Source organism: Marmota monax, unplaced genomic scaffold (assembly GCF_021218885.2).
Source record: "Marmota monax isolate L192 unplaced genomic scaffold, Marmota_monax_Labrador192_F-V1.1 WCK01_AAM20220418_F8-fsc00086, whole genome shotgun sequence".
Lineage (NCBI taxonomy): Eukaryota > Metazoa > Chordata > Mammalia > Rodentia > Sciuridae > Marmota > Marmota monax.
In genome coordinates this window covers 6,310,065-6,437,130 of record NW_026693086.1, presented here as the reverse complement: position 1 = coordinate 6,437,130, position 127,066 = coordinate 6,310,065, and the positions used below count along the sequence as shown (strand labels likewise).

The 127,066-nt window shown below is 45.4% G+C and overlaps 7 protein-coding genes and 1 non-coding gene across 16 annotated transcripts; 2 read left to right on the top strand and 6 right to left on the bottom strand.

Annotated features, from left to right (window-relative positions):
- Nucleotides 1–9,666: 9,666 nt before the first annotated feature.
- Nucleotides 9,667–16,799, bottom strand: LOC124099350 (peflin-like). The gene is made up of 3 exons (XM_058582689.1): nucleotides 16,535–16,799; nucleotides 11,235–11,411; nucleotides 9,667–10,916 (listed from the first exon to the last, which is right to left on the bottom strand). The coding sequence occupies exons 1-3, from the start codon at nucleotides 16,797–16,799 to the stop codon at nucleotides 10,384–10,386; spliced, it is 975 nt and encodes a 324-aa protein (XP_058438672.1). The 3' UTR covers nucleotides 9,667–10,383.
- Nucleotides 16,800–30,899: 14,100 nt separating this feature from the next.
- Nucleotides 30,900–39,605, top strand: Znf629 (zinc finger protein 629). Its single transcript, XM_046454595.1, has 3 exons — nucleotides 30,900–31,086; nucleotides 33,580–33,686; nucleotides 33,839–39,605. Exons 2-3 carry the CDS (start codon nucleotides 33,614–33,616, stop codon nucleotides 36,379–36,381), a joined length of 2,616 nt encoding a protein of 871 aa, XP_046310551.1. The 5' UTR covers nucleotides 30,900–31,086; nucleotides 33,580–33,613; the 3' UTR covers nucleotides 36,382–39,605.
- Nucleotides 39,606–42,945: 3,340 nt separating this feature from the next.
- Nucleotides 42,946–55,317, bottom strand: Rnf40 (ring finger protein 40). Of its 4 annotated transcripts, none has more exons than XM_046454446.2 (20): nucleotides 55,184–55,317; nucleotides 54,879–55,077; nucleotides 54,276–54,443; nucleotides 54,005–54,146; nucleotides 52,872–53,078; nucleotides 52,224–52,345; nucleotides 51,955–52,101; nucleotides 51,785–51,859; nucleotides 51,004–51,123; nucleotides 50,729–50,908; nucleotides 50,426–50,561; nucleotides 49,535–49,656; nucleotides 49,020–49,447; nucleotides 48,821–48,938; nucleotides 48,563–48,712; nucleotides 48,142–48,354; nucleotides 47,929–48,054; nucleotides 46,428–46,568; nucleotides 46,217–46,318; nucleotides 42,946–44,180 (listed from the first exon to the last, which is right to left on the bottom strand). In XM_046454446.2, the coding sequence occupies exons 2-20, from the start codon at nucleotides 55,008–55,010 to the stop codon at nucleotides 44,004–44,006; spliced, it is 3,006 nt and encodes a 1,001-aa protein (XP_046310402.1). In that variant the 5' UTR covers nucleotides 55,011–55,077; nucleotides 55,184–55,317; the 3' UTR covers nucleotides 42,946–44,003. The 4 variants fall into 4 exon arrangements, with proteins under 4 accessions (XP_046310402.1, XP_046310401.1, XP_046310403.1 ...); XM_046454445.2 differs by having other exon boundaries at nucleotides 55,148–55,260; XM_046454447.2 differs by having other exon boundaries at nucleotides 55,188–55,210.
- On the top strand, nucleotides 55,307–59,626 carry Cfap119 (cilia and flagella associated protein 119). Of its 2 annotated transcripts, XM_046454454.2 has the most exons (9): nucleotides 55,307–55,970; nucleotides 56,303–56,334; nucleotides 56,989–57,054; nucleotides 57,186–57,355; nucleotides 57,880–57,950; nucleotides 58,136–58,252; nucleotides 58,347–58,407; nucleotides 58,500–58,586; nucleotides 59,398–59,626. In XM_046454454.2, exons 1-9 carry the CDS (start codon nucleotides 55,764–55,766, stop codon nucleotides 59,574–59,576), a joined length of 990 nt encoding a protein of 329 aa, XP_046310410.1. In that variant the 5' UTR covers nucleotides 55,307–55,763; the 3' UTR covers nucleotides 59,577–59,626. The 2 variants fall into 2 exon arrangements, with proteins under 2 accessions (XP_046310410.1, XP_046310411.1); XM_046454455.2 differs by lacking the exon at nucleotides 55,307–55,970 and having other exon boundaries at nucleotides 56,317–56,334; nucleotides 56,485–57,054.
- A 59-nt stretch (nucleotides 59,627–59,685) lies between these two features.
- On the bottom strand, nucleotides 59,686–70,243 carry Phkg2 (phosphorylase kinase catalytic subunit gamma 2). 3 transcript variants are annotated; one of them, XM_046454450.1, is made up of 10 exons: nucleotides 70,177–70,243; nucleotides 69,734–69,846; nucleotides 64,762–64,937; nucleotides 64,443–64,497; nucleotides 63,016–63,081; nucleotides 62,767–62,930; nucleotides 60,783–60,873; nucleotides 60,543–60,696; nucleotides 60,345–60,470; nucleotides 59,686–60,247 (listed from the first exon to the last, which is right to left on the bottom strand). In XM_046454450.1, exons 2-10 carry the CDS (start codon nucleotides 69,826–69,828, stop codon nucleotides 59,954–59,956), a joined length of 1,221 nt encoding a protein of 406 aa, XP_046310406.1. In that variant the 5' UTR covers nucleotides 69,829–69,846; nucleotides 70,177–70,243; the 3' UTR covers nucleotides 59,686–59,953. The 3 variants fall into 3 exon arrangements, with proteins under 3 accessions (XP_046310406.1, XP_046310407.1, XP_046310408.1); XM_046454451.1 differs by lacking the exons at nucleotides 62,767–62,930; nucleotides 64,443–64,497; XM_046454452.1 differs by lacking the exons at nucleotides 64,443–64,497; nucleotides 64,762–64,937.
- A 4,482-nt stretch (nucleotides 70,244–74,725) lies between these two features.
- Nucleotides 74,726–78,610, bottom strand: Tmem265 (transmembrane protein 265). The gene is made up of 3 exons (XM_046454457.2): nucleotides 78,083–78,610; nucleotides 76,673–76,843; nucleotides 74,726–75,200 (listed from the first exon to the last, which is right to left on the bottom strand). Exons 2-3 carry the CDS (start codon nucleotides 76,838–76,840, stop codon nucleotides 75,039–75,041), a joined length of 330 nt encoding a protein of 109 aa, XP_046310413.1. The 5' UTR covers nucleotides 76,841–76,843; nucleotides 78,083–78,610; the 3' UTR covers nucleotides 74,726–75,038.
- A 139-nt stretch (nucleotides 78,611–78,749) lies between these two features.
- Nucleotides 78,750–113,287, bottom strand: Srcap (Snf2 related CREBBP activator protein). Of its 3 annotated transcripts, none has more exons than XM_046454442.2 (34): nucleotides 112,987–113,287; nucleotides 111,481–111,554; nucleotides 110,595–110,857; nucleotides 108,925–109,176; nucleotides 106,130–106,315; nucleotides 105,772–105,912; nucleotides 103,634–103,856; nucleotides 103,241–103,518; nucleotides 102,553–102,646; nucleotides 102,328–102,417; nucleotides 101,424–101,615; nucleotides 101,018–101,346; nucleotides 100,732–100,909; nucleotides 100,345–100,481; nucleotides 99,966–100,135; nucleotides 99,635–99,827; nucleotides 97,710–97,846; nucleotides 97,435–97,621; nucleotides 95,371–95,540; nucleotides 94,721–94,986; nucleotides 94,219–94,506; nucleotides 93,490–93,654; nucleotides 93,037–93,222; nucleotides 92,554–92,820; nucleotides 90,772–92,255; nucleotides 88,058–88,323; nucleotides 87,735–87,937; nucleotides 85,584–85,753; nucleotides 85,238–85,434; nucleotides 85,031–85,145; nucleotides 84,705–84,824; nucleotides 82,163–82,357; nucleotides 81,927–82,010; nucleotides 78,750–81,829 (listed from the first exon to the last, which is right to left on the bottom strand). In XM_046454442.2, exons 3-34 carry the CDS (start codon nucleotides 110,646–110,648, stop codon nucleotides 79,079–79,081), a joined length of 9,768 nt encoding a protein of 3,255 aa, XP_046310398.1. In that variant the 5' UTR covers nucleotides 110,649–110,857; nucleotides 111,481–111,554; nucleotides 112,987–113,287; the 3' UTR covers nucleotides 78,750–79,078. The 3 variants fall into 3 exon arrangements, with proteins under 3 accessions (XP_046310398.1, XP_046310399.1, XP_046310400.1); XM_046454443.2 differs by lacking the exon at nucleotides 112,987–113,287 and adding an exon at nucleotides 112,699–112,876; XM_046454444.2 differs by lacking the exon at nucleotides 93,037–93,222 and having other exon boundaries at nucleotides 78,751–81,829.
- LOC124099582 (small nucleolar RNA SNORA30/SNORA37 family) lies at nucleotides 102,726–102,854 on the bottom strand. The gene has a single exon (XR_006853997.1). It is a non-coding gene; the product is annotated as a small nucleolar RNA SNORA30/SNORA37 family (small nucleolar RNA).
- Nucleotides 113,288–127,066: the final 13,779 nt, after the last annotated feature.

Here is a 127,066-nt window from a genome sequence, read left to right as displayed (position 1 = left end):
CACATACATCATAGCCTCTTTTAGCAAATCATCACACACCGCGGGAAAATAAAATAACAACTCTAAAACATGATTAGCACATTCACTGGCGGGAACAAGTTGGGTAGGGGTGATTGGTCAGTACAAAAGGGGGATTCATTTGAACTGATTGGTTTAAGCCAAGAGGGGTGTACATACTGAACTACATGGTTTCCCAACATGTTATCAACCACCATAAACTGGGAGGGTCATCTGGCATCCCAGGTATTTCCCTGTCTCATGCTGATTGGTGGCTGCTAGGGGGTTGCTATTGATCTCCACCTAGCCTGACTGAGTCAGGGACACCTGGGCAGCAGATTTCTCCTGTTATTTGTAGATAAACAACTTAGCAGGGTGGGAATGTGCTTAGGAGTGCTCTGTGGGTTTTTCCAAGGACAAAGGCCATGTCCCTTCCTTGGACAGGTTTTGCTCTGAGATAGAGGCTGGTTTTTCATAACAACAACAAAACCATTGGGAATATTTGTGTATCTCTTCTGGGTTCTCTAATCCATTCCACAGTCTTGGTTAACTTTAAATAAAACATCTGGAAAGTGATTCCTTCCCTCCAAATTTTTTTTTTTAATAGTTGTAGATGGACAGCCTGCCTTTATTTGTTCCATTTTTTTTAACTAGATGAGTAAAATACCTTTATTTTGTTTATTTATTTATTTATTTTTTAAAAACATTTTTTTTTTTTTAGTTGTAGACAATACTTTTGTTTATTTTTATGTGGTGCTGAGAATTGAAGCCAATGCCTCACAGGTGGTAGGCAAGCACTCTGCTACTGAGCTATAAAAGAATACCTGAAACTAGGTAATTCATAAAGAACAGCAATTTATTTTTCACAGTTCTGGAGGTTAGGAAGCCCCACATTAAGTGCCAACATCTGATGGCAGTCTGCCAGCCCTATTCCTTCCTCTTTTATTTTATTTTTTAGTTGTTGATGGACCTTTATTTTATTTATTACATGCATTGCTGAGAACTGAACCCAGTGCCTCACAAGTGCTAGGCAAGCACTCTACCACTGAGCTACAATCCCAGCCCCTCTTTATTCTTCAATTTTTGTTCAAGCTTTTCTATTTCCCTTGCCTTTTCTTTTTCTTTTTTTAAAATATTTTTAAATTTGTAGTTGGATACAATTCCTTTATTTCTTCATTTTTATGTGGTGCTGAGGATCAAACCCAGTGCCTCCCACATGCTAGGGCAAGCACTCTATCACTGAGCCACAACCCAGCACCCCCTGCCCTTGCTTTTTCATATAAATTTTAGAATAATCTTATCTCTATCTATTAAAAAAATCTTGCTGGGATATTTTGATAGGAACTCCATTATATCTGTGTACCAAATAGGGGAGAATTGATTTGAGTCTTCTCTCTTTTTTTGAGCTTCTGCTCCTTTAACACAGCATATCTCTCCATTTACAGATATCTCCTTAATTTCTTTTCATCGGTGTTGTGTAGTTTTAGGCATAGAAGCCCTATACACATTTTATTGGTTATAAATTATTAGGTTACTTATTTCTTTTTTTCATACTTTGAGAGATTGTAGATGATTTTTTTTCCCATGCTGAGTATTAAACCCAAGGGCACTCTGCCACTGAGCTGCATCCCCAGCACTTCTAAAATATTTTTTTTCAGACAAAGGTCTTGCTGAATTGTTGAGGCTGGCCTTGAACTTGCAATCCTCCTCCATCAGACTCCAAGTCACAAAGTTTACAGTTGTGCAACATCACACCTGGCAATGATATTGTATTTTTCATTTCAATGTCCACATGTTAATTGCTAATATTTAGAAATATAATTGCTTTTGAAAAATGTGTGTCTTATTTCCTTAGACCTTGGTGAACTTAAATCCCTAGACCTTAGTTCTAGGAGTTTTGTTTTGTTTTGTTTCTTTTGTAGTACTGGGGGTTGATCCCAGGGCTTCATAAATTCTAGGCGAGCTTTACCCGAAATCACATCTCCCACCCTTAGAATTTTCTTGGTAAATTCCTTGATATTTTTTCTATAGACAATTATGTAATCTACAAATTGTGACAGTTTTATTTCTTCTATTCCAGTCTGTATGCCTCTTAATTCCTATTCTTGCCCTATTATGCTGGCTAGAATTTCTAGGACTTTGTTAAATGAAGAGTTGTAATGTGGACATCCTTTAAATTTTGCTTTTCAGTTTTTGCTAATAATATACAAAATTTACAGCTGAAAATTTACACCTGATTTTTTTTTTTTTTTTTTTTTGTGATGCTGGGGATTGAACCCAGGGCCTTGTGCATTCAAGGAAAGCACTCTCCCAACTGAGCTATATCCCCAGCCCACAACTGATTTTTGCAATATAGACTTTGTATCCAAGGCAGAGCCAAATTAATTTATCTGTTGTAGTAATGTTATAGATTCCTTAGGATTTTTCTATGTAAATAATCATGTCAGGCACAAATGGAAATAATTTTGGTTCTTGATTTCTAATTCTCATGTGTTTCCTTTTTCTTGCCTTATTGCACTGGCTAAAAATTTCAGTATAATGTTGAATAGAAGTAGTGAGAGTGGACATCCTTGACTTGTTTGCAATCTTGGAAAGAAAGTATTCCATGTTTCACAATTGTGAACTTGTTTATAGGTATATCTTTTATCAGATAAAAAATTTCCATTCTATTGAGTTTTAAATTTCAATTATTGTGTTTAATTTCTGAAAATTTCCATTTGGGTCAGGCATGGGGAGCTGAGACAGGAGGGTTGCAAGTTGAGGCCAGCCTTCATAACTTAGACTCTGTCTCAAATTTATATTAAAAGATTTATGGAGGCTGGTGGTAGAGCTCAGTGGTAAAGTGCTTGTCTAGCAAGTGTGAAGCATTGGGTTCAATTCTCAGCACCACAGATAAAGTTCCATCGACGACTAAAAGCTTATATATATTAACAAAAGAAAAGAGTTATGGATACAGTTCAGTGGTACAGAACCTCTGAGTTAAATTCCCAGTTCTGAGAAAGAAAAAAAGAAAAAGTCCTATTTGTTTCTTTTCAGCTCTGATAGGTCATTTGATGTTGTTTATTTTTTCTCTTTCCTTTCTTTCCCTCCTCCTCCTCCTCTTTTTTTTTTTTTTTTGGTGGGGGGTACCAGGGATTTGAACTCAGAGACCCTCAACCACTGAGCCACATCCCCAAAATAAAATATTTTGTATTTTATTTAGAGACAGGGTGTCACTGAGTTGCTTTAGTGCCTTGTTTTTGCTGAGTTTGGCTTTGAACTCAGGATTCTCCTGCCTTAGCCTCCTGAGCTACTGGGATTATAGGCATGCATTACCATGCCGGGTTGATGCTGTTTCTTGCTCCTTACAAATATTTTTCAAGCTCATGTTTTATTTCTTTCAACATATATTCACAGATATTTTATAATTTGAATATAATTCCAATATATTAGTGTTTGTATGTCAGATTCTGCTTTTTCTTATTTCTCTATGTGGATATTTTGACTTTATATTCTCCATGAAAACATTTTAGAAGATTTGTATTTGCCTCTTCCAGTTAACTAACATTGTTTGAGATAATGTTTCACTAAGTTGCCTTGATCTTGTGATCCCCTTGCCTCAGCTTCCAAAATAACTAGGACTACAGGTGCACACCACAATGTCCTGTTTCTGCAGGCACTTGAAATTTATAGCTAAGAGTATTTTTAAGCTGCTGGGTTTGGGACTCAGTGGCAGAGCGCTTGCCTAGAATGTTTGAGACACTGGGTTCAATTCTCAGCACCATATATAAATAAATGAATAAAATAAAGGTCCGGAGCTGGGGTTGTGGCTCAGTGGTAAAACGCTTGCCTTGCACATTTGAGGCCTGGCTTCGATCCTCAGCACCACATAAAAATAAATAGAAATAAAATAGACATTGTGTCCATCTATAACTACTACTACTACTACTAATAATAATAATAATAAAATAAAATAAAGGTCCATCAACATCTTAAAAAAAAAGAGTATTTTTAACTGCAAAATTTATGTAATTTAGAGCTGCATATCCACCCCAGGTCTGGTGTGTCATCACAACTTCTCAGAAATAATTTCTTTCCCTCTTTCTTCTCTACTCTCACCAAGAATTTTTTTTTTCCCAATTCCCTGAGGTGTCAAGGAAGCTGGGTCAAATTACTCTTGGTCTACTGCTTTGGGATCCCAGCCTTGGTCGGGGGCATCTCCTCTTAATTACTCAGCAGACCCTGGACTAGTTCTCTGTTCTGCAATGCCTGCTCACATTTATGTGCTCATTCACCTGCTCACAATAACCTATCTACTTTCACCAGTTCATGTTCACCTAGTTTGGCAAATACCTTTGGGGTAAACACAGTATAAGTGCTTAGATTCTCTCTGGATTCACACTTTCACTTAGATTTTAGCCTGGTAATTAAAAAAAAAAAATATATATATATATATATATATATATATATATATATATATATATATATATATATATATTAGGTGGACACAATATCTTTATTTTTATGTGGTGTTGAGAATCAAACCCAGTGCCTCACACATGCTAGGCGAGCATGCTACCACTTGAGCCACTCCCCAGCCCCTAGCCTGGTAATTCTTCACTGTGTGTGTGTGTGTGTGTGTGTGTGTGTTTGTGTATGCAGTATGGAGATTGAACCCAGGGCCTTGAGTATGCTAGGCAAGTGCTCTACCACCAAACTATATTCCATGCCTCTGTATATATCTTTTTTCAGTCTCTTACATAATATTTTCTTCCTTGTCTTAGCTGGAGGGTCTATAAACACAGGCTTATCCATCCTACTTACAGGAAAGGCAAATGTTGCTGCTTAAAATGAATCCTCGGTCATCCAACACAAGTCAACCCTTGCCTGGGTTTATCCTTACTCTGTTGTGCAGCCACTTCATTACATCTCATTCCAGACCTTAACTTTTCCATGTTTTTCACCTGAATATGTCTGACCTTTCTTGCATTGCTACCATCTTCAGAATCCCGAGCCTTCTTGACAGCACTGTCACATCCAGAAGCTACTTCCTTCCCTCCCTCTCTTCCAGAACCACTTTTTCTTTTCTCTGGGCAGCATCTTTGAAACTTGCAGTTGAACTCCAAACTGCTTCTGATGCTATACCAAACCCCTCTATCCTGCAATCTTATTGTTTTCAGTGAGCGATTGGGTCTGAGTGGCCATCCATATTCACCAGAAGGCATTCAAAATTTTCCATTATCTCTTGGCTGCTCTCAATTTCTCTTTGTGTAATAAGCCTGTTTAAAAACTTCCTTTGGTCTCACCTGGTACTTGTAATCCCAGCCACTGGGGAGGCTGAGACAGGAAAATTGCAAGTTCAAGGTCAGCTTGAGCAATTTAGCAACACTCTGTCTCAAAAAATAAAAAGGGCTGGAAATGTAGCTCAGTAGTAAAGCATCCTGGGTTCAATCTCCAGTACCCAACCCCCCATCATCCATATGGGGTGGAAGAACATCTTCTTGATCCTCATCTAAGTTAGCAAACTCGGTTACATGCTCTGGTTACAACCATGCTTCTCTGACCAAAAGATTCTAATTTGTAAAATATTATAAATACTTATTTTCCTGGGTCTCCAATTCTGTTCCTCCGGTCCTAGCCTTTTCTACCTCAGTCGATGTCAAGCCCCCCTTTAATTGCTCAGGCTAAATCCTTAAAGGGACTTTCTTTTTTTCTTTTTTTAAGAGAGAGAGAGAATTTTTAACATTTATTTTTTAGTTTTCGGTAGACACAACATCTTTGTTTGTATGTGGTGCTGAGGATCGAACCCGGGCCGCACGCATGCCAGGCGAGCATGCTACCACTTGAGCCATATCCCCAGCCCCTTAAAGGGACTTTCTTGAGATGGGATTTTCTTTTTGTTTTATTTTTTCAGTTGTAGATGAATAAAATACCTTCATTTTATTTATTTATCTTTATGTGGTACTGAGGATCAAACTCAGTGCCTCATACATACTAGGCAAGCACTCTACCACTGAACTACAAACAACTGCAGCCCCTTGAGATGGGATCTTGATATGTGGCCCAATATCAGGGCTCAATCAGTTCTCCTGCCTCAGCCTCCCAAATAGCTGAGACTACAGTAATAGGCCACCAGATCTGGCTTAGAGAGTCTTAATTCCTCTCTTGATATCATCTCTACCTTCAAAATGCATTCAGTCTAACCACTTTTGGCCAGGCACTTGGTGAATGCATGTAATTCTGGTACTCAGGAAACTGAGGCAGGAGGATCACAAGTTTTTCCTTTGTTTGCTTTGTTTCTTTTTGGGATACCAGGGATTGAACTCAGGGAGACTCCATCACTGAGCCACATCCCAGCCCAATTTTGTATTTTGAGACAGAGTCTCACTGAGTTGCTTAGTGCCTTCCCATTGCTGAGGCTGTTTGAACTCTCCATCCTCCTGGCTCAGCCTCCTGAGCTGCTGGGATTATGGGCATGGGCCACTGAGCTAGGTCAGATCACAAGTTTGTGACTGGCAACTTAGCAAGACCCTGTCTCAAAATAAAATTAAAATAGCCAGGGGCGGGTAGCACAGTGGTAGAGTTCTCATGCATAAGAGATCTTCAATTCAATTTACAGTACCCCCCCCAAAAAAAAAAAAATCTGAGCACTTTTCCATACTAACCTGTTCCAAGCAATATTCATCTCCTGCACCCTGTACTATGCACTATTGTAATAACCTTCTAGCAGGTTTCCTTGCTTCTGTCAATATTCTCTTTCATTTGGTTCTAAACACAGCAGCCAGAGCAATTATTTTAAAACATAAGTCAGATGGTGTCATTCTTCTGCTCAAAATCCTGCAATGCTCCCCATTCCGGAGTAACTGCCACGCACACAGGACCTTGCGAAATCTGCACTCTATTTCACTTTCCTCTCTCCAGCCCCTCTTTTCTTTTTGATAATGTCAACTATTCTCTCTGCCTGGACTGCTCTTCTCCTAGCCTCCTTCAGTTCTTTCAGATCTCACTTTCCCACTGGTGTTTAACCTGACCTCCTATTTAATGATGTGAACTGCCCTACTTTTTCCTCTCCCAAACCTCGTAACCACCTTCTAACACACCACATAATGCATCGCCTCCCTTTGTTAGAATATAACCTTCAAGACTGCAGAAATCTGTTTCCTTCACTGAGCCTGGGACCTCACAACAGGCAGGCGCTCAATAAACGTTAAATGTAAAATCAAACGTCTATCCCTTGCAATAAGACCACTACTAACTACTAAAAAGACCACTACTAACATTAGCAGGTAGTGGGACCGGGGCCAGAGAGCAAGAACTTGTTGCAGTACCTTGGACAGTAGGTACTTTAGAGACACCGAGTTTTCATTCCGCGTAAGCCTTTCCCTCTGCTCAGTTCCAAACTCACGCTACTCAACTAACCAGTTAAATTCCTTATTCTTTTTGTCCCTTAAAGGACCTCGGCTTCACGAACGGTGGTGCCAACACCGGCTGATTGCAGTAGGCGGGCGGTTAGTTTTGGCGGTTGCCTGGGTCACCGCACAGCTTCCCCAGCGAAGAGCTGAAGGGGAGGGGCGGGGCCACCTAGTATGATGCGGCCTGGGATTGGCTTGCTGTAAGACCACGCCCCCAACCCGGGCACGCTCCGCTCTCCCAGCTGTTGGCTGCGGAGGCGGGGTTCCCCTGCATTAGGTCCAGAGGAGGAGCTTGGGGACCGGAGTAATTGTCACCGCCCGGCTCCAAGAAAGATCCCTCTGCCTTTGGGACCCCTCCCGGTCGTTCATTCAGGCTCATTGCAAGCTCGGAGGATCTAGGTCCAGGAAATTCCAAGAAATTTTGGACCCTCGTCTAAGCCATTTGAAAGTGGAGGAATGGGACTCTAGGTGATCGCCAAGGATCCCACCCTTTTGACAGGACTCCCCCCATCACCTTCCTTCTTCTTTTGGTATTGGGGATTGAAACCAGGGGCGTTTTACCACTGAGCCACATCCGCAGACCTTTTTATTTTTTATTTTGAGACGTCGTCTCACTAAATTGCTGAGGCTGGTCTTGAACTTGTGATCCTCCTGCCCGGCTTCCTGGAGTCACTGGGATTAGTGTGCCACCGCGCCCGGCAGGGCTGACAGGCCCCGTTCTTATAGAATTCCTTAAGTTTGTTGGGGCTTGGGCTTCCTCATATGTAAATGCATAGGCACGGGAAGCCTAGAACTGACCCCAGCTCTGGCACTGACTTGGGGGAGGCCTTGATCAAATCACATCCTATTTCTGGGATTGTTTCCTCTTCTTATTTCGAAGGGATTGGATTAGATGTCCTCTGAGGCCCTTTCTAGCTAACAGTTTTGATAACGTGTGTAAAGTTGTTGTTTTTTTTTTTTTTTTTTTTGTAAATGTTTAAAATGTTATACGAAGTTAAGATCTTCTCAGCCCCCTGCACTTTCTGTATACTGAACTTTTAGAAAAGAAAGGTAAAGTCTAGGTTGGCAGCTTGAAGTAAAATATCAACAGATCCCTGAAAGACTGTGCCTGCAACTCAGGAGATGCTGCTGGAGAGGATAATGGTAACCCCCTCATTTTGCAGAATAGTAAACTTGAATGGTGGCTGAGTCACAATATAAAGAACCCAGGTTTTCCAATTTTGTGATTATTGACTTTACACAGTGTTAACAAACAGAAGGCAATATGTAAAAACAGGGAAAGAAAATCGCGAACAGATGGGCTGGGGATATATATAGCTCAGTTGGTAGAGTGCTTGCCTTGCTTGCACTAAGGCCCTGGGTTCAATCCCCAGCACCCCAATAAAAATAAAATTAAAAATTGTCCACAGAAATATAAACTAATTTGCAGTACTTCCCACTTTCATCTATTTAGGATTTCTTTTTTTCTTCCTTTGTGGTACTGGTGACTGAACCCAGGGGTGCTTAACCACTGAGCCACATCTCCAGCCCCCTTTTTATATTTTATTTAGGGACAGGTGTCACTGGGTTGCTTAGGGCCTCACTAAGTTGCTGAGGCTGGCTTTGAACTCTTGATCCTCCTGCCTCAACCTCCAGAGCCACTGGGATAACAGGTGTACACCATCACACCTGGCTTACTTAGCATTTCTATCCTATTTACATTTATGGTTACTTTCAAAGCAAAAATAGAGTGATAAAAGGTAAACAGATCTCCCTCTTGTTTTTCCTGTTACTTTTGTCCCCTTCAGAAGTGGTTCCAAATACACCTTCACAAATTTGTCAGTGATCACTCAACCACCTTCCAAAAAGAGCAAAGGGGGGAAAAAGCCAATTAAAGCCAAACACAATATGTGTCATTTATACAAAATGTCAAGATCTTTTTAAATATTTTGTTTTTAGTTATAGTTTGACACAATAACTTTATTTTTTATGTGGCGCTGAGGAATGAACTGAGCACCCCGCACATGCTAGGCAAGCACTCTATCGCTGAGCCACAACCCTAGCCCCAAAATGTCAAGATTAAGGAAATTTACAGAGGCAGTACATTAGTGGTTGCCTAGGGTTTGGGGAGGGGGACTGAGGAGAAAAAAGAAGTGACAGCTAAGAGACACAAGATTTATTTTGGAGAGATGAAAATGTTCTAAAATTGATTATGGTGATGGCTGCACACCTGTAAATATTCTTTTTTTTTTTTTTTTTACAGAATTTCATTCTTTTATTGAAGCTTACAGTTTCACTGGACTTTTGGCCCCATATGATAACTCACACATTAAAAAACAAAAACAAACAAACAAACAAACAAAAACAACAGCATCGGCAGTGGGAGGTGACATCTGTCCTCCAGGAACTAAAGCAGAGCGGAGCATGGCAGGCAATTGAAGGTTCCAAGCTTTGGAGGGCAGTAGCCTGGCTGAGATACCCAGAGGGCAGACTGTCCCAGCTCCCTGAGCAGGGACAGCCCCCAGTTAGAAGTTAACACACAAGGACTTGAGGATGTGAATGAGCAGGAATCCAAGCCATTGGTCCCACAGGCAAATCTCTCTCAAGCTTGGTCAATTCCATTTTGGAGAAGCTGGGCTCATCTGACAGGACAGCCGCTGAGGGAAGGCAGATGCTAATGGTAAGAGGCTGAAGAACACTTAACACTGGTGTCAGTGCACAGAGGGGGAAGCTAAGGGCCAGAGGCACAGCCGATTGCTCAGGCCTGTCAGGACACTCAATTTCCAGTCCTCTCCTAGGTCAGGCTCCTTCCTACCTGTATGGCCACAGTCCAGGGATCCATTATTTGGTGGCTCTGATGCAGAATCCTCAACCCTCTTTGGGAACAGTGCTGCATCAAGCTAGGGAGAATTTTTTTAGGAGGGGAAAGAAAAGAAGAGAGGCCCACATGCTTCTCCCACTCTAAGGAGCCAGGAAAGGTCCCTTGATGTGCTCCACTGTCTACAGATAGGCTGGGTCATAGCATCTGAGAAGCTGTTATGGTGACGAAGTCCTCGAAGCTGAGCGGAATGTTGCCCTGCACCGTGGTGTCCTTCTCTCGGAAGGCCTCGGTCAGCACCTGCATCTGGGTGCACACCTGAATGAAGCGGTCGAGCTGCATGGTGGGACTGGCAGAGCGTGGGCAGTAGCGGGAGACCAGGAGCTGGGTGAACTGGGGGCTCAGGTTGTAGCCCATTTGGGACAGAGCTTGCTGCAGCTCTGTGTAGCTGATGGAACCTGAGTGGTCCCGGTCATACTGCTGGAAGAGGTTCTTCCACTGCTGGATGAATTTCCACAGCGCTGAGAAACCATAGACATCAATGCGGCCTGACTTGGTCTTGTCAAACATGTTTATCATCATGAGGCATGTCTTGACATTGAATGAAGACCAGTTGGAGTTGACCAGGGCCTGCTTTAGCTCCTTCTTGGAGATGTAGCCACTGTGACCTGAGTCCACTGACTGGAACTGCCGCAGTCTGGCTGGGCACAAAATCACGAGCCACCACACACCTTGTAGATTCAAACAGCAACTCTTTATTCTCGAATTGTCACCGGCACTTTACACACACGTTCTGGGCAAATCCACGTTCTGGGCAAAATCCACATTCTGGGCAAAACCCACCCACTCCACCGGGCTCTGAATCCCAAATACTCTCTGAATCCTGGGAGAACTCAACGGGAACTCAAGGAGTGGCAAGCCTGAGGCAGCAGGATACGCCCTATTCCCAGCAGGATACACCCTAAACCTGGATCCGCCCTGGTCCTTGAGCAAGGTCACCTTACATGCAATGTCACTTCAAATGACCTGGGTCATGCCATGCATCATACCTACTTGGCAATGGCTCTCAGCATGGAACCAGGAGTAGGCCTCAGGATCCACATTGGGTGGGATACCACCTGCCCATATGGATAGCTGGCCATGGCGACTCTCCACACCTGTAAATATTCTAAAAATCAGTAGGTTGTACACTTTAGGTAGATGAAGTGTATGGAATATGATTATATCTCAATAAAGCTGTTAAATCAAAAGCAACATCCCAGGAAGCAAAAATAAAAAGAACCACATATTTTTGTTTCTTCCCTTTCATTCTTGAGAGCTCTGGGGTGCTCTGCTGGACCTTCTGGCCCTGCAGATGATTTCCTGGATCTCCGAAGTCTGCCCATCTCAAGCTCAGGCACCATTTCATGCTCTGGCTCATGTAATTGAAGGAGGCACCTCAGGCTGTCCCACCTCAATAGCCACCTCATTTCTTAGTTAGCCATGATGGAATTGGGATTGTGGAGGGAAGAACAGAAAGGGCAGAACAGAAATGAGTTTGGTGCACATTCCGCGAGAAGTGAGAAACTTCCTTGGGCAAAATTAGAAAGAACAAAAGGGAATGGTGAAAAGGAAAAGGACTTTCATCTTTTGTGATTTTTCTTGCTTCTTGTACTGTTTCAAGGATGACATATCATATTTGAGTAGCTTTGCAGTTTCCTTCCTGGAGGGAGCATCATTTTAAAAATTTATTCCTGCCAGGCACATGCCTGTAATTCTAGCAGCTCAGGAGGCTGAGGCAGGAGGATCAAAAGTTCAAAGCCAGCCTCAGCACCTTAGCAGGGGCTCTAAGCAACTTAGTGAGACCTTGTCTCAAAATAAAAATTAAAAGGTGTTGGGATGTGGCTCAGTGATTAAATGGCCCTGGGTTCAATCCCTGATACAAAAAAAAAAAATTGTTTTGTTTATTCCGGCAGCCAGTTATTAAACATCTACTTCCTTTATGTCTTTACTAAAAGTCTACCTTCTCAGAGAAGTCCCCCTGGCCAACCCATACAAAATTTTGACATTTTCCCTGATCCCCACACTTCCTATCTTCCTTTCCTCACTTTATTTTCTCTTTATGTTTGTTTGTCTGGTTTGGTTTGGTTTTTATGTGTCCTCCTTAGTAGAATTTAAGCCCTGAAGAGCAGAATTTCAGCCGGGGGAAATAGCTCAATTGGTAGAGAACTTAACCTTGCATGTACAAGGCCCTGGGTTCAGTTCCCAACAGCTCAAAAAAAACAAGCAAAAAATCATGAAGGGCAGGATTTTTTTAAAATTACTTTTTATATGGTTTGTTCAATAATCATATCTACAGGGCCTAGGAGAGCCCAGCGTAAGTACTTAATGTGTTTATTGAATGAATAAATGAATGAACTAATGTACTGGGCACTTTTGTGATAAAGAAGAAAAGTTTTACAAGGATATTTTATAAAACTTACCTATTTTTGGTTAGGAGGCATTAGTTTTTCCTTCCACAGACCTATCTACAAGAACACTGAAGTACAAGAAGAGAAAGTGTAGAATGACATTTAGGCAGTGAGGGACTAGGGTGGTGAGTGTTAGACGCTTTGTGACCACCAAGCCTGGTATCTGATCCACACTTTCCCCCTCAGCATCAGCTTAATGCTCGCAAAATTATATGACATTTGAAGCTTCACATTCCTCTTCTGTAAAATAGGTTAATACCTTCCCTGGTATATAATAGGTATTCAATAAGTACATGATTTCTCTCTCTCTCCCCTTCTACCCTTAAACAAAAAAAGAAAAAAATATATATATATGTTGTAGTTGGACACAATACCTTTATTTTATTTATTTTTATGTGGTGCTGAGGATCGAAAACAGTGCCTCACACATGCTTGGTGAGCACTCTACTGCTGATCCACAACCCCAACCCTCTCTGCCCTTTCTTTGGAAAGTGGCTTCCCTCTGTTAGTATAAGCTTATCACTCAAGACTTTGGAGCTACGTTATCTGTCAGTTTCATAAAATAAAGAAATACAAATCTGAAGTTTTCTCTTCAGACTTCTCTTGCTCCTGATGATATATATTTTGATCTCTTAGGCAGGGAGTTAAAGAAGTATGGTAGAGAAAATTGAGGAAAAAGAGTTGGGGTCCCAACCCCAGCCTAGCCCTCAATGTTTTAAAGGAGCATGGGGGCTCTGGAATCGGTCCGGTGCATTTGAAATCCTGGCTCTGCTTAGGCAGGCTTCCTGGGCACAGAAACCCGGGGCTTGTCATCTGTAGACTAGAGATAGTATTATGTCATGGAGGCTAAATGGAGGTCATGGTATGAAGCTCTTGGCAAGTGTTTGGGTGAAAGAGTGCCTCAGTACTGACAACCATTGTTGTCACTCTAAAGTTTGGAATTCAGAATCAGAATCCAGCTGGATGTTTTGCTCACAAGGTCACGTGGATACAGCTGAGCTCTAGAGGTAGCTTCAGCTGAATCCTGAGCAGAACCTCTAGGTCAAGTGGTCTGTGACATGTTTCCTGCTTTCAGGACTGAGTAAGGCCTCTCCTCTGTTTTCTGGGGTTTCTTCTTCATTCCTCTGTATATTAAGGTTTGGGTGGGCTGTTTCCAACTTTGGCACCAGAAACTTGTCTGGGGCGCCTGGCTATAGCACATTTCCTCCCACATCACCTAATGTTCACTATGTGTCAGGCACTGTGCTAGTCACTAGGACAGTGCAAAGACAGATACAAAGGCCTGAGAAACTAGAAGACATGTGCATGACCATGCCATTTAACCAGGTGATATTTATTGTCTACCTACTAAGTGCAAGTCACTGTATAACATTATGATGTTATATTTAACAGTAAGACTGTGATTTAAGGACAGATACAGAAATCCAGAGGAGGGAGAGGTAATAGTGATATGGTCATACCCACCCAACCTAGTCCCTGGACTCCAAAAGTGTTGCTGGGGTGGGTGGCTGGATGATGGATGGATGGTTTGTTGTCTGGGAAGCCTTTGCAGAGTAAAAGTAGCTCTGGACCTTGCTAAATAGAGTTTACTCACTGGAGAAGGTACAGCAGAGCCATAAAAATCTGTGAAGCATCTAATCTAGCTGTGTTGATTCATAAAAGGCTGGAGTGGCAGACTCAAATGGCTATGGGGTCCAGGAAAGAAAAATAAATGAGTTAAAGAGACTGGGTACATTCTCAGTTGTCTTTTACACATCATTCCTCTTGGTCTAACTTCCACATGTATACTTTGGTAGAGACATGAGTCCCATAAATGTTCACTATTATATGAAAACCATCAGTGCAAGCACAACAGCTGACTCTCAGGCTCAGAGACGGGAGGTCTTGGGAGTGGTGAGGACTATGGCAAATTGGGAGTCATGGCCCTATCTAAAGGGGGCAGCCACTTCTCAATTTAAGCCAGTTACTGAATGCAAGAACATGGACCAAGTGTGCTAGCATTATTGTTTCAAAATAAGCAATATATTTGGACTTTTCCCCCCATGTTTTTTGTTGGTACATTATAGTTTGTGTGTGTGGTGCCAGGGATTGAACCCAGGGCCTTGTGCATGCAAGGCAAGCACTCTACTAACTGAGCTATATTCCCAGCCTGGTGCATTATAGTTGTTCATAATGATGGGATTTGTTGTTACATATTAATGTATGCATACAATGCAACAATACAATTTGGCCAGTATCACACCCAAGAACTACCCACAATCCCGCTTTTTTTTTTTTTGTACTGGGTATTGAACAATCCAGGGTCACTGAGCCACATCCCCAGTCCCTTTTTATTTTTTATTTTGACATAATTCTCATTAAGTTGCTAAGGGTCTTGGTAAATTGCTATGGGTGGCCTTGAACTTATTCTGCCTCAGCCTCCTGATTTGCTGGGGTCCGCCATCATGCCTGGTGGAAATTTGGATTTTTTTTTTAAATACTTTTTAGTTGTAGATGGACACAATACCTTTATTTTATTTATTTATTTTTATGTGGTGCTTTAGATCAAACCCAGTGCCTCACGCATGCTAGGTGAATGCTCTACCACTGAGCCACAATTACAGCCCTCAAATTTGGATTTTTTAAAGAACAATATCACCTAATTTAAAAACAAATATCGAGTTAAATTTAAAAAGAAATTCTGCTGGCCGGTGGAAACCCATTTTTCAGTTGAATCTGCCAGTTTATGACCTCTACTTAAGGAACCAAGAGAGGTCAGGTTAGAAAGGTAAGCTGGAGCCAGATTTCAAATTATCTTGAATGCCAAGTTCAGGAGTTTTGATTTGGACTTAGCAAATCATTAACAAGTTGTGTGTGTGTGTGTGTGTGTGTGGAAACACACAAGGGAACCATTCAATGCAAGGGTTGGAGGACTCTACAAAGTGGCCTGTGCAAAAAGAAAGAAGCAGTTAAGATGGCAGATTACATTAGTGACAGAAGTTTGTGACAGAGGGGTGCAAAGATGGTGGCAGTAGGACTGGAAAACCAGGTTAGTTGCAAAAGATGAAGACTGAAAGAAATGTGAAGCAGGACAGGGGCACACTCCAAGGATAGAGGCATAAGCAGATTTATTGTCAGGGACCTGACCGGCTGCTCCGCGCGGAGACAGTGGCAGGAGAGGGACGCAGCAGCAACTCCCCCTTGAGTATCACCTTTAATAGGCCGGGATCATGGCCGCGCGTTAGCGGCGGATTTGGCCCTTGTCACTGGCATAGCAAGTATCACCTGATTTTGCAGAAGGCAAGTTACTGTTTCTTGAGAACAAAGAAGAGCAACTTTTTATCTCTCAAGGAGAGAACGGAGAGCAGCAAGTCTCTATGGATTGAGAATAAGAACAGTATCCAGAAAGTGGGGGTGGGGAAAGGAGGATGGCTGTAGTTAAGCCACCAAAGAGTATGATAAGGTGGGGACCAGGGAAGTGGCTAAGAGTGGCAGGTAAGTAAAGGTAACCGAGGTTCCAATTGGACTGAGGATGAGCCCTCTGCCTGCGAAGGGGAAGGACAGCCAGTTTGGTTTCAGGGTGACTGAGTTTAGAGAATCTGGATCGGGTCGCGGCCACCTCGTGGAGGGTCCTGAAAACCAGATCTGCCTGGTGGCTGCCCTGCGGCTGAGCGACCTTGTCAAGTCTAGTTGTCAAACAGCCCCTAGGGACACCCCGCCACGACCCGCAGGGCGGTTATGAGGGTTACAAGGAGGTGGCCAGGCCCGCCCTGGGGAGGTGGAGGAACGATGGCTCCTTACCCGGGGACTCTAGAAGGCTCAGTGTCACCTGAAGGGCCCTGCGCAGCGGGCTGGGTCCTTCCAGAAGTCCCTGCCGCTGCGGGCGGCCGCCTGGGCCCGCCGCAGGCAGCCTCGGGTACCAGAGGACCCGCAGCCACCGGGCGGCCGAAGGTCCCCGGAGAGACCCGCCCCGCTGCCCGCACCCCCTCGGCTCCTGGCCCCTCGTCCTCCCTTTCCGCGGCTCAGGTGGGGGCTCCTCCTCCCTTCGCCCTCTAGGATGGGGGCCCCAGGCCGCAACCCGGCGCGCAACCTGGCCCGAGCGTCCAGCGCCGAGCCCAGAGCCAGCGGGTCGCAATCCCGGAGTCCCGGCCACTCGCAGGAAGCGCGCGCGGCTCCCGCCCACATGGGGCCTCTCTAGGAGCGCGGGGCTGGCGTCTCAGTGGGAATAACCCCTTCTGCTCCAGCAGGCTGAGTGGTTCTCTGGAGTTATTCGTTCATGTTCTTCCCGAGAAGGGCGGAGCAGTCTATTGTGTCGATTCGGGACCATTTGGATGATTCTAGGGCCTGCATCTGCAGGGCAGGGCCTGACTGCCTGATTGATACCCCGAGTGGGCCTCCTTGCGGGTCTCCTCCTTTAAGTTACTAAACCTCTCTGAGCCTCTGCTTTCTTTCTTTTTTTTTTTTTTTTTTAAATATTTATTTATTTATTTTTCGGTGGACACAACATCTTTGTTTGTATGTGGTGCTGAGGATCGAACCCGGGCTGCACGCATGCCAGGCGAGCGCGCTACCACTTGAGCCACATCCCCAGCCCCTGCTTTCTTATATGTAAAATAATCATACTTACTTCAAAGGGTTACTGTAATGAACACCTGTAAATTGTGTAAAGCACTTAGAATCTGAGTGTCATATAGTAAGTGCTCAGTAAATGCTAGATATTATTTTCCTCATTTTTACTGCTTCAAAAGGACCCTTGATGGAGGATCAGTTTTGTGACCCGAAAATAAGGATCGTGAACCAGACATAGTGATGCATGCCTGTAATCCCGTAGATCTGGGAGGCTGAGACAGGATTGCAAGTTTGAGGCCAGCCTAGGCAATTTAACCAGACCCTGTTTCACAGTAAAAATAAAAGGTCATGGCGGGGCTCGGTGGCACACACCTGTAATCCCAGCGGCTGGGGAGGCTGAGGCAGGAGAATCACAAGTTCAAAGCCAGTCACCAATTTGGCATGGCCCTAAGCAACTTAGAGAGACCTTGTCTCAAAATAAGAAATAAAAAGGGCAGGGATGTGACTCAGTGGTTAAGTGCCCCTGGGCTCAATGCCTGGTACCATATATATGGGATATAGATCTATATCAGGCATGATAATTAATAACAATAATTAATAAATAGCTCTGGGAAAGCAGCTCAGTGATAGAACACACCTGGGTTCAATCCCTAGTACCTACCTGTGGGTGAGCGCTTTCTATGGGCTAGATTCCTTAGGTGTTTTATCTCTATTATCTCTTACCGCAGGGTCTTCTGTGAAGGGAGCTTTATTAGTCCCATTTCATGGATTACGAAATTGTGGTTAATAATGGAGTGCAGGGCTGGGGATGTGGCTCAAGCGGTAGTGTGCTCGCCTGGCATGTGTGCAGCCCGGGTTCGATCCTCAGCACCACATACAAAGATGTTGTGTCTGCCGAAAACTAAAAAATAAATAAATAATTTAAAAAAATAATAATAATGGAGTGCATGTCAGAGTCTGATTTGAACTCATGGCCCCCTAATTCCAAGATGCATGATCTTTCTTCCCCACATTGCATCTGTGATTTGGGAAACTTTTTTTCAGGAAATTCCAGACTAAAGCATCCATCCCATGGATGTCTAGTTAGTCAGAGCTGAGGAGGCTGTACAAAGTCACCTGATTCCTACAACAGGATAAAAATCCATCAGGAATGGTGCTGCTGCCCAGAGAGGACCCCAATCTTGCTTGAAGATCTTATGATCTGGGCTGGGGATGCAGCACTTGCCTCACAAGTAGAGCACTTGCCTCACAGGTGTGGTGGTACATTCCTATGATCCCAGTGACTCAGGAGGCTGAGGCAAAGAGGATCCAAAGTTCCAGGTTAGCCTCAGCAACTTAGCAAAGTCCTAAGCTCAGGGTAAAGCACTATTGGGTTCAATTTCTAGCATGCAAAAGGCTTGGGACACAATGGGTGTTAATGAAAATGGAAGGAAGAGAGTCAAATTCAAGCTCTCTGAGGTTATAGGTCGTAGACCTCTGAGAAAAAAGGGAAGGAGGCCCAGCAGATGACCTGGAGCTAGAGTAGCTTGAGGTCAGAACAACTTGATTGCCCTATAAAAGGCAGGCTTGCTCCAAACTCAGTGGGCAGATCTAAAAACATATTAAAAAAATCACCACCACCAAAACCTCCAAATATTACCACCAAGTCCCCCAATGACCTTTTATTTTTAGTGTGTAACAAAACCCATGTTCAAAGCCAGTGGAAGCACACACCTATAATTCCAGCTGAGAGGACAAATTCAAAGCCAGCCTCAGCAACTTAGTGGGACCCCAGTCTCAAAACTGAAACATTTTAAAGAGGGCTGGGGGATGTAAGCTCAGTGGTTACACACCCCTGGTTTTAATCCCAGGTTCCAAATGAATAAAATCAGAAAAATAAATAAATAAATAAATAATGCAGGGAAGGGGCTGGAGTTGTGGCTCAGTGGTAGAGTGCTCGCCTAGCATGCATAAGCACTGGGTTTAATCCTCAGCACCCCAATAAATATAAAGATATTGTGTCCACCTAAAACTAAAAAACAAATAAATAAAAGTGCAGGGATGTAGCTCAGTGGTGAAGTGCCTCTAGTTTCAGTCTCTGATACCAATGCAGGGAGCATGGCACAAACAAAACATCTTTTTACTAATTGGATACTTCTAGGGCCACCATGTCTCATTTTTTTGTGAATGTCTGCTGGAGAAGGACAAGGAAGAGGTACTCTGTATCTAGCTAGTAACCCCAGAGAGCCAAAAGAAACATGTTGTAGCTAGTTTTTTCTTGGAGTTCAACCCTGCTTAAAATTTGACATTCTGAGGCTGGGGTTGTTTCTCAGTGGAACAGTGTTTGCTTAGCAGGTGTGAGGCCCTGGTTTGATCCTCAGCACCACATAAAAACAAACAAATAAAGTATTGTGTCCAACTACAACTAAAAAAATATTAAATGAATATATACATTTTTTTTAAATTAACATTCTATAAATCTGCTATTGGCATTAGGATTGGGATGAGAGGGCTGGGGCTGGGACTCAGTGACAGAGCACTCACCCAGCATGTGTGAGGCACTGGATCCGATTCTCAGCACCATATATTACTTAATTAATTAAAGGTCCATTGACAACCATATATATATATATATATATATATATATATATATATATATATATATATATATGTAGGTGATGGGGTTAGAAGATGTAGATGTGGCCCTCTGCACCCCAGAATACCTCCCCCCACCCCCCCAGTTCTGGAGACTGAGCCCAGGGCCTCATACATGCTACACAAGCACTCTATCACTGAGTTACCTCCCCAGTCCACAAAAGAGCATCTTGATGAGGACCTACAGGAGAACTTTACCTGAAGCTTCCCATGAATTATATAACTAATATTTACCTGGGCCTCTAGAAAGCTTGACAAATCCATAACCCACTTTTAGCAATTGCATAAACAGAACTTTATAAAGATGTTTTGTATGTCAACCCTAACTAGCTTCAGGCCATCATTTCCCCAAATTTCCTTTGCTATTTTTTAAATTTTTTTTTCAGTTGTAGTTGGACACAATACCTTGATTTTATTTATTTATTTTTATGTGGTGCTGAGGATCTAACTCAGCGCCTCCCACATGCTAGGTGAGCGCTCTACCACTGAGCCTCAACCCCAGCATTCGCTATTTATTTATTTATTTTTATCTTGTTAATGATACTACTTGACTACTGCTGCTACTATCAGCAACAATGGCCAACATGGAGCAGCTGTGAGTCTCATTAGATGCCAAGCACGGTGTTGTATAATATGTGGCTCTATAAATGCTTCATGTACTTTTTTAAACCAAGCAAGGCTAAATAAACAAGCACAACCAAAAATTCCTTCATCATCTTGATTGGGCCCACTCAAAAATGTGTTTTTCATATCTGAGGCCATATATACTAGAGATGAGCTGCGCAACTTTGACCTTGTAGCTCTCTTTATAAATCTGTATTTGAAAAAAAAAAAAACTAACTTCCAAAGCAAAATAAAATCCCTTCATGGTCAGAAGCCAGCTGTCTAGTGATGATAACTTGCCAAAACTCAACCTCTAATACTTCAATGATGAATCTATAAAGAATCAGAGTAGAAAACTAATCTCATGTCCTTTATAAGAGTGATCAGAATCATCACTGATGACAACTGAATATTCACTCCAAGCCAGGCACCATTCTAAGAGCTCTCATGCACCTACACATTTAACCCACATGAGCACTCTATGAAGCAGGAACTATTTTCTGTGGTTATAAGGTTAGGGAAATTTTATACATCTAGTATAAATACATTAAGACATATAATAAAATCTTTCCTCACATCCTTTGGACAAGATAGAAAGACACAGGCTGACTGTCATTAAGAATCACAGGGGGGGCTGGGGATGTGGCTCAAGCGGTAGCGCGCTCGCCTGGCATGCGTGCGGCCCGGGTTCGATCCTCAGCACCACATACAAACAGAGATGTTGTGTCTGCTGAAAACTAAAAAAAAAAAAGATCCAATTGGAAAAAAAAAAAAAAGAATCACAGGGGCTGAGGATGTGGCTCAAGTGGTAACATGCTTGCCTGGCATGCACGGGGCGCTGGGTTCGATCCTCAGCACCACATAAAAATCAAATAAAGATGTTGTGTCCACTGAAAACAAAAAAAAAAAAAAAGAAAAAGAATCACAACTACTCATAAAAATTAAGCACCACCAAAGCTAGAGAAATATTCACAGATTTAACCCACTACTTCTATTCTTAGGGATGTATTTTAAGAAAACTTCAAAACTTGTGAGATGTATATTCTCTAAGACTTCATCAGCTGGGTGTAGTGGTGCACACCTGTAATCTCAGTGATTTGTGAAGCTGAGACATGAGGATCACAAGTTCAACAGCAATTTAGCAAGGCCCTAAGAAACTTGTCTCAAAACTTAAAAATTTTAAAAAGAGCTGGGGGGTACTGGGGTTGTGGCTCAGCGCTAGCCTTGCATGTGTGAGGCAATGGGTTCAATCCTCAGCACCACATAAAAATAAAGAAAGATATTGTTCATCTACAACTAAAAAAAAAAAAAAAAAAAGAGCTGGGGATGTGACTCAGTGGTAAAGTAACCTGAGTTCAATCCCCAGTATTCCCCACCCCATACACACACACACAAAAAAAAAAAAAAAAATTGATCAAAGTTTTATTTACAAAAGGAAAAAAATAGGAGCATAGTCTGGGTATATATGGGTATATAGCACAGTGGTAGAACACTTGCCTAGCACTTGCCTAGTAATTGCTCGATTAAGTATTGGCTATGTGGAAGAAATTATGTACAGCCATTAAAATCATGGCTGCAAAGACAATGAAGCAACAAGAAATAACAACTAGGTTTTTAAAAAATGCTTAGGGAAAAAAAAGTACCATACATACCACAATTTGTCTATCTGTTCGTCTCTTGATGGACATTTGTGTTATTTCCACCTTTTAGCTACTGTGAACCTTCATAAACAAGTTTTTGTGTGCAAATATGTTTTCATTTGTCTTGAGTGTATACTAGGAATGGAATTGCTAAGTCATATGAAAATTCTCTGTTGAACTTTTTCAGGAATTATGAAAGTCTTTTCCATAGCTTCTTTTTTAAAAAAAATATTTATTTCTTTAGTTTTTAGGTGGAACAATATCTTTATTTCACATTTATGTGGTGCTGAGAACCGAACCCAGTGCCTCACGCATGCTAGGTGAGTGCACCACCACTTGAGCCACATCCCCAGCCCTTTTCCATAGCTTCTATACCATTTTACATTTCTACTATTAATATGTGAGGGTTCTAATTTCTTCACATCCTCAACACAACTGGTTATTTTCCATTTTTAAATTATTTAATCTTTTGCAGTACTGGGGATTGAACCCAAGATCTCACACATGCCAAGCAAGCAGTCTACCACTGAGCCACATCACCAGTCCTAATTATTAATTTTATTATAATGATCCCTGTGGGTGTCAGGTGGTATCTCATTGTGGTTTGGGGTTTTTTCATTGTTGTGGCTGCTATTGTTCTTTGTTTTTGTAGTACTGTGGATCCAACCCAAAGGTCTTGTGCATGCTAGGCAAGCCCTCCCCACTGAGCCACAACCACGCCCCTCACTGCGGGTTAGATTTGCATTTTCCCAATGATTAGCAATATTAAGCATCTTTTTCTGCACTTGTTGGTATTGCACATCTTCTCTGGAGAAATGTCTGCTCAAGTTCTTTGCCCATTTTATAAGGTTGTCTGTCTTTTCACTATTCAGTGGTATGTTTTTTGTACTTTGGGTACTAGAACATTGTCAGATATTTGGTTTGCTAATATTTCCTACCATTCTGTGAGTTGTTGTTTTTCATGAATGTGAGTTGTCTTGATAATTTCCTTTGATATACAGATTTTAAATTTTGATGAAATCCAGTAAATACATTTTTTTATTTTGTTGGTTGTGCTTGCTAAATCCAAGGTCATGATGCTTTAGCTCCATTTTTTCTTAAAGTTTTGTAACTTTAGGCTTTAAATTTAGGTCTTTGATCTATTTGGAGTTGATTTTGAATTTCATTTATTTTTATAATTATGACTTATAGCAAACAGTTTACTATTTATCATCCTAATGTTGAGTTTCCTTCTGAGATATATTTCTTTCAATAAAGAAAATGAGTCAAATTGAAGAAAAATAATAACACAAAAGGGTACCTGGGTATGGCAATGATTGTAAATAAAACTTGGGCATTCCTTGCAGTCAGACCAAGGGAATGACCAGAGTGATTATTTAGGAGATTCAGTAGTCAGGGAAGGCTGGGTGGAAGAGGTAGGATTCAGCTGGATTCCAAAAATGGGAAGTTCCAGCCCTGAATTAGAAAGTCCAAGACTCCCAGATCCCAAGATATCACACGTTTTGGGGGACCTGTTATCTCATCAGTCTAAAGTCCTACTTCTTCATGAATATAAAAAGGGTCATAATGGCCTCTCAGAGATAAAAGAAACAAATGGAATTGGGGTTGTGGCTTAGTGGCAGAGCACTTACCTAACATGCATGATGCCTTGAGTTCAATTTCCATCACCACCCCAAATGAACAAAACAAAAAGCAAAAGAGACAAATGATTTAATTTGTATGGAAGTACACACTGTAGAATGTTTAATGAATGTGAATTAAATGTGAGTTAATACCAGGGCCTAGACTTTAAGTTGGCTAGCATTTGAGTAGGACCCTAAGAGACAGACAAAATTTGCCAAAGTACAAGAAGTTCTTCAGGAAGTGAAGGGAGACCTGGCTCAGCTAATGGCCCAGGAGCAAGGATGGTCTTGAATGTGCCAGGGGAGGGATATTTGGTGCCACATGAGAATGGAAATTACCAGGAAAGCATTGTTCAGGCAGGCAGAAATGTCAATTTGGGGTGGGGTAGGAGGGTACTGGGGATTAAACTCAGGGGCACTCAACCACTGAGCCACATCCCCAGACTTATTTTGTATTTTATTTAGGTACAGGGTCTCACTAAATTGCTTAGCACCTCACTTTTGCTGAGGCTGACTTTGAACTTGCAATCCTCCTGTCTCAGCCTCCCAAACTGCTGGGATTATAGGCATGTGTCACCTCACCAGCCAGAAAGGTCAATTTCTTTTTTTTTTTTTTTAATATTTATTTTTTTTTTAGTTTTCGGCGGACACAACATCTTTGTTCGTATGTGGTGCTGAGGATCGAACCCGGGCCCACACATACCAGGAGAGCGCGCTACCGCTTGAGCCACATCCCCAGCCCAGAAAGGTCAATTTCTGATAAGGAGTTTTTTGATAGGCCCCCAGGGAGTTTGGCCTTCACTGTTTCATAGGCCCCATTTAAAGCTCCTTGGGGTATGCCAATACTGGAATTAGAAAGTGTTTTGAAAGGTTTACTGGTTTTTCAAGTATTCTTAACTGTGTGCAACAATATAATACTCTCCTCCAATTGCCTTCAATCCTCTTTCCAACCCTGAGGCTACACTAGGGCATTTGTTCCTGGAGGTGATTAGGGACCTCTCTGGAAGATTAGGTCATATGTCAATTGTGGGTAGGAAATCAGTCACATTTGTCTCAGTCTAACTTGGATCAGTTCAAAACTGAAAAGGAAATGAACATGTCATTTTAATCCCACATTCTCCATTCCCAACATTATACTCCAAATAACATTTAAAAAGTATTTTGGGGGGCTGGGGTTGTGGCTCAGCAGTAGAGTGCTCACCTAGCACATGCGAGGCCCTGGGTTTGATCCTCAGCACCACATATAAATAAATAAAATAAAGGTATTGTGTCCAACTACAACTAAAAAATAAATATTTTTAAAAAGTATTTTAAATTAAAATTATCAAATAGAACACAAGTTTGCAAATTAAATTTCCTTCTTACTCCAGAGAGTCAGTCCTTTCTCCCAGAAACAACTATTATTTCCAGGCACTTAATACCCACCCCAGATAGTCAAGATAGACATAAAAATTGATAGAGTCACAAGCTCTTAGAGTTGGAGAACATCTCATCTGACCCTGTCTTTCTGCCAATGAGGAAACTGAGGCCCAGAAATGTGACAGGGTTCAGATCACACCTGCATCACACCTTCAGATCACATACTGCAAATGTTTGGTTATAAAATTGCATACATACTTTAATTGTATTTATATTTATTTTAGTTAGTATAATACACGTTTTTTTTTTTTTTTTTTATAATATTTATTTATTTATTTTAGTTTTCGGCGGACACAACATCTTTGTTTGTATGTGGTGCTGAGGATCGAACCCAGGCCGCACTCATGCCAGGCGAGCGCGCTACCACTTGAGCCACATCCCAGCCCCATAATACACGTTTTAATTGCCCAATTATACATGTTTTTTTATAGTGTAAGATTATTTTGACTTTTTTTTTCTTTGTGGTACTAGGGAATGAGCCCGGGGTACTCTACCACTGAGCTGTGTCCTTAGTCCTTCTTATTTTTTTATTTTGAGACAGGGTTTGGCTAAGTTGCCCAGGCTGGCCTTGAACTTGTGATCATCCTGCATCAGCCTCTCAAATTGTTGGGATTACAGGATGCACTACTGTGTCCAACTTATTTATTTATTTATTTATTTTGGTACCAGGGATTGAACTCAGGGGTACTCGACCACTGAGTCATATCCCAAGCCCCATTTTGAATTTTTTTTTTTTTTTAGAGATAGGGTCTCACTTAGTTGCTTAGCTACTTGCAGTTGTTGAGGCTGGCTTTGAATTTGGGATTCTCCTGTCTCAGCCTCCCAAGCCATGAGGATTACAGGTGTGCACCACCTCACCCAGCTTATTTTGACTTTTTAAAAATATAAAAATTTCATAATTTCAAAAAAAAATGTTTTTAAAATCCTTTGTTGATAATGAAGACCATGGAGATATTCTGCAGGAGAATACAGCAATGCTTTTAGGAAGATCCATGGGGCCCCAGATGGGCAGGAAAGAGTCATGGGGGCTGGAAGCAGGCAACCAAAAAGAAAGTAACTGTGGTGATTCAAGAATGAGAACCCAAGGGCCGGTGGCTGCTGTGAGGCATATCTGCAATCCCAGGGATTTGGCAGGCTGAGGCAGGAGGATATCAAGTTCAAGGTTAGCCTCAGCAACTTCATGAGGCCCTAAGCAACTTAGCAAGATATGTCTCAAAACAAAACAAAAAACGGACTGGAGATATAGCTCAGTGGTAAAGTACCCCTGGGTTCAATCCCCACTACCACAAACATACAAGAATGAGACTCAAGCGTTGCTTAAGCAGAAGAGATGGGCACCCTGAACAGAGGAGGCGGGCAGATTGCAGGGGTGCCATTGCCTGAGGAAATTCTGGCTGAGCGGATATATATATACACACACACACACACACACACACACCTTGGGGAACAGGATGATTAAGTTTGGTGTAGTGAAATGGAGCTGGTGAGTCTGGGTAAGATTTAAGCAAACGGAAAGAAAGACCAAGCTGGGCTGGGGATGTGGCTCAAGCGGTAGCGTGCTCGCCTGGCATGAGTGCGGCTCGGGTTCGATCCTCAGCACCACATACAAACAAAGATGTTATGTCTGCCGAAAACTAAAAAATAAATATTAAAATTCTCTCTCTCTCTCAAAAAAAAAAAAAAAAAAGACCAAGCAAGGACTGTGCAGCTGGCATCTAAGGATTTTGGAATTGAGTATACTGAGAATTTTGAGGAAGACTACATAGGGGAAGGACTGAGGTCTAAGCCATAGGAAAGCAGCAGTGATGAGGCAGCCTGAGGGTAGGACTTGATGTAAGAAGCTTTAGGGAGCCACTGCAGGTTCTTGAGCAGAGGAGTGACTGGTCCTGGAATCTCAAACTCTCAGACGTAGAAGGGTCCTTCCAGGTTCTTTGGACCAGCTCTAGTCCCACATTTGAGGACCATATCCTAAAAAGCAGTCCCCAATACACCCTGGAGGGGCATGCATATCTCCAAATCCCATCCTTTCCCATTGACAGCCTTCCCTACCTGCATTTAGGCAGCTGTCCTGGTGAGAAAGCAGCTCGAGTGGTGGTCAGCATCAGCCTCTTCAGCTTCACATTTGATTGTTTTGGAGGTGAAAGGGATCAAACCCCAGATCTCCACATGCTAGGCAAGTGTTCTACCATTGAGCTATATCCCTAGCCAGTTTCATATTTGACCTTTGCATCTCTTCCATGGAGCAAAGCATTGGACTATGCATATGATTGTGGGTCCTTAAGTCCTCCCAATTAAACATCTCCTGAGTTGTCTTGGGACATGGTTTTGAGACCCCTGGCTCTCCTGCCTGATGTAGAAAAGTGAGGCAGACTTGGCTAGAGATGGTCACTTCTTTCTGGGAAAGGAAACAAATTCTTGCCAAGTGCTCAGCAAAGTATTATCTCACTTAACCCTCTCATCCCTTGGGTACCAAGACTTGTTCTTTTTCCAAAGAAGTGGAAGCTGGGGCTGAGGGGGTAGCTCAGTGGTAGAGTGTTTACTGAGCATGTGCAAGGTTCTGAGTTCAATCCCTAGCACTGGAGGGAAAAACAGTAGAAACCAAAGTAGAAGAAGCTCAATTTCCAAGAGGCAAAGTCAGTTGCCCAAGAACACACTACCTAGTGAGGATGGCATAGGGTGTGGACCAGGGTCTACTCAAGTAACTCACAGCAACCTGGGCCTTGGAGCATAAGGACTTGAATTGAGGGGCTCTGTAGGAGGATAGTGAGCCCTGACCAAGAACATGGTGGTGGGTTGTTCATGAAAGGCATGGGAGAGTGTCACCCTCATCCTTCTGAGAGTTCCCCTACTAGGAGTGTCACCTTCATGGCTGCCAGTACCAGCTGACTATAAGCAAGAGGACATCAGAGTGTTGTGTACAATCAGAGAACCCTTCACCTTCCTAGGAGCAGGATCCCCAAGCTGTTCCCAGAGAAGGATTTGACCCAAATGGGGCTGCCCCGCTTTTCTCAATTCCTCTCTCCAACTCCCAGAACAAGATGAGGGAGAGAATGGAGGGACTGAGAGTTTTACCCTTTGATCCCAAATATACTTGTACTTCTCCATGCAGCACAATGATGGATAGGAGTCATGGTGGCTCTGGAACAACCACTCCTGAGCTTCAATCTGGTTTTGTCACCAGCAAGCTGTGTGCAAGTGAGTTACCTTCTTTATCTTTGGGATAGTAGTAATGTTGGTGTCATGAGTTGTCATGAAGGCTCAAGGAACCTGAGCCTGCACATACTTGGAACAGTGCCTGGCACATAGTAAGTGCTTATCAAGACAACCCCTTCAGAAGACATCATTTTCAGGTTGTTTACTCTGAACTTGGGGGATGCAGACTAAGGGTTATCAATACCCACAGTCAAATGGCTGTTGGGACATTAATAACAAAGCCCATTCAATAATGAAACCACCTCTAAGTCTCAGTATTGAGGACAAAATAAGAGTAAAAAACCCTGGGATGTCAGTGCCCCTTACAGAAAGAAGATACTGTCCCACTAAGAACAGATTCCCCCACCATCCCACCCTCAGGACTGGATATTAAACCCAGAGACATTCTACTACTGAGCTATATCCCCAGTCTGTCTGTCTTATTAATATACTTATTTATTTATGGATTGAACGCAGGACTCTTAACAACTGAGACATATCCCAGCCCTTTTTATTTTTTTGAGACGGGTCTTGCTAAGTTGCTGAGACTGGCCTCAAATTCGCAATCCTCCTGCCTAGCCTCCTGGTTGTTAGGATTACAGGCACAGCTAAGGTCAGTTTTCGACATGTGAATATTTGGGTCATAATGCCACATCTTTAGATTTTCCAAAGAAGCCCCAAATTAAGATATTAATGTGAAACACACTGTTCATTTGTTTGTTTTTTGAGATGAAGTCTTGCCTAGACTGGCCTTTAAACTCCTGGGCTCAAGCAATTTCCTGACTCAGCCTCCCCAGGAGCTGGGACTACAGATGTGTGACACTGTGCTGGGCTTCTGTGTACTGATTTTTAAGTGTGGCAATAAAATTCAGTTAAAATATCAAACAAAAAATTGTAAGCCAGATTAAACTCTTTGGTGAGCCTCCAAGGTAAAGCTTTCCTGTAACATCACTGCCCCAGGGGCTACCTGCCAATCACTGTTTGTGTATTAGAGACACAATAGTGTATGCAAGAGATAAAGCCCCTTCCCAGGAGGAGTGACATCAGGTGATGAGGGTATGTGGAGGGACAAATAGAGGTAGACAGAGAACACAGAAATATTCTGTTGTGGGCTGAAAGAAAAAGAACAGATTAAGGAAGGGCAAAGGCCCTAAAGTGAGAGTCAGGAGTTGAAGATGATAGCAGCCAGGGACAAGGGGCAGATGTGCCTGGAGAGCGAAAGTAAAAGGAGATGGCCCTGAGAAGCAAGAAGAGGTAGGGCTGGTCTGGACCTCTTTTCCTGGTGGCTACACAGTCTGAATCCCAGATGAAACTTCATTCTTTTTTTTTTTTTTAGTTTTCGGCGGACACAACATCTTTGTTTGTATGTGGTGCTGAGGATCCAACCCAGGCCGCACGCATGCCAGGCGAGCATGCTACCGCTTGAGCCACATCCCCAGCCCCGAAACTTCATTCTTTAACAATATCTGACATTTAGTTTGTCCCATTCCTAGCTCCTACACATCCCTGGGTAGATAACCCTTTGCACATTCTGTGATATTCCTTTGTGTCTCTAATAGTCTTTTTTTTTTTTCCTGGTTGTGCTAGGGATTGAACTCAGGGCCTCCCACATGTTAGGTAAGTGTTCTACCACTGAGCTACATTCCTAGCCCTTTTTTTAAATTTTATTTTGAGACCGGGTCTCACTAAGTTGCCCAGGTTGGCCTTGAATTTGACATCCTCCTGATTCAGCCTGCAGAGTAGCTGGAATTGCAGGCATGTGTCACCCTGCCTGGCTATTATCAAACTTCTTGAGGGTAGAAAACCTGGGTCTCATTCCACTCTAAATTCTCCTGCCCCTGTGTTCAAAGAATGTGCCCTGAAGCATGTTGCTTCACTTTTCACACCTTGGTTTCCTCACTTGAGAAACAGAAATATGCAGTTCTGCCCCACTGTACTGAAGAAGGAATGAGATAAAGATTGTAAAAATTGGGAGCTCAGATAACCTCTGCTTTAGAAGGTCACCAATGTTCCTGAGGTTTTGAAGTTTTCTCCTGCTGGGAGCAGAGTGCCCCTTAAGCTGCTGGGAAGGGTAATTGCTCTCCTTTTCCTGGGGAACTCTTTCCAAATTCTGACACTGTGGACCTCAGTTTCCTCTTCTAAGGAGAGCTGATAGAGGAAAGCAGCAGCACAGGCTCGCTGTCCCCATTCTTTAGCCACGATTTATTTAATTTAAGCTCTTTTTGGTTTGTAGCGGGTTCTCCCTCCGTTCTATCCTTCCAGGCTCTGCTCCCATCCCAGAACCCAGGCATTCCAGCCCCATCCCAGGGTGAGTCCAAACAAAGACAGGCCCCAGGGGACTAGCAGCCGCCAAATCTTAACTGCTGCTGGTGAAACCCCTGCTCCGGCAGGATGGAGAATGGCCAGAAATCCAGAGACCCTCCCTGGCACCTGGGTTTCCCCCAGCCGCCGGACTCGCCTGCTTCCATTTGAGACAGGGAGAGGGGTGTCCTCTCAGCCACCTCCCTGCTCCTGCCATCCCCTTTTCTTTTTCCCAGGCTGTGGGAGGCAAAGGGTTAAATCCCATAGAGCTGATGCTCTGACTCCAGGCTAGAGGGGCCCGGGAAGCTGGGGTCACTTCCTGCTCCGTCCCAGTCACCCTGAACTGGTCCCTGGGTCCTCAGCCTGGAATCACCCCTTGAGAAGGACCCCAGAGTCCTCGGCGTCTAGCCCGACCCCCGAGGCAGGGCATTGAAGGGGTTAAGTCCCCTGGGGCTGGAGTCTGCCTTCCGGCTTTTCCCAGACCCCAGAGCCGTGAGTTGGGGACGCCTGGGTTCCTAGGGGGTGGCCTGGAGGGCCCGGGATGGCCACCGGGGAACAATGGGGCCCGGGAGGCGGGGGCCCCCGCGACCGGGCCCGAGCCCCCCGCCTGGCCCTCGTCAGCCTGGGGCAGGGGTGGGGGCCCGGGCAGGGGGCCGCGGAGGGCTGGAGGATTCTGGGAAGAGCGCGAGGGTCTGGCGGTGGGGGAGGGGGAGGGCGTGAGCATTCTGGGAACAGGGAATTCGGCCCGGCGGGGCCGGGGGCTGGCCGAGAGCCGCAGCTCTGGAAGGAACCCGGCGCCGGCGGGAGAGCCAGGAACCCTGGGTGCCGGCGGGGGAGGGGGAGGATGCCCAGACTCGGGATTGGAAGCCGGAAAGAGGGTCACTGTGCCGGGGAGCACGAGTCCAGGGTCTGGCCTAGCGCGGACGGGGTGGGGGAGGCCGGGGCCCGGGGCCCGGGTGGCCACGTTCCCGCTGCCTCCACGTCAGGGTCACCCTGGGCCGCTCCCACACCTCTCCCCGAGGCGGTCCCCTCCTCCCCGCGCCCTCCGCACTGGGGCCGTCCGAGGTCCGAGGCTAGCGCTCCTGGGCCTGGGCTGGCTCCAAGCACTACTTGCCTCCCTCAATCTTCCCACTTTCATATTCCATGTCAGCCGGCTCATTAACCCTTTCCCTATACTCTGGACCACTGAGTTTGCCTCTCTCAGGCCATCAAGGTACAGAAGCTCTTACCTGTCCTCAGCAAACACAGCAGGTCGCCTTTAGCCCTCCCTGGCCTCCTCAGAACAGCCAGGCAGAGGAGATCTCTGCTTCCACCTCCCTAAGACAGTTACAGGTGGGGGATGGGGGTTCTCAGAGCCTAATTGGATGCAGAGATGAAGAAATTAATTTACTTCCTAAAAACTAACTTCTTACTGCTCTTTGGCAGGGTTCAGCAGACTCTTGCTTCACCTTAATCACCTCTTGGCTCCCTTCTCTTGAGTCCTTGCCATGTCTGCTTTGCACCATTGCCCCTGTGTACACAGTCCCATCCACACAGCCACCAAAGCCCAGGCCCTTCCCAGGGATTCCCATCAGGGTGTAGATGTCACAGGAAGTCCTAGCGCTTTGCTCCTGTGGTCCTGTTTCCCATCCTGGAATCATCTCTGTGGGGAATGACAACTGCTGTGTTGTCAAGGGAAACCTGGGAGGGGGGATTACTGTGAACTTGAATTCCTTTACTGCCATCCCCTTGCAAACTGATCTTTAAAGGAATTGGAACAAACAGGTTTTCCAGGAGCAAGGGAGGTCTAGCTCATTCGTTCATCTTCATTCATTCAACAAAACATTTATTGAACATCTGTTATGTGCTAGGCACTGTCCTGGGCATGTGATAAAGCATCAGAATAGAACAAAAGGAATAAAGGGGGCCCAAGATATGACTAGTAATAGAAGGCTTTGACCTACAGGATTGTCTCCAGCTCATTGATGGAAGGCCTGGTCACTGGGTTCAACCGTCCTTTTATAGCCAAGGAAACTGTGGTCCCAGAAATTTCTCCAACCCATTCTCATGGGCAGCCAGCAGGCTCTGTCTGAGCTTTCCTTGTCACTGGTCTTCTGCCAGCAGCCCACGAGTATGACTCTCACATGACTCCCAAGGTCACCTCATGCTCTCAGAGACAGGGGCAGGGCAAACACAGAAACTTGCATTTATGATCTAAGCTCTGCCACTTCTCAGCCTGGGACCTTGGGACTGTCTCCCCCTGTGTTGATTTTACTAATCTGTAAAATGGACAACCCCTCATGGGGTTGTGAGAGGACTGGGTGGAAGAAATGAGGACACTCTGGCAGACACCAAGTCCTCTGCAGGTGTTCTCCACACAGTCGTTCATTCTCTCTTTGTGTCTCTCTCTTGAGGCTCCTGCAGAAGCCCCTGATTTTAAACCGCCCCTCCCCCAACCTCTGACCTGATCTTTCTGTGCTTAGAAAAAGGAAAAGTGTCCCAGTCATTTTGGAGGGCTTCTTTCCCCCTCTGGGAAATTGGGGTGGCTTTTCACTTTAACCCTTTAAGTGTGAACCTCAGTTCAGTCTGGGGCTCATAAGGGAAAAGTTTATTGGTCTCAATTAGCAGCCCCATTAGGGAGGAAAATTGGAGTCTTAATGAGCTTCCTCTGATTCGCAAAATAACAGGTTCCCCAGCCTCTGGGCATCAGAGGTGTGGGAGTCAGGTACTTTTCCAGACCCCAGTCTGGGTTCAAAGGGTTATGGCTGATGAGTTTTTAATTGCACTCTTAAATTCAGCTACTTGCTTAATTGTGATCTTAAGATCTGGAGCAAGAATCGGGCCTGCGGCAGAAAGGGGACCACAGAACTGGTGCCCGGAAAAATTAGGTGGTAGGATGCTGAAGTTTACATTAGTAGGAATAAGGAGGAGTGAGGCTAAGGGGGAGTAAAGAAAAGAGCAAAATCACCTTGCAATGTGTGCTATCTCTCCCTCCCCCCACCCCAGGGTCCCTGGAACCCTCCAAGTCCTGAGCTCTGGGATGGAGCCTGAGACAGTGCTGTGGGGCCCGGATCTGCAGGGTCCTGAAGAGAGCCTGAATGATGCTCACAGAGGTGAGGGGCACAAGAAGGGACTGTGGTCCAGACAAGACAATAGCCACAGTTCAAGGGAGGGACCCAGACTCTGAGGGAAATGGGAGGGAAAAGAAAACAGACCCTGTGTTCTGAAAGGAGATGGGGGCTGGAGACTCCCTTTCTGTCTGTAGGTGCGGAGAGTGGGAACGAAGAGGAGAGCCTTCAGCAGGAAAGTTCTGGGGAGGAAGTCATCTTGGGAGATCCAGCTCAGAGTCCAGAATCCAAGGACCCACCAGAGATACCCCTGGAGAGCCCTTCCCAGGATCCTTCAGACCCCCAGGACTCCCCCACCTCACTGGGTCCCTCTAACCCTTTGGACCACCAGACCTCCCTGGACACCCCAGCCCCGGAGGTAGTCCCTACCCCGTCTGACTGGACCAAGACCTGTGAGGCCAGTTGGCAGTGGGGGACCCTCACCACCTGGAACAGCCCCCAGGTGGTCCCCACCAACGAGCCTAGTCTGCGGGACCTGGTGCAGGGTCGTCCCTCTGGAGCTGAGAAGCCCTACATTTGCAACGAATGTGGCAAAAGCTTTAGCCAGTGGTCCAAGCTGCTGCGGCACCAGCGCATCCACACGGGCGAGCGGCCTAACACCTGCTCTGAGTGTGGCAAGAGCTTCACACAGAGCTCGCACCTGGTGCAGCACCAGCGCACGCACACAGGAGAGAAGCCCTACAAGTGCCCCGACTGCGGCAAGTGCTTCAGCTGGAGCTCCAACCTGGTGCAGCACCAGCGCACCCACACGGGCGAGAAGCCCTACAAGTGCACCGAGTGCGAGAAGGCCTTCACCCAGAGCACCAACCTCATCAAGCACCAGCGATCCCACACTGGTGAGAAGCCCTACAAGTGCGGCGAGTGCCGGCGGGCTTTCTACCGCAGCTCGGACCTCATCCAGCACCAGGCCACCCACACCGGCGAGAAGCCCTACAAGTGCCCCGAGTGCGGCAAGCGCTTTGGCCAGAACCACAACCTCCTCAAGCACCAGAAGATCCACGCCGGGGAGAAGCCCTACCGCTGTACCGAGTGCGGCAAGAGCTTCATCCAGAGCTCGGAGCTGACCCAGCACCAGCGCACGCACACCGGCGAGAAGCCCTACGAGTGCCTGGAGTGCGGCAAGAGCTTCGGCCACAGCTCCACCCTCATCAAGCACCAGCGGACTCACCTGCGCGAGGACCCCTTCAAGTGCCCGGTGTGCGGCAAGACCTTCACCCTGAGTGCCACGCTGCTGCGGCACCAGCGCACGCACACGGGCGAGCGGCCCTACAAATGCCCCGAGTGCGGCAAGAGCTTTAGCGTCAGCTCCAACCTCATCAACCACCAGCGCATCCACCGCGGGGAGCGGCCCTACATCTGCGCCGACTGTGGCAAGAGCTTCATCATGAGCTCCACCCTCATCCGCCACCAGCGCATCCACACCGGTGAGAAGCCCTACAAGTGCTCCGACTGCGGCAAGAGCTTCATCCGCAGCTCGCACCTCATCCAGCACCGACGCACCCACACGGGCGAGAAGCCTTATAAGTGCCCCGAGTGCGGCAAGAGCTTCAGCCAGAGCTCAAACCTCATCACGCACGTCCGCACCCACATGGATGAAAACCTTTTCGTGTGTTCCGACTGCGGGAAGGCCTTCCTGGAGGCTCATGAGCTGGAGCAGCACCGGGTGATCCACGAGAGGGGCAAGACCCCTGCCAGAAGAGCTCAGGGTGACACCCTGCTGGGGTTGGGGGATTCTGCCCTGCTGACCCCGCCCCCTGGAGCCAAACCCCACAAGTGTTTGGTCTGCGGAAAGGGCTTCAACGATGAGGGCATCTTTATGCAGCATCAGAGGATCCATATTGGAGAAAACCCCTACAAAAATGCAGACGGTCTCATTGCACACCCAGCACCCAAAACACCTCAATTCCGTCCCCCGAGGCTCCCTTTTGGGGGGAATTCCTACCCAGGTGCTGCTGAGGGCAGAGCTGACCCCCCAGGACAGCCCCTTAAAACGCCTGAAGGTCAGGAGAGCTTAAGCCAAAGGTTGGGGCTGCTCTCCTCTAAGTCCTACATTTGTTCCCACTGTGGAGAAAGCTTCCTGGATCGCGCTGTGCTCCTCCAACATCAGCTCACCCATGGCAATGAAAAGCCTTTTCTCTTTCCGGATTATAGGATTGGCTTAGGGGAAGGGGCAGGGCCCAGTCCCTTCTTGAGTGGCAAGCCCTTTAAATGCCCTGAATGCAAAAAAAGTTTTGGCCTCAGCTCTGAGTTGCTGCTACACCAGAAGGTCCACGCAGGCAGGAAATCCCAGAAGAGTCCTGAGCCAGGGAAGAGTTCTTCCGTCCTCCTGGAGCACCTCAGGAGCCCCCTGGGGGCCAGACCCTACAGCTGCTCTGATTGTGGGGCCTCCTTCCTGGATCGCCTGGCCCTCATCCGACACCAGGAAACCCACACCCAAGAAAAGTCCCCCAGACCTGAGGACCCCCTGCCAGAACCAGCCACCCTGTCCACGAGCCAAGGGAGCCAAGGTGGTGAGGGAGAGGCTCCCACCCCCACAGGGAGCAGCAGCCACAGGGAAGGAGAGAGCCCCAAAACCCTCTTGGAAGAAAAGCCCTATTTGTGCCCTGAGTGTGGAGATGGCTTCACAGAAGTTGCAGCCCTCCTTCTCCATAGAAGCTGCCATCCAGGTGTCTCCCTGTGAAATAGGTGTGGAGACCAGGGGCCTCTCTCTCCTGAGAGGAACTGGCTCCCCCAAAAAATCATGTGGGGAAAGGAGGACAACCCTATCAGATTGTAGCGAAGTGGAGGATAAAGAACCCTGGGAAAAATAGTGCTTTTACATCAGTGATAAGAAACCCTATAAAATTGTTGGTGGGAGCCACTTATAATGCAGTAGAGAAAAACTGTTGGGTTAGAAACCCTATAAATATGTAGGAAAAAAAAAGCCCTTTAAGTCTGTAGCAGAAAAACCCTATAAACCTTAGTGGATAAAAGCCCTATTAATTGTAGGAAGAGGTCCCAATATGTCTCTAGACAACCCCATAAAACTGTATCAAAATCCTATAGGGTCAGGGAAGAACAGGGAACTCGGCATGGCATTGCCTTGGGATGGTGACCCTCAAAAGGTACAGGAAACACCTCCCACAGTGCTGATTCTGCAGTGTCCTCTCCCACCGGCGAATGGGAGGAGCCCCTCTCCCAGCAGCCTTGGACCGTTAGACTGAGAAAATTCTCAGCTGGGGAGTAGTGTGGGAGAATGGTCTGGAACTGAAAAAGGAAGAAAAAAAACAGGAGAAAATAAGCTTTTGAACCCACAGAGAAGATAAGACACAGAAACCGGGGAGAGAAAGGTGTAGCTTGTTTCACTGGGGGTACAAGGCCAATCTTAGATGAATTGTAGGTTAGGGGAAGAGGCCCATGGAATCTGTAAACATGAACCCAAAAATGAGGGAGAAAAATTATGTCAAGCCTTTTTAAAAGCTGAAGTTTGGGGTACATAAAATACTTGGAGTGTAAGAATACAGGAAACCACCACAAAAATTAGGGGGAATTTCTGTTAGATTGCTTGGAGGGAGGCAAGGTAGAGAAACTGTTCAAATGGAACCCAGCAAACTCCAGGCCAGATTCTCCCCTTTCCAGGAACTTGTTAAACTGTAAATTCAAGCAGATCCCAGCCAAGGTTCTTCCTGAGCCAGGCAGGACCACTTTCCCCAGCCCAGCTGGGAAGTCTACTCCAAGAGGCCTCCAGGATTGGTGGGGGCCTCTGCCACATTCTCAGGTCTCACGGTCAGGAGATTTTTCCTGAAATCTAACTGCCCCCAGTCTTGCTGCAATGGCAGCTCATTTCCTCAAATTCTGTCCTCAGTGGAGAGGGAGAACCGCTGCTAGTCGACCTCCAAAGAATAAATCCCTTCAGAGACTCAAGACTTGTATGTGGTTGTCCTCCCTAGACTGAGTCAGCGAGAGCCACTTGAGGGTTCTCTGTGGCGACAAGGGATGGCAAGACAACAGAATAGAAAGCTTTGATTAGCCAGCAACCTGATTTTAAACCTCAGCCTTTCATGTGAGCCAGTGGCAAGGCTGTCCACAGGATGAGCCAGCCCATGTGCGGTGGTGGGTGCCCAGATTCCCCACAGACTGGACCAGAAGTCCCGAAAAAGTCTACAGAAGTCCGACCACCTTCCTCACCTGGTACCTGGAGCCCTCTGATGTGATCTTGGCCTTTGGAAGGGAAGATTCCAACCCCCTTGGCTCCTCTCTCCTTAGCTAGAAACCACTGGAGGGAAATGGAAGGATGAGAAACCTTCTACCAGGCTGCTCACTTCTCCTCACACACTGCACAGCTATACTTCATAAACCCAGCCAAACCTGCTTATGTGACTGGGGCTGTGTGATGGGGAGAGATGGGTGCCCTATAAAATGGTTAGAGAGAGAAGACTCTGAAAAGAAGCATCTGCAACAAGGATCCCCCCATAACCCTGGAAACCTTTAAAGATGGGGAGGACTCTGCTTAGTGCTCAGTTGGAAAGGAAGTGCCCCCTGGCCCCACACTGGCACCAGCAATGCACTGTCCTGGAGTAGGAGGACTGAGAGGTGAGGTGGCTCTTCAGGAGTCACATGCCCAGAGAGGCGCTACCTGGATTCCTACAAAGCTGTGAAAGAGACCTTTAATCTCATTATCTGTAAGTTCAAAAGGTGAAAACCCTTCACCCTCATCTATCCTGTCCACAAAGGGATAACCCTCAATTCTAAAAGGATCAAAATCTAGAACATTGTGGGAGAAAAAGACCAGGCCTGCTGCGGGAAAGGAAAAGCAGGTCTTATATAATTGTGAGAGGGCCTTGTTAACCTCCGCATTAAGCCCCACCCCACCCAAGTGCCAGGAAGGAGAGGTCCACTGAGGAGCCTGACTGCAAATCTCTATTGTCAGAAATGTCCATGAAGGGGTGTCCCTATAAGACTCAGAGGAGATTAGTCCTCCAAGTCTAAGCTGATTTGTTCCCTTCTAAGATGGTAGCAGAAACTTCAGTTGTAGAGACAAACTCCTTAAAGCTAGGAGCAGATTCTCTCAGACACAGGTCTGAGAATCTGTCCTCAGAAGAGTGCTGGGGAACAGCTTTTGGGGGAGGTGGTCTTAGTCAAGGTCAGCTGTAGCCTATTGAGGACTAGGGTGTAGCGTACATAGTAGGATGCTCGCATATTGTGGGGACAGGTGAAGGCTAAGGGTCTTGGCTCAGGTACTGAATGGATGATATGGACACTGCTGGTGGAGTCTAGGACTTCCCAGTAGGAAAGGGGCAGAGTCAGAGACCTCTGGGTGTGGCCTGTTCTCTCTTGCCCACCTTCCCAAACTTCTTTAGCCAGGTTCATCCCTCCTGGAGCCAGCTACATCTGAGAAACTTAGCAGGGAGGTGGCAGTGTCAGAGTCCTGACTAGCTCAGACAGGGCCAGGGATCCAGACACCTGCCCACCAGAACAGTCTGGAAGGCATAATATAGTCAAACCCTCTTATCCAACTCCATGCCAGCCCCAGAACCCTCAGAAGTGCCCTAGTGGAGGACTCCATCAGCCAGAGGCCAGGAGTCATTGGTGAAAGCAGAAGGGAGGGTCTAGAAACTGATCTGAGCTTAGGGTGAAACTTGAAACTGCTATGGCTTTGGAGGTCAGATGGGAACTCAAAAGAACTAGGCATGAATCCTGAAGAGGGGGGAACTTGAAACCATCACAACCAAGAGGTGGGGCTCCATGACCTCCACCCTGAGGTGAGCAGCTCCCAGACTCATTTGCCCCCATGAGGGAAGCCCCTCTCACCTGACTTGTCCCTGTGAAGAGAGGCCCCACTTTTGAGTGTTGTGTGTCAATAACAGTGTTGTGTCACTGGTGGTCATGTTGATTAGTTGAAGAGAATAAAGGGAATAAGATTTCCCAGTGTTTTTTTTTTTTTTTTTTTTTTGTCTTCTCATTCAGCCTAAAGCAAGTTCAAAGAGCTTGTCTTCTCTCTGAGCCAGGGCTCATAAGTGACAAAGCTCAGTCTAGCCCCAGGCCTAGCCTTTTCCTAGGAGGTCTAAAATGCCTGTCCAGTGGGGTTTAAGAAATGTAAAAATCCTGCTGAGCTGGGGTGTAGCTCAGTAGTAGTGTGCTTGTCTATCCTGTGCAAGGGACTGGGTTCCATCCCCAGCACTGAAAGAAAAAAGTAAATTAAATCCATACCCTTAATAGGAGAGGAGGGGATACCTCAGGGGTGGTGGTGGAATCTGATCAACTGGTGGCAAAACCAAAAAGCTTTTTTCAGCACCTGGCTTCAATAGCATGATGGCATGCTGACTGCTAGATGGCTGCATGGTGACTCTGGCACTGGCCAGCTCATGCCCAGCTATGCAGCCCAGGGAGGCCTCTCTAGCTGTAATACTCACACTCTCCCCAGGGTGCCACTGGGAAAAGCTGCTCTGGATCTAGTTCCAGCTACTATTCCTGGTTCCCTTGGGTCCTGGCCTGGCTCAATCCCTCCTCTGGACTGGGGCTTCCTAGACCCTGAGGAGAGGTGGGTGGAGCTCTGGTTTGTCATCTCACTCCCAGGATGTCAGCTCATAGATCCTCACCATATGGAAAGCTGAGGCTCAAGGAAAGGCAGCTAAGCTTGCTCAAGATCCACAGCAAAGTCAGCAAGTGAAACCAGAATGGCCAGGAATTTGAGTGGCTCTGCACCCAGCCAAGCCTTTCCTCCTATGGCTGGGCCTGCCTGGGCCTGGCCTGGGCTCCACACTGTCTGGGCCAGCTGGGGCTGCTCCAAGGAATTCTCAATGCCAGGTTTACTTCTGTGCTGTATCTCCTGAGCCTGGTTATGGCCACTGAGTGGCTGCCTGTAGTCGGGTGCTAGCCTGTCACCTGCCTCTGTCCACCAGGGGACTCTTGCCCTAGGCAGGGAAGTGTCTCCCTACAGGTGCCACTCTGAGCAGGCTCTTCCTCTCACCTGGAAAGTAGGCAGGGTAGGAAGGGATAGGTGGAACGACTTGCCTACATACAGGGGCGGTTAATGAAGACTCCATATTCTGTTGGTTCCCAGCACTGGGGACACTGAGGCATATCAGAACAAGTCTCAGCACTGGAGTCCTCAGTAAGGTGAGGGAACTCCAAGGAGAGAGCAGGAATTGGAGCACAGTGACTTAAAACACTCTGGTTCAGAGATGGCAAAAGTGACTGTGGACCCACAGATGGTGCCTGCCACAGTAGAGGGCCAGATAATACTAGAAGAAGTGACCTGAAAGATGGCAGTCTCAGGAACAGGAAATCAAATGTATAGATGCCAGGAGTGGGATGGGCAATAGAGGGCACACACGGTTGAATATGAACTTAAAACAGAGTGGGAATTAAGGAACACAAAATTAGAGAGCAGAGGCCACAGCGGAGTACTTGTTTGAGGTGACTAGGGAAGGTGTGCTAGTGGGATATTGAGAATGACATAATCCCTCCCACCCAATGAACAATGGTTATTTTCAGGCTCAGGAACAAAATTTGGTGGTCTTAATAGCTCTACTGTAGTCATGGCCATGGATAAATACACGCAGGGAGAGTAGCAAAACAGAAATGAGAGTCTAGTTTAGGGGTGGAGAAAGAGGACCAACAAAAGACTATGAGTAGGAGGAAACCCAGGCAAGTGCAGTGTCACAAGCCCCAAGGGAAGCTCTGGGAGTGGTCCATTTTAAATGCTCTACTAGCCAATTGCAGGTAGTAGCCCTAGTCCATCACTGATGCCATCTGTTCACTCAGGAAAGAACAGCCAAAGTCAGGGTTGGCCAAAGAGGAGTTCTGGCCTTCCCATCCCTAGGTACCACAGTCACTGAGACTAGGGGAGCTACTGCCAGTAGTAAGCTGGTCAAGTCTCGGGATAGAAAGGCCAGACTAGCCATTAAGACAGACCCTGCCGGCACCTGACACGCTCATGATAAATTATGGCTTATTGAGAGTTTCTGCCACCGCCATCAATGCGTTCTCCTCACAGTGAGATTCTAGGACCATTCCCTTTGGTTTGAACTTGAGAAAGTGCTTTGAGTCCTACTTTACTATTTAGGTATGAAGTTTTTGGCACTTCCTTCCAATATGGAGACTAGCTTTTAGGGAAAATATCTAGAGATAATATTTAGTTACTTGATTTTACTTAAGGCGCCCAAGCGGAGGTGACTCCTGAGAGGATCGTGCTCGCAAAAGACAGGCTGGTCTCCACCTGCGCCCAGGCAACAGGCTCCTCTCCGATGCTGGTCCTCTCCCCCAGTGCAGATGCTCGCATCTCTATGATGTAATACCCTGAGCCCTTCATCCCCGCCCCGCCCCACTGCACACCGGCCTGGGACACTTCCTCGGCGGCCCGATGTCATCGCCAGCCGCGGCCCGTGCCTCAGCGAGTATGCCCATCGCTACCAGCCCCACACCTGAAGTCTTCGTAGCCCGCATGTCCGTCTCCAGTCCAATTTGGTTCGGCCGCTGTGGCCCCCACGAAACTCTAAGCCCCAGGTGGACTCCGAAAGCCGACAAGGGCGCGAATCCCCGCGAAGGCGCGTTGGCTGGCAAGGCTGCCGGGTCCCGAGAAGGCGCAACCGCAACCATAGCCATGGCTGGGACTGCTACTCCGGAACCAACCCCAACTCCACTCAGCACCGGCCTTGGCTCCAGACCTGTAAGGGCCCCGCCCGAGAGACAGCGAGCTGAACCCAGAAACAATGCTGGGTAACCCCGAGGACCCGGTCAGCGGCCCAAGCAGGTCGCAATGAAGGAAGTCACCCTGCTGATGTGTCCCGATCTATGCGTCCATTGGGGAGGGACGGGTGAAGCCGTGGAGGGACTGCCAGCAGATTTGGGCTCATGTTCAACCTTTGGGCGGAACAACCTGGTTCTCTCCTTGCGTCTAGAATATTCTTGCTAGGTAAGAACATGGGACTTCATTTCCCAAGATGCAGCTCGAGACCTCCCAGCATCCCAATGGCCAATGACTGCCGGAGGCGGGACCAGTACGGACCTCAAAGGGCCGGCAGCCTCCCAATAAGAGCAGTATCTGATTGACTGCAGTAACCTAGAGCTGCGCCCCGCCAAGGCACAGTTGGGATCCCTGGCTGCTGTTATGCCTAAGCATAACAGCCTTCGGGGTGGGCAGAAATGGGCTCTCATATAAGCGCTGCCCTTCCCTCCCCAGGTCCAAAGCAAGTCAGGGAGATGCCCAACAAGCAGCAGCTAAAAATGGACTACATTTGGGGCAAGAGGTCTGGCTACTGACTGTAGGTCGAGGGCTGGACGTTTATTCATAACAAGTAACAGCCTATATAAGACATCTCTAGAGCAACGGCTGCAACCAAATAGGTCCCTGCACCTGTCAGCAGCTCCACCTCCCAGGCCCCTCTGGGTGCTGTCACAGCCCACAGAGTGTACCTGGGCAGACAGTATGGATGCATCCTGTATACAGGCTGTCACAGAGTGTTTTGGGCAAAGCTTTTCTACCTGGAATGATTGGAAGTTGGCCCAGTGGCTGGGGCTGGTCTATCCCTTCCCCTCTGGGAAGTTTCAACTCCATTGCATTTAAGGCCACCAGGATGAAAGCACAGTTAGAGCCAAGGACCCAGTGGAGCCATGGGATGGATACCTGGGGTGGGGGTAAGTGGGCTGGGAGACAAGTAGATTGGGAAGGGCTTGATTAGAATAGAAATTGATGATCTTGGTTCGGCACTCCCAAGATGAGGGCAGTGACTGCAGCAACTGTAGAGCTTCCCAGAGGAAGAGGGTAGTTGCCCAGGGGTAGCTTCAGCCTGTGGCACAAGAGCCAGACCAGTATCCAGAGAACTCCACAGGAAGGACAAAAGCCCTGCCCAGGCTAGGGGTTGATAGGTGAAGAAAGTCTCTCTGGGGCCTATGTCCTAGTCTCAAGCAAGGGGCTGAGGATTGGCCCATCTCTGGTCCTTATTGTGGGTGTGTACGTAGACGGTGAGCCTCCTCTTGGTGGGTGGTCAAAGCCTGGGGAACATCCCCCTTTGGGTTAGGATGAGTCCATGGAGAAGCAGGAACAGTGTTAGGGCCAGCTTCTGGGAAGCTCAGTTGAGTGTTCTGAGCCTCATGGGAGCACCCCCTAGGCTACAGGTCAGACCTTCAGGAGAAGATGGAACTGAGCCTAGTTGATCCCACTCCCATAGCATGCACCAGGACCCTAAACCAACTAGGTGGGCAGGGGCTGGGCCCATGGGGTCTGGAATGAAGGGTGGGGCCACTGCACCTGGGTGGGGAAGGGCTGGGGGCACAGCCCCCAGGGTCCACGGGTGTTCCAAAGTCCCCTGAGATTCAGGTTCAGCTGATGTAGACACGGTGGAAGTCATGGGCACCAAAAGCTGCGTTGCACTTGGGGCACTTCCTCTGGCGGGCCTCATAGCGGCCCCGCACACACTCGAAGCAGAAAACGTGGAAGCACTTGGTAAGGACTGCATCCTTCTTGCGGGTGTTACAGCAGGGACAGGTCAACCGCGCCTGGACCAGGCAAAGTCATCAGCTTTGGAATAACTGCTGATGCCCAGACCCTAAACTGACAGCAGGAAGTGGTTCATAGCAGGAATTGGTTCAGACTAAGCCCAAACAGCAGATGAATATAATCCTCACTAAAACCTTGGAAGTGGAATGAGTACTCTATGAATGCAGAAACTGAGGCTCAGAAGCCAACATCTCAAAACTAAAGTAGCAGAGTCTGGATTCTCCCAAGGACAAGGATCCAAAGCCCCAGCCTGGCCTCTTCCACCTGGGCTTCTCTTGTCCTACTGGCTTCCTCTGACAAAATCCCAATCCTGTCTACCTTCTCTTCAACTGTACCTACTGTCACATCCGGGCATGGCAGTGCCACTAGAAATGTGCTACCTCTGCCTCAAATGGGCCTAGCACTGGTGCAACCCAGAGATGCTGCTGTGGGTTTTCTCTCAGCCTGAGACCTCCTATCTGCCACTAGGAGGGTCTCACCTTCAACTCCAGACAAGAATTGCCCTGACTCAGCCTTGCCAGCACTCTTGGAATACCAGCAGGCAGCCTCAAATTTCTCAGCCATCAGCACTGAACAGGTTCCCAAGTCTACATCAGCTATCCCTACCCCTTCAAGGTCCAAATGTAAGAGTTGTCTGATTTTGATTCACCCCTACACTCTCCTAACTCTAGTGGCTCTACTCTCACCCTTGCCCAAAAAATCTTCCCTCCCAGATCACCAAGTCCCAGTGGCATTTCTCATGGCTTGGTTCATCCATCAACTCCCCATCAATTTCCTTCCTCCCAACATTCAGGCTTTCTCATCTGCCCATCACTTAAGCTTCCAGGTTCCTGAGAATGACTCTTTTCTCTACTTATGCCACAAATCCTTACTGAGTGACTACAATCATATGTGACCCACACATGACTAGTTTCTCAAATCAAGAGTCTTTCCAGTATTTCCCTTTCTCAGACACTATGCATTCTATCTATCCCTGCATCCAAACAATTCTATTCCCTAAATATCTCCTGAACCCATCTATAGTAAACAATACCTTAAGCTAGCTAAATAGAAGTTCTTGCCTCAGTGACTGCCATAACCTAACAATCTTGGTGCCTCTAGCCTTTACCTCTTCCAGTTCAAATCCAACAGCAAATCTGACCATGTCACTCTCCTGTTTAAAATCCTTTTATGGGGGCTGGGGTTGTGGCTCAGCAGTAGAGTGCTCGCCTAGCATGTGTGAATGCTGGGTTCTATCCTCAGCACCACATAAAAAATAAGAATAAAGGTATTGTGTCCAACTATAACAAACAAAATATTAAAAATAAAAAAAAAAACTTTTATGGGGCTGGGGGTGTAGTTCAGAGGCAGTGTATATTTTAAAGGCCCTGCAAAACGCTGTGGTTTCCATCCCTAGCACTCCCCACCCCCTGCCAAAAAAAAAAAAAAACCTTCAATGTCTCTACACTATCTTCATGTAGGCCAAGCTGCTCACCCCAACTCCCACACCCTTTGGGATCTGCCACTGCCCAACCTCTCCATTCTCTTTCCTCCAACCACATTGGCTAGCTCTGTCTGTCCAACACACCTCTCTCAACTGGAGGCTTCCACATTTGCCTTTGCTTTTGCCTGAGCCCTTTCATCCCTATCCCTCCATAATTAACTCACTCTTCAGGTCTTCCTTGAGTAACATCCCTTCCAGGAAGTCCACTGACCTCCAGGACCTTCAAGGGCTTCCCTAGAGTTCCCATGGCCCCTCTGGCTTCTGTCATCACATTACTCATCACTGGGCAAAAAGGAATAATTGTCCCCAAAGGACAATCTCAAGAGGTCTAAACCCTACCATCCCCCACCCCCTTAGGCACTGTACCTGGCACATGGCATGTGTCCAACAAATACTCATGCCAACTGTCTGACTTCATAATCAGTGGACAGTTTTGTTTTGTTGCCATCCTACCTCATTTCTAGGGTCCCCAGACTACTTATTACAAACATCTCCAACCCCTCATGTAAAATTCCTGAGTTGAAGGGGCACAAGTCAACCCCACAGCCGCACCTTGTACTCCTTGATCTCCTCCTGAAGGATTTCATCAGCATCTGCATACACCTCCACCTTCCTCTGTTTTTCTAGCTTGCGTCGCAGCCGTGAGATATCCTCCTGGAGCAGCAGAGAGGCTAGGCTAAGGGAAAGGGTCTTCACCCTTGAACTGTGTGCTTCATAGTCCAACTGGGGACCCTTGCCCACCCGCCTTCTCCAAGGCACACACCTGAGCCCTCTTGAGGTTGAAGCTCTCTTTCTCGCGAGCAGCCCTGCTCTCTGCAAGACATGGCTGGATCTCTCTCAGCCGAGTCTGCACATGCTCCAGCTGCACCTTTAGGTCCTCAGCCAGCTGGGCCGCTTCCACAGCCTTAGGTGGGTGGGAAAGGAAGGAGAGACCTTTTGCATGAGCCTAGGGAGTTGTGCTCCACCAATATTTGTGTCAAACATTTCAGTGATATCTGCACTGGAGTTGGTCCCATTCCTGACCCTCAGCCTCACCTCCTCCTCTCCCTCTCATTCCCAACATTGTTCCTCACCTACAAGATGCTCTCTCTGTTCTCTGAGCCCTCACCAGGCTCTTCAGTTTCCCTGAACTCCCCCCAACACACAAGCAACTCCTTCAGGACTCAGTTCTGAATGTCACCTTTTGTGGGGGTTCCCTGCTATTCTTTCACACCACCTGAGTTTCCTTCATAAAACTTAGTGTGCTCTGAACTGGCACTATTTTATTGTTTACTGGCTTGCTATCTACCCCTCATTAGTTCCAGCCTTGACTGAGACTGAATGGCAGGGCTCAGGCTCATTCCCAGTCTCTGCAGTGGTATAAAAAAAAAAAAAAAAGAGACATTAAAAAACAAAAAAACCTTTTTATGAAAGGAATTAACTAGAAAAGAAGGTAGAGCAATAGGGAAAACAGGATGAAAATCAATGTTACAGGGCTGGTATATAGCTCAGTTGGTAGAGTGTTTGCCTTGCATGCACAAGGCCCTGGGTTCAATCCCCAGGGTAAGGGAAAAGGTCACATGAAAGATTAATAAATAAATAAATAATTAAAAAAAAAAAATCAATGTTACACCTTTAGTATAAGCTAGATACTTCTTATGTTTAATAAAACTAGACCACCATCCCTGGGCTGGGTATGTAGCTCAGTGGTAGAATGCTTGCCTAGCAGGTGCAAGGCCCCAGGTGTTCAATTCCTAGCTGTGCAAACAACAACAACAAAAACCACCATCCCCAATTGACAAGTTATCCAGTGAGCGATTATGTAGATCACGAAGCCAAGACCTGGATCCCAACCCCAGCTCCCCTCTTTTTCCTTTTTAATTTTTTTTAGTTGTAGATGGTTTCAACACTTTTATTTATTTTTATGTGGTGCTGAGGATTGAACCCAGTGCCTCATTTGTTCTAAGCAGGCACTTTACCACTAAGCCATAACCCCAGCCCTTCCACTTTCTTAAGCAAGTCAATTTGACCTCCTGAACCTCAGATTCAGGGGGATGGGGATGATAATGAAAACCATTCTGGTAGGTTTTGTGACTGAAATGTGACCACACATCACGCACAGGATCTGGCACACAATAAATCTTTTGATACTTGTGAGCTATCCCTATGGGAAGAGACAGAGCCAAGGAATTTGCCCCAGGCCACCTGCATCAGATTCTCCAAGCAAAATCAGGGAGGATGGGGGGCCAGAGGCCTCGGTAGACTCCCTACAGGCCCAGCCTCACCTTTCTCTTGTTGAGCTCTAGGGCCTGGCTGCGCAGAGTAAGCTCCTTCTCCACACCCCCTAGGCTGCCCTGTAAGGCCCGCTCTTTTTCTTCCAGTTTCTGCACGGTCAGCAGCTGGGCATCAACCTGAGGTGGGGGGGAGAGGTGGATTAAGTGCTAGGAGCCCTGCCTCTCGGGCTCCACCCTGCAAGCTCCACCCTGGACCAGCCATACCTGGGACTTGAGGCCAAGAACCTGCTCGCCCAGCTCATCTTTCTCCTCCCGAAGCAGCTTGTGAATCTGGTTGGCCTTGATCCGCTCTGACATCAGCTTAAAGTTGGCATCATCCTTTTCCCGCAATTGCTGTAGCAGTCGCCCGTTCTGCTCCTGCATGTCCTCAAAAGCCTGACCTGTCACATCCATCTCTGACAGCAGAGCCTCTTCCTCCTGTAGCCAGTGGGTAGGGACAAGATGGAAAGTGCTAGGTGGACAGATGGCCTTGGCGGGTGAGGGGGAGGAGAATCACAAGAAAACATGCCAAGCCAAGAATCACAGTGGACCCATGCCATCAAGGTGTCACATCAGCTAGAGGCATCCAACAAAGGGCTAAGAGAACCCCGGTATCAGAAGCAAGGGGACCCAAAGGGGCTTATACCTGTTTGGTGGCACCCAATTTGCGCTGTAGGTGTTCGATCTGTTCCTCAGCCTGCCGAATGCGCCTCAGGGCGTCCTCATCTGCAATCTTCTTGCTCTCCCTTCTATCCCTTTCTTCCAGTTCCCGAATGCGGCTCCGTAGCTCATCAACCTACAGCCACAGAAGGGAGCTGTCACTGCTTTCTGCTGACCTACGTCTCTGGTCACCAGCCTCTGGGCTAGCCTCCCTGCATGCCCCACAAGCCCTACCTGCCCTCACCTCAGCCTTGGCCTTGCGTTCAGCTGCCATAAGCTGCACCTTATCCCGCTGCTCCTTGGGTGCCGACTTGTACATGTCTAGCAGCAACTTCATCTCCTTCTGGCTTTCCTGGGCCTTCCTGGGGAAGGATGTAGGAGGAAGGCTTGGTAAGTAGGGCTTTAGGTCACTGGGATAAAAGGAGAGAGCAATAGGGCCTCACTTGAGCTCTGCTCGGAGACCCTTCAGCAGCTCTGACTCCTTCCTCTTGGCTTCTTCCACCTTGGCCTTTTCTCGATCCACCCTTGAGAGACCTGAGGCTACAGGTGGTGGTCCTAGGCCAGACCCTTCCCGTTCCCGAAGTTCCCGCTTGGGCCTGGCTTCAGGTTCTCGGCCCCGGGAGGAGGGGCCCTGGGCCCCTGGGGTTATGGCCTGTGCATCCTCTTCGGAGGGGACCAGCTCCTCCTTCTTCACTGAGGAGGTAGTAGTGGTGGCACCAGAGACTGACGTCATCTCCTTTCTGCTATCAGGGGTACCAACAGGACCTGGCCCACCCTCTTCTTTCCCCGGGGTTGGGGCACTTAGGCCAGAGTCCTCTGGATGGCCCAGGTTAGGGATGGAGTGGGTTGAGCCACTAGCCTGGGCCCGGAGCTGCCAAGACAGAGAGGAAGAGGAATGAGGTGAGCCAATGCTTACTGGGGTCCAGCCAAAGCTTTTCCCAGGCAGTCCCTTCCTCACCTTGCCAATCTCAGCCTGTACTTCCCGAAGCTTCCGCTTATATCGCTGGGCATCCCCTTTTAGTTGGTGATTGTGATTTTGGAGACTGCTAATCAGGTGACGCATCTCACGATTAATGGGCCCTGGGGGAGGGTTGGGAAAGTAAGGGTGTTGGACTGGTCCCTATATTACCCTAACCCTTCAGTGGGAAAAGAAGCTGACCCAGAACCAATACTCCTGCTGTGCAGGAGGGGAAACTGAGGCCTAGAGTGTGATTTCCACCTAAGTAACTAATGTAGACTTTTTTTTTTTTTAAATACCTCCATATTTCCCTGTTTGGAACAGACATCTAACACTCACTAGATACTCACTAGATACTTATACAAATGTCCTCCTAGGTGACATCTGCTTGATATCCCCACTGCAAGCTGTATGCCCTTTCTCCTGATATTTCCCATCTCCCTTTCCTGCTTCACTTTTCTTGGTATCTTCATCACTATATGATATACACACTTTATCCCTTTCCTACCATCTGTCTCCCCATTACTGCAACACTATTCCATAATGGCAGCAATTCTTTGTGCCTCATTCGTTATCAACCCCAAAACCTAGAACACAGCCTGGTTTACAGGTGGTATTCTATAAATGTCTATAAAATAAATTTCTGATAGATACACCAGAAGATCAGAGAAACAGATGGAGCCAATAGTTCATGTTCTTGCTCTGTCAGCCACCTCAACTGAATGCAACCCTCACCATGCCTAAGAACCAGGTAGTATAGTCCTTTTTCCCAGAGGGAAATGAGTCTCTACAAAAAAGAAATAGCTCTGCTTCCTGCATCTGAATGGCAGCAGCCCCAGCAGGACCCAGCACCCCAGATAAGACCCCCCTCCACCCAATCCCACCACATACCCGCCTGCTCATTGGCTGCCAGGTTCTGTTCAAACTCGATGCGCAACATCTCGTACTCCTTTCGTACCTGGGCCAAGGTGTCTTCCAGCTGAATAACCTCTGTGCGCAGCTTCTTCTGCAGTCCCAGCTCATCACTCTGTAGATTGAGGTGTAAAGACCCATAGAACCCCTCAGTCCCACCTTATGCCTTGGTGCCTTAGAAAGAATTTTTTTTCCCAAGGGACCCTTGGCAGGTACAGAGGGCTTCAGAAACCCAGGAATATCTCAACATTATGGACTTGGCCCTCACTCTAAACGCCATACCTCCATATGCTCAATGTGTCTCAAGTGGGAGTTCTTGGTGGCCAGCAGCAGCCCCCGGGCCTCGTCCAGCTGGGTCTTCACTTGTAGAGACTCGTTATAAAGTAGTGAGAACTGGGCCTGCAGCATGCGGTACTCGCCTGTCTCCCGTACCACCTCCTCAGGAAGGCTCCGAAGGGCCACCTAGGAGAAGGGATGCCCCAAATGGCAAGCAATAGGCTTAGGGTTCAGTCCCTATCTTGCAGGCCCAGGCCCTCTCAGCCCCAACCACAGCCCACCTTGAGGCGTTCATTGGTCCTCACAGCACCCTGAAGTTCCATCTGCAGCTTCTCCAACTCTGCCATGCGGCTATTGGCCAATTCCTGGTTTTCCTCCAATTCTGCATTCAACATCTCAAACTAAGGAGTGGGAGGGGCTGTGGTAGGCAGGGCCAGGACAGGCAGCATGTTCCTCTCACCCACAACAACAAACTCTACCCAAGCCACCCTGTGCAACACGCTGATGGGACTCTGAAGCCCTAAACCAAGGGCTTTCCCAAGATCTCCCACTTGTGGGCTGGGGCTGGGGCTCAGTGGCAGAGCGCTTGCTTAGCAAGTGTGGGGTTTCAATACTGCATGGAGTACTGAACATTGGGAGCTAAAGTTCTTAACTGACAGGGAGTCAAGGAAGCATTCCCAGAAGACCTGAAAAGCCAGCTGAAGCAAAAGGCAAATAGCACAGTGACTCCAGAATGCTAAGGGACTCTACATAACCCCATTTATTTCTTTCTGTGCTTTTCCTTTGTGGTACTTGATAACCAACTGATGTACTATTTCATTAATTTGTATACTCCCCAGCTATAACCTAAGCTCCAAGAAAGTATTGATATTTTTTCTCTCCAATCTACCTAGTACTTAGCACTTAGTTCTCTGTAATTATTTACTAAATAAGTAGATAAATGAGTGAAAGAAAGAGCTCCAAGAGTGACAGGCAAGGGGCTATGAGGTAGACATTTGCCTTTGGTCCTGAGGGAAATTTTAAGGGAGGGACATAGGGACTGGGAAGAATGACGTTGCTCACCTTCTGCATGCTGAGTGTGATTTGGCCCCCTTGGAAGCCTGAGGAGCTCCCAGACACATAATAGCCAGAGTTGAGCTGCAGAGAGGAGACAGGTGATAGATATGAAGAGCAGAAGCCAGGGTCCCAAGTACCCGAGCCTGGTTCCATCTTCCCCAGCACTTCAGCCTCACCTGCTCCAATGCCTCTGCCAGGTGCTTATTGAGCTTTTGCTCCCGCTTACGTAGCTTCTCAATGTCCCACTGTAAGTCTTCCACTGTCGTCTCCATTTCTAGCACCTTAGTCTCTGCTGATGTCACTTTATCCTGGAGCTCAGAATACTGGGGCAATGGATGGGACAGATGCTTGGATAAAGGGACTTGGAAACCCGAGATCTTTGGGTACCCATCTAACCCAAACCCTGCCCTGGTTCTACTTCCCCCACCAAAAGCCTGATTCCCACCTCCAGTGAGATGCGGTGGTGCTTCTCCTGCAGCTGAGTGGCCAAGTCCTGTAGCCGCCGGTTCTCACGGCCCAGCTCCCGGGTGCGTGCTCGAGCGGCCTCACCAGGGGGCTCACTGTCCCCTGGGAAGGCAGGACCCAGGTAAGAATCAAGCCCCAAGGGCAACAGGTTAAAGTACTAACTCATTCTGGAGTCTGATATGTGCCCAGAGTGATCCACCAGTGTCTTGCCAGTTTCTCATGGCAAACCAGGACTTTTTATCCCCACTGTATAAAGGAGGAAACTAGCTCAGAGAGGGGAGCCATTTTCCCTGAAAGGCCTCACTATCGAAGCAGAACTAAGGCTGAGAGAAACCAGCCAACCTACAAAGCCTAAGCACTTATTGCTCTGCCTTGTGGATCAACAGCTATCACTGAAATTTATACAAAGTGCTCTAGATAGGTCTCTAGCTGGAAGACGGTGGCACTATTAGCATCGACAACTCTTCCATCCAGGAATCAAACAGAATCTCCATCTACAGACTATTTCCCCCCAAATCATGGCTGATTTATTCCTTGGGGAATTCTGGGCTTAATGTATTAATGGGTTAGGGGATGGGGAGACCATAAAGATGTAGGCAGAGACAGACACTTCTAGGGTAGGACTAACCTCGGCTGTATACTCGCTGACACAGTTCCTCCACACGGCGCTGCAGGCGATCTGAGGCCTCTACGACCCGGGACACGGCTGCCTTAGAAAACTCCATGCGGCCCTGAAGTTGTAGCTCCACTTCCTCACTGCTGCTGGCACCTAGTGCCACCACAAAAGCCAAAGCTGGCTCACTAAGAGGGGGTCGCAGCTGCATTGGCAGGGGCTCTGGGAAGGATGGACAGATCCTCATCAGAATAACAGTAGCAATGACTACCAATCTGTACCAAGTTATAGACTGAGCCCTTCCATATGTCATGACTCACTCAATTAACACAATTAGTAGTTATCTTATTATCCCCAACTTGACAGTAAGACAACTGAAGTTTAAAAAGTTAATGTAGTTTCCTCAAGGCTACAGAGCTACCAAATTACTTCCTCAGGGAAGTCATCTACCTTCCCAGTCTAAAGCAGGACTACACATACGTGTGTACATATACTTATTCTCTTTCAGGGACCTCAATAATTTTTTAAAAAATATTTAATTTTTAGGGGCTGGGACTGTGGCTCAGAGGTACAGCACTGGCCTAGCATGGGTGAAGCATGGGTTCCATCCTCAGCACAACATAAAAATAAAATAAAGATACTGTGTCCACCTAAAACTAAAAACCAAATATTTAAAAAAATAATAATGTTTAGTTGTAATTAGACACAATGTCTTTATTTTATTTATTTTTACATAGTGCTGAGGATCGGACCCCAGGGCCTCGCATGTGCAGGCGAGGCACTCTACCACTGAGCCACAACTCCAGCCCTCCCCAATAGTTTTTACTTATTACTTTTAGTAATTTTCTCCATGACAATAGGAATAGTATTTATTTCTGCTTGTCTCTGATTCCTTCTAATCCAAAACAACGTTAAGTACTTAGTTAACAGTGTTTTTTGGACTTGATGAATATCAACACTGGCACTATAAACCACATCAAATTACAGTCTTTGTTGTTACCCATGGCAATGTTCTGCCCAAACATAAAAACGATTTCTTGGGGGAGATGGATGGGGTGGGAAATTTAAGAACCCCAAATCAAAATCTCCCACTCTCCAGAACATTTCCCAAAAGTTAAGCTCCACAGATCCTAGGGCTCTGGTCCTACCTCTCAGCTCTGATGTCCCTGGATCTGTGAGAGGAATCACATCACGTGTTGGCCCCTCCTGAGTCCCAGGTACCTCCATCCCTGCAGATGGCTCCCCCTGGCTCTCATGGCATCGGAGAAGAGCTTCTACAATTTCATCCAGCTAAAGGGAGAAAGCACCAGAAATATAAATCCCTAGGTGCTTTTCAGCATGAAACTCCTTTCTCAGTAGGGTAATCTGAAAATTAGCAAATGAATCAAGGTTAGATCTTAGAAAGCAGAAAGCACCCACCTGGGCCCAGTAGCGATTGACAATGAGGAGTGTGGCATCATCTGTGGCCTGACGTTTCTCCAACTTTTCAATTCGTTCTCGAAGTTCATCTTCACAAGCTTGTCGCTGTTCCAAACGTTCTGCTAGTTTCTTGTTCTTGAACTGCAGAACCTTCAAGTCCATCTCCTCCTGCCAAGGGAAACAAAAGTGCCAAGGAGAGTGTCAAGCAAGGCTCAGAAACCATCACAGAAGCAGATAAGGAAAGCAACTGGAATGGATGGAAGGGTGGTATTCCCAAAATATCTGTGAACAAGACTTAAAGAGGTTCAACTATTCCCAGAGAAAGCATCCTGGTTACGAGAAGGCTCAAGTTATGCGTCTTCCTCTCTCCCTAACTCTGAAGTTTTTAAGAAATCACACGCTCTCGGGGACCTGTTTTTGTAACTGCAAGGGGAAGGCAGATGTCGTGCTCTTGGTTTCCTACAAGAAAACGTGTTTTATAACACTTTATAGTTAAGCTTTCTAAGCTTGGGGACCTGGCACTAAGATTCTTGACGGTTTGGGCGGACACCAGAGATAGGAGGGGTAGCTAAGTTCTGAAGACTAGGGCAAAAGACCACGAACCGTGGAGGAGATGCCCCCAAGCCGAATGGGTTCGATAAGAGTAGTTGTGGTCTTCTCCTCGCGGCTCAGCTTCTTCTCTGGAGGCCCTGAGCCCCCGTCGCCGGCGGCGCGTTTGTTGCCGGGCCCAGACATAGCTGCGGCGGCGAGGAGCGGCGTACGGTCCCCCGAGGGTCGCGGGAGAGGGCGGTACTTCGGTCACCTGAAGAAGACAGAGCAGAGATGTGGCAGCGGCCGATGCTCCACAGCCCCGAGCGGTCCCCTGCACACACCTGAAAGATCCCGCCCCCGCCAGCCCGGGCCTTCACCGACAGCAGGGTCAGCCTAGCGCCGCCATCTTGGATTTCACCGGACGTCACTGGCCCTCCCACATAGGGCGCAGGCGCTAGAGACAACACCGGATGTGGCGAAGCGTCTTCATTTCCTGTTTTTCTCCGTCGCGCTTGTCCCGCCTCTCGGATCATTTGATTTTTTCCTGAACACCTCCTCTTTCTCTGGGTGATTGGCCAATAGACAGTTCCCATGGCAACTGACACCGAACTCCCACTTTCCTGTCCAGAGGACAGTGCAAGCCCTTCTATTAGGAACTTCCAAGGGGATAAACAGGGGGAAATATCTTGCAACTTATCACGCATGCGCATTCTCCTCTCGCTGATTTGCGTGAGCCTGCACTTTCTACCTTTCTCTCACAAGCCTCTTAGCAACGGTCACCTTGGAGACCGGGAAGACGCCTTCCTGGCCCAGCGGATTGGCTACACCGGCCTAGCTGCCGCGTACAGTGGCTGGAAAATCGCTAGAGGGTCAGACCTTGGCAGTCGCTGCTAGAGAATAGGCTGTTTCAGAAACTCAGGTCGGAGAGAGCTGGTGGTGACTCGAGACTCCGAAGAGATGACCAGCCTTAAGTCCAGCCAGTACCTGGGAGTGAAGGTGCAGTCGGAGCTTGAACAGCCCTCTGAACTGCGGCGGGAACTGGAGAAGGATCTCAGTTCAGCGGATGGATCGGCCATGATGGGAACAGGTGTGCGGACCGATTCAGCTACACTGGGCTCGGCCTCTATGGAAGCAGAAGATGATCCTGGAGCCAACTTGTTCCCGGTGAGGGTGGGACAAAGTGGTCCGCTCACGAATATGTATAAATGGTTTTCCCACGGGGCGTCACCCGTCATTACGTTCCCTAACGTTCGGGACGTTTCCCTTGATTCTTTGAGGAAGAGAGGTAGAGGATGTGTAGCCCAGATTGTTAATTTCACAGATAGTACTTAGGACCTGCTTAAGTCCAGCCGTGACCACGTTGCTCTACATAGACCTAGAGATGAGAAGGCAAATTATAGCACGTTCTCAGCCCCGCTGGAGATTGACGGCGGACCAGGGACTAAGGGCCAGATACAACACACCTCTTCCTTCCCCAATGCACTTTCTCTCCGCAGCCGCCACTGCCCCAGCCCCGGATCTGCATGTGGTGAGTGAAAAGCCTTGGGGGAAAGTTACACTTCATACTTATATTTTTGTTCCTTTAGTGTTTCCCAACCAGGACATCCCCATTTTAAAAAAAATATTTTTTAGTTGCAGTTTGACACAATATCTTTATTTATTTTTATGTGGTGCTGAGGATCAAACCCAGTGCCTTACACGTGCCAGGCCGGTGCTCTACAGTCCCAGCCCCAGAACATCCCCATTTTACAGATAAGGAGACTGAGCCTCACACATGCATTACTCAAGGTGTGTATAAGCCACCTTTCCAGGTCCCCTAGTCCAAAGAGACAGTGTGAGATGGGAGCCAAGAGTGAGGATGTAAAAGGAGTATCATAGCTTCCATGGAACATTGTACAAATGGGGATACTGAAGATCACAGGGGCATTTAACCAAGATCATATGGCAAGGTAGTGGAAGAGCAGAGACAAGAACTCATTGAGAGGATCATAAAAGTTCATGTAGGCCATATTCCTCATTTACAGATGGAGGAAACAAGGCCCACAGAGGTAAGTTACTTGCCAAAGGTTACAAAAGTTAGTCAAAGTGCCAAGCCTCAAACTCAGATCTCCTGAGCAATAAGCCCCATCATTAATCTAATGTGTACCAATCATAAATACTGTTTCCCCTTTTCCTGTGATAGGAAATTCCTGGACATCCATTCCATGCACCGGCTGGAGAAGACTGCGAACATTGAGGAGATGAGGGAGTATGGGACTGAGCAAGGAGGGGAAGAGCTCTTGGGGAGGAAGACATGAGGAATGGCTGGCTCCAAACATGGCGAGTGTAGGGTGGTGAAACAAGGCTTCTATCATCACTCACTCCTTTCCTCTCCCTAAGAGTTCTGGCCGAGCTGTTGAAGATTGGCTGTCCTGAGCAGAACCTGCAGGATGCCATCACCCTGGACCTTTACTCCCACGCACTCATCTTCTGCCGCCAGCAGGGCTTCTCACTGGAGCAGACATCAGTGGCATGTGCCCTGCTCCAAGATCTTCACAAGGCCTGTGCTGGTGAGAGCAGTGGCTACCAGAAGGTTTGAGCCCCAGGGACAGGGGGAGACTGGCCTGGCACAATTGACTCTGGAAGCAGGAGTAAGGAGATTACCACCTGGAATCTGGTTTCTTCACTGATAGACAGAGCACTAATGTTATGTGAGACTGAGAAATAATATATGCAAATACATGCACAGTGTTCAATAAATGACTTCTGCCTTTCCCCCCACACTCTTTTATTCCCCATCCTTATTCTGATTTCTTCAGAATATTTAATAACTGAAATTATTTATTTCTTGGATTATTGTATGTTACTTCCACTAGAATATAAGCTTCCTGATGGCAGGACCTTGTCTGTCTTATTCAGTGCCTACAACATCACATACTGAGGATTCAGTATTTGCTGAGTGAATTAAGGAAACGAACAAAGACTTAAACCTAGATCTGTCCACCTCTGAAGCTTGTGTTCCTTAAGTAGGCAGTGAACTGGAGGGATGGATAGCAGGAAGGGCCTCACTGCCATACCCTGCTTTCCCTACCAGCAACACCCTTGGGCAACGTGGAGGAATGCTACCGCTACTTTACCAGTGTTCTTTTCTGCCATGGAGTCAGGGTCAGTATCTGAGGGCAGAACTATCATTGATCCCCAAGACAAGGTCTAGCCCAATTTTCTACCCTCTCTCCCACTATTACCCTCATCTTTCTCTAAAGACCTGTGGGCTCTCCCTGAACCTAGATAGCTTAAGGGCCTGGGCTTCTGGAGGCTGTCAGTGCTCTAACTCCCAGTCATCACCACAGCGGCCCCCATTCAGCATTGACCTCTTTAAGGAGGAACAGCTGCTGGCCCTGGCAGACTACGTGGTCAACACCTACTTCCGCCACTTCAAACTCTACAAATATGTGTTCACACCCCAGGTACTGTGATGTGGGTGGCAAGAAACTGCCCCTCATCTTCCCCTTTCTCTCAATGCAGGTGCCTTTTTCTTAGTCTTGTTCTTTCTCTTCCCAGGTACGGCTGGATCTATCTTTGACTTACATGGGGCTACAGCCACCCAAGCCTTGGCCAAAGGGTAAGATGGGTACCAAAGAGGGCCAGGGCCAGGGCAGGGATGGGCCAAGCCCACTGCAGAGTCTAAGGCCTCTTCTTGCTTCTGGCTTGCAGAGAAAGAAGGTGAGGAGGCAGAGGAGCAGGCACTCACCCCACAGGAGGAAGAACTGGAGATAGTGGCCCAGCCAGAGCAAGAGCCATGTGAGCACCTGGAGGGTTTAGGGTGCCTTGTGATTCTGAATGAAGATTGTAGACCACATCAGGACTTCAGACTTCTAGTTTTAGTCATGGTCCACTTTCTAGAAGATTCCTTATGCAGTCCAAGTTGAATTAGTAAGAGCAAAACTGCTAGGGAAGGTGGGGGTGGCAAAAGAGGTAGCTCTAGGAAGATGATTAGAAAAACAATGACAATAATAGAATGCAGAGCTTTGGCAATACTGTGTACCACCAAAGGATGTCTTGTTTTAATTAAAAGACTTTTTCTGTATATTAACTCACGTAGTTGTCTCTTGCTAGGTGTCATTACTATCTACTTTTTTAGTTTTTCAGTACTGGGGATTGAACCCAGAATTCAAGGCTTTGTGCATGCTAGGCAAGTGCTCTACCCTTTTAATTTTACTTTATGACAGAATCTTATGTTGCTGAGGTTGGCCTCTAACTTGCAATTCTCTTGCCTCAGCCTCCTGAGTAGCTGAGACTATAGCCATGTGCCACTGTGCCCAGCAATATCTACATTTTATACAAGGAAACTGAGGCATGGAAAGGTCAACCTGCCTAAAGCTATGTAGCTACTAATTTGTATTCAGAATTTTAATCCAGAAAAGCCCAACATAGCTACTCTGCCTAATCTGCCCAACAGTCTCTCCAAAAGGGCTGGTTGATATTTCCTAGACTGAAGTAAATAACATTGCCATCTGTATGGGGGACACCATGGGGTTATGTTCACTCAGCCAGGGACATTCTGTCATTCTCAGAATGCATCTCTCCTGACCTGCCCCTTCCTTCTGTGCAGCCCAAGTCTGTGTCCTCCGAACCTACATCAAGACCCAACTTAATAAGGAGCTGGGGCAGCTCCAGCAGCTGGTGGAAGAGCGCCTCAAGGCCAGTGAGGAGAGGCTGAGCACCAAGTTGAGTGCTCTAGAGCGGCCTCACCAGCTACCTCCAAGCAAAAACAAGAACAAGACTAAGTGATCCCCAACATTTTCCCCAATAAAAGCCTGGGCCAGAGTGCCCTGACCTGGGCCACCCTCCTGAGCACCTTCTGGGCTGAAGCCAGACAACAGACATGGGGCACATGATCTTCCCAGCATGGAGCAGATTTTATTTCAGATGCAGCACAAGCAGCACTGACAAGGCCAGGCATGGCATTCAGAATGGCTCCCCTTCCACCCCAGCTCTGATTTCAAGCCCTAAGCCAATGAGAGTAGGTGCACAGGGCTGGTCTCTACAACAGTGGCATGATCAGTGGTGCAACTTGCTAGGCCTGAGGTCAGAGCCCAGAGGGGCTGGAATGATAAAAGTCTCCTCCTTGAAAATCCTGCTTTCTGAGGCTGCCCAGGGCTAAGGTCCTAGCCCTGCACCAGTGCCGTCTCATCCTCAGTGATAGCAGTGGTGTTTCCCTCCTCTTCAGTGCCCATGAGGGGAAAAGGCCCAGGGGGCCGGTGCTGGAAGAGAGCTGCCCGGTTCTGCTGCTCACCCTTCTTTACCCAATGCCCGTAGAGCCGGAAGGCACAGTTGTCAATGAGGCGTCGCACTGGCCGAAGTGCATAGGGATCCCTCAACAATGCACTCTTGGTCAATGGCCGTACTCGGTGTGAGCTTAAGGCCACTCGTCCAGCAGCCAGCACTGTCCACACTGCCACCTGGGGAATGAGGGCAGTGTGAATTCTAGTGGAGCATCCCTCACAGGAAAGGTCACAGGTGAGGCACAGGTGCAGACCCTGATAGTCTCAGGCTTACCCGGAACCGCTGGCGGGGTGTAAGATTCCAGGATTGGCTGCCTTCACAGCGCTCAAAGAAGGGGTGCTGCAAGGCCTGCTCAGCTGTCAGGCGCTCCTCAGGATTCACCTTTAGCAGTCTTGAGATCTAGAGGAAACCCCAGAACATGAAGGGCAGATCTTAAGGCTTCCCCATTGTCCTCTCATAGCCCCAGCTCACCAGATCTTTGACGGTGTTTGAACGGTCATCCCACTCAGGTGAACTAAATCGATATTGGCCCTCCATGATCATGCGTAACATCAGGATCTGGCGCCGATGCCAGAATGGTGGTGAGCCAGCCAGGAGTGTGAACAAGATCACCCCACAGGCCCAGCTGAGAAAGAGACCAGAATCAGGTAGGTCTAGGTAAAAGGCAATGTGATGGACAGTACACAGGGGAAGGGAAGACCAGACACTCACAGGTCAACCTCCTTGCCATAGCCAGGATGGGTTTCATCCATGGAACATTTAAGGATCTCTGGTGCCAGATACCCTGGAGTCCCACACAACTCTGTGGAGAGACAGCAGATTGAAGGGATGCCACCAGCTCCCTCCAAGGCCCTTAATACCAGATCTCTGCTGGAGCTAGCAGTGTTCCCATTCTGTTCCTGCCTGCTTCCTACTGAACCTCAGAACTAGACACTGCCTAAACAACTTAAATAGCCCACCAAGACTCCTGGTAACCTTGCTAAGAAAACCTGATTTGGGAACTGACTTCAAGGTCCTACCCACCCATATCATTTTCCTCCTTCAACATTCTAGCCAAGTCAACCTACCTACTCCTCAAACAACATGTTACCACATTTTGACATAGTTTATATATATGGAAAACAAATTTTTTCTGTATCCTTTCTGCCCCCAATATAATTTTACTTCTGGCTAGTAGAACTACCATTCAACCCAAGAAGAGCAAGCAGAAGAAATATGGGATTTCTTTTTTTGCGTGTGGTTCTAAGGATTCAACCCAAGGGCACTCTACCACTGAGCTACATCTTCAGTCCCACCCTGCTTTTTGGCAATACCAAGGAAACATTTTTATTTTTTGAGACAGTATGTTGCCAAGTTACTGAGCTGCCCTCAAAATTATGATTCCCCTGCCTCAGCCTTCTGAATTGCTGATGCATGTAATCTCAGACATGTGTCACTACAGCCAGCAAAATATGGATTTTTTTATTTTATACTGGGGATCAGACCCAGGGGCACTTAACCTCTGAGCCACTTCCCCAACTGGGATTACAGGTGTGTGCCACCGTGCCTGGAAAAATATGGAATTTCTTACTAAGTTCATCTATTTCAGAATAATAGAGTAAGACAAGTATCATGAAAGGAGTATATATAAGAAAAATGGAGTACACTGGGTACATGATGTAGCTCAGTGGTAGAGCATTTTCCTGGCATGTGTGAGGCCATGGGTTCAACCCCAAGTACTACTTAAAAAGGAAAAAACAAACACAAAAAAACCAACAGGGGTACCTTATCTGACCTGACAGCTTACAGTGAAATTATGCCCTCTCCCTTGGCTTGAGTAATTATAATGTGAAGGGGCAAAAATGATTCCAGAAAGAGGAAAAGTGTATTTGGAAATCCAGAGGAAAATGAAGCACAGCATCTGCAAGAAGTGTAAATCCACAAATTAAGAGAATAAGGACTGCCCAAATTTAAATCCTGGCCAAATGACTTTGGGCAAATCATTTTGTCTCTTACTTCCAAGGGTTCTTGGAAGATTTAGAGAAATAAGTCATGTTGAAGGCTTGGTGTGTACCTGCCTCATGGCAAGTGTCCAGGATATGTTATCTATTAATAATAATCCAGTGCAAAGCCATTGAAGGAGACATAGTAGCATATTAAAGGGTCTGAGGATTCTTGCAGATGAACTTTGCTTGAAGTTTCCATTTCCACTAGGACTATTTCTTATTCTTACTTCTATATTAATATGTCACAACAAATATATCAAGATTGAGTAAGCCTAAGTCCCAGGGCCCTAGATGAGAAGTTGATGTGATATATCAGGCTTCTCACAGTACACTGTGGTGCTATTTTTTGTAGAACCTAAACATGCTGCTGAGCCCTACTAGTCCCTACTCCCTCATTCCTTTTGGGACAAGGATTCACCCCAGAAATCCCTACTCTGTGGATCCCTCGGGATAAATTAAGTGTTTCTTCCTCCTGACTTTCTTGGTGTGCCAGCTGTGTGCCCATCTACTCACTTGTCTGCCTCCATTCTCCCAGGTCAAGAAGCCCACTCTGAATTACACAGTATTTGCATCCTAGAGGATGCTTGGCAGATGCTTACTGACTTCCATTTCCTTGGTACCTGGGACTGACTACTCAGATTTAGCCAGTCAATCAACCTCAGGCCTGGGTCTCCTTCCCTCCCAAGCCACTTAGGGCAAGGTCCCCTCACCTCGAAGCTTCTCGCCAGGTTCCAAGTGGCAGGAGAACCCAAAATCTGAAAGTCGGATCTGCATATTGTCATCTAGGAGAATATTCTCGGGTTTCAGGTCTCGGTGCACAATGTTGTTGGCATGGAGAAAGCTCACTGCTTCCAGCAGAGACCTCATGATGGACCTGAGGGAGGTGCAGTCTCCTCCTCTGCTTCTCCCTGCCCTGCCCACTCCCTGTTCACCCCAGGGGCTGCAGGCTGTGCCATTACCTGGTTTCCTTTTCTGAGAGGGCCACCTTCTCTGTGAGATAGTCAAACAGCTCTCCCTTCCGCATCCTAAGGAACAGGAGGGGCATAGGAGACAGATGCACCCCACAGTAGGAGGCTGAGAAAATGAACCAGAGCTCCCATAAAATACTATGGAAGAGGGCGGGGTTATAGCTCAGTGGTAGAGTGCTTGCCTAGCATGTGAGGCACTGGGTTCAATTCTCAGCACCACATATAAATAAATAAAAAAAGGTCCATCAACAACTAAAAAAATAAATAAATACTATGAAGGAAGCCTACAGTAATAAGATTCCTCTGCTGACAAGTCAAAGTGCTAGGGAGAGATCATTCTGAGATTGACCGAGATCCCAGAGGCAGTTTGGCCCAGTGAGCTGGCTGAAATATCTGCACTATGCCAAAATGGGGCAAAGTGCATCATTTTAGCAAGAATAGGTAACTTCTTGTAAAGTATGAGAGAATAATTAAAACTGAAAAAGTCCTCTTAGCCAGGCTCAATGGTGCATGCCTGTAATCCCAGTGGCTCAGGAGGCTGAGACAGGAGGATCATGAGTTTAAAGCCAGCCTCAGCAACTTAGCAAGGCCCTAAGCAACTTAACCAAGACCCTGTCTCTTTAAATAAAATACAAAAAAGGTCTGGGAATGTGGTCAGTGGTTAGGCTGCCCTGGGTTCATGGAAGGAAGGAAGGAAGGGAGGGAGGGAGGGAGGAAGAAAGAAAGAAAAGGTCCTCTTAAAAATGAATCTATTTAGAACATGGACCAAAATTTCAGCTAAGAGTGGCATGAAGACTGACTAGGACTTTATTTTGCAATTTTGAATTTTTTTATCATGTCTTTAAAATTGAAGTTGTAACTCCAATTCTGTGTCAATCCTCAAAACAATGTCATTGTCCTATAAAGTTGTAGAGTGGTATAATGACTGCTCTACTTCCTTTCAGATTTCTGCAGAGTCCATTCTGTAAATATATTGAAGTGAATTCAGGCAGGCCAAAAAGAGAACAAATGAGCAGAGACTGAGCAAAGCACTGGGTTAAGCAACAAGTGAGTGGTTAAGTGAGGATCTGTTTTATAAATGGTTCATTCACTGTTGGAACACTTTCCTCTTAAATAGCTTTTCTCTGACCGATCAATTTATAACCTTATTTCCCTTTATAAAGGGGAACTGGGATAGGGACCCCTTGGGTCACAAGAATTCTGTTTTTGGTCACTATCATCCTTAAAGAACTTGCCTTAATCATGGCACACAGGGAGAGGACCAGAGCCATGGGCCAGCCGCAGCTTGTGGTAACAGAGCCCTAGCTGGAGTAGAGGAAGATGTAAGCAGGGTAGTCTCCAGCCCACTAAGCTGAAAGAATGGGGACACACATGGCGGTGGGAATGAGGCTTCTCAGATGGGGCAGGGAGATACTCACAGGTCAAACACCAGGAACATGAAGCTAGAAGACTCGTAGGAATCGATGAGAGTGACTGGGAAAAGAGGCAGAAAAGCAGAGAAACAGAGATGGAAAGAAGCAGATACACATTATAGGATCTTTTCCACCCTGAGGTGGCAGTGGGCTATTACTGGGAAGGAAGGAGAACCAAAGGAGGGAAAAGGGACCCAAAGGCTGGCCACTCTCTGAGGTAGAATAGAGCCAGGAAGAAAGGAGGAGAGGCCTGGAGGCAATGTTGGGGAAATGGGCTGTGTGGGCAGGGGTTATTAGCTAACAGGAACAGGGAATGCAGCCTCACTGATGTGGGGGTGGCCGGCGACCTGGCGAAGGATATGCGTCTCTCGCCGAGTGGCTTCCCGCACCTCCTCTAGCTGCTCAGGACTCAACCGCTCAGCTGTAACCTCCATGATCTTCACCGCAAACTCATCACCAGTGGCTCGATGAACACATCGGCGGACCACAGAGCTCACTCCTCTGCCAGACAACAGTGCAAGTTAAGGCCTTCTATCTTCTCATTTTCACCCAGAATGGACTGATGATGCTAATGGAGAATGCTAATAATCCTCCTATCATTTAGGCCAGATTCTGAAGATCCATCTGGACAATGGGGCAACCACCAAAGGAAATCACCCTGGCTCACAGTAGCTTTGCAGTGGCCTCAGCAATCTGGGTTTCCAGCAAGGTGCAACACAAAACTCACGGGAAGGTAGGCAGGGGACCCTGGTTGAATCCAGGCTCTTACCCCCCAAGGGTAAGCCTAGGCAAGTCCTTTCCACATCTGAGCCCCAGAACGTGTCCCTTATAGGAAATGGGAAGAAATAAGTGAAGTCTCCTTCCATATTTCATTCAAACATCTCTCATTTCCCCATCCAAATCCCAAAGATCCCCTACAACACCCTCAAGGGTAGGAGGTACCAAATAAATATGAAATCACAGCCTGGAAGACCAAAGCTGAAAATTAGATCTTAGTTCAGACCCCAAATTTGCCACCAACTAACCTCCAAGTCACTCACTGACATAAGGCTCTGGGCTTTAACTTTTATAACTCTGAAATGTGGCCAACAGTATCCTGAAGGGATATTGAAAGGAATTAATGAAGTAGAGAGGGCTTTCCTAAGAAAAAATCCTAGACAAGGATTTCCTGTTAATCCCTATTCCCACCTTCAGTCTCAGGTAATCATTAATCTATCTCTACAGAATTACCTTTTTAAAAAATTCATATAAATAAGACCATATGGCAGTGATCTTTTGTATCTGCAAGTGATTTCCTTCATTTAACACTTTTTTGAGGTTCATTCACATTGTAGTATATATTAGTGTTTTGTTCATTTGTTCATTGGTTTATATTTTTAAAAAATAAAAATTAATAAACCTCCCCCAGCCTTATCCCCTCATGTCTTAAGGGACAAGAACTCTCTGGCTGCCATAAAACCCATCATTTCCTCCTGTCTTACTCTTGGCCACTTTGAATTTAATTTCCTAAGCAACCACTAAGGGCATCTGAGTCTGAGGCCCATGATCTAATTATTAATTTGTTGTTGTTGTTGTGGTACTGGAGTTTAAACCCAAAGCCTTATCCATGCTAGGTAAGAACTTTACTACTGAGCTAATTACCCCTATCCCTCAGTCTAATTATTACTCACCTTTTTTTTTTTTGGTACTGGGGATTGAACTCAGGGGTACTCAACCACTAAGCCACATTCCCAGCCCTATTTTGTATTTTATTTAGAGACAGGATCTCAGTGAGTTGCTTAGTGCCTCGCAGTTGCTGAGCTAGCTTTGAATTCACGATTCTCCTGTCTCAGCCTCCCAAACTGCTGGGACTACAGGAGTGTGACACGGTGCCTGGCTTACCTTTTTTATTTATAGTAATAGAAATTAAACCCAGGGCCTCAAGCATGCTAAGAAAGTGCTCTACCACTGAGCTACACCTCTAGCCCCTATTTATTACTTACCATATAATTAACCTCTTTAGAAAATGTGAAAGCCAGAGACCTCTACCACCTACATAAATTTTTACAATTTCAAGGGGTTCGAGGACCCCAAAAGCCATGGAACTAAGGATCCCTGCTTTAAGGCCTAAATTAAATGCTACCTCATGGATTCTGTGTTTAATTTCCAACAAGAAGGGACTACTCCCCTCCTCTGGCATCCCACAGCCTTCTACCTATAAAAGCATTCACTCTTCAGTAATTAAGCCTTCTTACTGTGCATCATGACTATCTAATCGGAACACACATGTCTTCGAACTCCAAATCCAAATTCTTTCTGCTGATACTATCCAGAGCCTTATTCTGTCATTCCTTAAATGCCAGACTTGGGTGGCTTGTAGCTCAGAAGTACAGCACTTAATAGTCAGAAGACCCCAAGTTTGATAAATAAATAAGTAAGTAAGTAAGTAAGTAAATAAATATCAGGCTTGCCAACCATGGCCCTATTCTCAGCCTAGGTACATTCTCCCTTAGTAATTCTCTGTATCTCCACAACTTTAAACCTCCTTACCCAGATATCTCCATTAAGTGTCAGACCAATATCTCTTTTTAAACATCTCTCCTGTGGAAAATGGAGCTATTTCATAGACATCATGACCACTGAACACTTCATCTTCCCCTGAAACTAGCTCTTCTCTCTCTCTCCCTGATCTCAGTTAATGGTGTTACCATTCAATCAGACTCCCAAACTCGAACTGGTGCTATGCTTGGCTTCTCCTTCTCCATCTAAATCTACAATTAACTACTCTAGTCCATACTCCACAGCTCTCACATATGAATTTGAGATACTTCTAGTTCTAGTAATCCACCCTTATTTTTCTCACCTGGAAAACTACATCAGCCCCCTCACCCATCTCCCTGCTACCAGACTCAGCCCACACAATCCATCTTTCACATTGCTTCTAGAATTAGACTTCTAAAACATAGACCACACTGTTTAAAGCATACCCAGATTAATTTTTCTACCAGATTCTAAGTATTCCTTTATTCCTGAGCTGGACCCTAAAAATAACGGTTTCCCCTCCTTTTTGTGACACCTATATCTTTGAATCTTATGGTTAATTATATAATAAATAGGGGCTAGAGGTGTAGCTCAGTGGTAGAGCACTTTCTTAGCATGCTTGAGGCCCTGGGTTTAATTTCTATTACTTACCAAAAAAAAAAAAAAAAAAAAAAAAAAAAATCAAACCCAATTATTTCACTGGTCATTCAAGGGCTTCACTAAAAAATTCCTTTTTTTAGGGTGGGGGGTTGTCACTCAGTGGTAGCGCGCTTGCCTAGCATGTGTGAGGCACTGGGTTCGATCCCTAGCACCACATACAAATAACAAATAAAATAAAGGTATTGTGTCCATATACAACTAAAAAGATATTTTTTTAAAAAAGTTCCTTTTCAGCTTCACCGCTGGCTATAATCCTGCTATTTAATCTTTGTTTCTGTGACTTGTCATCAATTTCCAGAATGTGTCAAAGCTTCTATCCTTTATCCATGAAGAAACTAGAACTCAGGAAAATAATTTAGTGAGAATGTGCAATTAATTAATTATGCAGGACAAGAGGGAAATGGAGAAAAGAGAGAGGTGAAAAACAAGGGATGATACTACCATAATCTTGGGAGAAGACACAATGTCCCTTCCCTCTGATCTGACTACTACAAAAGTGGTCTTTCTGCTCCCCTTGGCAGGCAAGTTATTTTGGTTCTTACCTATGGGCTCTTCTTCATCTTGGTACATCCTACCTTACCTAGCCCACAAATGCTGTAGCACCTCAAGAGTTGGAGCTGAGCTCTATTCCCAATACTTTCTCATCCAGTTCTAGGGGCCTAACATCTACTCTGTGTGAATCACTCCCACTACCTTGTCTCAAACCTTGACTTTTCTCCAGAATTCCTGATTCTAACTTCCTTATTCATATACCATATGATAGCTTAATGATACCTAGCCAAATTAATGCCTGCTTTCCTGGCCTCAGGAGCACTTGACACAGTAGACTCTGCCAATCTTCTAGAAGGATATTCTTATGATTTTGATATCATTGTTTTTCTAGTTCAGATGGCATCTCCTCAGTCACCCTTCCTGGCTCTTCCTTCTCTAACTGAGCCCTAAATGGTGACATGCTTTAGGGCCTGAGCCTAGGTTCCTTTCCCTTCTCTATTTTCTGTCCCCTTCACCACTATCTAATTGCTGATGCCTCCAAAAATTACAGCTCCCATTCAACTCTCTTTTTTGATTCCTGAATACATATACCCACTTGACAGTGCCTTGGCACTTACTGTCCCCTCTGCTGGGTATATAGCCTGCCTCAGCTCATGACCCACTCATTTTCAGCCTTCAGATCTCAGTTCAAAACTCACTTCCTTGGGGCAGGGGATGTAGCTCAGTGGTAGAGCACTTGCTACCACACACATCACCCTGGATCTTGATCCTCAGCATCATAAACAAACCTCCTCACTTCCTCAGAGGTCTCCCAGGCTTCCCAATCTGCAGTGGCATCATTAATTATTCACATATCATTGTCCTATTTATTCTCTCCCTAGCACTTAACCTTTTTTTTTTTAATAAGATTTTTTTAGTTGTAGATGGACACAATATCTTATATTTATTTTTATGTGGTGCAGAGGATTGAAGCCAGTGCCTCACACGGTGAAAGGCAGGCGCTCTACCACTGAGCTACAGCCCCAGCTCCTAATCTTTATTTTTTTACATTTATTATCTATCTCTACTGTTAAGCTGTAAACTCCAAAAGGCAGAAATCTTATGGATTTCTGTCACCCCTCACTGAGTATCCCCAGTGTCTAATATACTTAGTACATTTAGGAAACCTTTGATGAATATCTACCACTGCCTATACAGGTAAGCTCTTCCTTCTATGCTGGACACCTATGCATACTTCAAGACTCAGCCCAAAGATCACTCCTTCCGGGAAGCTGTGGTTTTCTGGTTTTCCCTACAGCACTTCATGCAGACCTCTACCTATCTAATCAGATACCTTTTGAAGGTCCACGTTTTTTTTCACTTGTAGAACCTCCACGTCATAGACATCTTTTCTACCCTCCGTGTGTTTAGCTTTATGTCTGTCACACAGTACATGCTTCAACTGATTGTTTAATATATGAATGAATTAGTGAGAAAATGGGGGTTAACCTAGAATATGAATCTAATCACCAAATGTTCTCCAACGACCACTGACCTCTCCCATCTACCCAGTCCTCAGATGAAAACATACATACTGGCTAGGACCCGACCTCTCTGGACCTCCATTTTCCCGGTTGCGGCCTCACCTGCCAATGACGTCCTTAGGGTCGTACTTCTGGTAAAACTCCTTGGCCGCAGCCCAGTCGGGCAGTTCATCCTCCGGCCCCACGTCCAGAGTCATTCTGAGGGACGTGGGGGCCTGTGCAGAGGAAACGGAGGGCAGTGAGGGAAGGGAGGCCCACAGGCTCTGAGACGACGCACATCGCGGCTCGCGGAGGCGCAGCCCCTGCGGCTGGGGCGCCAGGGTCCTGGGGGATGGGGGCGGGGGTAGGATAAGGATCGGGACTGGGGAAAACGCACAGAAGGACCTAGGGGGCGGGAGGGGTGGCAGGGCAGGGAGGGGGACGGGGGAGGGGAAGGGAAAAGGTGGTCAGGAAAAAGGGAAAGCGGCACAAGGGCTGGCGGCTGTTGCCGCGCAGGCGCACTTGGCGGACGCTAGGAGGGGGCGCAGGGTCTCGCGCAGACTCACCCGCTGGGGAGGGCAGTCAGGTGTGGGTCCACGCGAGGCCGCTCTGCGAAAGGGTTCGCTTTTAGTCCCTGGCGTAGCCGGCGACGACCTAGGGCTCCGCCCCTATCCTGCAACCAATGATTAGCGCCTTCCGAAGACTGAGATTCAGAAACCCTTCTGATTGGAAACTGGTAGTCTAATAAGAAGCCGAGAGTCCCGGGACTGGAGCCGGCGTTGGAGCTCGAAGTTAACCAAGACCGCGACCATAGGGCCGCGGTTTTAGAGACAGCCAATCAGCGCACGGCGTTTGCTGCATAGGGTGGAGCTTGTTGTCAAGCCGTACTGAAGGCCTGGAATGGAACCCGGAAGCTTCTAGGCGGCCGAGCTGTAGGACTTGGCTGCGTAAGGTTCCTGGGCTTAGGTAGGGCTCCCTCATTCTTTCCCCAGCATCCCTGTCTGAATTCGGGTCATATTTTATCTTAGCAGCCTAGTTTAAAGCGCCTGCTCTGTGGGGCGGGCTTGAAATGCTTGAACGCAGGCAGTTTGGATACTTGCTCAGCCATTGATGTGGACTTAGGCGGCCATAAGAGATCTCCTTGTCCTGTGGCTGCTGACTCCTCTTGAGTATCTCCCAAGCCTTAATATTTACCACCTGGGATTGTACACTTTCCCAATCTTCCACCGCCTTCCAAAAGCTGTGGGGGCGGGGATTTATCAAGCTCTGCTCTAAGCCCATCAGGTTGTGGCGATTTCTGCCAGGAGTGATGAATTCAAAGTCAGTTTAACCTGGCATTCACTTATTCAACAAATATGTGTCAAATGTCTGAGGCCTAGGTTCCACACTAGCAGCAATGAAAAAAGTCAACCACCCTTGTTGAGGTTATGTCCTAGCAAAAGAATAACAGAATGAATGAATCTCATAAATAATGTAGATTGGGAGCCAAAGTTTGTTCTTTGTGAATATGGAATCGGTAATGGGAAAAGGAGAGGAAAAAATGAATGAAATTGGAGCAATGAAGCTAGGGTAGAGCACTTGCCTAGCATGTGCAAGGCACTGGGTTCAATCCTCTATCACATAAAAATAAATAAGGAATTGTGTCTAATTACGACTAAAAATGTTAAAAGAGGAATGATTAAAAATAGGTTTAAAATAAGTAAAATTTAATGTTTCTAGTTCTGGCCTCTGAAAAGACCATAGGCAATAACCCAGAAGAACGAGCACACCAGGTGTCTAGATACTGATTTCTAAATAATAGTCCCATGGGAGAAATGCTCACTACCCAGGTGGCAGCAGTAAAAGTATAATCATCTGAAACAATTTCTGCAAGTAGCTAAAGAATAATTTGGTCTTGCTGGGTGTGGTGGGGCTATAATCCTAGCAGCTCAGGAGGTTGAGGCAGAAGGATTGCAAGTTCAAAGCCAGCCTCAACAATTTATCGAGGACCTAAGCAATTCAGTGAGACCCTGTCTCAAAATAAAAAATAACAAGGACTGAGGATGTGGCTCAGTGGTTAAGCATCCTTGGGTTCAATCTCTAGTGCCAAAAAAAGAAAGATGTGGTCTTATCAAAAGGAACAAGGACCATGTTTAAGAGGTTTCCACTGGTCAAAACCAGGGAAAATACTCTGGAAGCTGAAACAGTAGGATTTCAAGTTAAGAGGCCAACCTCAGCAACTCTATGAGGCTGTTTCAGAATAAAAAGAGATGAGGCTTGGCATTCCCAGGCCTTGGGTTCAATCCCCAACACCACACACACACACACACACACACACACACACACTCCTCCTCCTCATCATCATAAAAAATAAAAAGGGCTGGGGATGTAGCTTAGGGGTAGACTGCGTGCTTAACATGTGAGAGAACTTGGGCTCAATCTCCAGGACTGTGCAAAAAAAAAAAAAAAAACCACAAAACAAACACAATCTGTTAATAAATAAATGTACATGCTAGACAAGCACTCTACCATTAAGCTATATTTGCAGCCCCAGATTTTGTTTATAGTCAAATACCAAGTAACTTAGAAAGAATGATATAAAGTTAGAACAGCAACATTTTGCAAGTTTCATGATAACATGATTTGGGCAAAATTAGTAGGCATTAAAATCATGGTGAAAATTCACTGTAGAAAGGATATTTACATAGGAACAAGGATTTTTTTTTTAACAAAGAAACAAAAGAATCTTTACATTGCAAAATCTAACACTAACCAAGTTGTTAATGCTAACACCAATAACAGGACAAACCAACTGGATAGGTCTTCTGATGTGATGGGGCCTTGCTTCAAAAACATCATGAAAAACAAAAATAAGGATGAAGAGCTATCCAAGACTGAAGGAAACTAAAAGGGACAACAGTGAATGTTCTCAACTGGATCCTAAAACAGGAAATGCATTGCTATTCAGGACGTTGCTGAGAAAAATTGGCAAGTTTTAGCATGGACTACAGATTTTCTATTGTAATTAGAACTGTATACAAGTTAGCGTCTCTGACTTTTATAATTGTACTGTAGTTATATAACAAATGCAATTGTTCTTAGGAGATCATAAAAGGTCTTCACATTACCCTCAGATGGCACACACCTATAATCCCAGCAATTTGGGAGGCTGAGGCAGGAGGATTGCAAGTTAGAAGCCAGACTTGGCAACTGGGGGACTGGAGGTATAGCTTTAGTAGAAACGTCCCTGTATTTAATTCCCATTACCAAAAACCAACAAAAACTACCCTCAAATTGTTCATCAATAAAGCAAATGTGAAATATTAAAAATTATTAGCCTAGGTAAAGGATATACATGAGTTTATTGTTTTTGTCTTTTATTGTTTTGAAATGTTTTCCAAAAATGTTTTTAAAAACAGCAAGACATCATTTAATTACATTGGGAGAATGGAATAGGCTCTTTTAATAAACTGAAGCTGCTGATTAATCAAACATTAGTTCAAAAAAGATTTCCATAAATATCTTCCTAAAATTTATTACTCTGGACTGTAAGGTGCAGCTCAATGGTAGAGCACTTGCCTACCATGCACAAGGCCCTGGATTCAGTCCCCAGCACCACAGAAAAAGAAACAAAAATATAATGTGTTATTCTTCTTTCTCAATTTAGAAATCAATGAAGTGAGTTCAATAAAATTCAAAGCAGCACCTCATACTAATTAAATCAGCTCAGGCAAGGCATTAAGTACTTTTTAAGACTTCATAGGTGGTTCCATTGTGAAGTCAAGGGTGAGAATCACTGCCACCCATTATTGTCTTTTTGTGTGTGTGTGGGTGGGTGTACCAGGAATTGAACCCAAGGACCCTAAACCACTGAGCTACATCCCCAACCTTTTTTATTTTTTGAGACCGGACCTCAATTGCTGAGGCTGGCTTTGAACTTATGATCCTCCTGCCTCATCCTCCCCAGCTGCTGGGATTACAGGTGTGCATTAGCACACCCAACCCACTGTTATAAACTAACTTCTGGGGCCACCAAGAATTCTCTTCATTTTTCCTTCTCAGAGCACTTCCTTCCTCTCTTCAGTGTGCACATTTCTAATTCCTTTAGGTGCTCTTCTGGTCTCTGAATTATGGTGAGGTAATCCCAAAATTCCATTCTCAAGGCACGAATACTCCAAGAAGCATGTACAAGAACATCCATAGCAGCATGATTTATAACATCCCCAAACTGGAAACATTCCAAAAATCCCATTGAAAATGAACTGATTATGATAGTCATTACAAGGAATACTATACAACAACAAAAAAACTCTATACTGAATATTGATGAATCTCATAATGTTGAGGTTAAGACAAAATATATATATATATATATATATGATTCCATCTATTAAAGTTCAAACATGGCCAAATTAACTACACTGATAGAATGCAGAATGGTAGTTACCTATGAAAAGAAAGGAAGAAGTAGTGATTGGGAGGGATAGAAAAGGCTTTGTGGAGTGCTGACAATGATTAGTTTCTTAACTAAATAGTGGTTATTCAGATATTTGCTTTGTGTTAATTTGAGCTGTGTATTTTGGTACTTTCCTGTGTGAAATATTTCACAACTTTGAAAAATGTTTATCATCATGAAGTCCAATATAAAGGATATGAAAGCTCATTATAATAATACACAGGGTTGTTGTGACTGTCATCCATCCCTTTCATTCCTCAGCTCTGGATTCAAACTGTCTGAGTTCAATCCCAGCTCTTGCCATTTACTGACTGAGTGACCTTGGGCGAATATATGCCTATATGCTCAACTATAAAATCAAAATGATGGTACCTGCTATTCAGTCATTCTGAGGACTGAAGAAGTGCTTAGAATACAGCCCAGCACTAAGTACTCAATAAATAAATAGTAGCTGCTGCTACTACCCTTCCTCTCTGGCCTCAGGGTATCTGCTTATGTATAGGGAGAAGCGCAGGTTTTTCCACTAAGGGAAACTTCTGAAGAAAAAAATAATTTCCTTCTCTTGGAGCTCCTATGTAGGCCAGAGGCAATATGCAGCCTTCTGCCATTAGTCAGATGTCCAGTTTGGCTCTCAACAATGGCCCCAGGGAAAGCAGGGAAAGAACAATTAGACAGGAACATTTTACCACCAAAAAAGATTTTTATTACAAAACAAATTCTAATAAAATCAGGCCTGGTCTTCAACCCCTCCTCTGGGTAGAGGCCCTGGGATGGAGCAGGGTAGGGAGATAGAAGGTGGAGGGCACTGAAAGAACAGAGCAGGCTGACCTCCCTTCATCAGTCTCAGCTGCTGCTCTCCTTTTATAAAGGGCTAAAAGAGCTCTTCCAAAGGCCCTTGGGAGAGACACCATCCTTCCTGCCAGGAAGGACCACTGCTGTCACCAAACTGTTGGATCCAGGTCTCAGCTGACTCTTAGCAGAGGCCACCCAGGGTCACTCAGCCTGAGCGATGGCGTAGGAGAGCAGCCATAGCAGCAGGGGGGCCAGAATAAGGACAGCAAGCCAGACAGCAAAGCTGGCCAGGATGAGCCTCCGGGCCCGGGCCCCCCAGTGTACTGCCTCCTCGGACCGGCCTGCCTTATGCCGCTCTTCTGCCTGTGGGGGCAGGTTCTTGGTTAGGTTCTCCCCCTGTTTCTGCCCAAAATGGCCCATTGCCCCATTCCACTCCCCCATCATAATAGCTCAAAGCCTCACACCCAAATATTTCACTTTCCTCTACAAAATAGGGTACCCATCTTTTCAAGGTGGCCATTGTTAGCTCTCTAAATCACACATGGAAAAAGTACTTTTTTTTGGTACTGGGGATTGAACCTAGGGGTGCTTTACCACTGAGATACATCACCAGTACTTTTATAAATTTCAAGACAGGGTCTTAAATTGCCAAGGCTAGCCTCAAACTTTCGATCCTCCTGCCTCAGCCTCCAGAGTAGCTGAGATTATAGGTGTGAGCCTCTGCACCTGCCAGGAAAAGCACTTTTTAATCCTTTCATTTCTTATTCTTTTCTATTCATCTCAGATTCACTCAGAATTTGGAATTCTTGACTTTTTACTCATGTCCAGTCAAATTCCCAGTAGGCATCATCATTTTCACCATTAAGAATCCTTTTCATAAATTTGCTCTAATGAAAGTCAGAAATTCTTATGGTAATAAAAATACTGACCGTTAAAATACATTTAGGGATGAGAATATTCCAGCATGATATTTAGCCTGAGTAGTAGCCTTTCAAAAGGTACATGTATGGTCTGTAAGTGTAGCTCAATGGTAGAGCATTGCCTAGGACACATAAGACCCCAGGTGGTTCAATCCCCAGCACTGCAAAAAAAAAAAAAAAAAAAAAGAAGAAGAAAGAAAAAACAAATGGTACATCTGCAGGTGAGGCCCTCTCAAAGACCCCATTGTTTCTTCCAGACTCCTATAGATTGCTCTCATTATTGCTCAGCTGACCCTAGTCTTGCCCATTTCAATTTACCCTCTACATAGGCCTTCAGAACTGATTTTTCTGAAACACAAATAATACCAAGCCACTCTCCTCTGCAAAAATCTTTAAATGGCTCCCCAGTACTTTCGAAATTCTTAAACACAGAATCTGAGGCCCTCAGGAATGTGGATCCTCTGGCTTCCTCTCTCACTATTCCTCACTGGATCTGCCATGCCGAACAAACAGTCCAGGCCTTTGTACACACTACTGCCTTTACCTGGAGTGACCTTTCATTCTTATCCACTCATCCTTTAGGGTTACTTTCCTGTCACCTCCCCTAGGTAGCCTTACCTACTCTGACACAGACACACAAAAACACAGACCCCTTCTGGCTCCCAGAATATCCTGTGCTTCCTCTATTACAGTACTGATGAACTAAAGTCTACTAATAATTATCCATTTTCACTGCCATCTTTTCATTAGACTATGGGTCCTTTGACAACAGGAGCCATATCTTATTCTGGCACTAACCCAAACCCAAGTACCAATAGATATTTAGTAACTGTTCAGCCAATACAGACAGGTCAAATTCACAAAACCATTGCCTTATACCCACTCCCCTGCTCCCATAGGAATTGCTTTCCTCACCTTGATGGCAAACACAAGAGCCATGACTCCCAGGCAAGAGCAGCCACAGATAATGCTAGTAGCTGCCAAGTAGCGGAGGCGGAGCCAGCAGCAGCGGATGGGGGATGGAGAATGAGCAGCTTCCGTGTTGCTCACCATGATCTCCACTGCCTTCTCCTCGTCCTCCATCACCTGTGGGCGATACAGTCAAGGTACTTGTAAGCCCAACACATGAGCTCCTGGCCTGGCTTGCTCTGACTCCACCCCTCAGAGAATGCTGTCCTCATGGCCTAGCCCAACTCTCAGGAATGCTGCCCTACTGGGGAAATTCCTCTAGTGACTCAGAATAGGAAAGTAAATGTGTGGCTAGAATCCTTTTCCTTCAGCTTAAGATTCTAAGTCTCTGAAGGCAATCAAGTGTGAACATATTATTGTTTTGACAAGTGGGGAGAAGCAAAATGACAAATGCATACCTAGAAGCAGAAGAAACAAAATCTTGAAAGCTTAAGGCTAAGTGATTTAAAACTGTACTTCAAAGGGTTCTAAAGTCACCTGAAGTTCCCCAGAGACTGCCTCTGAGTATTGAGGAACCAGAGAGCAGGACCCTAAGCTCTGTACTCCACTTCAAGCAAGCTGCAATTTCACATGAAAAAAAAAAAAAAATTCTGGCTGGTTCTGGTCATACACACTTGTAATCCTAGTTATTCCAGAGACTGGGACAAGAGGATCACAAATTTGAGGCAGTCTGGGAAAATCAGACTCTGTCTCAAAATAAAAAGACTGAAAAACGGGGGTGTGGGGGGTCTGGGGATGTAGCTCAGTGGTGACGTGCTTACTTAGCATGTGCTGCGCCCTAGTCCAATCCCCAGTACCAAAAAACAAAGCAAAACAAAACAAATACCACCTCACATCTGGGAATGGAAAAGGAAAAATTCACATTCCCCCCCCACAGCTGAAGAAACTTAAGACCTTATTCCCCCAAATTGGGGCCTCCTTTTCTATGCCTCCTTGCCACCTCCTCTCTCCATTTTAACCCAAACCACACAACACAATCAGATTAACAGAGTCCAAATGACCTCATTATCCATACAGAAACCTGCATAATGATGACCTACTTACTCATTTCTCACCTCCCTATTTCTCAGGCCCTCAAAGCTCCAGCATCAACCACTTTTCCACCCTAATGTTCAATCATTCCCCTTTAGATGGGACAAAATGAAACCACCTACAGTTCCACATAGTAACAAGACAAAAGGGTGAAAAAGGCAAGACAAGTAGAGAGCAATAAAATGATGTCACAAATCTGCAGGGGAATAGGTACTGAAGAAAAGTCAGATGAGGAAAACACAGATGCCAAGTCAGCAGCGGGAGAAGAACCCAAGGGGCCAAGGTGTCCAGATCAGAAATGTAAACATGAACAGGGGCTCTTACCTGGCTATAAGTCTTGAGGGACTGTGAGTTTCGGCTCCTGCCTCAGGTTTGATTTGGCTTGGGCGGTAGAGCTGACTCAGGGCTCCAAGCCAAGCCCAGGGGTGGGGTAGGGTGGCCAGCCACCATCTGAATAGCCCCAGGAGCTGAGAAGGGGGTGTGGCTGACTCAAACCAGTTTGGCTAGGAGGAGAGGAGGAGAGGGCCAGGGGTGAAGCAAGTGGAAGTAGGATACCTGCTTTTTTGTGAAAGGAAAGGAAGCACCTAAGCAAGAGGGTTAAAGGAAGGGAAAAGGTGAGGCATTGGAGAAAGCTGAGGGAAAGGCCAAGAGCCAAGGGGACAGAAGGGAGAGGAGAGAGGAAGTGTGTCTGAGTGACTTAAACTATTTTTTGGAAACACACCCTGCCAAATCAGATTTGCTTATCTTTCCTCCTCCTGAGGGTGTTTTCTGCCTTAAAGATATACAATCCTGGTTTAGAGATCAGTTAAATATGAGGGTCTTCCCAAGAGCAAGAGTAGAAAAAATGATTCCCAAGTTCCCACCCAACCCTCCACCAGACCAGAAAATCAGAAGCCTCCTTACGCGGATGCTCGTACAGAAACTAAGTTTATTATTTTTTTCTTCTTAAAAAAAAAAAAAAAAAGAAAAAAGAAAAAAAAAAAAAACTAATTGTAGAGAAGCCCCATCCCCCTTCCCCTAAGGGTGTGGGGCTGTGAAGATAGCTGGGGAATCAAGTACAAGGGGGTGGGGACAGACTATCTTACCACCCTTAACACTGCCCAGCCATGTGGGGTGGAAGGGAAGGGGGATTGTGATGAGCCCCATTTCCATGACAACCAGTTGCCTACCCCCTACTTTGGTGGAAAGAAGGGAGAAGGCCCTTACATCTCCCTGGAGGCTTTCCCCCTCAAAAGACTTCAAGTAGTGGTTAACAGAGTCAGGCCTGGTCATGGAGGGAGAGCAGCCATGGTGGAAAGCCTAGGTGGAGGGGCAGCCCGCTCACGTCTTGGCCTTTCGGCCTCTGTGACTAATGGTAGGGCCAGATAGGTGGGGAGGGGCACTGCTGCGCAGGATGCGCTGGTCCCCTTGGTTGGTGGTCCCAACAAGCCTGCGGGGGCCAGGCCGGCGCCGTGGGGTCCCATCCCCTTCTTCCTCCTCACCTGAGGCTTCAGCCTCAGACTCCTCTACTGAACCCTCAGGCCCCAGGGGACTTGGAGGCTGTAGACGGCTCCGCTTTGCCAGCCCAGGACCCCCACCAATTGGGGCCCCCGCCCGTTTGCGAGGCACCTTCTCAGTCTCTAGTGGGGGAACTAGAGACCCTGGACGCAGCCGGGTTGAGCGCAGTTTTGGGGCTAATGAAACCACAGGAGGTGTCAATTCTAATCCGCCTGGCCCACTATCTACTAAATCCAGGTCGTCCTGAATTACAGCCACCACCATGGACCCTTCACTTTTCCGTCCCCGCGTTCCCTCAGCTTCCAGCCGCAGGCGGGCCAGGCGGGTAAGGGGGCGGCTTCCATCCTCATCAGAAGAACTACCCTCACTCTCCCCGAGGCCCTGGGCTTGCCGACGCCTCCCTAATCCACAGCTCTCAAGGACAGAAGAGCTGTCACGGTCCAAAACAGGAAGTTGGCTGGGCCGAGGTGATGGTGGATTCTTGGGAGGTCGGCCCCGCTTTCGCTTGGGTGGGGATGTTGAAATGGTGACGGTGGTGACAGTGTTGGCGACAGTAGCAGTGGGACAGGATAAAAGTGGTAGGGGTGGTGGCAATGGTGGTGGTAGTGGGAGTGGCTGTGTCCGGCTCTCTAAATTGCCATCCCCTGGAGAGGACATAGTCCCAGGGATGGGCAAATCCCGTGCCTTAGGGGGCCGCCCACGCCTTCTTTTCTCCACAGGTGACAGGATGATGGGCTCTGGTCTGTGAATTGGTGGGGGTCCAAGAGGCTGGGGCCCAGGAATAAGCTGAGGCTCCAAGACAGGCTCCGCAACAATTAAGGTCTCAGCTCCAGGAACTGGGTCAGCCCCATTGGTTGTTCCCTTAGAGGTGGATGAGGGTGCCTCCTCCACCCCTCTCCCGGCATCTGCTGGAGACCTGTTCTTCTTGGGGGGCCTTCCCCTCCGTCGTTTCACAGCAGGTGGAGTGATAGCAAGCAGTGCCCCTTCTCCATTCTCTGGGCTGCCCCCACCAGTCATTCCCAGCTCAATGTGACGACGAGCTATGAAGGGTGGCTGGGTTGGTGTAGGCAGTGAGGATGAGGGAGCAGCTTCACAGGGCCCACTGGTGGGAGGTGAGGATTCTGGCCCTGACAAGCTGCGGGTAGATGGGCTTCCTGGGCTGGCACTAGTCTCAGAGACCCCAGGTATTAGGGTGCTGGCAGTTCCCCGCTGCTGTCGCCTTCGCCTCACAAGTTCCTTTTCTTCCACCACAGTTATTAGCCGTCCTGGAAGCTTGCGAAGCACTTTGGGGCCTGGAGGTTGCCCTGAACGACCAGCCCCCTGACCCCTAATTTCTACATCAGCACTGGTGCGACGACGAGGGGGCCGGGCAGGTGAAGGACCCTCAGGAGAGGAGGTGGCTGAAGATGAGGTTGATGGGGCTGTGACCTCAGGTGCAGCAAGTTCTTGTGGCTTCTCTGGGCTTGAGGTTGGGGTCTGAACTTCTTCTACCAGCTCTTCCAAGTTCCTGTCAGCCTCCAGTGGCTCCCGAAGTGGCTCATCAGATGTTGCTGAAGGTGGGAGCTCCAGCCCATTGCTCTCTCTCAGACCCGAGGACAACTCCTCACCATCAGGCAGCACTGTAAGGATGGTCCCCTCAGCAGAAGATGGTACCCCCTGTTCTTGACCATTGGGGATGCCGTCAGCCTCCAAGGTTGGGCTAGGTGCAGAAGGGATGAGAGGAAGGTTCTTCTCAGATACGGGCATGATCTCAACAGAAACTGGCAACAGATCCTTAGGGGGTACAAGAGGAAGCGGGGAGGTCTCAGAACTGGTCATGCCAGCCAGCTCCAGGGACTCCGTAGATGCTAATGCTTGTACACGGAGTTCTGCCTCAGGCCCCAAGCCCAAAGAGAGGTTGGTGACCGGGGAAGAGATGGGCACAGAAGGTGAACCAAGCAGGAGAGGAGAGGAAGGAATTAAGAGAGAGGTTTGGGTGGGTGGTGGGGTATGAGGTGGTGGAGAGGTGCAAGCAGGAGGAGGGGTACAGGCAGGGGAACAAGAGGGAGGAATCTGTGGAGGAGTTGGGGGAGAAGGCATGATATGGACAGGAAGAATGGCTATTGGATTAGGGGCTGAAATGGGTACTGGGGCAGGGACTGGGGCAGGGACTGGGGCAGGGACTGGGGCAGGAACTGGGGCAGGGACTGGGGCAGGGACTGGGGCAGGGACTGGGGCAGGAATTGCAGCAGGAGCTGAAGCTGGAGCAGGTCGAGGCCTAGGTGCTGGCCTGGGAACTCGCTCCCTGGCAGGGCTGCAGCGGGGGGGTGTGGAGGTAATTCGGGTATGATGGGTGGATGTGACAGGAGTGTGGTTTGCCCCTTGAGTTTCAGCCCGAGCTCCTCGAAGACGCTCACTGACACGAGTCCCTGGCCTCTCAGGGGCCTTGACCTTCTTACTGCGCCGGTGGTTGCCTCCACCAGTCCCACAGGAAATCTCATCCCCAGCCCCTGGCCCCTCCTCCTCTTCTTGGGGTAGGCGAAACACCTCTTCCTTGGCTTGGTCCAGGTCTTTGCGGGCAGCTTCCACTTGTTCCTACCAACAACAGAACCCAAGGGGGGTCAGCAGGAGGCAAGTAGAGCAAGGAATATATAGAAATCAGCAGGAAGTCTCAGCCCCCAGAGATACTTACTTCTGCCTGCTTAAGCTCCTCTCGGCTCACTTCCTCAAGTGAGGCCTCCAGAAATTTCATGGCATAACGCTCAATGGGGGTCAGCTGCAGGGAAGAGCAGAAGTGATGAACATAGGACCTGGGCTCTTGCACCCTTGTCTATTATCTTCAGGGAAGACAGATAAAAGGGTCCTGAGTCCAGGGGGTAAAGTTACGAAGGATGAAGGCAAGAACTAATGGGTCTGTTCAACACTGACCTGTTCTACAAGGGCAGCAATCTCCTGCTCAGCCCTGGACATCTCCTCATCCTCAGCCCCAGGCCGACCAGCCTCCTCTCCCTCACCAGCAAGAAAACCATCATTCTCATTAAATTCTGCAAGTTCAGCCACTTGTTCAGCCTTGGCCTGGGTGGCAGCACGGATATCCTCTTCATCCTCAGCCCGACACAATGCCTTTAAAGAGTGTACAGAGGAAAAATAAAAATAAAAAACATTAAGACTTAAAGAAGCTTACACCCTAGGAATTAACTGTGGCAAAAATCTGAGGCCAGGTTTACATAAAACAAGGTTCACAAAAGAATTCAACCATCTAGGACCACAAGAGTTACCAAAGCAACTCAATGGTTCATTTAAGATGGAATAGATTTTACTAGCTCTTCCACTAGGGAAAACTATTTTGGGGAGACTCTTAACTCTACTTTGTTTCCTTAGGTGTCAGCTTCAAAGTTGCCTAATCAAAGACAAACAAGTAGTCACAGAAAGATCTAAACAGCATTTTTCCCCCCCCTTTGATACTAGGGATTGAACCCAGGGTCACTTAACCATTGAGCCACACATCTCCAGCCTTTTTCTATATTTCATTCAGAGACAGAATCTTACTGGATTGCTTAGGGCCTCACTAAATTGCTGAAGCTGGCTTTGAACTCGTGATCTTCCTGCCTCAGCCTTGTGAGCCACTGGGATTACTGGTGTGCACCACTGTGCCTGGCTTGAACAGCACTTTATGTGTGTGTATGTGGAGGGGTACTGGGATTGAACAGCCAGCCTTTTTTTCTTTTTTTGGTACCAGGTATTGAACTCGGGCACTTGACCACTGAGCCACATCCCCAGCCCTATTTTTTTATTTAGAGACAGGGTCTCACTGAGTTGCTTAATGCCTCCCCATTACAAAGGATGGCTTTGAATTCATGATCCTCCTGCTTTAGACTCTGGAGCTGTTGGGATTACAGGCATGCACCACTGGGCCTGGCCCTTTTTTAAAATTTTAAGACAGAGTCTCACTAAATTGCCCAGGCTCAACCCTCTGCTTCAGTCCCCATAGCCATTAAGATTACAGGCATATGCCACCATGCCTGGCCAAACTCATAATTTTTTTTTTTTGCACTGGGATGCCTCAGGACAATATACTAAGCATATCTTTCCTTGCAATGAATATCTAAGGAAACCACTCCAAAAACCTCTGAGAGAATGAGCCCAGAGCTTAGCCAGCAATGAAGGGAAGACACTTGGTAGGGAAAAAAACACCTCCATAATGTTTTATATCTGTAATTCTTTAAATACTTATCTACATCTGGAGAGCTTTGAAAAACTAAAATGCTCAGATGCAACATCGTTAAGTTTTCAATTTAGTAAATTTTGAGTTAGGGCCCAGGAATAATTTTTTAATTTTGGCAGTGCTGGGGATTGAACCCACAGCTAGGCCAAGTACTCTACCAATGAGCTACATCCCTAGCCCTCAAAAGCCTTCCCAGCCACATGCAATGGTGCACACTTATTAATTCCAGACACTCAGGAAGCTAAGACAGGAGGATCAGAAGCTTGATACCAGCCTGGCAACTTAGTGTGAACCTGTTTCAAAATTTAAAAAAAGGGTTGGGGATGGGGCTCAGTGGTAGAGCATTTGCCTGGCATGTGTGAGCCACTGGGTTCGATTCTCAGTACCACATAAAAATAAATTTTAAAAAATTAAAGATCCATTGATAACTAAAAATATATTTTTTTTAAAAAAGGGGGTAGGGTGGGGGATGTAATCCAATGGTATAGTGCTCTATACTATTTTTTTTTCCTTTTTTGGGTACCAGGGATTGAACTCAGGGGCACTTAACCACCAGCCACATCCCCAGTCCTATTTTGCATTTTACTTAGAGACAGGGTTTCACTGAGTTGTTTAGTACCTCGCTTTTGCTGAGGCTGCCTTTGAACTCATGATCCTCAGACCTCAGCCTCCAGAGCCACAGGGATTATAGGTGTGCGTTGCCACACCCAGCCAGATAAGAATGTTATTTAAAAAACAAAAAAAACCTTTCTAAGAGACTCTGTTATGCTTCAATGCTTAGAAAACAGAGTTTTGCATCATATACAAGGTCATGCACTACATCACTCAATCCTAAAAGTTACTATTTCCTTCCCATTCACACTAGGTAGAAAGTAAGGCTCAAAAGAGTAATTTGTGATTTGGCTTAATAAATGCAATTAAGAAGCACTACCATTGAAGCAGGAAGATAGCTTGAGCCCAAAGTTTAAGAACAGCTTGGGAAACACAGCAAGACTCCTATTTCAAAAATAAAAAAAGTGACAGCATTGCTGGAACACAAACCTAGGACTCAGAACTACAAATCCTGTTTTTCTTTTTTTTCCCTTATCAGATAATGTGAACTTAATTAACTTAAAACTATCAAAGGCTGACTATAGTCTGGAAAGCAACAGAAACAATTCTTTCCCCCAAAGTCAACATACTTATAAAAGACAAGTTATACTTCAAGCCATAGCTCTATTTTAGGATTGCCCACTCTTTTTTCACCTGCTCCAGAATATGGGTTTGCTTGCTGGCCACAGTCTCCTCTTCCTCCTCGGGGGCAGAGGATACAGATGAGCCAGATGGCTCCTCTAGAGGCATATCAAACAGCTCTCGGATGGTCTGCTATTGGACAGAAGGAAAAGTGTCAGCCAAGAGAATGCTAGTCCTAGGTCTACAACTGAGAGGCTGATAGCTCCCCAAAATATCAGAGGTGCCACTAGGTGAAAAGTAGTCTGTGAAGACCAAAGCAGCAACTCTTTAATAAGCAGGAGGAGTTCCTACTGGCAGAGCAATTTCTTCTGCTTATGCCGAAAGATCTTACTCTGTACCTGTTTAAAATAGGCTGTTGTGAAGTTGCCTCCCTCAATGGCCATGTCTCCCAACATTCTCTTCTGATTTGCCTTTTTTAGGATGTTTTCTTCCACTGTCCGTTCACTGATAAGTCTAGGAGATGGAGGCCAGGTATAAACAGCCAAATATATCAAAGTAACCCTCTCTCAGAAAAAAAAGTAAAGTAAGAGAAGACTAGGTAATACCTATAGATGTGGACATCTCGAGTCTGGCCAATCCGATGACAACGATCCTGGGCCTGAGCATCCATGGTGGGATTCCAGTCGCTGTCATAAAAAACAACAGTGTCTGCTCCTGTCAGGTTCACGCCCACACCCCCACTTCGAGTCGAAAGGATGAAGCAGAATATGCGTTTGTCTGCATTGAACCGTTCCATCAAGGCCTAGAGGGAAAGGAGAAAAAGATGGTATTGGGAAACTTATCTCCCCCAAAATCTCTAAGGTTTAGGAGGGCCCCTTCTAGAAGCCCAAGGCTTAGGAAAAAGAGACAGATGCTGAAGAGCCTCTAAAAGACTACAGATGCCTGGGTTACCTGTCTCTGTTCAACTCTAGTAGACCCATCCAGACGCAAGTAGAGGTGACCATGGTAGGTGAGAAACTGCTCTAAAACATCCAGCATTCGGGTCATCTGGGTGAAGATGAGTACCCGGTGGCCCTCTGCCTTGAGCTGCCGCAACAGTGCTGCCAAGGTTTGCAACTTTCCTGAAGAAATATGAAGGGTTACAAGGAACTAGCTACAAGCTAGAATGGCAGAATACTCAAGGCTGTGGTTAAGAGGTAATCAAGGGTAGCCAGGTATGGTGGCATATGTCACCAGCTCAGGAGGAGGCACTAAGCCACCAACTACTCAGCCATATTCCCAGGCCTTTTTTTATATTTAGAGGCAGGGTCTTGCTGAGTTGCTCAAGGCCTTGCTAAGTTGCTAAAGCTGGCTTTGAACTCCCCATTCCTCCTGCCTCAGCCTCCCGAGCTGCTGGGATTACAAGCATGTGTCATTGCACCTGGCCAGTTTTACCACTTTTAACAAAGGGCTTCAATTCATCTCTCTGGTTTCAAATGTTTAAAATGTGTTTAGGAAAATATTTATTGAGCTGGGCACAGTGGCACATGCCTGTAATATCAGCAGCTCAAGGCTAAGGCAAGAGGATCACAAGGTCAAAGCCAGCCTCAATAACTTAGCAAGGCCCTAGGAAACTTAGTGAGACCCTGACTCAAAAAAAAGAAAAAAAAAAATTTAATACCTATTTTTTAATGTGGTGCTGAGGATTGAACCCAGGGCCTCACATGTGCTAGATGAGCACTCTACCACTGAGCTACAACCCAAGCCCAATAACATTTTTTTTCAAAAGTTAAAAAAAAAAAAAAAAAAAAGACTGGGGATGTGGCTCAGTGGTTAAGCACCCAAGTTCAATCCCTGGTACTCCACCCCCCCAAAAAAAAACATTTATTGCATATATACGAATAAAAATTCTCGTTTTCTTACATTCTAAGATAAAGGAAATCTCCAAATATGTTCTTATAAAAATATCTCCAGATTTATGGCAGAAACTAATCACTATGGTTCAACAGCCATTTTTTGGAATAGAACCCGATAAACACTGTGGACACCTGGCAGAGATTCTTTGATCCCAGGGGTTGCAAGCCCCAATCCAACCACAGAAAATAAATCATGATTGGTCTAAATAAACCATGGTTGTTCTTTGCTGTTCACCTTTGTCAGTGATTGCCCTGTTTACGTGGCTCAGTATGAACCACGTGTTATGAAGTAAAGTCACCTGACAGGGCCTTACCCCTACTCCAAAAAAAAAAAAAAAAAAAAAAAACGACTCACTAGAAGTAAGTGTTTTTACTTCAAACCCTTAATTTCTGTTTAGAGGACTGCTAAGCTACCTGGAGCAATAAAAGTCATCTCAATAACTTGAAGAAACAAGCAGAATAAAAAGATAAAAACCAAGGATGGTAGGCAAGGTAGAAAGATTAAAAGGTCCTAGGATCAGTGAAGATAGTAAGCTGCTGAACCAAAAACACACCAACATTTCTCATTAAACAGTAAATGCTCCTGTGGTTTAATTCACTCTTAGTTGATTTTTACTTGCAGTCAAATGCATTCTATCCAATACAAAGGTCCTTTCCTATTCTCAAATCAAAATGAACTGTTATTTTTTATTTTGGTACTAGGAATTAAACCCAGGAGCACTGAGCTATATCCCCAATTCTTATTTTTGAGACAGGGTCTCACTAAGTTGCTAAGGCTGGCCTCAAACTTGTGATTCTCCTGCTTCAGTTTTCCCAAGTTGCTGGATTATAGGTGTATGCCAACCATACCTGGCAAATTATTTACCACCAAATACCTTTTCCCCATAAATTTAAAAACTATGCTATGTAGACTCACTCAATATTGGGTCCCAAATAATATGATAAATGTTCACAAAACAATCACTGTGAGCATAAATGAAATAGCAGCACATACTTTCAAGGAAGTTAAATTCATGAATGCCATAAATCCATCAAAGAGCCTACAATTCTCCATTTTGCTTATAAGCATAATCTAAAAAAACTGCCTATAATGTGGCAGGTTTTTCTGTATAATGTACAGAAATTCTGAGGGACATGTGTGGTAGTCCTCTGATGTAACAGTACTGCTATAAGAGGTCAACGGTCCTGCACTAGCCAATGAACTCACCGCAATCATACTGGATGAGTCTCAAGTCAGGGAACTGGGTGCGCATGTTACATACAATACGGTGCAAAGGACGAGCCCGGGGCCAGAGCTCACAGGCCAATTGCTCCTGGAAGGCTGCCTGCCGAGGAGCCAGCCAAGGAGGTGGGTGGCAGGCATGCAGGGAAGGGGGAGGTGCCTCCACAGGAGGCATGACAAAGATGAACCTGTGAAAAGGAAGAAGGCAAGCAGTGTAAAAAATGGGACTCTGAAAAATCCCAGAAGTTAGCACCTTCACCAGCCCTAACCTGTATATCCACTCCCCATTAGCACTTAGCCCTGCCAACCTCTCAATGATTTCTGACAGCTGGTCTAGTCGCTGCTGGGGAAACAGTACAGCCCGGTGGGCAGCCTCGGTATAAGTCCAAAAGGTGGGGTGGCTGGGGCCAGGAGAACGAGGGCCGATGGGGCTGGCAACAGGTTGGGGCAGGGTACAGAAATCCAGGACTTCAGTCCCATACACAGGTGCCAGGGCCCCATGAGCCTCACTAAGTTGGAAAATCCGTTCCAGGCGTTCAGACCTCTGCCGCTTCCGCTTTTCCTCCAGAGACTCCTAGGGATGGGAACAAAACCGAGAAAGTAATCAGTATCCTCAAGAGTTCATTAAAAAAAAAAAATTACGGAAAACCTGATAGTTCTTCCCAAGTGGAAACAGAAACCATGAGATCCAAAAAGTTATACTATACTTTTTGAAGTTATCCAAGCTGTTAATGACAAGTATTCCTTTCTTAATGTTACATAAAATAAATCTCTCTCTACAAAAGATAACTCATCTTCCCTTGTATGCTACCAAAGCAGAATGCCTAAATATTCAAAATTAAGATCTGAATATCCAACAGATTGTAACACGGATGATTTGTGAGAACTTTCCTATGTAACACTGAACTCAATTCATCTTCTTATGGGTCCAAAACATTAGAAGGCTTCCTTGGGCTGGGGGTGTGGCTCAGTAGTGAAACACCTGCTTAGCATGTTCAATCCCAGCACTGAAAAAATAATAATAATAAAAAAAGCCTTGGGCTGGGGATATAGCCCAGGCCTCACATGCACATGGCCCTGGGTTCAATCCCCAGCACCATAAAAAAAAAAAAAAGAAGCCTTCTTCAAATCACTGACCCAGAAACAAACAGGTTAATCAAATCCACAGCAGATTTTTGCCAAGAACCAGAATGAAATGGGGTAGGATAGAAACTGCTAACCATATATTCAGGAGAGGAAAAAAGGCATCCCAACAGTCACAAGACCTGTATGACTTTGATTCAATTTTTTTTCATCTCTGTGGCTTCCAGTTTCACAGTCTATAAAACCACTTACCATGCTTGTAGTTTTACATTTGCATAATTAATGTCTTCATTGAAACTATCAAGATCCACATAAAATGAACAGTATCTGTTCTTGAAAAAGCAGTGCAGTGCCCCAAATATTTCTTTCTGACTGTTATCTTAAGCTTTATTCCTTAGCTTGAGGTACTAAGTGAGGAATGAAAAATGTCCTAATAGAGGGAAAAACAGTAGCAAAAGAAAATATTTGCAAACCAGACATTTGAAAGGGGACTTGCAACCAGAATATTAAAAGAATTTTTACAACTCAATATTAAGTCAAATTCTCTATTTAAAAATGCCGAAAGATCTGAATAGGTATTTCTTCAAAGATACACAAATGGCCAAAAACCACATGAAAAGATGCTCAGCATTAGCCAACAGGGAAATGTAAATCAAAAACACAATGAGATTCCACTTCAAACCCACTAGGATGGCTGTAATTTAAAAAAAAAAAAAAAAAAAAAAAAGTAAATGTTGGTGAAAATGTGGAGAAATTGAAACTCTCAGACAGCGGGTAAGAATATCAAACAGTGTAGCCACTTTAGCAATTCCTCAAAACAGTTAAACAGTTACCATATAACTAGCAATTCTTTTCCTTAATCTATATCTAAGAAAAACTAAAAACCTATGTTCATACAAAAACTTGTATATGAAATAGTCATAGAAGCATTATTTAAAACAGCAAAACAAATAATCTGAAGTCTCCATCAATTGATGAATGAATGCATAAAATGTAGTATATCCATACAAAGGGATATTATTCAACAATAAAAAGAAACAAAATACTAACATATGCAACAACACAGGTGACTCTCAAAAACATCATGCTAAGAGAAAGAAGTCATTTCAAAAGTGTATATATATGAGTCCAAAGGCAAACATAAAAAGAAATAATAAATCAATGGTCGTCTTGGGATTAGAGCAAGGGAGGGGTTGGGTGGCTAAGGGGTGCAAAATCTCTTTCTGAAGAACCATGGACCAGTGATAGAGTGCTTGTTTTGTTTTTGTGGTACTGGAGACTGAACCCAAGGCCTCATGCATGCTAGTCAAGTGTGCTACCACTGAGCTACATCCCCAGCCCTGGCAGAGGGTTTGCCTAACATGCATGAGGTAATCTTGGGTTTAACTCCCAGTACAGGAGGGAGTTTGGGGGGAAGTTACATTCAAAGAGCCAAGTGTGATAAATGTGCACCTGTAGTCCCAGTTACTAGGGAAACTGAGGAAGAGGGATCTCTTGAGACCAGGAGTTCAAGGCTAGCCTGTGCAATGCAGTGAGACCCTCCCACAAAAAAATAAAAATAAATAAAACACATTCAAAGGGTAGGGATATAGCTCAGTGGTACAGCACATGCTTAGCATGCATGAAGCCTTGGATTCAATCCCCAGCACCAAAAAGACAAAGAAAAAAAAATGAGCAAGCAAAAACCAAACCTCTACCCCTTGGTCCTTACTCACCACTGAGAATGGTAGGACATGAATTAACATTCCCACTTTACAGATAAGGGTACAAACCCAAGAAAGAGTAGGGACTTGCCCAAATGTCACTCAAGCACTTGCTACATTAACACTAGGCTTTCTAATTTACCAGGTTAAAAGTGACATTATTCTGTTCTATCCAATTTACCAACACATCAAAGAAAATCAATTTTCTATGTGTTTATCTGGGAAAATAAACTTACCAGATAGAAAGGGGAACGAGGTGGTGGGGGGGGCTGACGTCGAGGTCGGGGGCCACTGAACGAGGTAGCAGTGGAGGGAGGACTGGGGGGACCAGAGCGCAATGTCAGTGTGTCAGGCTCATCCTTGGGAACAGGCAGCCGGTTTACCATGGTGACAGGCAAGGAAGCGGCACCAGATGCCGAAACCACAAGGGAAGATGCCTGGGAAGCTGGAGCCTGTGTTGAGGCTGGGGCCAGCGCCAGGGTCTGAGCTGCAGCCGGACCCAGGGTGGGCACAGGAACTGGGGCAGGGCTCAAAGTCAGTGTCTGCACTGAAGCTGGGGCCAGGAGTGGAGCAGATGATGTTGCTGGAGCCAAAGTCAGCGTGTGGGCTGGGGCCAGGCCCATCGGAGAAGCTGGAGCCAGAGACAACGTCTGAGTTGAACCCAGTGGTGTTCCTGGTGCCAAAGGCAGTGTCTGGGCTGGAGTAGGTACCAGGGATGATGCTGGAGTCAATGATAATGTCTGGGCTGGAAAGGGCCCTTGAAGGTTCCCTGTTCCTAAAGAGTGTGTCTGAGATGGAGACGAGCCACCCAGAGTGGATGCTAAAGCTGGGGCTAGAGCCAGTGTCTGTGTAGAAGCCAGGCTTGAGAGAGGTGATGGAACGGGGGCTGGTACCATAGTTTGAGTTGATGATGAAGCCAACACAGAAGGTGGAGCTGGCACCAGTGAGGATGAGACTAATGGGGTTCCTGGCGTTGGTGTTGGAGCCATAACTGGAACTGGAGTCTGCGATGGAGCCAGGACCGGAGCAGTACCTGGTGATGGAGCCAGGACTGGAAGAGGAGCCAGAGAAGGAGCTGGAGGACCCAGGATTGCTGTCTGTGGAGCCACCATAGGAGCCAGAGTGGTGGCTAAAGCCTGAGATGCAGAAGGTGCTGGAGCCAGAAGGGAAGCCTGAGCAGGAGCTGGATTTGGCGCAGCCGAAAAGGGATTGGCCAGAGCTGAAGCTGGCACCAGGACAGGGGAACATGCTGGGGCCACGGATGAGTTTAACCCTGGAACATGTGAAGAGGTGGGAGCCAACAACAAAGGGTGACCAGGTGTCTGAGGTGGGGACAGGGCTGGAGTTGTAGCCAAACCTAGAGTCAAGGCTGATGCTGTTGGGGAAGCCCCAGCTGGTGCCAAAGAGGGAGGTCCAGGAGACACTGAAACAACGGGTGCCAGTGCTGGAGTCACATTGGTCAGGAGAGCTGGGCCTGAAGCCGAAACAGGCAAGGGGGCTGAAATGGGGATGGTTAGTGGAGTTGAGGCTGAGGTGGGAAGTGTGGTAGGAACAGAGATGGGGAGTGAAGATGACAGTGGAACTGAAACTGTAGAGGGCACAGGACTAGCTAGGGGAGAGGAATTGGGAATTGGCATTGGAGAAGAGGCTGGCCCAGGAAGTGAGGATGGCACATGGAGAGAAGAAGAGATGGTCATGGGAGCAGCTCCGGGTGCTGAAGCTGTGGAGACAGAGGACAAGTTAGCTCTAAAATTACTTTCCTGATTTCTTACCCCAAAACTTAACCTATTTCCCAGAAGGCCACCACTCCCACAACATAACACCAAAAGTTAAAAGAACAGGACAACTTTATTTCCTCTCCTTCAAAAGGCAATAAATTTATCTTGGAATTAAGTTAGGGCTTGGGCAGCCCACTCTGGAGCCCAGTGCAAATTAAGATAGCATGCTGATAACAAGGAGCTCTGTTGTGACCAAGAAACCTTCAATCTCTATTCCTAGCATCAGTAATCTGGACTCACCACTGACATCAGGCGAAGGACTGTGGACCAGCTTGAGAAGGGGCCTCACCAGAGTGGGCGCAGGTATGGGGGCCCGGGCAGTACCCAGGGTTGGTGTGGATAGCCGACCAGGGCTTAATGTAGGGCGTGGAGTCAATGCAGCTTGAAGCCCAGAACTCGAAGGCCTGGGTGCTGGTGCCAGTGGTGGAACAGGAGTCAGTCCATCCCTAGGGGCTTGTCTCACTACGATCTTCACCACGCCTGTGTTATTCACCATGGATGGTGGCACTGCAAGAGGAAGCTACATTGAGAGGAAGGTAGAAAAAAAACAAGAGACCCAAAGGATGGAAGAAGTCCCCAATAGGGGCAGGAGAGGGTGGCAGACAGATACTGAAGATGCTGGCAAGGGAAAACAACAAGGGAAGGCTGGACAGACAATAGCCCAGGACACGTCTGGAAGGACCAAGGCCAGCAAGGGCTAAGTAAGAAGGCCAGGAGCCTCACCCTGGTTAGCAGCAAGCGGAAGGCTGAGGCCAGTGGGGGCAGGGGTGGTGCTGGGGGTCGAAGAAGGCAGCACAGAGACAGGGGTGGGGCCAGGGGTCGGGGCCACGGCCTGGATGAGGGCCACATGGGCAGGCTGGCTGATGAGGTGGTGCTGCCCCCCTGCTGACACCAAGTGCACCACATTCCCTGGGTTAAGGGAAAAGAGAAAGAGAGAGAAGCAGCTATCAGGAGGGCCGAGGCAAGAGCAAGAAAGGGAAAAAACAGGGAATTATGTCTTTAGAAGGACCTTTTTCCTATTTTTAATCAAAAGACCCCTTTTCCAACCATTCCCCTTGGCCCCACCAACTAAAAGCTAGAAAAAGAAACATAAAGGCTGACATCTAAAAAGAGCCACAAAAACAAGGGACAGAGAAGAGAAGGAAAAGGGCAGGACAGGGGGTGGGTTTTACCTACTTTGCAGCGGGCGGGGCTGCCCCACAGCAAGCTGGCGCACCTGGGCACCAGTCAAAGTGAGCTTGTTGCCCTGGATTTGGAAGGTGAGAGGTTTGCTTCCCCCAGCACTTGCCACTGGACGTTGTGCCAGTGAAGCCAACTGCCCAATGCTGACAACTTCACCTGCTACAAATAGAGAAGGTCATATTGTTCACAGGGTTCACATTGTTCAACATCATTTCTCAGAACCCCCTGAAGCACATACACAAATAAGTCTCTAATTTCTCCACAATTTACCATGTCCAAACAACCGAAGCCCCCACTTACAGCCTTTTGGTTTTTGAGGTACTGATTCTTCCAATCCGACTTATTTGGTTAACAATTTTCTTTATATTCTCTAATGGCACACTATCAAGACTGAATTGATCATGTCCTTTTACCCTCAGTTTTTGTTGCTTTTGTATTTTGTTTTGCAGTACTGTGGATAAAAGGGCCTTGTGCCTTAGGCACACTAATCAAGACTATCAATGAACTATATTGCTAGCCCCACAAAACTTTATTGGTAGGCTTATCACTATTTACCTACCCATGGTCACCTCCCCGACCAGACTGTAAACTCCTTAAGGAGTCTTACTCATGATTTACCAGTGTCTGACAAAACACCTAACATATCTTTTATTCTCTCATTCCCTCAAATATAAATCTTCCTCCCATCTCAAGTCCCTCACCACCAGAGTCCTAGGAACTTACAGGGCAGACGGGCCTGCATATCAGGAGACAGGATCAGGCGCTGTGGTGCAGGATTTGGAGCTGGCACTGATGTGGTGGTAGCAGTCACCGTAGTGGTAGAGGTGGTTGTTGCAGCAGCAGGAGAGAAGGTATAGCCTGGCGGCACTGTAAGGGGCTTCAACAGGCTGGAGGAGCCTGGGGGTGGGACGGGGCTCAGACGAACTGGGGCAGGTGGGGCCGGCTTCAGGGACAGGGTTGGCGTGGGAGGCCGTGAGGTCCCACTCAGGACTCCCAAGGGGGATGGCAAAACTGTAGATACAAACCAAATACCTGTCAGAAACATCCTGGCTAAAGCCTTAGCCTGGTCCCAGAAGCCTCCATACTTCCCCTTTTAGCCTATGAAATACCACACCCACTTCTTCCCAACCAGGTCCTCAAACTCATTGCATTACTTCTTCCCTCGTCAGAACAATCTTCCTGAAGTACCATTCCACTCATAACCCTTGGCTCCCTTTCAACTCACCCTGGGGGAGAGGACCAGTGTTTGGCTGCAGGGGAGGCAAAAGAACAGGTCCAGGGGGTCGGGATGCAGGAACAAGCGGGGGTCCAGCAGGCGAGGCTGACATCATCAGTGGTGCTGGCAGTACTGGGGGGGTTGGGCCAGGGGGAGGCTGGGCTGAGAACTCAGGGCCTGGAGGGGGTCGGACTGGTACAGGGCCAAGGGGCGTCCGTGGGCTGTTCACCACCACCACCGTGCGGCCTTCTTGCTTGGGCACTGGCTGCAGCATCCTATGAGGAAAAATCAAGGGGGTGGGTAGAAGGGGGAAAAAGAAATAGCAAAAGAAAGGAAGAAAGATGAGGCAGAAAGATTATAAGAGCAAAGAGGGGAAAGAAAAAGAGACCCAAAGAAGAACAAGGGAAAGAGATCCAAAATGATCAGAAAGCAGCAAGCAAAGACAGAGGGCAAACAAAAATATCAGTGACAAACATAGGAACCACTCCCAGAACCCTCTTCTAGTTACTTTCTTCCCCAATCCCTCCATAATACTTTATTCTTTTCCCATATAAACATTCTAGCCTAGTCTCCAACACTTCTTTTCTATCCCAAACCCCTCCAGCCAGCTGTAGTCACTTTTTCTAAGAACCCATCCCCTTATTCCTTAGTCCTGGTACCTGTTGACCTTCATCTTGACTGGCTTGGGCCGGGGAGGAGGGTCAGGAGCAGTGGCCACCTCTAGCAGTATTCGGCGAGAGAGGCGGTGCCGGGGCAGAAATGTATCAGCTTCATATCGAGAAACACGACCCTCCAGGCCAATAAGGTCAAACCGACCCATATCTATCCGCTGCCACAAAAAGGAACACAAAACATGGTGTCAAAGGGACCAATTTGGCCATGATTTCTTGGAAAAGACATCAAAAGCACATGCAACAAAAGAATAAACTGATAGGCTATATCAAAATGTAAAACTTTTGTGCGTTGGTAGATGGCATCAACAGAATGAAATAGCAACCCATGGACTGGAATGATATCTGCAAATCATAGACCCCAATTGAGTCATTTTCCAAAGAACACAAAGAATAATAACTTAACAACAACAACAAAACAAATAACCTGGTTTGAAAACAATCAGTAACGGTCCTGAACAGACATTTCTCCAAAGACGACATATAAATGGCCAATAAACACAAGAAGATACTGAACACCAATAATCATTAAGGAAATGTTAATAAAAACCACAGTGAAATACTATTTCACGCACACTAACATAGTCATTATCAAAAAATATCCTTTGGGGCTGGGATTGTAGCTCAATTGAAGAGTGCTTGCCCAGCATGTGTGAGACACTGGATTCGATCCTCAGCACCACATTAAAAATAAGTGAAATGGGGCTGGTATTGTGGCTCAACGGTAGAGTGCTTGCCTCACATGTGTGAGGCACTGGGTTCAATCCTCAGCACCACATGAAAAAAGTAAAATCAACAAAATAAAGGTATTTGTTAAAAAAAAAAAAATAAGTGAAATGAGGTATTGTGTCCATAAATTAGAACTCTTTTTTTTTAATTGCAGGAATTGAACCCAGAGATACTTAACCACTGAGCCACATCTCCATCAGTTTGTTTTTTGTTGTTGTTGTTGCTGTTTGAAACAGGGTCTTGCTGAGTTGCTAAGAGCCTCACTAAATTGCTGAGGCCGGCTTTGAACTTGTGGTCCTCTTGCCTCAGCCTCCCAAGCCACTGGGATTACAGGCATGCGCCACAGAACTCTTGTACACCACTGGTGGGAATGTAAAATGTCCAGTTGCTATAAAAAAACAGTAAGGGAATTCCTCAATAAATAAATAAATAAAATTTTTTAAAAATCAGAAATAGAATCACCATATGATATAGTAATTCTACTTTTGGTCATATGTTCTCAAAAAACTGAAAGCAGGGACGTGTGCACCTATAATCATAACAGCATTATTCACAAGTCAAAAGGTTCAAACAATCCAAGTGTTCATTAAGAAATAAACAGATAAACATGTAGTATAGTCACACAACGGAATATTATGTATTCTTTAAAGAAAAATTTTACACGTTACAACATGGATGAACCTTGAAGATGTCATGCCAAGTAAACAAGCTGCCAAGAATGAGTACTTTATAATTCCCAAACACCCTGACTAGTCAAATTCATAGAAACAGAGAATAGAATGTTGGATGCCAGAGGCTGGGAAGAGGAAAGGGACTGTAATTGCTTAACAAGTATGGAGTATTTTAATTTGGGAAAATCAAAGAAATGAATGGTGGTGATAACTGCACAACAATGTAAATGTACTGAATGCCACTGAAACATATTACTTAAAATGGAAAACACAGTAAATTCTATTAAATGTATTTCATCACAGCAACAAAAAAAATTGGGAGGAGGGAATGTGTTAAAAAGTGGAAAGGAGTACGAAAAATAAAACATCTACAAAACATCTATAAGTATGCCAGTACTACAGGTCCTGGCACTTCCAAAAATATTAATTCAATTCTCAAACACACTGCAACATAGTAGGCCTTACAATCTCTGTTTTGAAAGGTAAAAAAAACCCCAGACACAGAGGTTAATAAATTTGCCAAAAGTCACATGGCTAGAAAACAATGAAGTGAGGGTAATGAAGGAATAAGTAAGGATACAAAGGTCAGACTCCAAAGAAAAGAGGTCTGAGACTGAGGTAAGGGCCAACCACCTTGGGGGCAACTACTTACCTGGAGCGGGTGGACATCAGTGGCCCTTAGCACCAGAGAGGCGGTGCTGAAGCAGATACCTGGGGTGATGAAGGGAGAGGTAACAGGTCGAGGGTCAAATAGATTTGGATGATTGCAGACTTTTCGCAGCTGCATCAAAATGTTGATGACGCTCATGAAATGGCCTGTGGCTAGTGTCTCCTTAGTTCTGGAGAGAAGAAAAATAAATGGGACATTCTGACAGCCATCTGCACTCCAATCCAGGGTCCCAGGGCTCACCCTCAGTCCTCCCTTACGTGGTCTGTGCCATGAAGTCATCATAAAGACATCGCTGACGCTTGGAGAGTCGGCAGCGGATAACATGCTCATACTTTTTGGGCATCTGCTTCTCGACATCCACCTTAACTCGGCGCAGCAAGAAAGGTCGTAAAACCTAAAGCAAATAAGCAGGAGGCTGACAGGAGACAGTGGGTACTAAGCTCCAGCCTAGCCCCTCTAGCTGGGTCTTGGCCCCATGCCAGGTGAGTGCTGACTTAACCAGCTAACTATCATGGAGTCATGCAATATGCCAGATACCAATCAGATAAGAATAAATTAGAAGTAAGCCCTCTTCTCAAGAAACTCATTATCCACTGAAGGAGACAAAGATAACCATACCAAAACAAAGATACATGAGGAAGCAGTGAGAACAAACCAACCCTACACAAGAGATGACTCAAACTACATTTCAAGGAGTGAAACTGAGAATAAATATTGTGGCTTTGGGGCTGGGAGTGTAGCTCATTGGCAGAGTCTGTACTTAGCATGCATGAGGCACCAAGTTCAAACCTCAGCACCAAAACTAAAGCAGAAGAGAAAAAACAAATCTTTAATCTCAGTATATAAAAAAGTTCATAGAGAACACAATCTTCCATATCTCTAGTGACATGGAGAAGTAAAGGAAGAAAGGGAAATGAAGTGTAGTAGTTAAGGAAGATTTTCTGATTTCTAGCTTGGTTTTATAAAACAATGTAACTGACCAAGAAATTATTTGAGGCTGGGGATGTGGCTCAAGTGGTAGCGTGCTCGCCTGGCATGCATGAGACACTGGATTCGATCCTCAGCCCCACAAAAAAATAAAATAAAGATATTGTGTCCACCTAAAACTAAAAAGTATTTATTTATTTATTTTTTTAGATATTTATGTTTTAGAAGTAGTTGGACACAATACCTTTATTTTGTTTATTTATTTTTATGTGATGCTGAGGACCGAACCCAGGGCCTCACACATGCTAGACGAGCACTCTACCGCTGAGCCACAATCCCAGCCCTAAAACATAAATATTTAAAAAAAAAAAGAAAAAGAAATTATTAGCAATATTTGGCTAAGAAATAACAGGATGTAAAGGCCACAGATATTTGGCTGAGAAAAGAGTGAATTCAAGAGAAACTTTCTGGTTGTAGATGTAGCTCAGTGACAGAGTATCTGCCTCTTTCACAAGACCCTCAGTTTATCTCCCAGCACCAAAACACTCTCCCCCACAAAGAGGAACTTTTAATTAAAGATAGAAATTAAAATTTAGGTCAAGAGATCTAGAAACTCAAGGTGTTGTAATTGAAGAATTATTATCACATAGCCTTGGGAATGGTAATACATATGAGATACACAGACTGAAAAGAAAATTAAGGACCAGAATGTTGAAAGACATTGTTCAAAAGGTGGGAAAAAGAGGAGGAACCACAGACAACAGACCAAGAAAGAAAACATGAATGAATAAATAATGAGAATGAAAGAACACACACCCAAAACACAAAGTTGAGGAAACCCAGTGAAGAGAAATCCAATCAGGGGCCTGATTAATAGTATCATTTCTTTCTTTTTTTTTTTTAATATATTTTTTTAGTTGTTGATGGACCTTTTTTTAATCTATTTGTATGTGGTGCTGAGAATGAACCCAGTGGCTCACCCATGCTAGGCAAGCGCATTACCACTGAGCCACAACCCCAGCCCCAACAGTATCATTTCATTCAAACAAAGTAAGGACAAAAACATCTCCACTCAAAACAAGTAGAATGATGACTCAAGTGAAGTCACTCTATTTAACAATGGGTGAGTCACTAGCATATTACTGCTTGACAAGTAAGTTCAGCCTAGTGCAGATTTCCCTCTCCCCACCACGGTTTTCTGGTTATTGTCCTTAGCTCTTCACCAATACCCTTGACAAACTACTACAGGCTCTACCTTGTGGAGGCGTTTGACTAATCCTTCATTATACTCTTGGCTGCCCTCAATCATGCCAGTTAGGGGGTTAGAGAACCATTCCTTGAATTCACGATGAGACTGGAAGACATGGGGCATCAAAAAGTGCATCAAGGACCACAGCTCCATGAGACTATTCTGCAAGGGAGTTCCTGTAAGGAGCAAGCGCCTCTGGCTGCAAAGAGACAAAGGGAATCAGAAGAATGGTCAGCAAGGTTCCAACCTTCTAAGTATCCTTAATATACTCCTCAACCCAGTAGTTCATCCTTCAGGTAAAGCCAATCCTCTCACAACTGCCCATCTCAATCGGTACCTATTAAAGTTCAGCAATGACTGCCAGCGTTGGGACTTGAAGTTCTTGATATTTTGAGCTTCATCCAGAATGAGATAGCGCCAGTTCTTGCGGCGGAAGGCCTGGTGGTCCTGCAGCACCAGCTTGTAAGATGTGATACACACATGGAAGGCATTGGGCTTGGTCCAGCCCTGAGGGACCAAAGAGAGAAAGTAATAGTGTGTGAAATCAAAATAAAACAAAGAGGACAAAGGGAAGACAAGTTAAGGTCCTCAAGGGATAGAAGTCAGGTTGGAAGAGGATGGAATAATAGGAAGAGGAGAGAGGGACTTTATCTGAGGAAAAGGCCAAAACTGAAGAAAGCATCAATATAAGAAAGTAACCACATGGATGATCGAACCTGCCGCTTAAGCTTCCTCTCTTTCTGGGCTCCATAGTAAGTAAGGATTTTAAAGCTGGGGCACCAACGTTTCAACTCCATCTCCCAGTTCAACATCACGCTGGTAGGAACAATGATTAAGTGGGGACCCCAGTTACCTGTTTAGAAAAAGAATTAATACATAGTAAGGATAAGTAAGCTTTGCAGTTCTGGTTCCTAAGATATAACCCTGACCACCCTTTCCTAATAGCCCTTCCTAAGAATTCTAGAACCCACACTGTTCTCCCTACAGGGTTATTAACCAGAGTCAAATTAAGTACTTCACTCTCCTGCAGGTCAAGTCACCACCAAATAAACTCACACTGAGTTGGCCAAGAGGGCCCAGAAAGGGACCTCCCTGCTACTTACCTTTTTCACAGGCCAAGTGGGCAAGCAAGGAGATGGTCTGGATTGTCTTCCCCAGTCCCATCTCATCTGCAAGAATGCCATTAAGCTTCTTCTCATACATAGTAACCAACCAGTCAAGCCCAATGTGTTGGTACTCCCGGAGTTGGCCCCGTAGGAGCAGGGGGATAGGTGTCTTTACCTTACAGGGAGAGGAAATAAAAAAGAATCACCATAGTTGAAGTGAGGAATCTGTCACTGGAAAACCATAGTCAAGATATGAGAAAGCAGAACATGGGCCTGGGGATACCTGGGTAGTGGCCAAGGTGTAACCCTTGGGCTGTAGACTTTCAGCTGCTGCAGCAATGTCAGTAATTTCTTTCTTAGGGCCCAGAGTGGTAGTGGGCCCCGGGGTAGGAGGCCCACTGCCTCCATCTGCCTCACTCTGCTCTTCATCACGGGCAAGCAAGTACTCAACCCCAAAATCATCATCTTCCTCCTCTTCTTGATCTGCTTGGCTTTGTGATCCAGCATCTTCAGACTCATCAGATTCAGATTCCTCCGATTCTGAACTCCCACCTGTCTCTTCTTCCTCTGAATGCTCATGTTCCTCATCCTCACTCCGCTCCTCAGCAGAGTCTAAATCAAAAGACCAAGGTTTAGTGTTCCTCCAACACCTGCCCTCCCCAGTTCCTGCCTTATGACCACACCTTTACCTGACTGACTGCTACTATCCTCTTGAGGAGCTTCTTCAGCTTCTGTGGGACCCTCTAGTTCACAATCAGAGCTGTTAGCCTCAACATCCTCATCTTCATCTTCTTCTTCACTACTCCCAGAGCCTGCAGCAGAGGCATCAGAGGCATAGGCTCCTGCATACTGCTGCAACAGTTCCTCCATAGATAGCTCACCTGGTGATAAAATAAAGGGTATGTTCCTGGTTGCTTTGAAGGGAGGGAGAAAGGGTTTAAGTGTTATCAGTTCATTTTATCTAGATCTCTATAAACATTACTAGGCCCAAGTCTAAAGGAAGACAAGAGTGTACTTTCAGTACCGGCTACCAAAGCCAAGTCCAACCTGGGATACAACCATGGTGGTGCTGCCTTCTTCTGAAAAGTATATTATCAATCTGGTAAACTTCCTTTCAAGATTCAGGTCAAATATTGCCAATATCCTTTATTATACGGTGCTGAGGATCAAACCCAGTGCCTCACACATGCCAGACAAGTGCACTACCACTGAGCTATAACCCACCCCCACCAATATCCTCTTAAAGCAGCTCTTCCCTGCACTAAACTCCAATATCAACCTTCAAATTTCCACTATGAGTATTCAGCACTTTCTACTTTGTTTTTCCTTTATAATTCTACCTTTACCATTAGACCCAGAGTTACACCAGAGAAATAAAAAATATTTTAGGGGGGCTAGAGTGGTGACTCAGTGGTAGAGCGCCTGTCTAGCATGTGCAAGGCACTGGGTTCAATTCTCAGCACCATATATAAGTAAATAATATAAAGGTTCAATGACAACTAAAAATTTTTTTAAAAAAGTATCTTATTCATTGCTCTGTTCTAGACACTGTGCATCAAGTGGATGCTCAGTAAAATATCAGGGGACTATCACCTTCTCGAGCCAACTCGCTCAGCTCCATGGCATGATCCACATCCCCTTCCAACTGCTCCTCAGCTGCTATAGTATCCTCTTCATCCTCCGCTAGGAGACAGAATGAAGCAGGATCAGGAAAGAGTCACAAGACAGTTCAAGAGAAGAAATGAAAAAGCCTGAAAGGTTAGGTCCAAACATTATTCAAGGGGTAAGGGGCAAGAGGATTAAGAGAATAGGGCTGACCTTCATCTTCATTGGCAGTAAACTCTTCATCATCTTCATCTGGATGCCAAGGTTGTTTGTTGCGCTGTGTGACAGAGGAAGGTGGGGGCTTCACCTAAATGGATGAAAAGGAGGGCCAGAGGTTAGAAGAGCAAGAGGAAGGTACAATGTTGAGTAAGACATCACAAAATGATCTCTGTTCCAATGAGTAACACCTGCCACTGCTACAGTACCAGGGGCAAGGACGCAATCAAGGGTTTTCTCTCAGCACCAGCTACCAAATCCTGTCCCCACTGCTGGGGCAGGATCTGTGAAAGTGCTAGGAAATAACAGTCCCCAACAAATGGACGTATGGATATACACAGCACACAGGTCCAAGAGAAGACTTCAAGGTGACCATCCCAACACTCAACTTACAAACTAATACAAGGAGTATTATGGTCATTTCACAGAAGTGACAAGGAATAGCCAAAATAAGACCACACTGCAATTTAGAGTACAGTAAGTAAACTCTTTTCACTATAACAGAAACTGCTAACTGCAGGCTAAAACCCAGATTCTTTCCTAGCCACTCCTAAATTAGAACTCAACTGTCCTTAACCAGGGAGAACTCTCAAAAATACATCCAACATCATAGCCCAGAACTCAAATCTGAAATTCTCCCAGTGCTTCTACTCTGAACCCTCCCCTCCAACTCCCGTTCCCATACCTCCAACACCTGAGAAGGTTCTTCTTCAACACTTTCTTCAGGCCCATCTCGTGTGTCACTATCATGAGAGGAAGGGGTTTGAAAGGGGCTAGAAGGCCCTCCCAACAGTTGAGGGGGGAGAGAACGGAGCAGCTCTTCCAGGGGCAGTTCTCCCTCACGTCGAAGCAGCTCAATCTCACGCCTCTGGGTCTCTGCATCATTGCCTTCCTGTTGTTCTTCAACCTCAATGGTTTCCTCATCATCTTCCTCCTCCTCCTCTTGGGGCTGGAAGTCCCCATCTATAGCAGGAGAACAAGGTCACAAAGTCCACGGGCCCTGCAAGCCACAGGGTGGGTTTTTCAGCTCTGGAAAGGGTATGAGGGGAAGAGTAACAGGGCCAAAGAGAATACACACCTTCATCATCCAGCCGGGAAGCAGCAGGTGGAGGACTGGAAGCAGCTGAGGAAGAGCCAAGGCAAGGGGAAGAGCCAGCTTTGCTGGAGGCTAGTGGTTGGTTGAGGCTCTGAGACAGAAGGTCTGAGTACTTTTCAGTTTGCCCCACAATGAAGTCCAGATGGAGGTCCAAGGCTTTTTTGCGCTTTTCCTCAAGCCGGGACTGCTGCTTGAATTGCACCACCTGCCACCATCATGAAAGGGACTGCTCACCAAAATAACCATGTATATACTCTTTTGTCTAACTTTAGGAAGGCCTCCTCTATCCTAGACCTTGGACTGACCACTCAAGAAGAGCTAAATAGTTTTTAGGAGGTTTGAGATGTATAACTCAATAGTAGAGTACTTGCCTACAATGCACAAAGCCCTGTGTTTGACCCTCAAAGCCACAAAAAAAAACAAAAAGAAGAAAAACCCTTAAATAATCTGAAGGATCTCATGATTTAATAGCATACTTCTGAGGAAAGCATAAAAGGAATAGAAGGAATAGAAGAATTTAGACTTCACCAGCTCAGGATGATTTACAGATGAATCTGGAGCTATATCTTAAAACATGTGGCACTGTGGTAGCTCAGTGCACAAAGCCCTGTGTTCAATCCCCAGAATAGAATAGGAAAAAAAAAAAAAAGGTGGGTGTTTCCTAAATACAAATGAGAAAAGTCTTCCCAGCAGCAAAAAGATCTTGTGTAAAATGGTCAGAAAGATGTATCAACCTAAGATGAAAAAAGATTAAAAAAAAAAGCACTGCAAGTATAATTCGGTGGCAGAGGCAGAGCAAGAACTTAGCATGCACAAGACCAAGACCTTAACTTCAATTCCCCAGCTTAAAAAAAAAAAAGGCAAAAAGCAAGTCAGGCATGGTGTTGCATGATTGTAATCCTATCTACTTGGAAGGATTACAACGTCCAGGCTAACTTCAGCAACTTAGAGAAACCTGTCTCAAAATAAAAAAATAAAGGACTGGGGATGTAGCTCAGTGGTAGAGTGCACTGCAGTCAGACATGATGGCACATGCCTATAATCCCAGCTCCTGGGTGGCTGAGATAAAAGAATCATATGAACCCATTAAGTTCAAGACCACCCTGTGCAACATACTGAGATGTCATCTCTACAAAACTGGGCATGTACTAAATTCTGAATTTGTATGTATTTCTTCATAGTTACTCTCTAAACAAAACATTGTCACCATGACTTATGTAGCATTTATGAATACATTATAAAGACTATTTTATTTATGAAGCATTTATTAATATTTTAATAAATATTTACCTAGCATTTGTGTCATACTAATAATCTAAAGATATATTTTTAAATATTTATTTTTTAATTGTAGTTGAACACAACACTATATTTATCTTTATATGGTGCTGAGGATCAAACCCAGGACCTTGCATGTGCTAGGCAAGCGCTCTACCCGTGAGCTACAACTTCAGCCCTAAAAATATTTTTTAAAGGACATGGGAAGATGTGGGTAGGTTATATGCAAATACTGTGGCCTTTTACATATTGGACTTGAGCATTCCCAGGTTTTGGTACCTGCAGAGATTCCTTGAACTAATCCCCTACAGATACTGAGGGAGGACAGAACTTGAGAAACCATTTACAACTTAACACACAGGCAATGGGAATTTTGATGGCATTCAAGAAAAATAAACACGTATATGACATAAATGTGTTTTAGAAAAAGCATGTTAGTCATGTGTGGTGGTGCATGCCTGTAATTCCAATGCACTCAGGAGATTGAGGCTGGAGGATCCAAAGTTCAAGGCTAAGGCCAGCCTCAGCAACTTAGCTAGAACTCACATTAAAAAAAAAAAGGAAGAGGAAAGTAAAAGCATACTACAAGCCTTTCAAAGAACAAATGAGCCAAGGAGTCCTGTTAATAATCCCCAAAGGCATGGCCCTTATCTTGCCACCATATTTCCTTCTTTCTCACAGCACTAAATGCTAAAAAGGCCCAATGCACAAGTGAAATGTCATTACAGTTCCTTGAAATTATAATATTCATTCTGTCAAGGAAAGTTTTCATCATTCCTACTATCTTACCATCCTCCAACATGATCTAGGACCATTTCCTTTTTCCAATTCCCATCACTTACCTTTTCCACATTACTCCAGAACTGTCTGACATCCTTGGCCATAGTGGAAGCAATTCGGCGCAACTTCGCCTGTTCTTCCCTCCGAGCCCGTTCCTCTTTCTGCCGCTGCTCCTCGTGGTGTCGGATCACCATGCGCACCACCTAAGAATAAAGACCCAGAGTGAAAACACTCAAAGCCAGACCTCCATATCCATCCAACCAAAAGCAAAGGCCAAGAAATACAGGATGTTAGGTTTGCCTCTTAATTCTATAAGCATCAAAAAAATGTCTACACCATTCTGTTTGGCTCTCTTCCAACTAAGCTACGCATTAAGGGAAAGCATACCTGAATGGAAGGTACACCCAACTGAGAACATACCTTACGGGCCACACCCCGTTTCCATCGGCGCTCCTGAGCAAAGTCGGCAGAGAGCCACTGCATCTCCTCACACAGGTAGTCCCAGTGGCCCTTGGGCCGAGGGGGCTCTGGCACCTTAGGCAACCTCTTCAGTGACCAGAAACCCTCTTTCCGCAGCTCAGCAATCCGAGTCTCAATTTCAGCTTCCTAATGAGGGAGAGTTAGGTCAACAACTCCTAGAGATATACAGGCCATCTCATTACAATAACTGAATTCCTGAGCACTGATTGGGCCGAGTATGCCATGCTTATATTGTGTCCTATGCCAATCTTCAGATGAGGAGAAACAAAGATCAGAGAGATTAAATGATTTGAATGAAATCATAAAACCAGATAGTAAAAGTTGGGAACCAAAAAAACAGTTCTAAGGATTACAGACAACATTTCATGCGATTTCCATTCTTTCGCACAATTTCCATATCCTGTGGATACAGGTGAAATTTGAAAAAACATATGTTTTTTCAAGCAGGGAGTATATGTCCTTCTCTCTTTCATTTTTTTTCTTTTTTTGTACTGTAAATTTAACCCAGGGACGACTGAGTTATACCCACACCCCAGCCTTTACTTTTCTGAGTTGAAATTGCCAAAGCCAGCCTCAAATTTGAAATCCTCCCACTTCTGCCTCTTGAGTAGCTGGGATTACAGGCTATAAAACCATGCCTGGCTGCTTACTTCTTAACTCTAGATAAAAGGGGCTCTTTATTACTGTAGAATTCTATTTCCTCAGGATATGTTCAAGCTGTATTAAGATTATAAATATGGTACATAACCCAATTTACACAATCATCTTTCTGTATTTAAAATCATTCTGGGGGCTGGAGATGTAGCTCAGTGGTAGCACTTGACTAGCACATACAAGGCCCCTGGGTTTAATCCATACCACCACCCAAAAAAAAAAAAAAAAAAAAGGTAAAAGCACAGTTTTATGTGAAAATACTTTTAAAAGCTATACATAAAAAGATTAACAGTGATTAGGTATAACAGAAATACAATGAGATAGTCATCATTACTAAAATTTCTACATTGATTAAATTTGTAGTAAGATAAACATTAAAACCCTCTGAAATGTTTTAATAGCGGTGGCTTAAAAAATCCAAGACAGGGCTGGGGGTTGTGGCTCAGTGGTAGAGCGCTTGCCTAGCATGTGCGAGGCCCTGGGTTCGATCTTCAGCACTGCCTATAAATAAAGGAATTCTGCGCAACTACAACTAAAAAATAAGTAAATATTAAAAAAAAAAAAAAGGAAAAAAACCTATTTCTCTAACAAGTTCCCAGGGACCACAGAAATAATAAGTACAAACCAGTGAGCATCACCATTTACAAAGCACTTTCATGTCTAATTCCTTCTTTTATATATTTTTTTTTTTTTTTTTAAAGAGAGAGAGGGAGAGAATTTTAATATTTATTTTTTAGTTTTTCGGCGGACACAACATCTTTGTTGGTATGTGGTGCTGAGGATCGAACCCGGGCCGCACGCATGCCAGGCGAGCGCGCTACCGCTTGAGCCACATCCCCAGCCCTCTAATTCCTTCTTTAATTTAAACCTCGTAACAGAGCCAGGATGTAGTTGTGTGGAGGAGTACCTGTCTAGTACTCGTGAAACCCTGGGCTCAATCCCAGCTCTGCTCAAAAACAAAACAAAACAAAACAAAACAAAAAAATAGAAAGAAAAAAAGAAAAGAAAGAAATCCCAGCAACTTGGGAGGCTGAGACAGGAGGATCGCAAGTTCAAAGCCAGCCTCAGCAAAAGTGAGGCACTAAGCAACTCAGTGAGACCCTGTCTCTTAATAAAATACAAAATAGGGCTGGGGATGTGGCTCAAGTGGTAGCGCGCTCGCCTGGCATGCGTGCGGCCCGGGTTCGATCCTCAGCACCACATACAAACAAAGATGTGGTATCCGCCAAAAACTAAAAAAAAAAAAAAAAAAAAAATATTAAAAATTCTCTTTCTCTCTCCCTCTCTTAAAAAAAAAATAATATTATTTAAAAATAAATAAATAAATAAAATACAAAATAGGGCTGGGGATGTGGCTCAGAGGCTCAATGCCCCTGAGTTCAATCCCTGGTACCAAAGAGAAAGAAAGAAAAAAAGGAAGTAAGGAAAGACAAAGAAGCTAGACACAGTGGTGCATTCCTGTAATCTCAGCAACTCAGGAGGCTGAGGCAGTGAGACCCTGTCTCTAAATAAAATATAAAAAAGGTCTGGGGATGTGGTTCAGTGTTTAAGCACCCCTAGGTTCAATCCTCAGTACAAAAAAATTTTTAAAAATTCTACAGTAAATCTCACACCATCCCTATCCCTATTTTAATAAAGAAGAATGATGATGTATGCCTGCAATCGCAGCTATTCAGAAGGCTGAGGCAGGAGGAACACAAGTTCAAGGCTAGCCTGAGCAACACAGTGAGGACCCACCTCCAAAAACAAAAAAAGAAAAACATGGCTTAGAATTCAAGTTCCAGAGCTGGGGTTATGGCTCAGTGGTAGTAGAGTGCTTGTCTAGTATGTGTGAGGCACTGGGTTCAATTCTCAGCACCACATAAAAATAAAATAAAGGTATTGTGTCTACCTACCACTAAAAAAAATTATTAAAAAAAAAAAAAAAAATTCAAGCTCAAGCAATTTGCTCAAAATGATATAAATTAATAAAGAGCCCATACTAAATCCATAAGAAACAGATATACAATATACATATAACCATGGACATGGAAATTAAGAGAAGACTCCTAAAAATTCTCATGAGTTTTCTCAGTACATACATGCTTGGCCTGCTCTGCGATTTCAGCATGGCTCTTCTCCCACTTTGGGCCCCTGTTAGCCAGGTCAGCAGCCTGTGGTAAACTGAGCCCCTCCAAGGGCACTGTGGCACCATCTGGGGGGCCTGGAGGTCCATCCAGAGAGGAATCTTGAGCTATGTGCTGGGGGGAGATGCCGCCTGCCCCACTAGAGGCTGGGGAACTAGATGAGGCAGGGGACACAGGATTGCTGCCTGTCATGCCGTCCGACACCATCTAGAAAATGGAAAAATGATGAAGAAAATGAATGTATCGTGTTAAATGTTTTAAGTATATTATTCTATCCCATTTTCATACAAAATTCTGGAATAAGATTATCAATCTCGTTTAAAAAAAAATTAAGATGAAATTTTAACAAGTTGCTCAAGATGGTAGTGGCAATTTTATAGTCCTATGCAATAAGTCTGAGTTACCACTAAAATCAAGAGACACCAGAAAAAAACTCTTCACACTGGGGATGTGGGGTTGGAGATGGATAGTGTTCTCAAACTTCTACATATTACTTTACAAAGTAATGCATAAGACATACAAAATAAAGTTCTACTAAAATATGAATCCTCAGGGAACTCATGAATTTCACTCCAACACACAAACCTTACAGTACAACAAATTCCTACCTCAGCTAAGTGACACATTTTACCAATTGCTAAAGATACCAAATATAGGGGCTGGAGTTCAGCTCAGTGGTAGAGTCTTGCCTAGTGCTTGCCTATGTGAGGCACTGGGTTCAATCCTCAGCACTACATAAAAAAATAAAAGTTATTTTAAAAAGAAAAGAAAAAAATGGAATACCAAATCCATACACTTCAAAAATCTACTGTTAAGGAAAAAAAAAAAAAAGAAGAAAAGGCCGAGTGTGGTAGCAAATGCCTGTAATCCCAGTGGCTCAGGGGGATTGTGATTTCAAAGCCAGCCTCACCAACTTAGCAAGGCCATAAGCAACTCAGCAAGACCATCCCTAAATAAAATATAAAAAAGGTCTGGGGATGTGGCTTGTGTTAAGTGCCCCTGGGTTCAATCTCCAGTACAAAAAAAAAAAAACCCTACTGTTCACAAACCTGGATCTATTGAGTCTGAAAAGTAATGCACTTGGGGGCTGGGGCTTGGTGGTGGTGAATCTGCCTACCATGTGTGAGGCGCTGGGTTCGATCCTCAGCACCACAAAGAAATAAATGGATAAAATGGAGGTGTTGTGTCCATCTACAACTACAAATTAAAAAAAAAAAAAAAAAAGTAATGCTTTTTTCCTACCCTACACACTTCTTTGGTATCAGAAAAGAGTAAATGCCACACATGAGACTTTACTCTTTTCTAGTTCCCAAAGAGGTCAAACCACTGGTAAAGCATACAGTCTTGGAAGCATGAAGCCCAACCTCCATTTCCCACCTGGCCTAACTCAACGATTTTCAGGTAGTATAGAGCTCTGCCCTCTTGGAGGTCAATACTGCATTAATGTCAAATAAAATGTGATTATCCAACAGGATTAACATACTACAGCCCAGTCCACCTGAATGAGCACCAAAGATTCTCCAGACTCAGCTACTTGGGCAGCTAGGATCTGCCACATTTCTTCTGCCTCAAAGCCAGCAGTCCACAAAGCAGAAGCAGAAAAGGAACCCTCTCCACTTTCAAACCTGTGTCTGTAGGACTGGGAGCTGAGGATGAGCAGAGGAGGGGCTGCTCTGCATGGTCCCACTCCCAGGCTCCTTGTTGGATGCCTGAAGAATGACTGGGTCGTTATCACCACTGCTGCACGCCGAGGGGATGGCGTCCGGCTGCAGGGCATGCTGGGAGCTGGCCTCATTCTGGGCCACCGGCCACCGGGACCCACCTTCCAGGGCCCGGGGCCCACCAGGGCGTCCCAGTCTCCGCTCAGGTCCACCAGCCTCTGGAGCACCTAAAGTTGAGTAAAAGAGAGGTAAGAAAGTTTTTAAAATCTTTTTTTAAAAGCCAGGAAAACACAGTCCTTATAGCTTATGTTTCTTAAGCATTTACTATTTCCGTGTCAGATATTTTATAAAGCATCTGCTTGATGTGTTCTAAAATCTTCATATCTCCCTTTTGAATCAGGTGCCTTTCATAACATAAATATTTATTTCCTTCTATACACTGAAAACTGAGAATAAAGCCATAGAGAAAAGATCCCTGACCTAAATGGAAGTTATGCTCCAATGTTATATCTATTTCAAAAATTAGGAAACGAGGATACAGATCAAATGACTTAAATAAAGTCATACATTAAGGAACCAGCAGAATTAAATCCAGGTAGTCTCATGCCAAACCCACAGAGAACTTGCTACTCTAACTGGTGAAGCCAAGGTGACCAGATCTTCCTCTATCCACAGCCCCAGCTCTGTTGTTGGACCACTATCATTAAAAACGCTTAAGAAAATTCACATGCAAATATCCCCATAGTTCTGCAGAGCAAAAATTTACAGGTATTAACCTGCAATTTCTTGCACCATCTCACACATTTCTTCCCGTTAGCATGTGTACACAAAATGGTATCTGAACCCTCACCTGTGTGAGCTGAGACCACACCCCCTGTTAAAGTCTGCACTTCCACGGTGCTGCCGTACTGAGGGTAATTACACCTAAAATAGAAGGGGAGAACAGCAGCAGTAAGGAAACAATTCACATTTGCCAACATCCTCCAAAAGCTTATTTTTACTCCAGCTTTTTAAGGCTTTTAAATATACCCAAATCAGTTCTTGAAGTAGTAGAAAATTCAGAAAAATAAAAGCAAATTATGTTTCATACAAAACAGAATTCCTTAGGGAATAAAATACGGGATGGGAAGTAGGAACAGGAAAGAAGCAAAGCAAAAAATAAAAAGTTAAAAGCTTAAAAGTAAAAGCTCCAATCATGGAATGAAAGCAAACAAAACTAGCTGTCACATCCAGAAGCTCAAAATGATGCTGCTTTTTCAGTGAACTGAACAAGCCAGGAAAATGAATGGAATTCTCAGTGAATAAGCAAACATACTGGTAACAAGATCTACTCAGGATTTAAGACCCATCCTGAATCTTATACACTTCCCCAGACCCTAGAACTATAGCAAGATACTTAGGAAGCAATAGGATGTGAGAAAGGCCCGCAATGAAGAACCATGCTCCGGAAACAAGCAGAGTTAACCCCCAAAAGTCCCGGAAGTGTCACTGCCCCCCCCCCCCGTGTTTAAGGAAATTCCTTAACCACGGTGCCTCTTTTGATTCAGTCCCTCCTCCACAACAGATTCCCAGGACCCAAGTTAACCAGACTCCAAGAAGCCTGAACTCTTGACCCCAGTGTTCATTACCATCTCCTAACCCCTCCCAGCAGACTGACCCAGCGTGACCCCTGACCTCTGCCCAAGTTGCCACTAGCCCTGATAGCCCCGCCCCCTCCTCGACTCCCACCCCACCCAACGTGCGCGCCAGACTGGGGGAGGGGCCCGCGCGTGCGCGCCTGGAGGCGGAGCGAGCCGGCAGCGCGCACGGCCCGGGGGCTCCCGCCAGAACCCAAACCCACGCACACAAGGGTCGCAGGACTGGAAAGTCCCTCGTCCACGCCCGTCAGGGAGCACCCCCCCATCAATAGACTGCGAAAAGCTGAGAGGTGGGAGGGTTCGTGCCACCAGGCCCTGGTCCAATGACTGGATATGGTGGGCGCGCGCCCCGACCACTCGTCCCACGCCCCCCTTCCTCTTCCCGCGCGCCCCTGAGGGGGCACTGGGTTGGTGGGCGGGCAGGAGCGCACCTGGGTCCGTCCTCTCAGGGCTTGCTCGCTCAGGCACGCGTGCGCAGAAGGGCGGGAGAGGAGAAGAGAGGCGCTGGGGCCCAGTGCTGGCCGGACTGGCCCCCTCAGTCTGTCTCTATGGGCGCGCGCCGACAGCCTCGCGCACCGGCCCCGGGGCCCCGGCTGAAGGTGCGCGCGCAGCACCCCGGGAAGGTGGGAGGGAGGCGGTGGCGGAAAGATGCGCGCGCAATCACCCGTCAGGGGAGGGGGAACTGCGGAGCGTCAGCCATCTTGTCTCCCTCTCCTTACCTGCGTCCTCGGGGGCGTGTGCACCACCCCCCCTCCCGCCAAGGAGGGGGGAGGGCCCCCTCTTGGCCGCTGCCTTCACAGCCTTTAAATTCCCTTGGGGACCGCGGCTATTGCCACCGCTTGTTTCCACTGCCTCTTCTCACAGCACAGAGATGCGGGCAGTGGGTTGGAAAAAAGGGAGACGCTACTCCCAGCGAACCGCCGCCGCCGCTCCCGAGGCCTCACCAAAATGGCCGCCACCGTCTCGGCCGCCACCACCACCACAACCACCACTGCTCGCTATCGCTACCGCCGGCGAGGCCCGTCGTCTCGCGAGAGACAGTAACTGGAGGTTGGGGAAACGAGAAGCCCCGCGTTCTATAGCGTAGGGCGCAGCCCGATGCGCAAAGCAAGCTGGGAGATGTAGTCTCCTCGAGGCTCCGCGTTGGCTAGCATTCATCGGAGCTTCTTAAGACTCGCTGCTGAAGCTTTTTGGGGCTACATTGCGGCTTCCAACTCCGACCACCGTCATCTCCACTCACTTTTTTAAAAAAACATATCCCCCAGTGAGATACAGCAAGTTAGCGAAACTAAGGCCTCCTAACTTTTATGGAAGCCTTCTTTTAACAGCTGTTCCTTAAATGTCAGAATAGTTTACCCATAGCTCCCCATAGCACCTATGTCATTTGTTCGCAAACTTTCTAGGTTAAGAACCCTTTGAGAATCTGGTAACCTCACCCCGGAATAGTACAATAATAGCTACCTTCAAGTGAGGCTATTTTGTCTCTTTTAAAAGCAACATTTCTTCAAACAGATCTCCATTTTACAAATGAATTGAGACTCAGAGGTTAACCACAGCGATAGAGCCCAAAGCCAACACTTGTAGCCAAACACGATCTCACAAAATTTTACTACCAGAAGCCCACCTTGGGAGACCAGGTTTGGGAGACCAGGTTAGGAAACCCTAAAAAAACTTAATTCTACTCTTCCTTTTCATACAGTTTAGCCTTTCCCTGCGAAAAAGATATTGTTGGTTCCTTTTACACATGTTTTAGTTGAGTAAAAAGTGAATGATACCCGTCTTTTTTTGGGGGGAGGGGGTGCTAGGGCTTGAACCCAGGGCCTCTGGCACACTCTACCTCTAAGCTACATTGCCAGCAAAGCCCATCTTTATAGACCTACTCCCATTACACTTACAAGAGAGGAAGTCAGGTAGAGTCTGAGTGAGTTGGACTTAGCTTTGTGCTACTAATTCCTTGTTAGTAACCTTGAGCATTTCACTTCACTTCTCTGAACCTCAGTTTCCTAATCTATAACATGGGGGTAGAGTCTCTGATGTAAAATTACTTGAAAGCCCCAAAGAACCTTCTGAATGCAGAATGTTTTTAGGACCTCTATTTCAAAGTCTTAAACTTACAGTATATGCTTTAAATAGTTTGTGTGTGTGTTCTGCAGTACTGGGGATTGAACCCAGGGCTTTGCACCTAATAGGCATGTACTCTACCACTGAGCTACATCTGAAGCCCTACACAGTGTTGTTTTTTGTTTCTCTGTTTGTTTTTTGGTACTGAGGATTGAACACAGGGGAACTTAACCACTGAACCACATCCCCAGCCCACTACACAGTGTTTAAATGTTCTCAGTATTAGCAGAAGTTCCAGGAGGAGAATAAGGTCTCCAACTTACTTGCACCTCACCATTCCCAATTCCTTTGCACTGGGCAACTTAACACATTTGTCATATCTGTCAAATTTGGCTCTTTTTTTTTATTGCTTTTATTTTTTTAAATACATGACAGCGGAATGCATCACAATTCTTATTTCATATATAGAACACAATTTTTCATATCTCTGTTTATAAAGTATATTCACACCAATTTATGTCTTCATACATGTACTTTGGATAATGATGTCCATCACATTCCACCATCATTGCTAACCCCCTGCCCCTCCCTTCCCCTCCCACCTCTCTCTGTGTGGCTCTTGAAAGCAGTGGAATTTGCATCATCTCTTGCATATGAATGTTGGTCAGCACACTCTCCTGAATAGTATTTCCTCTTTGCCATTTCATGTCAGACTCTCTGCTGGGTGCACTGACAAAGACAGGAAGGAAGATGGCACAGTCCTTGCTCTCAAGAATTTAATCTTGCAAGGTGTGTTGGTGCACACCTATAGTCCCAGCTACCCAGGAAGCTGAGACAGGAAGATTGCTTGAGCTGGGAGTTAGAGACCAGCAACATAGCAAGACTCCAGCTCAAAAAAAAAAAAAAAAAGATTACTTGTTCTCATTTGGGGATGAGCTGTGAGCTTGATAAAAATCATGGCAGAATGTTCTGCTACATCAGGAGAAGAGTTATTAAAGAACTCACCAAAGGTTGGGTTGGATACTCAGACATTAAGAGGGCTGGGGTTGTGGCTTGATGGTAAGGCACTTGCCTAGCATGTGTGAGGAACTGGGTTCAATTCTCAGCACTGCATATAAATAAATGAATAAAGGTTCATCAACATCTAAAAAAAAATTTTTTTAAGGGTTGGGGTTCTGACTCAGTGGAAAAGTGCTTGCCTAGCACATGTGAGTCACTGGTTCAATCCTCAGCGCCACATAAAAACAAATAAAGGTATCGTGTCCATCTACAACTAAAAGAATTGAAAAAAAAAAAAAAAAGATGTTAGGGAAGTCACTTGGACCCAAATTGGTAAAGACCCAGCATATAGGTTAGGTATGGGCCTTTTAGAATGAGAAGGAACTACCGAAAGTTGTTGAGCATGGGATTGGCCAGGTTAGAGATCCACTTTACAAAGACTAATCTAACAGGATGGCTGTAAGAATACCTGAATACCTGAAGGCTGGAGATGGGGAGGTTGTGAACATAACCCAGTGTAATGGAAGCCTTTTGCCAGGAGGTGGCAGTGGAGATGGGGAAAAGAGAAAGGAGGAAGAATTAGAACTTGGCAATGACCGGCCTGTGAAGAGCATACCCCTTGCCTTCTCTGAAGCTGGCCTTTCCCAAGCTTCTCCTACCTTCCTGGCTTGGACCCCCTCCGTCAATTGTTGGGGTGCCTAAGGATTCTTTCCTCAATTGCCTTCTCTCATCCAGTGTGTTCTCAAGGACAGAGGTAAATAGCCTGAAACTAATGAAGTTTCTGGGACTCTCACATGGACCCTTCATTCACGAGCTAGAAATGGCGGGAGGTTATTAAAAAACATCTAGGTGAGGTAGGGAAGCCACATTGTAACCAGAAAGCACTTGCATTGTAAGCATTTCTGCTAATTTGTCTAAAAACATCTCAAAAGAAAAGAACACTAATCTCTAAGGCTCCCATAATTTATCATATTCTTGTGCATTCTTATTACCATCTGATAAGCAAAAGACTCCCAAGAATTATCCCCAGCTTAGAACTTGGGTTCCCTGATATAATCATACTTCACTGGGCATACTGAAAATTGAGGTTTGTAATGGTAACCTGGAGTCAGTCAAAAACTCTGCAGTGTACTGAATCATCACATAAAGATTAAAATTGTTCAGTATTCAAAAAATCAAACTTGGATTCTCCTTTGTCTCCTGTATTCCTCCTATAGGTGGCCACCTAAGAGCCTCTGATTCACATATCCAAATGTGAACTTATGATCTGAAACACAAAACCTGTTCTGCTTCACCTCTTCATCATTTATCTGATTGCTCATACTAGAAAAGCTAGAAATGGCGAGGCATGGTGGCCCACACATGTAATCCCAGTGACTTGAGAGGCTAAGGGAGGAGGATTGCAAATTAGAGATCAGCTTCATCAATTTAGCAAGGCCCTAAGCAACTTAGTGAGACCCTGTCTCAAAAAGTAAAGGGCTAGGAGGAATACAGCTCGGTGTTTAAATGCTCCTGGGTTCAATTCCTGGTACCCCCCAAAAAAAACAAAACAAAAAACTAGAAGTGTAGATCTTCCCTTTTACTCTACCCCACATTATCCAGTCACCTAACTTTGTCAATGACATCTCCCTTTTTTGTTTTGTTTTCTCTATATATATATATATATTTTTTTTTCTGTACCTAGGATTGAACTGAGGGGTGTTTAACCACTGAGCCACATCCCCTACCCTTCTTTGTATTTTATTTAGAGACAGGGTCTCACTGAGTTGCTTAGAGCCTCACTGGCTTTGAAATTGCAATCCTCTTGCCTCAGCTTCCCTAGCTACTGGGATTACAGGCCTGTGCCACCACACCCACCCTGTTTTGTTTGGTTTTGTTTTTTGCTGTGCTGGGAATTGAACCCAGGTTTTCATTTTTGCTGAGCAAGCACTTTTGTTGGGTACTGGGGATTGAACCCAGGGACACTGTGTAACTGAACTATGTTGCCAGCATTTTATTTTTTATTTTGAGACAGTGTCTTACTAAGTTACTTAGGGCCCCACTAAGTTGCTGAGGCTGGCCTCAAACTTGAAATCCTCTTTCCTCAGTCTCCCAAGTCTCTGGGATTACAGGTTTGCACCACCATGCCCAGCATCTTAAATAAAATTTTTAATCTTAAAAGAAATCTTTAAATCTTAAGTAAATCTTAAGTTTCTCCAGACTATCCATTTATTGGAAGCCCCCCTAAATCCTAACACTTCAATGATTTATAATCAAGAACTAGCTGGTGAGAACCTTAGCCCTGGCCTCTGCCTCCCCACCTATACTTTGATATGGACAATTGATATTTCCTCTGTCTTATGTAAAGTATTATGCAAATAAAGCTTTTTGGTGAATTAAGCTTTCTAGCTTCTTGCTCTTCCATTCAACAGCTGCTTCTAACCTCCTGGCAAGTAAGTGTTCTTGGTCTTTGGCAGTCTCTGCCAGTCTCCTAATTGATCTCCCTGTAGCCAGTCTCTCCATCCACCAAATTCCCAGTTCCTGTGGGGTTTCCATGCCAAAAGGTGAAACAGAATAATCATGTGAGAGTGTAACATAATGTTGGAGCCAATGAGGATGCATAACATCATAAAGTAGTGGAGAGGGGGCTGGGGATGTGGCTCAAGCGGTAGCGCGCTCGCCTGGCATGCGTGCGGCCCGGGTTTGAGCCTCAGCACCACATACAAACAAAGATGAGTCCGCCGAGAATTAAAAAAATAAATATTTTAAAAAATAAAAATAAAGTGGTGGAGAGGGTTAGGGGAGATGCTATTGAAGACAAAACGGTCTCTTGGGAGGTGGAAGTCAACAGAGACCTGAAGTTTTCTCTGTACAACAACCAAGGAAAATGTGACAGAGCCACTCTACTTCAAGTCTTTTCCTACCTCCCATGAAATTTCTTTCTGAGACCCACAACACACAGCATGGTGAGCCCCTGCCAAATTCTCCAGCCATTGCCCCCAGCCCTCTTTACTTCATCCACTTTCTTTACTGGCTCTTTCTCCACTCTGGGCTTTCTCACACTGCTTCTTTATTTCCCTCCACCTAGTTAAAACCCACAAATTTTAGCCCCAAGGTAATGTCACTACCTCCAGAAGCCTTCTCTTCCCTTCAGCTACATTAAGTCTCCTATAACATTGTGTTTGTTTGCTTCTCAGCACTTGAATAACATTAGAAATACTCCCTTGAGTTCTCATCTGTCTTGTTCACATCAGTACAGGGCCTATACCCATTGTCTAACTGAGTCCCAGACACATTGAAAACCAACCAGAGGGCTTGGTTGTTGCCTGTTTTATGTACATGATGGCAATAATTTGTATGTGTTAAATTTACTCACAAGGGCTGGGTTTGTGGCTCAGTGGTAGAGCACTTGCCCAGCATGGGTGAAACACTTGAGTTCAATTCTCAGCACCACATATAAATGAAACAAAGGTCCGCTGACAACTAAAAAAATTTTTTTTAAATTCATTTACAAATAAAATAATGACAAACACTAAATACCAACCTTTTTTTGGGGGGTGTACTGGGGATTGAACCCAGGCATGTTTAACCACTGGGCCACATCCCCAGCCCTAGTTTTTATTTTGAGATGGGGTCCCACTAAATTGCTCAAGGGTTCGCTAAATTGCTGAGGCTGGCTTTGAACTTGCGATCCTCCTGCCTCAGCCTCCCCAGTGGCTGGGATTACAGGTGTGGGCTACTCATGGGGAACATCAGCCTTTTTATACAAAGGAAGCCAATTCTCACAATAACCCTAGGAAGTAGGTTACCATCTGCCTTTTACAGATGGTAAAAGGGATGCTAAAGTAACTTGCCCCAAATTCCACAGGTGGAAAATAGGATAGGGACTTGAACCCAGAAAGACTGACATCTGTGCTCTCAACTGCCATACCTGTCAAGTTCAGGTGTATTATGTTCCACACATTAGCCAAGGCACTGGGGAGATAATATTGAGAAAAAAATATCAAAGTTCAAGTTTTTATCAAGCTTATGTTCCTGGTGGGGGAAAATAAAGAGCAAACATATAAACAACAGTATAAAATAGTAATGGGTAATATGTTTTATGAAGAAATTAAAGCCAGAGTGTTATTGGAGAGTTGGGCACAGAGGCCCCCATCTCAGCAACTTGGGAGTTTGAAACAGGAGGACTGCAAATTTGAGGTCAGTTTCTGCAAGTTAGTGAGACTCTGTCTCAAAATAACAAGACAGGCACAGTGGCATATGCCTGTAATCCCAGCAGTTTAGGAAGCTGAGGCAGGAGGATTGCAAGTTTGAGGCCAGCCTCAGCAATTTAGTGAGACCATATCTCAAAATAAAAAAATAAAAAGACCTGGGGTTGTGGTTCAGTGGTAGAGCATTCCTGGGTTCAATTCCTAGTACCACAAAAAGAAAAATCATGATAGAGGGGTAAGAGGCAGGGGACAGGTTGTCTGGAAAGTCCTCCCTAGTATAACATGTGAACAGAAATGCTTTGGGGAGAAAATATTCTCAGCAGAAGTAAGTATTGTATCCAGCCTCTCCTGACAAGATTTAATCAGAACACAGTATGTCATAGGAGAGCAGCAGGAGATGAGATCTAAAAGGAGATTCAGGGCTAGGAGAGGGCTTTGAAGACCAAGGAGTTTGGGATCAAATTCTAAGTGTAGCAACAGAGCTTGAAGCAAAGGCCAGATATACTGTGTTGAGAATGGACTATTGGGGTGAGATTCAAAAGTGATTGCTATAGTCTAGGGGAGAGGTTATGAAGATTGAAATCTTTAAGGAGAAAGGGAATCTGGAGGTAGGTTTGCCAGATTTAGTAAATAACTCTTCCTGGGGAAGAACCTCTGGAAGGAGCCTCCAGTAGGCAACTTTAGAGTGTCTGAGGTCCCAGGGGGGCTAGGAGAGGATGGTAACTGCTAACACCTGTCTCCCCTCTGGGAGGGCAAGGAACTGTTGAAAGAGAACACAGCCAATTCCAGAACCTTCATAGATTGAATTCAGAACACCTTAAGCAAACACAACAGTCAAAAACATACCAACCCTATAAGAAATTTTCAAGACACCTGTTCTAGGAAGGGTGTGGGAAGTTAGGCGCATTCATGCTGCCATAGGAACTATAATGCGTATAATCTTTTTGACTGGCTTTTTTTTTGGGGGGGGGGCGGTTACTGGAGATTGAACTCAGGGGCATTCAACCGCTGAGCTACATCCCCAGCCTGTTTTTGTATTTTATTTAGAGACAGGGTCTCACTGAGTTGCTTAGTGCCTCACTTTTGCTGAGGCTGGCTTTGAACTCTAGATCCTCCTGTCTCAGCCTCCCTAGCCATTGGGATTACAGGCATGCACCACTGTGCCCAGCTTTGATTGGCTTTTTGGAAAATTGTTCTTTTTTAAACTTTTTTTAGTTGTAGATGGACACAATATCTTTCATCTTATTTCTTTATTTTTAAAGAGTTTTTTAGTTGTAGTTGGACACAATGCCTTTATTTTATTTATTTTTATGTGGTGCTGAGCTACAACCCCAGCCCAAAAAATTGTCCTTAAAAAGTATTGCTGGGGGCTAGGGCTGGAGCTCAGTGGTAGAGCGCTTGCCTGGCAGGAGTGAGGCATTGGGTTCAATCCTCAGTACCACATAAAAATAAATAAAATAAAGTTATTGTGTCCACCTACAATAAAAAAAAAATACATATTTAAAAAAAAAAGTACTGCTGGGCATGGTAGCACAATCCTGTAATCCAAGCAACTCAGGAGGCTGAAGCAGGAGGATTGCAAGTTAGAGGACAGCCTCAGCAATTTTGTGAGACCCTGTCTCAAAATAAAAAACAAAAAGAGCAGTCTGGGATTGTAGCTCAGTGGTGGAGCGCTTGCCTCAAACATATGAGGCACTGGGTTCAATCCTCAGCATGATATAAAAATTAAAAAAATAAAGGTATTGTGTCCATCTACAACAAAAAAAATTTAAATAAAAATAAAACATAAAATAAAAAGAACTGGGGAAATAGCTCAGTGGTAAGCACCACTCGGTTAACTGGTACTAAATAAATAATAAACATTAAATTTTTAATTTTTAAAATATCTTTGCCTCAGAAATTCTACTTTTAGAAATTTTTAGAAATTTACTTAAGGAATTCATCAAACAAACCAAGTATGCATGTGCAAAGACAATTGTCACAACATTGTGTATAAAAGCAAAAAATGTTCAACAATAACAAATAGAGAAAGAATAGGAAAAAGTAGGGGCTGGGATTGTAGCTCAGCGGTAGAGCGCTTGCCTAGCATGTGTGGGACCCGGGTTCGATCCTCAGCACCACATAAAAATAAAGGCGTTGTGTTGTGACCATCTACACCTAAAAAAATAAATATTAAAAAAAAAGAATAGGAAAAAGTAGTTGGGAGATAAGGAAATTCCAAAGTCCAGTAAATATATTGAAAAAATGGTCAGAAATCAAGGGTTATAGATTTCCTCTTATATGTGAAAACTAGAAAGAAAAAAAAGGGGGACTCTCATGAGAATAGAAGGGAGACCAGTAAAGGAAGGGGACTAGAAATTAGGAAGGAGAAGGGAGAGGTACTGGGAAATTAAACCAACCAAATTCTGTTATGTGCACAAATATGTCACATAACATATAAAATATAAAATATACATATTTTATATTTAATATAAATATAAAAATATAAATATAAATATAAATTTATATTATAAAATTATAAAATTATATATATATAAATATATATATAATTATAAAATTATAAATTTATATTATAAAATATAAAAATATAAATATAAATATATTTAATATAAAATATACAAATATGTCGCAATGAATCCCACTATTATGTATAATTGTAATACACCAATAAAAATTAATTTTAAAAAAAAGGTCACGCTTGGGCTAGGGGGATAGCTCAGTAGTAGAGCACCTGCCTATCATGATTGAGGCCCAGTACTGTGTAAATAAATAAATGTCACCCTCATGAATAATCAATGAAATCTAAAAATGATGACAACCATTTCACAGAACAAAGAGGACTACATTACTATCTATAAAACTAAATTTTGCTTAACAATGCACTTTAGCACCCAGATTATGGTCTCTAAAAGGAACTTCTGGTTGAGGAAAGCTGAATCCATTTCTACGGTGAGAAGGTACAGGGTGAGCCCAGAAGAACTCTTTGAACAAGGAAACAAGGAAGCGTTCAAAGATTAACCAAGTCCTAATACAAAGACACATGAACCATCCCACTGGCCAATGTTAAGACCATTTTAGCCTCAAAAGAATATGGGTTGAAGGCTGGGATGTGGCCACGTGGTAGAGAGCTTGCCTAGCATGTGAGTGAGGCACTGGGTTGGATTCTCAGAACCACATATAAACAAATAAATAAATAAAGGTCAGGTCCATCATTAACTAATAAAATATTTTTAAAAAAAGAATATGAGTTGTAGCTCAGCGGTAGAGTGCTTGCCTAGCATGTGTGAGGCACTGGGTTCGATTTTCAGCACCACATATAAATAAATAAATAAATAAATAAATAAATAAATAAATAAATAAATAAAGGTGTATCAACAACTAAAAAATATTTTTTTAAAAAAGGAACATGGGTTGAGGTGAAGTGACACACAATCATTAAGAAAAACTGGTCTGCTGGGCACAGTAGTGCACGCCTGTAATCCCAGTGGCTCAGGAGGCTGAGACAGGAGGATTACGAGTTCAAAGCCATACTTAGCAAAAAGAGAGGCTCTAAGCAACTCAGTGAGACCCTGTCTCTAAATAAAATAGAAAACAGGGCTGGGGATGTGGCTCAGTGGTTGAGTGCTCCTAAATTCAATTCCTGATGCACTCCCCCAAAAAAGAAAAACCATGATTCACTAAATGATTCATAAAATACTGCATCTTTTAATTTTTTAAAATTTAATTAATTAATTCTTGCAGTACTGGGACTGAACTCAGGGGCACTCTACCACTGAACTACATTCTCAACCCTTTTCTTTACATTGGGGATTGAACCTATGGGTGCTTAATTACAGAGCCGCATTACCAGCCCTTTTAATTTTTTCTTTTCTTTCTTTTTGTTTTTGAGACAGGATTTCACTAAGTTGCTTAGGGACTTGCTAAATTGCTGAGACTGACCTTAAATTTGCCATCTTCCCGCCTCAGCCTCCTGAGCCTCTGGGATTATGTGGACTATAGGTGTGCATGCCCTCCACGCTCAGCAGCCTTTTCTTGAATTTTTTTTTTTCTGTTCCAGGGTTTGAACCCAGGGGCAATTAACCTGTGAGCCACACCCCCAGCCCTTTTTTAAATTTTTTTTTTTTTAAAATATTTATTTACTTATTTATTTTAGTTCTCGGCGGACACAACATCTTTCTTTGTATGTGGTGCTGAGGATCGAACCCGGGCCGCACGCATGCCAGGTGAGCGCGCTACTGCTTGAGCCACATCCCCATTTAGAGACAGGGTCTTGCTGAGTTGCTTAGGGTTTAGCTAAATTGCTGAGGCTGATTTTTTAATTCTTTTTCTTTTCTTTTCTTTCTTTCTTTTTTTTTTTTTTTTTTTTTTTTGGTACCAGGGATTGAACTCAGGGTCACTCAACCACTGAACCACATCCCCAGTCTTATTTTGTATTTTATTTAGAGACAGGGTCTCACTGAGTTGCTTTGTACCGTTTTTGATGAGGCTGCCTTTGAACTCAAAATCCTCCCATCTCAGCCTCCCGAGATGCTGAGATTACAGGTGTATGCCACCCTGCCTTCGTGTTTTATTTTGAGACAGGGTCAGACTAAATTGCACAGATCAGCCTCAAACTTTGGCTTCTCCTGCCTCAGCCTCCAGAGTAGTTGGGATTACAGGAGTGCATCACCACACCCAGCTATACGCTTACATTTTTGTTTTGTTTTGGTACTGGGGGATTGAACAGGTGCTTTACCACTGAGCTACATCCCCAGCTCTTCTAAATTTTTTTTAAGAGAGAGAGAGAGAGAGAGAGAGAATATTTTAATATTCATTTTTTAGTTTTCAGTGGACACAACATCTTTATTTTTTAATTTTATGTGGTGCTGAGGATAGAACCCAGCACCCCAGGCATGCCAGGGGACCACGCTACCGCTTGAGCCACATCCCCAGCCCCCCTTTTTTTAATTTTGAGATAGAGTGTGGCTAAATTGTTTAGGGACTCCCTAAATTGTAGAGGCTGGCCTCAAACTTTGGATCCTCCTGCCTCAGGCTCTCAAGTCACTGGAATTAAAGGCATGTGCCACTACCCTGGTTTATACTTACTATTTTTAGATTTAAAAACAACAAAAATATTTTTAGAGTAGAGGTAACACACGTGTGTCCTTTATGCATTTCTTTTTTTGTGTGTGTGTGTATTGGGGAGTAAACCCAGCATGCTTAACCACTAAGCCACATCCCCAGCCCTTTTTCATATCTTCATTGAGAGGGTCTTGCTGAGTTCTTTAAGCAAGTTCTTTCGATAAATTGCTGAGAATGGCTTTGAATTTGGCGATCCTCCTGCCTCAGCCACCAGCTGCTAGGATTACAGGCATTCCTTTATGCATTTTAAAATGTGTATCTGTTATACATTCTTGTATATGTTATATTTCTCAATTTTATTTATTTATTTATTAGTTTTCGGTGGACACACATCTTTATTTTATTTTTATGTGATACTGAGGATTGAACCCAGCGCCCCGCTCATGCCAGGCGAGCGTGCTACTGCTTGAGCCACATCCCCAGCCCTATATTTCTCAATTTAAAACTTAAAACCGCAGCAGTTAGAGATTACTTGGTTCAGTTATGGTCTTATGGGATAATGTGCAACCATTAGAAAGAATGATGTAATGACTTAGAACATGAACACAGCAGAGTACAGAGCAATATATTTCATATTATTCCAGTTTATAACTTCAAAACTTAATGAGACCCTGTCTTAAAATAAAAAATAAAAGTTCTGGGGATGTAACTCAGTTGTAGAGCAACCCTAGGTTCAATCCCCTATACCACAAAAATAAATAAATAAATAAATAGTATAGAGGTAATAGATGCTTGTTCCTTGTGAAAACAAAATTTTAGAGTTCAAAGCCAGTCTCAGCAATGGTGATCTGCTAAGCAATTCAGTGAGACCCTGTCTCTAATAAAATACAAAATAGGACTGGGGAGGTGGCTCAGTGGTCGAGTGTCCCTAAATTCAATCCCTGGTATCAAGAAGAAAAAAAAAAGTTTAGTGTTAGAAAGTACAAGCCAAAAATAATTCTCTTTCTCTCAACTCCTTAGTGACTCTGCCCAGAAGTAGTCAATGTTTGTTAATAGTTACTTGTATTTCTTTCAAGAAATTGTTCATGAGTATGTCTTTTATCCCTACAAATGATATACTGTTCTACACTTTGCCTTTTTATCTTACAGATACATATGATATCTTAATGGGTCAATACATGTAGATTTATCTCATACTTCTAAATAGCTGCCTAATAGTCAATTGTGTGGGTGTACCATGATGTGTAGCAAACTTTGTACAATACTGTGATGGACAACCATGTACATTTCTAGCTTGAGTATTTTGAACCCAGGGGAACTTTACCACTGAGCTATATCCCCAGCTCTTTTTATTTTATATTTTTTATTTTGAGACAAAGTTTTGCTGAATTACTCAGGGCCTTGCTAAATTGCTGAGGCTGGCTTTGAACTTGCCATCCTCCCAAGCCACTGGGATTACAGGTATGTAACACTCCATCCAGCTAAATATAGAATTTTATGTGTATGGCCAATGGATGTTTGTAAGGATTTTTACACAAATGATAGCATTCAGTACACTTTTTTTTTCTTAAAGAAAGGATTTTAGGGGCTGGGGTTGTAGCTCAGTGGTAGAGCACTTGCCTGGCATGCTCGGGGCTCTGGGTTCGATCCTCAGCCACAAAAAAATAAAATAAAGATGTTGTGTCCACCAAAAACTGAAAAATAAATATTAAAAAATTCACTCTCTTCTCTCTCTTTAAAAATAAATAAATAAATAAATAAAATTAAAGATATTGTGTTCATCTACAACTAATTTTTTTTTCCTAAAAAAAAGGACTTTATTGGGGTGTGTGTGTTTTAGTGCTGGGAATTGAACCCAAGACCCCTTGTGTGCAAAGAACTTTAGGCTAGGGATGTAACACACACTTGTAATCTCACCTATTGAGCTGGTTAAGGTGGGAGGATCGCAAGTTCAATGCAAATCTCAGCAGTTTAGCAAGACCTTGTTTTAAAATAAAACTTGTTTAGGCCAGGCGCAGTGGCGCATGCCTGTAATCCCAGCACCTCGGGAGGCTGAGACAGGAGGATCTTGAGTTCAGACTTTTTTTTTTTTTTTTTTAGTTCAAAGCCAGCCTCAGCAATGGTGAGGTTGCTGAGGTACCTCAGCAATGGTGAGGTGCTAAGCAAGTCAGTAAGATCCTGTCTCTAAATAAAATACAAAATAGGACTGGGGATGTGGTTCAGAGGTTGAGTGCCCCTGAGTTCAATCCCGGGTACCAAAAAAAAAAAAAAACTTGTTTAAAAGGGGTCTCAGTGGTAAAGCGCCACTGGGTTCAATTTCCAGTACCAAAAGGTCTGAAATGTTCAATTTTACAAGAGAATTATAAAGTTTATTTTCTTCCTCAAAATATCTTTATGAATGTGTACTCTCACCAGTAATATACAGGAGAGATCATCTCCAGAACTTGGTACTATTTACCTTTTTAATTTCCCCCATAGACTGGATATG

What these genes read in the sequence shown, in the direction of transcription:
- LOC124099350 (XM_058582689.1), bottom strand. Translation starts at nt 16,799, where the DNA reads ATGTGGGCGGGAGCCGCGCGCGCTTCCTGCGAGTGGCCGGGACTCCGG. An exon ending in CGGTGGCTGCGGGTCCTCTG is followed by an intron (nt 11,412 to 16,534) that starts GTACCCGAGGCT and finishes AGCTTTATTGAG; the next exon opens with ATATAATCATATTCCATACA. An exon ending in TGAGAGCCATTGCCAAGTAG is followed by an intron (nt 10,917 to 11,234) that starts GTATGATGCATG and finishes TGAATCTACAAG; the next exon opens with GTGTGTGGTGGCTCGTGATT.
- Znf629 (XM_046454595.1), top strand. Translation starts at nt 33,614, where the DNA reads ATGGAGCCTGAGACAGTGCTGTGGGGCCCGGATCTGCAGGGTCCTGAA. An exon ending in CCTGAATGATGCTCACAGAG is followed by an intron (nt 33,687 to 33,838) that starts GTGAGGGGCACA and finishes TTCTGTCTGTAG; the next exon opens with GTGCGGAGAGTGGGAACGAA.
- Rnf40 (XM_046454446.2), bottom strand. Translation starts at nt 55,010, where the DNA reads ATGTCTGGGCCCGGCAACAAACGCGCCGCCGGCGACGGGGGCTCAGGG. An exon ending in TCAGCGAGTATACAGCCGAG is followed by an intron (nt 52,346 to 52,871) that starts GTTAGTCCTACC and finishes CTGCCTTCCCAG; the next exon opens with GGGACAGTGAGCCCCCTGGT. An exon ending in TACAGGCTGAGATTGGCAAG is followed by an intron (nt 49,448 to 49,534) that starts GTGAGGAAGGGA and finishes CTGTCTTGGCAG; the next exon opens with CTCCGGGCCCAGGCTAGTGG.
- Cfap119 (XM_046454454.2), top strand. Translation starts at nt 55,764, where the DNA reads ATGACCAGCCTTAAGTCCAGCCAGTACCTGGGAGTGAAGGTGCAGTCG. An exon ending in CTGGAGCCAACTTGTTCCCG is followed by an intron (nt 55,971 to 56,302) that starts GTGAGGGTGGGA and finishes TTCTCTCCGCAG; the next exon opens with CCGCCACTGCCCCAGCCCCG. An exon ending in TCTTCACAAGGCCTGTGCTG is followed by an intron (nt 57,356 to 57,879) that starts GTGAGAGCAGTG and finishes TTTCCCTACCAG; the next exon opens with CAACACCCTTGGGCAACGTG.
- Phkg2 (XM_046454450.1), bottom strand. Translation starts at nt 69,828, where the DNA reads ATGACTCTGGACGTGGGGCCGGAGGATGAACTGCCCGACTGGGCTGCG. An exon ending in ATGTTCCTGGTGTTTGACCT is followed by an intron (nt 63,082 to 64,442) that starts GTGAGTATCTCC and finishes CCTGTTCCTTAG; the next exon opens with GATGCGGAAGGGAGAGCTGT. An exon ending in TATGGCAAGGAGGTTGACCT is followed by an intron (nt 60,697 to 60,782) that starts GTGAGTGTCTGG and finishes TCTCTTTCTCAG; the next exon opens with CTGGGCCTGTGGGGTGATCT.
- Tmem265 (XM_046454457.2), bottom strand. Translation starts at nt 76,840, where the DNA reads ATGGAGGACGAGGAGAAGGCAGTGGAGATCATGGTGAGCAACACGGAA. An exon ending in CTCTTGTGTTTGCCATCAAG is followed by an intron (nt 75,201 to 76,672) that starts GTGAGGAAAGCA and finishes CTGCCCCCACAG; the next exon opens with GCAGAAGAGCGGCATAAGGC.
- Srcap (XM_046454442.2), bottom strand. Translation starts at nt 110,648, where the DNA reads ATGCAGAGCAGCCCCTCCTCTGCTCATCCTCAGCTCCCAGTCCTACAG. An exon ending in TCCGCTTGCTGCTAACCAGG is followed by an intron (nt 92,821 to 93,036) that starts GTGAGGCTCCTG and finishes TTCCTCTTGCAG; the next exon opens with TGCCACCATCCATGGTGAAT. An exon ending in TCCTTCGCCTGATGTCAGTG is followed by an intron (nt 92,256 to 92,553) that starts GTGAGTCCAGAT and finishes CTGTCTCCACAG; the next exon opens with CTTCAGCACCCGGAGCTGCT.